The sequence below is a fragment of the Amblyomma americanum genome, chromosome 5 (genome assembly GCF_052857255.1).
Source record: "Amblyomma americanum isolate KBUSLIRL-KWMA chromosome 5, ASM5285725v1, whole genome shotgun sequence".
NCBI lineage: Eukaryota > Metazoa > Arthropoda > Arachnida > Ixodida > Ixodidae > Amblyomma > Amblyomma americanum.
This window is the reverse complement of record NC_135501.1, coordinates 105,916,137-106,060,315: the sequence shown is the minus strand read 5'-3', so window position 1 is coordinate 106,060,315 and position 144,179 is coordinate 105,916,137. Positions and strand designations below refer to the sequence as shown.

General features: G+C 44.5%; 2 protein-coding genes across 2 annotated transcripts; one reads left to right on the top strand and one right to left on the bottom strand.

Annotated features, from left to right (window-relative positions):
* Nucleotides 1-36,294: 36,294 nt before the first annotated feature.
* LOC144134085 (multidrug resistance-associated protein 1-like) lies at nucleotides 36,295-90,459 on the top strand. Its single transcript, XM_077667071.1, has 20 exons — nucleotides 36,295-36,314; nucleotides 37,428-37,541; nucleotides 40,739-40,901; nucleotides 42,823-42,987; nucleotides 44,887-45,015; nucleotides 48,932-49,078; nucleotides 53,516-53,609; nucleotides 57,287-57,501; nucleotides 58,569-58,745; nucleotides 62,875-63,042; nucleotides 67,667-67,848; nucleotides 73,340-73,476; nucleotides 74,845-75,155; nucleotides 78,317-78,658; nucleotides 79,736-79,837; nucleotides 80,373-80,582; nucleotides 81,060-81,218; nucleotides 82,797-82,963; nucleotides 84,118-84,312; nucleotides 90,348-90,459. Exons 1-20 carry the CDS (start codon nucleotides 36,295-36,297, stop codon nucleotides 90,457-90,459), a joined length of 3,309 nt encoding a protein of 1,102 aa, XP_077523197.1.
* A 4,588-nt stretch (nucleotides 90,460-95,047) lies between these two features.
* Nucleotides 95,048-143,137, bottom strand: LOC144134898 (neprilysin-like). Its single transcript, XM_077667706.1, has 11 exons — nucleotides 142,979-143,137; nucleotides 140,444-140,557; nucleotides 138,693-138,922; nucleotides 133,764-133,940; nucleotides 129,150-129,309; nucleotides 124,007-124,105; nucleotides 120,879-121,190; nucleotides 119,126-119,323; nucleotides 116,626-116,855; nucleotides 101,331-101,474; nucleotides 95,048-95,633 (listed from the first exon to the last, which is right to left on the bottom strand). Exons 1-11 carry the CDS (start codon nucleotides 142,995-142,997, stop codon nucleotides 95,280-95,282), a joined length of 2,037 nt encoding a protein of 678 aa, XP_077523832.1. The 5' UTR covers nucleotides 142,998-143,137; the 3' UTR covers nucleotides 95,048-95,279.
* Nucleotides 143,138-144,179: the final 1,042 nt, after the last annotated feature.

The following is a 144,179-nucleotide window of genomic DNA, read 5'->3' as shown; positions in this document are numbered from 1 at the left end:
TTCGTGGCGAGGCAGTCATGAATTTCGTCGTGGCAACGCCAAAGCCATTCTTCTACTCAGCTGTTGAAACAGGCCAAAATCGTCACACTGCGGTGTATGTTGCTGCCGAGATCTGCAAAGTGATTGAATCGCTGGGAAGCGATAAAGTAGTGGCGCTAGTCACAGACAATGCCAGCAACATGCAAGCAGCCTGCAGTATTGTTGCAAGCAAATACGAGCATATCACATGCATTGGATGTGCAGCTCACGGCCTGAACCTGCTTTTGAATGATTTGATGAAACTAAAGACATTGGAGGATGTCCATCGTACGGCAAGGCAAGTTATAAAGTACGTGAAGCGTACCCACATCGTTGCTGCGACGTTGCAGGAGAAACAAGAATCAATAGATGGTAAAGGGAGATCCGAAACTCTAAAGCTTCCGAGCAAAACAAGGTGGGGAGGCATGGTTCTGTCACTTCAAAGCCTCTTGAGAAACAAGGAAGCCCTTCAGCAGACCGTGATATTAAGTGACCTCAACGTTAATAAGTCCGTGCGAGAAACTGTTTTGGACGAAGACACTTTCTGGAAGTCCGTGCAAAGCTGCCTGCTCCTCATTACACCAATTGCGTCAGCCATAACCTCACTAGAGTCGGACAATGCTCTGCTGTCCGACGTTCCAGAAGCCTTCCATTCGATTAGAATTGAACTTGCAGCAAACCTGGCGACCTCCGCGTTGACAAGCGAGGAACAGATTCGAGCGAAAGAAATGATCACCAGGCGCGAAAAGCTTTGTTTGCGACCAGTCCACATTGCTGCTAATTTGCTGGATGCAAGATATAGAGGAAGACACCTGGACGATGCGCAGATTGCAGACAGTTTTGAGTGGATATCTCAGCAAGCAGGGCACCTTTTACTGGACATCGGTAAACTGATTTCCAACGTAGCAGAGTACAGGACATCCGCAGGAATATGGTCCAGGACAGGGGTCTGGGACTCAGCGAAGCACGTGGCCCCATCTACCTGGTGGCAAGGCCTTTGCACCAACCAGCCGCTAACTCCTCTGGCTTGCCGACTGCTGCAGATACCACCATCATCCGCCAGCTGCGAACGAAACTGGTCACGTTTCGGAAACGTCCATACAAGGATTCGCAACAGGCTTTCAGGGGAACGCGTTCGAAAGCTTGTGTATGTGCAGTCGAACCTAGCTGTGGACACAACTTCAATCCCTGCTGCTGCGCGTAGTGCCGCATCCAGCGACAGTGATTCTGAGTCCGATATGGGGTGACTTATAGATCAGGTTTCATGTTCCCATTCTCGGTGCAATAGAACAAGAAGTTCGTTCCACAAATACGATATTTATACCTTCATATTCGCCTCAAGTGCAAATCATTATTTATCTTCGCGGTGCAATAGAACAAGAAGTTCGTTTCACAATATGACATCTACAACTGCATATTCGACTCAACTTCGGAGCATTATTATTGATCGTTGTGTTTTTGCAAATAAATTTGTTTTTGTCACGTTTTGCAAAATTTCCAATTTTTCATGAAAAAAACTCTGAAAAAAAAACGGTTTTTTTCATGCCATTCAAAATTTCTTGAAATTTTGCATCTCTACTCACAACTGCCGGTGCGAATTGCTCGTGCATTACACGAACACCTAATTGTTTAGGGTCACCAATTAGCGTTACCTTTGAGTATGGCCGATGATGTATAATAAAGCCGTATTAGATGGCATAAAGTGTTTCCATATCAGCGAAGGAGTGTGCCAGAAGACCCGGGGCCACACGCGATGTAGAGAACTTTTAACGCCACTGCGTGATGCTCTTTAGCTGAATTTGTGTCGCCCTAGTTTTTTTTCGGCCAACTCCAAAACTCAGTCATTAAGATGCCGTAATAAAATCGTTCACACTAGCCGCAGGTGCGTGAGAGGGAGAAAGCGAGGGTGCAGGAAAAGCAGCGCTCCCAACGGGCCCTGCGTCGTGTTTCATATGTGCGACTAGCACTTGTTCGCGCTTCTCTTTTTTGCGTTTTAAAGATGTACTTTTTTTGCGCGACGTGTTATTTCTTACATGCAAATATTGAGCTCTAAAACCGATTCACACAGCATTCTTCGAAAGAAAATATGCAGAACGCTCTTTTCACTCTTCTTTACATGAATCGCTGAACGTACCGGTGGCGCCTCAAACACTGCTCCCCTGTGGCACTGGCGTCACGTGTACTCGTGGTCAGCGACCACCTACCTATGCGACGTATGCGTCCTGCTATGCGCCGTGGAATAACACGCAGATTATGCAACCCTTTTATTACCCGCTCCTTGTTTTGTTTACATTTCAGCTATTGCAGCACCGAAGGGCTATGCCGCAGTAATCGGATTGGGTTTGCCACTTCATTTCGTTCAGAATAGAAGAAAGACCTTTCTTTGGATTTCTTTTTCCTGTGGCGTCTCTCCGACACAGCTTCTATTATCTAGCAGACGCTTCTAAAAGGAAGAACGTGGCTTAATGAGAGCGTGTTTCCAAAACTGACAAATATTTGCTGAACACACGTCCCACATTGAACACAAAAGGCAACGAAGCCGTAAGAAAGCAAAGGCATATGTAATTTAGTAGCGCAGTTTTAGCATTAAGAAAAAAGTTGCAGCGAAGCTATTTCTTTATGCCGTCCATGAACGCAAGCTTGCATAGGCATTAACAGCGTTCCATATTCAGCACACTTTATTAGGTGACAAAGCACCGCATCAAGTGGTTTTAGGTTGGAAGCGCTGGATACTTTTCTTTGTTCACAAGTACGGAGGTGAGACTAAATTTTTTTTGATGACCTCCAAGAGTCTGTAGGGACATTTTTAACGCTATCCCGTGATACTCTTAGGGTGAACTTAAGCTTCCTCCAAGTTCTCTTTTTTTGGGCGGCCCTGCCTCCTGTACAGAAAATGGAGAGCTTAGAAACCGAACGTGATTTGTCTTCGTGCCGACCAAGCGCGGATGATTCTGAAAGGAGGGGAAAGCCACCTATCTGTGTTGACCTATGTTGCCAGATAAATGGATTCAAAATAACGCACAGTCTGCTTACTCCACGATATGTGCGGTATAGATGTGTGCGTATGAAGTGCTGGAGGAGCTTTAATACGTAAGATTAGATGCTTTCCAGGAGGAAACACTGTGCGGGTGTTCCCTGTCCATTTATACAAAGGCACCATATACAAGTACACCATAGCGCCAGCATTACTTTCGCTCGATATGCTAGCTGTACCTGTTACCTAATTTAGTAGAGCGATTGCTCCGGAGAAGCGGTGGTTCCAGGATTCGAACCCGTGACCAGAAAAAATTTTTCTTTACCTACGGAGTTTCGGTGTAAGCTGTATAGCTTAATTTTGTAGTCGTATGGTTGTACTTCGGTGGATGCTAATGAGTAATTACTCCCTTATTACAAATATTTCCTACTTTCGGGGATTCCCCTAAACATTTCACCAACTCCTTAAAAGCTGGCGTCAGAGACTTCGTTTTGCTGGAAACGCCGGGCGCAGGGAAGTCAAGATGTGAACAAAGTTGCACTGTTATCGAAAGGAAGGAAAAATAGTGTAAATACTGTAGAAAACTGTGAAAGTATATAACTAAATAAGGTAAAGCGTGAGAGAAAAGATTCTCTCCACTTTAGGGGATATATATATATATATATATATATATATAGGCAGTAGCACGTACGAACAAAAACCTAAGTTCATTTTAAATTCGTTTACTTCAATTTTAGAGGCACAAGCACGTACGCAGTCTTTGGAGATATTCGGTGCTACCAAAGTTTTAAAATGTTGTTTTAGAACATCCGAAAAACATCCTATTAAATAACTACTGTGCCGCTTCAATTTAAAGCTGCATTACCTGTCCAAATACATAGTTATCGGCTTAAATTGTGCAACACTGCTTGTTTTTTATGGAGAAATTTTCCAAAACAACAAAATGCTCCTTATTCCTTTAGTTCATACCGTTGCTCTGGAGCACAGCTGAAATACATTTTTCTCTGGCATACTACGCCAGCAGATGTTGCCCACAGCATAAGACGAGGTCCTTTGCATTTCATAGCATACAAATACCGACGGCTGTCGGCAGTCATTTTTCTTAAACAGGCGGTTTGAAGGCGGCTCATCGACCAGTCGCCAGGTGTTGACGAAAAATGTGAGCGACGAGTGATAGCTTGGCTGTAGTAGACAGCGTACGATAAGAAACATCTTATTTAAATAACTTCAGAACAGAACAAAGAAGCTTTATTTTGCATATAAATAGACTAGCATTGGTTTTTAAACGTGATGTTAGGGAGAAGAAATAGAAGCGCTTCATAGTCGTTCATCATTCGGCTATTGAAAATTTTTTCGGGTACCTTAATTATGTTTCTTTATGCACTGTAATTTAATGGATAAGTTTTTCTGTCACTTGAACGGCGCGATGAAATTTTGCGCATCAAAGCATCAATCGGGTAATTCAAAATACCGCAAACGGCAGCTGGGTTCTTTTTCATTTTTTTTTCTCTAGCGTGTAACAGTGGTGACCTACATGATTCGCTTTCCGTGTTCCGCCGCTACGCTTAATAAATGCGGTCAATCTGTGCACTTTTTTCCATTTGCATTTCTCCAAACTTCTGGTCTTCGCTCGGAAGCTGTTACATATTTCCTGTTTTAGATCGTCAAAATGGTTTACTCTACTTTGAGGTCGTTACCCATCCGAGAAGTCAGTGCTTCGTCTGAGCCGATGGCTGCAGAGCGCCTACTTTTTTCGTATGTGCGTCCTTCCCTCCCCCACAGGTATCGGTTCAATGACTGTAGCAGTAAAGAAACTACCCAAGTCATTGGCGCCTGTTGTCACGGACACGAAACCGGTTTTATCGACCTGTGCGGGCTCTGTGAAGCTACGACCGCGCTTGTGACTTCATCAGACATATTATGGGTCCGCTAGTAGAGGTAAGTGCGAAGGTTTTTGAACCACGCTTGAGAAACAACTTTCTGTTAAAATAACATCTTTTAGGTTACCTTGCGGTGGATGCCGCTCCAAGTGAGTTATTACCAGAAAAGTACGTTTTCTAGGAAGGGCTTTGTTTGGAAAAAATTGTTTCACGGTCGATAAACTTCCTATCTCAGTAGACCGATCAATTTTGTGGTTTTAACTGTCTTTACAGCAAATAGCTTGTCTCCGTGAGTCTGTTGAAAGAACGAATGTTTTCCTAGTTAGCTTGCACCAGCTATGGTAATTAGTAATTGCAAACAGAAAAAAGGAATAGGGCGATTTCAGGAAATTTCTCACGTTATTTACTGGTGCTGAAATTCTTTTCGAAATGACTCGCTTGAGCTCTGCACTACAACTGCCCTGCACTTGCAAGAGAAATAAGTGAACTGAATGTAAATCGAAGAAGCTGTCCATCACTTAAACCGAAGGAGCCGCTTGGCCAATCTCCAGTGTGAAAATAATATTTAGGATATATGAATAAAACCAAGCACGGAAAGGGGGACATGCTTCTCATAAACGCTGAACACCCGTTCTCTGTGTGTCTTACGATGGGCTCTTATTAGCAGACGAACAACGTGCATTCTCGTCCTTTGGATATTCACGTATACCACTCGTTTAAGCGAACGCTTTTAATTATATCTAGAAATACAGCTGTCGAGATAAAATAAAAATCTTCTCAGGAAGACACTGTCTAGAGCGGAAACATCAGGTTATTTTAAACTAATGCTAACTACCTTTATAATTAACCACAATTTGCTACTAAATTTTGAATTGTCATAGTCTAGTGGTTAACGCCAGTAGACAGCGCGTAGCTCAGGACAAAGCTATCCAATAACACTTCTTCAGACAAACAAAAGTCGCCTTCTAAGGCACTGGAGCGTGCGAAAATCTGGTGCTTTTCTTCGCACAAAACTCTAACTGCGCGCGTGAGAAACGTATGAAGCTCAGTGTGAAAGGAGATCGTGGTGATGACGGCACTCAATTAGAACTGATTTCGTGTTTCTAACACAGCATATATCTTCTATTACTTCGCCGCTCTAAACATGACAGCCGCTTAGTTTCCTGGGGTTAGCATTTTTCTTGCACTAAGTGACAGACCAAAATAAAGCGCATGCCTGCGTACAACACCACAAGTCCAAATTTGGCGCTCAGTGCAATCTACCACGTCCCCAGTGGATATCGCGTGTGCACTACACTTACGGCGCACCCCACGCGCTTTGTACTATCCGCCGAAAAAAAAAATCACCGGATTTCATCCCGCTGTGCAGCTGTAGCCGGCGACATTAGTTTCCGTACTAAGAACGCGACGTTTGCGCCATTCACCAGAGCGCGCTAATTTAAAAGTTAGTATGTAACTTTCCGTTTATATTGTTAGTTAAGTGCACTGTTTTGAAACAGGTGACATCTTTTACGTTAGATGTTTGTTTTTATGAACAAATTTTTATATTTTCACTACGCTGTATATTAAGGACATCAATAATTTTCACTCCAAAACCCACTACGTGAGAATTTAAAAAGCGAGAAATCCGCGATTATCAGCAATCGAATTTTTTGACAAGTGGTCCTGGTGCGCTCTGGGAACGGCACTGCTATGTTGCAAAAGAACGCTGGGGCTCTGTCTTTGTCTTTTCACAGAAGTAGACGATTAAAGGCATCCTTCGGATTTGAAATTTGAAATTTATTGAAATGCAGACAAAATACAGTTTGCCTAGATGAAGAGGGCTGAAGATGACACATGAGGTCGCCTGAATAGGCCCTAAACACCCTACATTCATACAGCACAGTGTGGACATGAAAGGCATTTCAACAGAATTCTCCATGAATATCGTAAGATATCAGATACACCATAAAACACACAAAAACATTACAACAGAAATCTGCAGGAATACCATACGATTCCACATAGAGAAATTAAAAAAAGATTTAAAAAACACACCCTTGTAACAAGTCAAAGTAATTGAAAACAAAAAACACAAATGTGTACCCTTCACAAAACAAAGAAAGATAACCAGAATGCAGCGGATTGCAATGAACACAGCAGTAAATATACTGGCACTGCAGTTTCTACAAACATGGTCGGGATTATAGGCAAGTCAAGAAAAAATCCTTCGCGTGCATTCGGAAAGCATGCAGAGAAGAACAGTTTTCCATGACGCCCAACGAATCAGGATGAAGGTTCAGCCGGCTAGGTATAAGCCAACTAAATAATTGCTTTCTATAATTGGTCCTACATTTAGATTTTATAAAAAGTTTTCCTAAATTCGTAATGCGGCTCATGCTTCGTATACTTCTATATGAATAGTTGTGGATCGCTTTTAAAATCTCAATAGCGCTCTCGGACAAACGCAACATATACAATGATGCAATATCCAAGATTCTACTTTGTATAAAATATGACGATGTTGACTCGCGTAGCGGTAAGTTTTCAATGAAACGGATACCTTTCTTATGTAATAATTATAGGCTTTCCATGTTTTACCTACCGGTAGTGCCCCATACAAGCAAACAGTAATGAAGCCACGAGTTAACGGTACTGAAGTAGAGCTCACGTCGTAAATAACGAGGTAACAGCATACGGAACCGGTTAAGCACACCAATGTATTGTGCAACATTGCGTTTTGTAAAGCGAACATGACCAGACCAGTGAAGGATTTTGTGAAACCGGACGGCTAAAAATTTGACATCTGAAACTCGTTCTAGCGGTCGCGATTGAATTGTCACTTCCTTATAATAAACCGGTCGGTAACAGAACTAAAAACAATGTACTTTGTTTTGCCAACATTTAACGAAAGTTTATTTGCTACAAGCCAGTAAGATAGATTTGTAAGCCATAAATTTGCACGAGAAATTAAGGAACCAAAATTATCTGCAGAAAAAAAATACACTAGTATCGTCAGCAAGAAGCATAACGGAAGGAGTTTGTGGGATACATAAATTGTCGTTGATATACATGAGAAACAGGGTAGATCCTAGGATTGAGCCCTGAGGAACACCAAACTTGATAAACTCTGGATCGGATGTGGCATTATTAACTAAAACATACTGAGAACTACCTTACAGGTAGTTTTATAATAATTTAAGTAGGATTCATCGTATTCCATAATACGGCAACTTTCTAAGAAGTACATCATGCTTAATTAAATTAAACGCTTTCCTGAAGTCTAGGAGGACGCCTAATGTGTAGAAATGATTTTCTATGTTTTTAGTGAGTTCATCTTTAATACTAAGCAAAGCAGATTCAGCTGATTTCCTTTTTTGAAATTCGTTCTGGCTAGAAGAAATCAACTGTTGTCATAAGATAATCTGTTGCCATTTTATTAATCGCTTTCTCTACTATTTTGGAAAACAAAGGAAGAACTGATATAGGTCTATAGTTACTAATTAACTTTGCAGCACCGCCTTTAAACAATACCGCCACACGTGCCACCTTCATTTTTTTCGGTGAAAATGCATGTTGTCAAGACTTGATTTGTTAGATGACAAAGGAGGTCAAGAATAAGGAAAGCAATTGCTTTAATTGGTGCTACATTAATGCCATCAAAACCAGACAAACAATTCTCTTTGAGGCTTAATAATATATCATTTATCTCTGCAGGAGTAGCGGGATATAAGAAAAGGCTATACTGCAAATTAGATTCCAGGTATTTTTCAAAATTTCTGGGCGTCGCAGCAGAAAAAGCTTCAAATGCCAAAAAATGTCTGTTGAACTCATTTGGAAGAGCTTTACCAGTAAGAATGGTTCTTTCAGTCGTCATTTCCATTGGTATATTTTCCTCTCTGGATTTCTGCAGAAGATCTTTTACACTATGCAAAGTTCTCTTAGGATAAAAGGAAATATCAGATAATTTTTCAGCGTAGTAGTGAATTCTAGATTTTTCTATATCTGCACCTAATTTATTTCCAATCTTTCTATACTCCTTCAAAACTGTCAAATCTTAGGAGTTTACAAACTGGCTGAAGAGTCTATGTCGTGTCTTGATTCGTCTAAGCAGATCTCGTGTGATCCAAGGCTTCCTTCCTTTTCTGGAATTTGCCATTGTTACAAATTGAAAAGCACGTTCATACAACTCTATTATTTTGTCCAAGTATGCGTCCTACAAAATATCAGGGTCTTCCTCGCATAGGAGTTAAATCCAGTTGACTGTAAAAACGAGCTGACGAAAATGTTCAATTTTTGTTTGCCTTATAACCCGGAAATTCTTTGGCGCATCAGTTTCTTCGATGATTTATTTACTTGACCTTTCTATAAAGCTGAAAGTTGACAGGCGATCACTAATGTCGCTCAGAAGTACACCTGCAGTTGTACCGGGAATATCGCTATTTGTTAGGCAAAGATCAATAACTGTTTCACTGGATCCTGTGATGCGAGTGGGTGTTGTAGCTATGTTAGAGAAACCATTGGTAGATATCATGTCAACAAATGCATTGACAGAATGTGACTGTTCAAGTATGTTAATACTGAAATCACCCATTATTACCACAGATTTACGTTGTAACGAAAAACCCTCTAGCATAGAATCGAGAAAATTAAAAAAACTCTTGAAGAGGCGCGGAAGGCGGCCGATAAATTGTAACAATCATAAATGTATTCGCCTCGATGAAAAGTGATTCATAGAAAGGGTGTAACGTTTTGCACTGCGGGAGTAGCTCATAAGAAATGTTGCTTTTTATGTACAAAGCTACACCACCTCACTTTTAATTTTTCTTAACAGTGCTTCACACCTATAACCGGGAAAGCGGACAATGTCGCTCAAATCAGTATACCATGTTTCAGTGAATGCCAATACATCAAATTAATGCTCTAGTGACGAGAAAAAAGTATCCACTTCTTCTTCTTTGTTTCTTAAGCTACATACATTCAAATGATAAAAGAAAAAGCACCCAGATTTTGATTTTGCAAGCTTGATACATCTCAGAGACTTGGTATCATGATGAAGACTGCTATCTATCGTAACTGTCATTTGCAGTGGAATTTCACAACCGCAACAGTACGTCGCGTCCTCTTATCAAGGTCACTTTCATCGCGCATGCGGATCGCGTTCACACCCTCGGTTTTTCGCACAAATATGTGACCATTTTTTTTGCCAGACATACCGATAGTTCTTTTCTTTGCCTTTTCCATTTGTTAGCCAAAGTGGGCGCTTATTGAAAGGGGTCAGGTTGTCCATGAATTTCACATCTGGTGCTTCATCCTCTAGTCGGAGAGATGCAAACTGAGCAAGAACGATAGACTTCTTTCCCTTTCGTGGTGGTAACCGATGAAGTGCATCAAGGCTAAAGTTTTCGAGATGTGGTAGTTGAAGTTTGAAGGCCAGGTCATTCATTTTTTTAGGAGGTCCTCGTTTCCCTCTACTGTGAGTCCGTGAACACCCATGTTTTGTCTGCGACTATATTGTTCGAGTTAATTACCTGTAGCTTGATTGCGTTCGTGCTCGGTGATGCACCTGATTCAATATAATTGACCCTACTCTTTAAGGCTGCAATGTGAGAGTCTTGCTTGTCTAATTTATTAAAAATTGTATCATATTTGTCAGAAAGCATCTGTATCGAGGCTTCAATGTCGTTGACTGTTTTCAGTAGCTGCCTCAAAATTGTCAACTTAGGTCACGACGGGTAAAATAAGAGTACATTTTTCATCTAACTCCTTCAACTGCTTCTGAATGTTTGACTCTTCCATTGGTGCGAGGGCGTTGCTAGACCTTTTTTGCCCAAGTTCTCATGTTGGACAGCTCCAACTGAACTTCCATGAGTCACCCTTAGTAAGGAAAGTGGATGCCTTCATCCCAGAGCATTTGCCTAGATGGTACGAGCAATCGCAAGCAGTGCATGTTATGTACATTCCATCATCAGGCAACAAATCATGACATGTCAAACACTTCATTTCATCCTCATTCGGCATCGCAAATATCTAATAAACAGTTCACGGTGACAGCAGTGGACAAAATAAATTTCTAGTTTGAAGATAAAAGGTTAAAAAGTGCCACCAGCCTACGAACAAAAGTGGAAATCATGACGACGTGTCTGCGCCGCCGTCCACTGCTGCCGCGTGAATGTTGGCACACCCGTAGCGTCCGTCCTTTTGTAGCCAACTTGCGGTCACGTGTCTTGTCTGCCGGTATCGATGCGAAGATCCGATGCGGCTTCTAGTGTCAGCGTGCTGCACAAATGATAACCCTTCGGCTTCTGTGGGGTCTCAGCGACTTTCTGCGAACAAATGTGGAAATCATTACGACGTGTCAGCGCCGCCGTCCACTGCTGCCGCGTGAATTTTGGCACACCCGTAGCGTCCGTCCTTTTGTAGCCAACTTGCGGTCACGTGTCTTGTCTGCCGGTATCGATGCGAAGATCGGACATGAAGATCCGATGCGGCTTCTAGTGTCAGCGTGCTGCACAAATGATAACCCTTCGGCTTCTGTGGGGTCTCAGCGACTTTCTGCGAACAAATGTGGAAATCATTACGACGTGTCTGCGCCGCCGTCCACTGCTGCCGCGTGAATTTTGGCACACCCGTAGCGTCCGTCCTTTTGTAGCCAACTTGCGGTCACGTGTCCTGTCTGCCGGTATCGATGCGAAGATCGGACATGAAGATCCGATGCGGCTTCTAGTGTCAGCGTGCTGCACAAATGATAACCCTTCGGCTTCTGTGGGGTCTCAGCGACTTTCTGCGAACAAATGTGGAAATCATTACGACGTGTCTGCGCCGCCGTCCACTGCTGCCGCGTGAATTTTGGCACACCCGTAGCGTCCGTCCTTTTGTAGCCAACTTGCGGTCACGTGTCTTGTCTGCCGGTATCGATGCGAAGATCGGACATGAAGATCCGATGCGGCTTCTAGTGTCAGCGTGCTGCACAAATGATAACCCTTCGGCTTCTGTGGGGTCTCAGCGGCTTTCTGCGAACAAATGTGGAAATCATTACGACGTGTCTGCGCCGCCGTCCACTGCTGCCGCGTGAATTTTGGCACACCCGTAGCGTCCGTCCTTTTGTAGCCAACTTGCGGTCACGTGTCTTGTCTGCCGGTATCGATGCGAAGATCGGACATGAAGATCCGATGCGGCTTCTAGTGTCAGCGTGCTGCACAAATGATAACCCTTCGGCTTCTGTGGGGTCTCAGCGACTTTCTGCGAACAAACGTGGAAATCATTACGACGTGTCTGCGCCGCCGTCCACTGCTGCCACGTGAATGCTGACACACGAAGCCATTTAGGAGGAAAGCCTGTGTGCTGCATAATATCAGTAATTTGTGCGTATCCTTAAGGCTGCGCAATAATATGTGAAACAAGGCCGTTCTTGGTAAAGTTTCATAAGGAGCTAATCCAGCTCTGTAGGGTTGCCCATTTTGCCATGCTAAGAATGAAAGACAAACATTTGGTGCATTACTTTAAAAAGGGATCGAAAGGAGTCACTCTCACGTTTATATGCTGACGTATTTCAGTCGGTGACTCGGAGCAGTTGCTCTTGTTCCGTGAAACCAAATAACGTGTTTTAACTGGCGGTTCGAACTCATATCCTGATTTCTTATTGGAACGCGAAGTATATCTTGCTCCTTCGCGGCTTCCGAGAGGTGCTTCGGATCAGCGGTTTGAATACGCCATAACCGATGCGAAGCTTGAGCAACGTTGACCTCATCACGATAAGAGTACTCAGCCGTTTGATCACTCAGTTGCCCCATCTAGTTTCTCAGGAAATATTTTAGGCAGCTGACAATACGGGAGTGGCGAACTTTGTTTATTAGATACGCTTGTGGATGTATCTCTGGCAAGTGATTCTACTCAAGTAATGAAGGCAGTAAGGAAGTCAACGGGCAGCGAAATATGTTAAAATGCCGGCCATTATATTGAATTTTTAATGATAAGCAAAAGTACTATTCTTAAGTTCTTTCAGACGACACCTACATGTTTGGTTTATGGGGGTACAACGTCACAAAGCGACTCAGGTTATGAGGGACGCCGTAGTGAAGGGCTTTTTCATTGCACAGTACACGGGCCTCTAGAAGTTCGCCTCCATCGAAATTCGACCACCGCGACCGGGATCGAACCCGCATCTTTCGGGCCAGCAGCCGATCGCAGTAACCACTCAGCCACCGCGGCGGCTTATGCTTTGTTACAGGCTCGCGATTGTTTTAACACACATACACTGCGTACCCTTTACTTCGCTCTTATTAACATTCATTTAACATACAGTGTAGAATTATGGGGTTTAACATAAAACACTTACCTAGATCCTATCCAGCGATTACAAAAACGGGCTGCCCGAATTCGAATTTGAGGCATAGACTCTTTGGTGAAATTTTAGATATTTATTGTGCATTTAATCCAAAAGACAAAGATACTAAGCTTTAGACGAACCTACTTACTTCAATGAGCAGACAAGCGAGGGGTTCTGAGGCGCTCGTTATAAAGTACATAGGACGGAAACCAACAGGCACCGAATCCAAGGAGCATAGCGTAGTGTTTTCTATTCACCTTTTTTTATTGGTGGTATTGATCAAGGGGAAATAATAGTGTATTAATTTCCCTGTGACCAACATCAAAACCAAAAAGAAAAGAAGAATATAATATATTCTCTGATGCTGCTTGGTTTCAGCGACAGTTAACATTCTTCTACTCATTACTTTGTGAGTTCATGGTGTTATATTTTACTCAACATCAACTTTTGCACGTTGCCTTTAGTGATAGCCTATGCGACGAGGTGTATCGTATTAAGAGAGTCTGCTGATCTTATTCGATATTAACTGAAACTGTCGTGCGAATGACGTCGCAGATATCAATATCGCTCACGTTTAAAGGGTATCAAACAGAACGGCATCGATTCAGCCTATGTTCGTAGAAAATGTGGACACTTAATGGGCGTGCAGGGCAAATCAGCATCATCGTCAGCCTGGCTACTCCCACTGCAGGGCAAAGGCTTCCCCAACCCTGTCCTGTGCCAGCTGTAGCCACCTTATCACCAGATACTTCTTGATCTCATCCGTCCACCTAACCTTCTGATGCCCCCTCTACGCTTTCTCTCTCTTGGAATCCTCTACGTTACCCTTAAGGGCCAGCGGTTATCTCGCCTTCACATTACACCCTTACCCATACCCATATCTAGCTCTTGATTCCAACTACGATGCCGTTAACCACGTGTGTTCCATGACCAACTCTGCCCTTCTTTTGCCTTTTAACGTTACAGCTCTCATTTTCCTTTCCATGGCTCGCTGCGTGGTCTTTTAAGTTAAGCGGAACACTGTTCATTTGTCTCCATGTTTCCGCCTCACATGTAAGCACCGTCAAGATACAATGTTATATGCTCTTCTCTTGAGGAACATTGGTAAACTGCCATTCATTATCCGAGAGAACTTCCCAAATGCGCTCCACCCCCCCCCCCCCACCCGCCCATTCTTATTCTTCTAGTTATATCACTCTCGTAATCCAGATTTGCGGTCACTAAATGCACTAAGTAGACGTATTCCCTGACCATTTACAGCGCCTCGCAAACAATTGTAAACTGTTCTTCCCTTCTGAGACGCTTGAATAAAGGTGTGGATTTGTGCATGTAATTTTTTATACCCACCGTTGCGCTCTGCCTTTCCAACTAATGGGTCATTCTTTGCATTTCATCTCCTGACTGACTTAGGAACCCATTGTAATCAAGTAATTTTATTACAGGAAGTTCTAGTTTACGGGAGCTGTAGCTAAATGTCAAAATACTTTTAGGCTTCGCGTAGCACATGCGTTAGCTGGACGCAAGCGTCATCGGGCGTAAACGAATCCTCTAATGACAGGATATCCTAATTCCCACCTGTCGCTGCTGCCGCTACCCGCTGTGTTCCATATTGCGAAAAGGGGAACGCACCTGCAGTTAGGCACGCATGGTTGTACGAAACCGAACACAGTAGGAAGTGGATGCGTTTGTTGTGCGCACAAGCAGCTATGTCTGCGTACGCTCTTCGTAGTCCTGCACACAAAAATTGTTTCAAAACCCGAGGTCGCTCTATACGCCAGGGTTTCCGTCAAAGCTGCTTAGCATGCATCCATGGTTCTGCGATTGTGGATAATTTGGACCAGCGAACGCCGGCAAAATTTTTAAATTACTAATATACCCGTGGATCTCAATTTTCTCGAGAGTCTGGATTAGGAATACAAGCAGTAAAACTAGAGGTTCAGGTTTAGGTTTATGGATGTATAACGTCCCAAAGCGACTCACGCTCATGAGGGACGCAGTAGTGGAGGGCTCCGGACAATTTAGACCATTTGGATTCTTTAAACGTATAAAATTTCGCTTCCATCAAAATTCGACCGCCGCGGCCGTGTCGCTGTTGTAGTTGAATTTATAATATGCGTTTTTTCAGGTAATGTCTTGATACCTGATAGCCAGCTGCCAGAAATGCGGGATGTGCCTACGGAATGGCAAAAAACGCGCTAAAGCTGCTACATTTTGTCTTATAATACCCTACCCAGTCTAACGGGTGGTTTTCTTTGTGCGCCATGACTGTGGTTTTCAAGGAATATTACTAAATTTGTCTCATGCGCGACTATGATATGTCTTCATTTTTTTAATTCATTCAAGCCACATAATTCAAGCCTCTCTTTTCATGACGGCGTGCTTGGACGGTCAGTCAGCTGACTGCTATCTTGCTTTGCACCTCTTCCGGATGCTCACCAGGCTGTATCTCCGCATTTTCAAGGCGAAAGCCTTTAATGGCTCATACTCGCGCGTCCGGTGTAACGTTGACTTCCCTTAACAACGCGGCAAGTAATCAAGATAGCAGAAAACAAACGGTAGCATCAGATAGAAGGGACAAAATGTAACCCCCACGCCAAGTTTTATGACTGTAGAGTGAATAGATAATTATTTGTAGCCAATTATAGCGAAAGAACAAAGAAAACAACCAAATGCGTCGATATAAAGCGCGGAATTCGATATAGCGACGGGAGAGGGTGACGTCGGGTGTGACGTATTGGAAACCGCGCGCCGCCACCAGAGAAGCCAGAAGCCAGAGTAGAGAAGAAGAAGAAGGCCAGAGAAGCAGACCACAAGCGCCATTTCATCGTTTTTGAGTCAACAAAAACAACGTCGTCTAGATCGAAAGCATGTCAAGGTAGAAGTCTTTGGGAGTGCCACTGGTATGGGAACCTGCGATGTTAGAATCGCAGAGGGGAAGGCCAAAGGCTTTTGCCTTGCCGCACTTTAGATTGGCAAAGTGCTATCATAATTTGTTTCTCCCTGGCCGTAGTTGCAGAAGGTACAGGGCAGGAGTCGTTTTATTGTTCATTTAATGCCAAGTGGGGAGTATGATATTTCAGTACCGCCCGTAAAATGACCAGCAGCGCAATTTGCCGCCAAAATTGGAGATCCGTGTCCTGCTGAAGGCATCTCGATGAATTAAGCGAACATTCCTTTGACTTTTCTTTGTCAGCAGCTCATTGAAACTTATGTGATCGAGAATGGGATCCCTACCACATGCGCCAAAATTTTGCTCCCCATTTCCTGTGCACCAGAAGACTACCACTACCTGCGACTTGGTGAACATGTTCGTATGGCAGGCAGCGTCGAAACTCTCGGACTATTCAGCATTGCCTTTTTGTGTGGACTGTGTGACTTTTATCGGCTCTTTTAGTTCCATTACTTCATCTTCGGAGAGTCAAGTTCTGGGAATACCAAGTTCTGTTATTATGCGCCTGGGCCATTCTTCTAACAAGATTACAGTGTTTTTAGGTCTTGCATAGACCGACAGACCAGCACAAGTGTAAGTGGTTGTTTTTTTGGGCCTGTAAGCAAAACAGCTACATTATGCTGTGTGCTGCACTACCTGCTCGTGTAAATTTAAGTTTAGAGAATGTTAGTTCTGACAGCAGCTTTCTCTCGGAATTCTGCCTTCGCTTTTATCAGTGTTTGAGTGTTGGAGAGGCGATTGTGCCCAATATACCCTGTTATGGTGCAGAATTGATGCTATTGTTCTACCAGAAACATCCAGGCATGCATGCTGCCGTGCAATGATGTTTTATTTCTTTAATTTGTTGAAGAAGGCTCTAAATTGCTTTGCAAAAATTCTTGCCTACTTTTGCTGCTTTTTCTACCCACGGTGTATACTGCTCTGCACAACTGTTGTCAATTGCACCAGGGTTTGTAGTAGCGCCGTCCAAACAGGACTGATGGCTTCAGGTTGGTCGTTTGGTACATTAACCAACCGTGCTGCATAACTGCATGCAGGAAAAATCTCTTTCCCTGCGCAGTTCTATTACGATTGCTTCCTTCCGACGCAAGCGTACAATTTTGCATTAGCGGCATTGCAACTGGCTTTTAAATTTCGTCCTGCTGTGGGATACCACAGTCTAGACTCGCAAAATATAATATTTTAGGCCTTTAACGAACAAGGATCGTGAGAGGAGAACTCTTCAAAGAAAAGAACGTACCAGTTAAAAGGTAAGAAGAGGAGAATATCGTTAGTTGTATAAAATATATAAATAACGTTATATAAAGCATTCTTTCCTAATTGGAGCGTACCATCGAAATTCTATAATACCAGAAGGAAGCGATGAACTCACACGAAAAAGCGGGAACCCCTGTTCAAAACTTATGAACCATTGCTTGCTCTTCTTAAGCAGCAAAATGATTATGGCTCTCACCTTTCAACATAATTCTTCCAAGGTCTTGCATCCAGAGTGAGGGAAGAGTTTGAGCCAACGTGATTCTGAGGCGTGCACCTTATACACTGGCCCGTTCTGTCGCATTACAGCGTTCGTGGTTGTTCTGGCTGTTCTGGTATCCGTTGTATACATTCTGTGCCCTCAATGGCAATGAAATTGCTGCACCTGCACATAAAAACGTCGCAGAGTACTCTTGCATACATTACGAGTTGAGAACGGCCAAGAAACACTTGGACAGGAAAAGGTTTAATAAATCCTTCTGTACCGGAACTTCTTTTTTCTGCATTAAAAGACGCTTTCTATAAGTGTTTAACAGAAACCTAAAATTTCAAGTTTTGTGTATAGCGTAATGAAAACTGCACCGGCACTAGACGCCTTTCTAGCCGAAAACATCACCTTTGAAAAACACCTTATAATTTTGCTTGAAAAAATTTAAAGCTGCGAGCCCGTCCTTCAACAAACATACAGGTGTTTCAGGTGAACATTGATTTCTAAAAATATGGTTTTTGAAGTAAAGGGAAGCTATTTGCGGCATTTTGATTGCAGTGCTGGTGGACGTCAAAAAACAGACGAATCATGTTAACTAGTAAAGATTTAATTAAATTCTGGTAGTTAACTTTTTAACTATTGTCGATAGGAGGCCGCTTGCAATTAGTTATTTGTAGCCGACCGTTAGTAATAACCATATACGCTTTTAGAATTTCGAAACAACGAATCTGCTTGTCGCTACGCGGCAATATATTCTGGGTCTTCGCGGCACGTGAAATCGAAACCGCGTGACCGATGCCGGCATACAGCTACACCCACAAGGTCGCGTCGCTCAAGGGGGCAGTCACGTGGCTTACTGCGCCCCGCCCGTCTCCTGCTACCTTGCTTTCTAAGCGAAGCTGAGCCACTGGCTGCCTCACTTGGCGAACGAGTTTCTTGGCATTAATGCACGGCTTGCAGCTGGTACTAGTTAAAGTGCTTAACTGTTTGCATCTTGCGATTTTTGTTTATGTGTTTATCAGTTTTATCCTGCCCAATCCAAAATACCAAGAGCATGAGCTGTCATCACCGACCATTTTGCTAGGAAAGCACCGGCAGGTCAAGCTCTTGTCGTTCCGGCAGATGTAAAATGAACCTACTTGCGTAGCGTTCTTTTTTTTTTATTTTTGCGGCGCAGGTTATTTTGAGACAAGAAATGCGCGCTCAACGGTTGTTTTCCTTGCGCTGTCACTTTAAACGCAGTAAATTATTTGCATATTTTTAAAGCGAAAGCCAGTGAGCCATTTCGGCTCGTCGCGCCGTATGCCGTATGCAGCTGTCGTGTGCCATAGCCGTGGCCCACGAACGACCTTGAGCCGCCGTTGCCTAGCCACGCCGCAGCCACGCTCCAACAGATGGCGCCGCCATCGAAGCCGCTACCGTCGCCGCGCGCTCCACCAGATGTGCTCCGCTGGGGTAGAGGGAGAGGAGGTGCCTCGCGGGCGTGGGGGGGGGGGGTATATATATATTCGCTTCGGCTCAGTGTATTGTAGTCGCTATGGAGAGCACAAAAGAGACAGAACAACGACAGAATGAAGCGAAGGAGAGACAACGCGCTCAAGAGACGCCAGAAGAGCGCGCCGCACGGCTCAAGAAGCGTCGTAACGAAGATGCGGCTAGAAGTCGTGCCAGGTCCCGGAGTGACTCTTCAACTGCGGAAGAGACCGGTTTGAGTTCTCGACAGCGTCGTAATGAGACGCTGCGTAGACGACGTGCAGAGGAATCGAAGCTTTCGCAATTCAATTAGGGTTAGCCAGAGCTAAACCACAGCCATTTTTTTTTTCATTTCACGCGGCGTTTAGTTTTTCCTGGGTCGAAAATTGATGGTTCGATAATACCTTTTGCTCGAAAGGTTTTTCTTGGGCCACCTGCCGTTCTTTGTCTTCGCTCTTATTTCCCGTTTATTCTTAGTATTTTTATTAGTTTTTCACAGGCTTTGAAATTTGTTAAATCCTCCGCCAAGATTGCTACAACTATAATGTTCACAACAATAGCATGAGTATGTAAGGACATGAGCAGGGTTAATTGGTTTCACATTATAATTAAATAGGCAGTGACTGGTTCATATTCAACAAAACGTGAGTCAGCAAACGACACCTACAAAGTCTTGTGTGCTGATGTCTTTTTCCAAGCGATCATTTGTAAAATAAAAAGAAAAGAAAACACAGGACCTAACAGTATGCCGACATGAGCTCATGGATTCTGTTTCCAAGCTACGCATGTCACCTTTACAAGGCTGAAGTGCAAATAACTTATGTTAGTGACATTTAGGTGGACGGTAAAGACGCGGACTAAATTAACCTTGATCCTTTAAAATCAATTTCCGACATATTTGACAGTGCAACCATGAGGACTAAAATCTATCTATATAAATATATTTATTACATGACAGAAAATTTGCGCGTGTGGAAGAAAAAAAATGTGTGTGTCTCAGCAATTATGCTGTGTTTACTATAGCGATGGAAAGAAACGCGAACAACGCGACGCCTACACTCTCCGCGGTTCGAATTTCTTTTAATGGCGCTTTTACCTGGGTGGTAAAAAATGACCTTAGATGTGTCCTAGAATGCATCACGGAAGAATCTAGCGTACTTCTGCTACCACCGAAGTAAAAGCGCGATGAAAAGAAATACGAATAACGAAGTGCCTAGGCTTTGCTTTGTTCGCATTTCTTTCCATCGCCCCTGTACAAAACAAAACCATTACATCACGTGCTCGAAAAGCTGCCCCTACATGGAAATGCACCGCAAAAAACGAACAGAAAGCTCAATCAGGTCGTGCGGAATGCTTGTCGAGGCCATAGTAATTCTATGCTTCACGTCATCAAGGCTGGATGGCTGCGTCGTATAAACCTTATTCTTCAGGTATCCCAAGAGAAAAAAGTCCAGGGGAGACAAGTCTGGTGACATCGGAAGCCAAGCAGAAGGTCCACCGCGCTCAATCCACTGCTTGTGAAAGTTCCGGTCCAAAACGTCCATAGCACGAGAGAATGAGTGTGGTGGAGCCCTGTCATGCTGAAACCACATCAAATTCAGCACGTTAAGCTGAAGTTGTGAGGCGAAGTTCATGACCACATTATCTAGGATGCGCTCGGTGTGGTTCCTGCCGGTGAGGTTCCCGTCAATAAAGTAGTGGCCTACAATGCACCCTTGAAGTATCCCGCACAACACATTTGCAGACCACCGAACCTGATGCTTGTCCTCGCACCCAATGTGGGTTGGCGGTTGACCAATAATGGGCGTTGTGCAGATTTACCGTGGAATCTCTGAAGTGCGCTTCATCTGTCCACACCACATTGTCTGAAAGTTCAGGGCGCTCCTCGCATTTGATTAGCCACCAGTTACAGAGATCGAGCAGGCGCAGAAAATGAGACCCTCCCAGTGCTTAGTGCATGTATCCTTGTACGGATAAATGTTGTGCTTTTTGAGAACTCTCTAAACATAAGAGAAACTGCATCCCAATGCTTTGGTGATTTCTCTCACACTGGCCTGTGTGTTCACATAGGCCAAGACGACAGTTTAAAAATCTTCGCTCAAAACTGAGCCACTTCTTTGACGTTCACGGTGCATCGACCCGGTTCTCGCAAAACGACTGAAGACTCTTGTGAAGGTGCAGCGAGAGGGCGCACGACAGCCAGGATGCGCATCTTCCTACAAGATAGATAGATAGATAAAGAGGAGGAGAGAAAGGCAGGGATGTTAACCAGAAAGGGGTTCCGGTTTGCTACCCTGCACTGGGGAAGAGGAATTAGGGTACTAAAGGGAGGAAGAGAGAAGGGGAAAAAGACATAACACACACACACGCACAACGCTGTCACAATTTGTCACTCAATCCAGTCGCTCTTAAGTAGGCAAAGAGTGCCTTGTATGCCTTGAGGGCAGTCGACAGCTGTGGCCACGGACCGAGGATCTTTTGCTCTGTTAATGGACGAGGATCGAGGCGGTCCAGGGCACAACTCAGTGCATGTCTTGCACTCGCAAATGCAGGGCACTCACAGTGAATATGAGCGAGGGTCTCCTCACAACCACAGCTTTCACAGGCAGGATCTTCGTACAACCATGCCGCTAAAGTGGCATTCTTCTGTGCGCGCACGTACGCGGTAGCAATGTCAACCATCTCAGTGGTCGAAAAGTGGCCTCCAACAGTTGCGGCCATGTCAGCGCTCAACTGACGCCAAGACAGTCTGCTTACAAGGTGATCACTACAAGAAATTTGTTTACCCCCCCCTTCTCCGCTGCTTTCATTCTTGTTTTATTTCTGAATACTTTGCGCCGCTTTATGCTGCGTTGCATGTGCTGCCGGCGTTCCTTGGTTATCTCTCGGCTTGCATCAGTAAAGCACATGCTCGCCGCCGGTGCCGTCGGAGCACCTTATCATTTTATTGCGGAGCAATACTACTTTAGGTCACACTTCAGCCCGTTCCGTGGCGAGGCGGTGGTAGGCACCATTGACCTTATGGCGTGACCATTTCTGCGTGACGTCACACCACGTGACCTAGAGTGACGTCACACCAACTGTGTAAAAACGGGGCCCCATCTCACGCCGTCGCGAGGCGAGGCGGTAGCCACCAACGGCGGCCTAACTCCCGCTCCTCTCACCAGGGGCGCTACGGTCGGTGTGACGTCACACTAGCTGTGTAAAAACGGGGCCCCATCTCACGCCGTCGCGAGGCGAGGCGGTAGCCACCAACGGCGGCCTAACTCCCGCTCCTCTCACCGGGGGCGCTACGGTCAGAGTGACGTCACACCAGCTGTGTAAAACAGCTCCGCTCCTCTCGCCGAAGCAGTCATACAGCCAGAATACAGCAGAATGCAAAGAGGAAGCATCAGCGAGCTACGGAGACTGAAGAAGAACTAGAAGAACGGCTTTCTAAGCGGCGTGCCCAGTATGCAACTCGGCGACAACGTGCAACCTCCTGTGTGGAAACAGCAGAAGCAAAGGAAGAAATTATGAGTTTGCCCGACAGTGAGTCTCCTTCTACTAGTTCAAAACGCTGGAACGCGACTAAACGGCAGAGGCGTGTCCAAGAAACCCCGGAACAGCGGCAGCAGCGACTCGAGAAGGAACGTGCGTTGATGTGCAATGCATGCAAGAATAGCCTTAAAGAGGAAAAGATTCCTTTGTACAGTGTTTCTAATGGCTATAGATACCCGCCGATGCCAGAAGGGCTACCGCGTTTGAACCCATGCTCGATTACTACTACATCAATACTATTGCTTCGCAATCACCAGGCTTAACCAAGCTAAGCCACGGCAGATTTTTTTATCGGTGCAGCGCCAGCAGACGCGCGCATTGTCACGGTGTTCCAACCTGGGCGGGACAGTAAAGACCACGTGATAAAGTGACGCGAATTGATTGACGTCGCTTTTATCCCTGCCGCCAGCGCGCGGTTTTCGAACGGTGCCAGAAATGGCTCAAGGTAGTTGAACCACAGCGGTGAGGGTAATAGCGTTATCGAAATTCTAAAAGCTGATATGATGATTACTAACGGCCGCCTATCGGCAATAATTAAAAAGTTAATGACTAGAATTTAATTAAAAACCTTGCTAGTTAAGATGATACGCCTGTCTTCTGACGTCCACCAACACTGATATTACTATGCCGCAAAAAGCTTCTTTTTACCTCAAATAACATATTTTAAAAATTTACTGATCACCTTCCCTGAAACACCTGGGTATATGGCGTACAGCCATATACATACCAAAAGAACATAGAAAACCTTGGGGCCTGCTGAAGGAGCGCAAGGATTTTATTGGCCAGCCCGTGGAGTTTGAAGCTTACCGAAGTTGATGAAATTGTAAACAGAAGTCGTGAGTGTGGCATTTTGACGTCATCTAAAAAGATCAAAGATTATAGTTTTGTTTTAAGCAAAAACTCCGGAAGAATTTTTCAACCATGTCGTTCGAGATTCAAGGAGATAGTGTGCGCGTAAACAAATCCGGTACCAATGAGAAACTTCAGGAGCCGGTTTGTACGAAGTAGAGAATGCTTTTATTCACAAATATGGAACTTTAGTTTGTGAGTGCAAAATACATGGAATGAACAGTATGTTCCGATATCCTTCCAGAAGTATAAAATACGTATTGCTCGTTAGAGCACATGTTTAGGCTGCTGTGTTGACTTATGGGAAGACACACACATACATATGATATTCTCCAACATACATGAGATGTCCTCTTAAAGTGCAATTCATATCTTCAGAATGTGGCTCAAATCTCTTTTACCACATTCAGATTCAAATAGTTTCTTCTATCTAGTAGCTTGGATCAGTGGTTTTTGATTAGCCTTGATAAACATACTTACATCCCACTGCCTGCACTTCATTTCCCGTCGCATACTGGTATTTTCTTTTGAAACTCTTCATATTACTTTAGGTTTCTTCGTAATTCAGAGACAGAAAATAAAAAATCCTGTATAGGTCACGAAGCGTTTTTTCTCTTTTATACTTTTCAGCCACAAGTGCTTCCCGAAGTAGCCTCGGCGGCATTGAAGTGGATCGCTGTTGGCTACGCTATGGCCAGTTTTATAAGCGTCAACAATGGGACTGCACCGAGGGGCCCAAGTACACGGTCCTTCACGCTTCTAGATGTTGCCTACGGGGTATGCGCCCTCTCATTTCTGCTGAGCACTTTGACGCTATGACTAGCGCATTGTTCGGTTGAAGTCTGTGAGCTCCCTGAAGAGCACAGCCCCACCTCTCATATTCTGAGTGTGTCGCTCTAGCGGGGCAAAAATGGTCTAAATAACAAACGTTGTATTAAGGCCTAACTTTCGGCATTTCCAGTTTGAAAAGGTCTAACACTGGGCGGCCATTTTCCTTGTTCTTTTTCTATTGCGGGCAGATTAAATATATTTGAATCAAATACAACTTGTGAAGTTTCGTGGATTTAAATGACATAAATGTTAGCGTTTCAGCGCTTTGACTCATTCTGTCTCGAATACGAAGTTTTTTTTTAAGTACGGCTCGTGTGGTGGCCGATGGAAGGTAGAAAATAAAAAAAGGACACCAGCTCGCTGATATTCTCTTCAGTTACATATTAAAGCTGTGAAATGAGCAAAATAGAGTGCTGTTCGTACACGCTCAAGGCGAAAATGTGCCTTTGTTTCTACACAAGGTTGGAAAAAGCATTGCAGTAATTTTCTGTCAAGATGAACATTAGAGAGACAAAAACTGTAGTGCTCTAGTTTCTTCTGTACACACCCCGTGTCCCCACTAAATGTAGCCTACGTTGAAATGTATGGGGCAGCCATATTGTTTACCGCTGTATTTAGTAAGTCAGAGTGTTTTTTACGGTTTCTTTAATTTATTATAGTTGCATTCAAATTATTAACATCTGATGAATTCCGCTTCTAGTGAATAATGCAATGCCAAATTTTAGTGTGTCGAAAAAACATTCAGTTTGTTTTTCCATGTGTACGGTAGACTAGATTTTGCGCGTTAAAAATAATTCCCGCAACTAAAAGAAAAACTGCGTGACAATCCCCTTGCACGCCGCGACAGCAGTGTTCTCAAACGTGCTGCGCGCTCAAACGTGAGCGCTCTGCAAAATTGTAAGAGGCTTCTAACTGGTCGCTTTGAGCCCAGAAAACAGTGGGCGCTAAGTTTCACGTTTGCGCTGTGCAGGTCGAAGCACTAAACAACCTTTCAGTTGTCGACTGGCGCATTGGGACTCTGGCGCTACGCATCCGGCGTCTTTGCATACTGACGCCGTGCTTAGCTCCCGAGGTTGATTTCTCGACACCTCGGGAAACGAAATACCCGACTGACGGCTAGGGAGGCTGCTTAGTGTTTCTCTCTGCATATCGGTGCTGCGAACAACCACGCCTGTGGCTTTCCGTTGTGAAAGCGGCCCGGTCAAATGTGTTTCTTTGATTTTTGCGGCCGGCAGGCACGTCGTTGCTTTTGCGCTGCACTATTGGTAGCGCCATCGAACTCAGCTATGTTCATGTATTTCACGTTTAATATTTTTTTTTTGCTACAGAATGTTTTTTGGCATAAAATAGCTATGTCTTCGTCAGAACGGAGCAAAAGTTCTGCCTGTCCGCGCTAATACAAAAGGGTATATCAAGCCGATCGGCCGTCCAGTAAATCCACACACAAAATTTGGCAGCCGTAATTCCAATTGGTCTTACCTTATGAGTTTTCTCCGTGCTCTGTGCTACGGGTGTATCGGCCTACGTAAATATTCAACATAGTTTTATGGCATATATTTAGGTGAATACATGGATGGCAGAATGCGTATTTCAATTAAAGTTACAAGAAATCTCATCTGCACGAGAGACTTGGGAGCTCTTTGGGCGCTGGGAACAGAAATCTGCATTAGACAAACCGACAAACTTGGGAGGCTGCTCAGAGCGTTCCTACTTTTTCACACTTTCAGATTCAGATTGAGATAATTTATTTCCTTTCAGTTGAAAGTGGAAGACGAGGCAAAAGGCATAGAGCCTGACAAGGCCTCGTCTCCCATTTGTTGTTCGGAGTTGATGATAAGCTGACTAGGTGCAATCACATTGAGTGCTGGTTGGCTTCCAATGCCACTTCGGCTGCAGGAGTAATACATTTTTTAAGAATATCCTAAAAGGCAAATGTGCAATATAATGTACGCGGGTTCAACGAAGATATAAAGATACACACCGGATTCCCGTAAGAAGTCCAGCAAAGTCTGGTGGTAGGGCCTGAAGGCCAAATCTTCTACATTCAGTAGCTGATCTGGGCGCTGTTCGCCTCAGGTGCATCACGTACTGCATCAGAGCAGGTGCTCTTGCCGGAGGACATGCACGAAGGGGCAGGGGTAGAGCAGGGGTTTAGTGTCCACTTCGCAGACCGGAGCGGTACAGAAGAGGAGGCAGTCGCCGAAGAGGGCATGAGACTGTGCCGGGCACGATCAGGTTACCACAGCTGTTGAGGGCTACACGAATGGCAGTCTTCAAAGCAAGACCGCCAGGGAGGTTTGTACCGCGCGGTGAGAGAAGCGCTCTAGCGGCGAGCCTAAGGTTTTATTTTTCTACTAGAAGTGTTATCTCGGGAGGGATTTGGGTGAATTGAATGGGGCAAGGAGATAAGGCTTGCGACTCTCTCCATTCAGCGAGGCTTGTGCTGCGTCTGCGTTTTGTTGGATCCGTGGCACACGTACTGTGACGGATAACTGGGGAATAAAGCCTTGGATTTCCTCCACTAGAAAGTCGCAGCTTGTGGTTTCTAGAGGACAAAAAAGCGGGCAGAGGATGCATATTGTGCTCAGATTGGCCCGCAGCCTCCCCTTTGTCAAAACCCAGACAGAACAGGATGAATATGTGCAGACGGCTGTTTTTGTCAGCCTTTCAAGACAAGCAATGGTCGTGGTCACATGATCTATATTCACATTAACATCGACATACGCCATGTGTCGCCGGAGGGAGTTTTCACTCGCAGATAATATACCATTCGACACCAGACCGAACTCACTGAGGCTGTCATCGGATCATCTATGTGTACGAGTCATAAGCCGATTATCCGTAACTTGCTGGTAAAGCCAAGGGTGGTCGTGGCAGGAAAAAAAACGGCCGATGACACTGAGCCGTCAACCTTATACTTTGAAAGAGCTTCGGCTTCAGAGGTAGTATGAGAGTTCAGGCGGCGTGCTTGGTGAGGAGCAAGTGAATTGTCACGTGGATTTTCAAAAACATTTTCTGGGTTTTCTCTTTCGCATTAAAAACTCACCTAAAGCTCATATGGAAACAAAAATAGATGAATTTTTCTGGCTTTTCTTTTGTCGTGTTAAAAACTCACCCAAACGAGTACAGAAATAAAAACGAATGAAGTAGAGGCTTTTGGGACGCTCTACAATATGCATAAGAAGTTTCGCGGGAAATGGACTTGAAAAATTAGTTTCAGTTATTTGATTACTCACTTGAGACACCTGAAGGAATCCACCGCCCACCTATTATTGAGTGTATGGCGACTCTAATATACGCGGGAATGACAGTAGGGCTCCTTGATGCCATTTTGGAATTTTCAGTACCACTTCTCTCATATGAGAGGCAAGCAAAAGCATTTAGTTTAAAAAGTGACATCCCACCTGGTTCATACCCACACAAAAAAACACCATTGACCGCGTAAATATAGCGTGTTAGCTACAGGAATCGAATACATAAGAAATCCCCAATGAAAACCTCTTGCGTGTATTTCAGATATGCAACCTCGGAACCTCTTCACTCTTAGCGTGGCAAGGATGCGTCCTAGCGAAACGGATATACATGGACTCTTCTGAGCTACTACTGAGCTTGCTCAATTTTTCGCAGCTGACAGCGCTTTCTTTGGTGCTTGTAAGTTTTTACCAATATTTCTGTGGTGTCTGTGTATTGTACCAGACGCATTCACGGTAACCGCGTTCTTTGGGTTTCTAATTCGTATCGCTTTCATCCCCGGTATACACATTTGCTCTGCTAGTGGAGTACAGGGCTTTCTAGAACGACTCAAAAGAATAACCAAAACTACAGGGACGCATGAAGAAACGTTTGGAGTGCACTGAGGACCACGTCAAGGCTGCGCGCAAACTTTGGCAATACATGCTGGCCCTCTTCCTGATACTTTCGGCTTGTGGTATTTTTCTTTGTGCTCTCGTGCCCTGCCAGCTGTCAAAGAATAAGTTACGCACTGTTGATGAAAAAAATGGACATAGGTGTACACAGCAGCAAAAGTATTACAAAAAGGAAGTCTGCGAAATTGCTTGCTTCGTTTCATCTTTCCTCACGTGTTCACTCCTCTGTGGCGTATCATGTCAAACGCGATTTCCCACAAATCACGGGAGGCAGATCTGTCCGCGCTTGATATATTATTTAATTTGATTTGATTTATTTTCCGTCAAATCTGCAAGGGCTAGAAGAAATCATCATCATGCTTATCATCAGCCTTACTCTGTGCACTGCATGACGAAGACCTTTTTCGTATGCCTTCAAATGATCCAGCCCTGTGGCCAGTGCGCTGTAGGCCCTTCAAATTTTAGAAAGCGACGTTTAGCGCCGGTGCTTATAAAAGCTCCACTGTGTCTGTGGCTACCAACTAGTTCTGCACCAATCTCCCTGCCGCGTTGCAGATCGCCGTGGTTAATACTTCAATATACACGAGATGGCGTCAGCTGGGAGCACCTTTTTTACTCTGCGGATCGCACTTCTTTCACCTTGTGGGCGTGACCACGGATCTTCTCCTTGTAACAGGCCAAACTGTGAGTATTCAAACATCGCCTTCGTTGAAGAAGAGGGCGTTCGCTGCAGAAGAGCGCAAAGTGCTTGTCTGAAGTGAAATGCAGGTTTGGTACCATCGGGATGAGTGCGCGCCCGACGGGGAGACCTGAGAAAGGGTGCAGCGAAGAAGAAAGAATGAAAGCTATTTTTACAATTTTAGAACATTAAAAACTGCGCAGGAGACGACACACTGAGAGGGATAAGAAATCCGAGCGCGAACGTTCAAATGAGGTTCGCTTACGAACCCACGGCATTGATAATCATCACAAACTACACGTGTGCACAACAAACATTCAAGATGGTTAAGCTTACTACTAAAATCACCGAAGGGAGCAGAGAAACTTCAACTCCTTATTGCATAAACATGTTGAAGCACCACTACGGCACTTCTTAGATACGTACACCCTACTATCTGTGAGTCAAATTTCTGGTGCCCTTTGATCTTTTGCATACCCGACTTTGTCTACCTGAAGAGCGACGTGTATCCGCTATTGCAGGATTTCCAATGTTTTGGTCAATACTTCCTAACATTCCATTCCATCGACTTCCGCTCACGCAGACGCTTATATAGTTCTGCACTGACTTTCGCGCATCAAAGCGGATGCACATAAACTACGCCTATTTGGACAGTACATAATTATTTATTTGGCTGGTTTATTCTTTTACTTTTTTGTTTACCTTTGTCGGTTAATACACTGAAATGAAATAAACGGGATGGCTTGCAAGAAAATAAATATCAATGCCGAATTTTCCTGTCATCTTAATAAGATTTGTCGAGACGTTGCGAATGCATCGTAAGACGTCGAACTTCCGGCGTTCACGATTATTATATCGAAAATCCACTTTATTAGCGCGGAAAGTCTTGAACAGCGGCAATAAGCCCGTAAGAAGGGTGGGCGGGAAACCAGCCTGTCAGAGACGATCAGTTTTAGCAGTGTAGTTAAGCAGTACAATGACTTAATGAAACTTCACGAGATGTCCTCAAAGATGAAAACGCAATCGGGCTCTTTGCTAGCTTCGAGTGACAGTAGTCTTTCGTGCGGTAGAAGCAATTTTTTGACCAAGCGTCTAAGATATTTATGGGAGATTACGAACTTCCGACTAGATGTGGAACAGTTTATCCAGGTCAGACAGGACGCTCCCTTAATTTTCTCCTACGGGGTCATACGAAGTTAGAATCTGGATGCTTAGAACCATTTACCTGAACACCGGAAATCGCATGACGTCGACTGGGCAGCCACTTTTCAGGGATTCTAAGGTGGTCGGCTATGCAAAACTCCAAAGGACGCAGAAAATTTTCGCTGCCTCAGATATGGCCCGGAACAGGAACAGTGTGCGAGCGGCAATTTTATATGTTTATAAGCGCAGCTGGAATTCCTCGGTTCGACCAGGTGATCTTGGTGATGCATATGGCTATTATGTGTGTCTGTGGCGCTTCGTGTTGTTAATGTTAAAAAGGCGGTGCTGTTTCTGTAAACTCTGACTGAAAGAGCCCTCATGCGGTGTCTCCTTCACCATCATGACTCGTCTAATGCGCTTTTTTAATATTATAAAGCAAGACGCGCGAAAGAGTTATCACTGCAGGCTCGATGAGATTTATTCGCAGATCTGCTACATTAGGTTTCTAGCAGCTTAAAAACAAGAGCTTAGCAGGCATTCTGAAACTCTTGCCTTCACAGTTCGTAGTAGAGGCGCGATCTGTTGTTTACATGCAGTTCAGATACATTTTATAACTCTCCTTTCTGTCTCAAAGGTACCTTGTGATAGATAGTAGATATTCTTTTTACGCACGTAAGTCAAGATACACAAGATATTCGGGATTTCTTCTGTAATGTTTTCAGCTTTTTGCACTGAAAAAAATATGCATTTTCTACAGAGGTTATTTTCGAAGAAAAGTTCGGTTTAAACCGACTTTAAGAACACCGGTCGGGGTGTGCAAAGGGGGAAAATCAGATTTCATGAAAAAATGAAGGCCACTATTATTAATTGTGAATGGTAGAACTTTGGAATAATTTACAAGAATATACAAGCAGAATATAAAACAGCTAAGCTTGGAATCTTAAGATAAAAAACCGTGTTCCTGTCTTTACCTCTTCTCTTTGAAGCAACCGCGGTGGTTCAGTAGTTATGGCGCTTCGGCTGTTGACCCGAAAGACGCAAAATCAGACCGCGGTGGTCTTATTTCGATGGATTCAAAATTCTAGACATCCGTGTACTGTGCGATGTCAGTGCACGTTAAAGAACCCCAGGTGGTCGAAATTTCCGGAGCCCTTCACTACTGCGTCCCTCATAGCCTGAGTTGCTTTGGGACGTTAAATCCACGTAAACCAAAGCTAGGTGAAATCTCTTTTCTCTGTTTCCATGTTCCTGTTCACACTTTCTGGTAAAAGCTTCTTTAGCCTTTTGCTATTTTAAAAGATGACTTTGGCATACAATAACGGTGTGGTGAACATGACTAGCACCTGCCTTCTTTCGTTAATAGTTTGCGGTTATAGAATAATTGTAACTTCCTCCTGTTTTGTTTCAGGATGACGTGGACCTCATTCAGAGCAAGCGGTCTTTGACGACGTGGAACGCTTTGCTAGTGATCATGGTTACCGGAAGCTTTCTTTACTCGGGGCTTCAGGCAACGCCCGTAATAGAGCGTCATGGGAAACGAGTAAGTTATTCAGATCTGGCAGTCTTCTTTTCCATAACTATCGTGGTGATGTCAGTGTCAAGCTTTTGTTAATAATGATACCCTTGGAAAGTTTGTTATTTTATGGTTCTCTATACGTACTGCCCCTCTCAAGGATGCAACGAAGTGAAAACAATCCCCTATCAGTGGATAGGAAAACTTAAAAAATAACTGACAGCTCATGCGCTCGTAGCTCTGCGAAGGACCAGCACAGCCGACAAAATAAAATCCAATCTACTCGGGCTTTACGAATAGCTTCATTGGTTTCAAATCCAATAAAATGTTTTTTGTTGTGGTTGGAAAAAAATCAGAACGTGCCCATAAGCGTGTGGCAAAAAAATTTTGAAATGAAAATTTAGCAAAACTTTTTCTAATGAAACATCAGTGGAAGTGGAGTCAGTTTCAGGTCGAAAGCACTACTTTACGAGGTCAAACTGGCTCACGAAGGTTATATGAAATTTCACCTAGAGGATGACCTCGTCCAAATGATAAATAATAAATAAATGTACTGCTGCGACTGGGGTTCAAACCCACAGAAGCGCGAACAGATCAGCTTCCCTGGTGACTGCCCTAGAGCACTATGCTATCACCGCAGCCTATTACGTACTCCATCTGTTAAACTGCAATACACTCTCGTGCTGTGCATTACACAACTTCATCTTGCTCAACCAATAGAACTACGAAACTAATATTCACACTCTGTCATTGTGCGTTGGACATCCTGTTTTTTATCATTTAATGCTACTGTCATAAAGATGTCTATGCGTCGACGCCTATGACTAAGCTCTTTACGCGGCCGTCTGACTCTAGTTCTGGAAACTGCTCCTTGTGACCGTGCCTCTTGCCTCGCGGCTCCAGTAATTACTTTGCAAGAATCTTCGTCGCCGGCGCTTCCCACATCCCAATCCTCCACCCTTCACTGCTAACGAACTAATATCGCCGCCAGACGTGCCGAGGACCCAGAGAAGCCAAATCATGGGCCAACCAACCTAAATAAATGCCTTTGCATGTTGAACTCGGTTCAGCTATGTGTTAAAACCCTGCTATAGCTTTTTTTTTGCACCCACATTGAATAACTAAGCCAAAAATTCGTCACTCTACCTGATATTATAAAAACAAATTTGTCGAAGGCTTAGACTATGACATTTTAGCAACTACTTCCATTTATGTGAAATCCAGACTTTAAATCTTCTATTCGTCATAAAAATAATGGGCGTCTTAGTTTTTGCTTACAAAGCGGTGTCGGTCACATTTGTAACAACAGAAATCTTTCAAGCTAATGTAGTGAATTTGCTCGTCTTTTTTACTTGAAGTGCGACGTTTTCAGGGATGACTGTTCTCGAGAACTGAACGCGTTATATTTCAATATTACGAAGGACAAATTATGAATCTCCTTGACTTTCTCAGTGCAGCGTTTCTCACCGCTTGGATTGAAAATGTCCTTCCCTCATCACTACTGCATAAATAAACACTTCCTAAAACTAATATATTGTGTCGAATACCCCATTCTTTCCCAGTTTACTCCCGTGTAGATGATTTTAGCACGCTGACAGAATGTGCATGTGTACAAGAACATTATTCATAAAGTATAAATGAAATAAACACTTTCAAGCAATAAAAAACCTAAGCGTCAATAATAGATGAAATAAAAGCTACAAAGGGCCCACTAAGGAATAAAAAGATACCAAATGGAAGAAAGACATACAAGTAAAAGGAAGGAAACGGTAATGTCGTATTTGATCTAAAGAAGTGAATAAATGAGGTGCGAATACTCCCATATTTATCTGCAAAACACCATCATTAACAAGATTATTCCAGTAAGATAGTGTTCCAGTAAAGAAAGAACACTGATGACGATCATTTTGTGCACCGAAAGGTGTTAAAGCTTCTTCATGCCTTTGTCTGGATGGAAACGCCGCAGTGAAACAAAAAAGTTGAGTGAGTATTTTATAGACCCAACAATTCATTTCTCGAAGCATTTTATCTGGGAAAAGCATTTCATTTCGATGGCTATATAGATTAGCGCTGGCTATGAGCAGACAGCGTATGATGTTGTGTCCTTATGCGTTAATGCATCCTCTATTCCTAAAATTCCATTAAATCACTTATTTATATCAATTACCATTGTGGCATGGCGCACCGTGAAAGAGAGGCATTAATTAATGCTCACAGGACCGCACAAGATGCATGGCAGCACAAGATCAGCGCTTGCGTTGATGGCCGTGGCTTCCATCTACATTTAAGGAGTAGCAACAATGAAGGATATCAAGCAAATAACACTTGATAGTAAACCAGCATGTTCCAAATATTTTGATTCTATTTTGATCTCTGTTTCATTGAACGATTTCCCCCATTAGGCTACAAACATCTTGAAAAAAAAACAGTACGGTCAGTCACAAATAGGCACGAGGGCTGGCTACTCAAGCTCCTTTAGCAAGGCTGCAACAGAGGCTGCGGAACGTGTATATGTGTAATGTGTTAAAGCAAGGAACTACACGGAGGATGAACGCTGTCAAGGACCAAATCTTTTTCTACGAAATAAATCTGCGCGCACCTATGGCGTTACCAAAGTTATGGTTGCAGCATTGCCCAGTTGGTAACCTGGGAGAATAGTTAGAGCGAACTACGGAAACTAAGCAGAGAACATAGGAGAGAGAGCTCACACGTGAAGCTGTGGCTTGCAGCTTGATGTTGGTTATGAGAAAGAAAATCGAAACACAAGATGAAACGCCCACCGCGCACAACCAACTACCGAAAAACGAAACCCTGGTTTTACTGCAGAACTTCGTCTCTCTGGGTGCCAGCCTCTGTTGTTGAAGTTTAGTAAGGGTTACTTGAATAGAGAATCAGGAAAGAAGGTTAGAAAGACGAGGAGCGCTTTTCACTCGCACTCATCAAGTTATCGCATGGCCAAAAGAGTCTTGGCTGCCATTAAGATGTTAGCGTTTCTGGCGTGCTTACAAATTCCCATGTGTTTATATGAACCAAAAAACACATTGCTACTAAGAAATAGCAATGTTAACATCGGTAAAATCGGCTGTGACATAAATAGGTGCTGAAAAATACGAGATGCATATAACCCGAATAGATTTTCCGTCGCATTTATTATCGTCACAAGTTCGGGATTGCAAAATGCAATACCAACGCCTGTCTTCAGTCTAACCTCCCCCGGAGTTCTCTCGAGTGGAACTATCTTCCTCTTGAAATTGCAGCCATTGAAAATAACCCACGTTTTCGCGATGCACTAGATAAATGTATGTTCAGGATAAGGTGAAATTTATGTTCCAAATAACATTTACTGTGTTTATTCAGTGACTTGTTTTACCTTGTGTAGGCCACTCCTCTCGATAATGTCTAAGGCTATGAGAGTACGCAAATAAATAGAGAAGTAAGTAAATATTAAATAAATAAATAAATAAATAAATAAATAAATAAATAAATAAAAACGGTGCCTTATTTTGATTTCACAATGAAATGAACAAAATGTGTTCTAGTCATGATTTTAGGATTCGTAATTTAGTGTAGGAGCAGAAAGCACAGCTAGCCCGAGATTATGAAAGCGTACAAGGTTATAAACGGAATACTGACAGCCATCCTTAGCCCCGTCTTGAAAAACATTTCCGATATCTGGAATGGCATGCGCCCTTTCATCACGTCTTTTTTCTATTCAGGTTTCAGCAGTGAGTGAGTTTTTATGCTAATCTGCTTCCCATTAAGTAGTAAACATTCAATGAGCCAGCACTTGCGCTATCTCTTTTCTGCGCGCTTTCTGTTCAGCGGCTTTGCTAATACCATGCGAATAATAACAGAATTAAAGAGAACATTGGCCCAGTATTTTAAAGTGATGGGGATTGGAGTTTGCGGGGGACAAACATATGTCAACTTTCACCAAATGCGCTGGGCGCGTGTGTTGCTGGGTAGCGTGGCAAGTGTAGTGCAGCACATGCCTTTTCTTGCAGGTTGCTGGAAGCAGAAACGAGGACACACATTCGGTTTTTCGGAGGCTCGTATGCACAGCTGTTTTGAGGTAAGGTATCGCACAACCTTATTGACTGAAATTTCTAGATACCATTTGCCTGCAAAAGTGCAAAACAGTTTTTTTTTCTAGCTACTGCAAAACTTTTAAATCGCACCCTGAAAAATACAGAGGCAGAGTAATGCTTTCGTACGCAATACAAAATGCAGGAAAGGATTAACTATGAGCAGTGTTGGTGGTGCTAAGGTTGAGTGAAAATTGTTCCCAGAAGCGTTTTTTTTGTGTGATAAACAGTGACAGACCTGGCGTCCTTTTCAAACCATTTGTTTCTTGCTGGCTTCCCTAATTCTTGCTAACGATGGGACTAATATTTGTTTGAAGAAAACTAGACATATGTTGAGCGACTGAAAAGGAAGAATTGTTCGCTATCTTTAGTGAGGTACTGCACTAATCAGGGATTACGTATACCTGCATCCCTGTCGTCATATCGTGCCACGTTTTTGAGGCACAAACTAACGCGCATCGTACTCGTCGCACTGTAGCGAAGTGCCTTTCGGGGCCGGACTGTTTGCAGTGTTCAAAATCGGAGAGTATACCACGTCTTCCAGGATTGTTCGGATGCGGTGTTCTACAGGAAGGTTTTTGCAGAGAAGATGAAAAAAAGACGTTTTGACGCCACGCACGCGTGGTTAGGTGCCCTACAAATGGAAATAATGTTCTTCTCTGTGACCTGAGCCTGTCGTTAGGCCTTCAAAAAGCTAAAGAAGCAGGATACCTCTCAGACACGATGAATGAGATTCAAGGCCGGTACGTAATTAGATTAATGATAATATATGTAGACTATGAAAACCTTCAAGCTGTCGGCGATGATGCCTTCAGTCTGATAGACCAGACTGAAAATCTATTAGACGTGGTTTTCAACCAAGGTGCATGAAGACCAGAATCAAAGTTAATTAGCAGGAAGTTTGCTTCGGTTTGGTTTGGTTTCTGGGCGTTTAACTCTCCAAAGTGACTCAGGCTATGAGGGATGCCGTAGTTAAAGGCTCTAGAAATTTCGACCACCTTGGGTTCTTTAAAGTGCGCTGACATCGCCAAGTACACGGACCTTTAGAATTTCGCCTTCATCGAAATGTAGCCATCGCGGCCGGGATTGAACCCGCGTCTTTCGGGTCAGCAGCCGAGCACCATAACCACTGGGCCACCACGGCATCTAGCGAAAAGTTAATTAGCAGAGTTTAATGAAGTCCGCCAATGCGATAGCAATGGTCTTGAAGAAACCATCATCTAAATTGAAAAATATTACTTTTGAAATTTACCTTGTCTACCGACGAACATCCTTTACCATAAGTCAAACTTCCAGGCAATATAACTTTCACCGAATGTTGTTTTTAGTTAATGCGCTCATGGTGTAATCAGGGCGAATATGCAGTCTGCTTCATTTCTGCTTTGACATCATATCTTTCATCTCGAGTTTTGTGGCAAGAAATACGCAGAGGAATTCTTCTGCCTCACTGCTGATCATTGGAGGAGCCGTTAAATCAATTAATGAATTGTTTATTGAGAGAAGAAGGTCCGATCCTGTTTGTTGATGGAGTTGGTTTGGTAAGGAAGAGAAAGAGGTGTATGGAATGAGGAGTAGGCCTTCGACGGTCCAGCCACACCGTACGCTGCTCTATATCGGTCATTTAGCATACATGCCGATTTCTTCCCAGATACCGTTAGATCTTGCATTGCTGAATCCGAGAAATATCTCGCCATCCGTAGAAACGCCATTCTTGCCGACTTGTTCCTTGCGTTCCTACTGGAGATGCGAACAGTGCCATACTATGAGCCGCAAAATAAAGGAACTATTCTATGACAGGACGAACCACACGTATTGAGAAACGAATGAAACCACTACTGAAACACTTTTGTTTTCAGGCACATCTGGAACGCCGCATTTCGTGCCAAGGTAATTCGGGATGAGATGCCCGTCCTTTGCAAAGCAATGCTTGCTCGCACCCAGATGAACGCCCTGGACAAGTTGCAACGAAAGTATGTATTTGTTATCGCTTTAGGGAGAAGACAAATTTTGTCTGACGAATTACATGCTGTATGATATCACAACAAACCGTATGTCCGAATGTCAACCTGCGTCGGTCAAAGCTACTCTTTCCAAAATTTGTATCTTGTCCCACAAGAACGCTTTCTAGTAAGGAGACCAAAAGAAAACAAGAACGATTTCAGCAGAAGTGCTAGTTTAGCGCTTTATTCGCTTTTTATGCTGAGGAGAACGCTCACGTGGAGTTCTTGAGAAGGAATGGTTTAAGGTTCTTTCGCAGCCCGCCGTGCAACTTCCAGCGTTCAGTAGTTCTCGACAATATTGTTTATAAAAGGCACGTGTTCTTTTTTAGTGCTAGCGGTCATAGCCCTGCTCCCTTGATTTTGCGTTGTCGTCGCTATGCCCTCTTCTCCTGTTTCATTCCATGGGACGGGGGGGGGGGGGGGGGAGAAGAAAGAGAAATGGGAGGAAAAGTAGAGGGGAGAAGAGGAAGGTAGGTCGACGAGGGAGCGTAAGTCATGTGGCCGTGCGCTGGATGAGCGGTTGCGCGCGCACACACGTGTTTGATGAATACGTGGCCCTTGTTACCATCTGGAGGCGTGATCCGGTGGCACTTACTGCGATTACCAGCTGTGCTTGAGCACCTGTGCGGTAATGGCCGCCGAGGTGATCACAGAACCGCCAGTGACGACGTGGTACTTTAGACGCTTTCACCAGAGAGCTCGGATGCAGCCCAGGTGGAGTTTCGTGTTCTGAACGTTGCATGTGCGCAGGAGGCTATAGACACAAAACGGACGGTGTGCTTGTAGCTTTGGCCACAATTTTTTGTAACTTTTTGCCGTGAAAAAAATTAATGGTCGTCTGTCGATAAGAAAGAAGAACGCGGTTTGTGACGCTTCATGAAAGGCCTAAGCTTTGAGAAGCTTATTTTTAATAGTATGCCGCTAAAAAAGTGGTTTTTGTATAGTTATTTCATGAGCACCTGCGTCAAGGCTACAGTGAAGGATATACTGCCCACAAGTTCCCGTCGATAATACTTTGCGCTCTTTAGAGAACAGTTAAGTCACTGACGAGACAAATTTTCTTCTCCTTGCCATCACGTTGAGGTCCGATTTCTTATTGCTGTAACAGCCACACCCAACGTAACCCGTAGGGCTACAGTGTATTGTAAGAATGAAATAATCACAAAAAGCCTTGCTGTCTTTTGGTTTGATTTATGGGGTTTAACGTCCCAAAGCGACTCAGGCTACGAGGGACGCCGAAGTGAAGGGCTCGAGAAATTTTGACCACCTAGGGTTCTTTAACGTGGTCTTACGTCGCACAGTACACGGGCCTCTAGCATTTCGCAATAATCGAAATCCGACCGCCGCGCCCGGGATCGCACCCGCGTCTTTTGGGTTCAGCAGCCGAGTGTCATAACCACAGAGCCACCCATGTGCCCCTCGCACCACGCTTTTGTACGAGCATATTACAAAGAAGAAAATGCTTTATAACGGCTTAGGAAACATTTGCATTATTTTTTCCTCTTCAGATATTCCGGGTATGTAAGGCCAACTACAGTCCTATTTTGGATTCTACGGGTTGTCTGGCGCGAGATTCTGTGGACTACAATGGCCAATCAAGTCTACTACGCAAGTCTTCTCGTCAGGATACCGATCCTACAGTAAGCACTGGCCAACTTTTTAAATCTGATTTCTGTTGTACAATGCGGTACTGTTAATTTTCGCGTATTAACTACTGCAGTGTAATAATTGGTTGACTAATTATATCATTTTTATTTTCAAATATTCATTACAGAGGCATGACTGGACTAGGATTTGAATTCATAGCTAAATTAAGCTTAGGATCCATGGAGTTATGTCCTCATGAATGTAAATTACAAGCATCACTGAAATTATTTACATACATATCGATACATTGCACTTTTGCATTAAAGTGGCAATTAAAATATCATTTTTAACAATAAAGATATGCCCATAAAAGCACCAAACAAGAGCACCATAAAAATAATTCATTCGGAATACAACAGTCCCTACGCAGAAAAAAAAAACGCAGACATTATTCTGGTTTTATCATTTTTTTAAAGTGGCAGGAAAGGTATTGCTTTGCTTTATTGCATATCGATGATATTCCTTAGTTTATCCCTAACATAAACAAAGGTCCTTTTTTCTTATAATTTTTTAGTCACTTGATAGCAGCGTGAATACAGATGAGCGTAGAGGGTAACTGCTTTTAAGGTATGAATACACTGTTAGAGGAGTATTGAATTATTGAGTTAAGTGGTAGTATATCAATCTGCTTAAACGAATGATGGTGGATCCGATGTTGGCCAAACTGGTCATTGTGTAAATGATCGGCTGAAGTAGCACAAAAACAATGTCAAGAACGCCACCCACCGAATCAGAATTCACTGCCGTGATTGTTCCTGTCAGCCTTTTGAGAGCAGACGAATTATGCTCACACTTATGGTCAGCATTCAAATGGTGAGCATAACGGTTAGTTTGGGAACAGAGTTAGTCAACTTTCATAAACATCCTCTTGCGCCAAACAATTTTGAAGCATGAAGCTTTTCTTTGTAATGGTTTAGGTGCTCGTGGAATTATAGCTTGAATCTCTTATTTAAATTATTGCATACTCGTGTGGGGCACTAACAATAAAATAAAATGCAAGCGATACATACCCAGAATTAGAGCTTTATAATTTATGAACTGATATGCAACTGTCATCTAACATTATTATGTATTCCTGTTTCGGACAGCGTGTCTAATGCGCGAGAACTGCATAGTGCTTCAGCATTTCTTACGATTGTGTAAATTTCCATTCTTTAAATTCAACTACAGAGCACAAGGTTTTGTTTCCAAGTATCTTCACTATGGACATTGTATACATACCATGTCAAATTTTGCGTTTATGGTGTTTCTCTTCCATAAGTTTTGCTGTCAGTGCCACCTGTCGTTTTCGTGTTGTGAGGCGAGGGCCAGTCAACCTGCGGTTGCAGCTTTGAGCCTCTTATCAGCCAATCGCTGATGGAAAAAGCATTCATCTTATCTTTAATGTGTGGCAATGTGGTACTTTCTGCTAGTGTACTTATTTTAAAAGCCCTGTAGTGAACTGTGAAACAAATTTTTCCATATCATTGTAATGGCCTGCGTACGCCTCGCTTCTTACGGTTTTGATTCATTTGTTCCAGGCAGCTGCTCAACTCGGAGACATCTTCGGAGCTTCTCCCTCTGACTGCTCTATTTGTGGCGAGCTGTGCCGCAGAGTTCTTGCTGGGTTGCATCGAGGCGGAGCGCTCGCACCTCCTTGCGGTCCGGACAAAGTCGCTTTGTCAAGGCGCAATCTTCACCAAGGTACGCAAAAGCCGTATGCACATATCGAAAAGTGTCTGCCGCAGTGGTGGCTCAGTGGTTATGGCGCTCGGCTGCTGACCCGAATGACGCGGGTTCGATCTCGGCTTTGGCGGCCGAATTTCGATGGAGGTGATATTCTAGAAGCCCGTGCACTGTGCGATGTCAGTGCAGGTTAAAGAAGCCCAGGTGGTAGAAATTTCCGTAGCCCTTCAATAAGGCGTCCCTCATAGCCTGAGTCGCTTTGTGACGTTAAACCCCCTTAAACCAGTTCACTTCGGCTCGATTTATATGTGGGCTGATGCAGGAGAGAGTCGAAGTTAGCTTAGGAGAGAAGGCACGGCCATTATGAACAGCAGGGGAAAATAATTGCTCCCTGTGGGTACCCTTGTTGTGGGTGCTGAGGACGTTGAAGCAGGAGGTGGTTGGAGGAGCGGTTCCTTCAGATAGGAAAACCTCGCCGTACAGAATTGTCAGTTTGCCGTAATTAAGAGTACTCAGTCCAGAAATATTGACTTCATGCGAGATATTATCAAAAACCCTTTTAGGATGGGGGTTATATTGAGGAGTTCACAGCGAGGAATCTTGGTGAGGACATATTTCTCCACAAGTATGAAGGCGTGCTGGGCCGGCGTTCCGGGGCGGCAGCCCATAGTGGTGCGTGTGAATAGGCTGGTGTAGTCGATTAGTGTTGGAATCGAGTGTGGATAACGCCTTCTTAGAGCTTGTTCAAACACAACATGCTTTTTGTATTGGAAAACTTTTATTCTCCAACAGAAAGGGGAGTGTTTTAGGTACCCCGCCTAGGGGACGGCCAAGAGGTCCTGACTCATGGCGGTGGCTTCGGCCAGTCGGTCGGCTTCCGACTGGATCTTTGAACAAGAGCTGAGTGGTGAAGTCTCCCATTGGTCGAGCGATTTTATTTTGCGGCGATGTGCCAGCTTTAAAACCCTTGTCAATATTTAAAGCACAACAAGAGAAAAATCGGTCTGAGGGAGTACAACGAAAGAGGTTTGCCCGGTTTAGGAATGGTTTTATTTTGAGGTGTCGCCACGGGAGTACTGCCTGGCATTGACCCACAATTCGTCGTTCAGATAGGCGGTAACGGCCTCGGTGTGACTGAGGCTTAGATTTAGAATATGCCTTAGTGATGCAGTCGGCTCCCGGATCTGTGTTCTGACGGAAGGCACGGGTAGACACAGACTTCTTCCGTGGTGACAGGGACATCCAATTACGGGTTAGAGCTGCCCGTCTATTGGCGGAAACACGGCGCGTTGAATGGAAAGTCTGGCCGTCCAACGGGAAGGATGGGTGGTTTCTTGAATTGTGAGGCTAGTAGGGGATTTGAAGGTGGAGGGGTCCACTGGGCTGCGGAAAATTGACCATGTTTTGGCGGGGTCCAGGATGACGCGAAGGAAGTTGCAGAACAAGAGGCAATTTAATTGTCAGATCTGGTTATCTCAACCTCGACCTTCGTAGCAGGGCGCGGCAATACGAAAGCGTAGTCGGTTGTTTAGGAGTTGCTTGCGCCACCTTGTCCCTTGCCGTTCCAAAAACTCAAGATATACATCATAACTTTTTTATATGAAAAATTTTGACGCCCCCTGGTTGTGCGCATGATGTGATATGACAAGCCTTTAAATACGCACCCTGGAGCGAAAAATAAAAGCAGTTGTTAGTAGCGCTCATCTGTGTCGTGTCGTCGTTCTCTCGCCTTGTGTACGTCTTGTTTAGCGCTGACCTGTTTCAAAGAAATATTTAGATAATTGTTAGCCCATCAGGACACAAACTTACGCCTTAGCTGAATCTACGTTGTCCGCAAACAATCACAGCGCCAGATTTAATTACTCCGCGTAACTGTACGAAAGTGCGTGGCGTGACCAACTTGAGCTAAGAGGCACACCAACATGTGGACACCCTGCAGGTGACGCGCATGAGTCCGTGCGTGGTCTCAAGGTATCCGGCGAGTCACGTGGCCTCTCTTCTGGCCGTTGAGTGCTCGCGCCTCTCCATTGCCGTGGCCGGGGTGCCCAAAGTGGCCGTAGGTCTTCTGTGTACGCTGATGGTGCTCTACGCCCTCTGGCGACGGGTGGGGACACTACCCGTACTATGCTGTGTGTGCTGGCAGCTATTCACCTTCCTTCTACTGATTCCCTCAGTCAACGTGCAGAGGACGTTCTGGGTAAGAAGAGCACTCCATCTCTACTTTCTCTTCTTTTTCTTCCATTTGACAATGCTTTTCACTGTAAATTTAGGGGAGGGTGAGTAGGCGGATCATCAGTAGGAGTACGTGCTAAGCTCGGTAAAAAAGTACATTTTCTATCTTTACGGTCTCCTGATTAAAGCTTAAATTTGGGCTGGTTGGTACGCATTCATTTTGTGTCCAAAGCGTTCCAAACACTGGACAGAACAGACACACAGACAAGCTCTTACTCTTTCTTTACGTCCAGATCTTCAACTATTCTCTGTGTAACGCAGAGCCAAAGGTTTCGGTATGAGAGCCGTAATGCCAGAACAGTGCAACAAGGTTTCGGAGCAATGTGTAAGCTTTTTAATTTGACACCACAGCGCTTTGTGGTTCCTTTATCTCCATCCATGTTCCTTTTTTTGTGCGCAGAGGTGAAATGGCTGAACTACAGTTTTCGTGATATAATAGGACGTGTCCCTCTTGCCGTGACATAATTCACTCGAATGTCGTTACTAAGAACTGGAAAGGAATTTAAAATTTGTTAACGTCACTAGAACCTGAAACCAAAAGGAGGCCCAGCACAAGGAACTCATAAACTGAAGTGTGTAATTAAACGTAGTTTGCTCTGCTTTGCCGCTGCTGTTCATAGCGTATAAGCAAACCACCAATCCAAAGCACTAGCTAAGTTTTCAGACTAGCACGACGTGCAGTGTCGGTATGATCTCTGAACACAGCAAGTAATTATTTGACCGTTAACACAGGTCTTTGCTACTACCACTGAAATTCTAATGGTTTTATACTTTGCCAGGTCGCTTTTCCTAGTAGTCAAGCGAAGCAATTCTTTTTTTCCCAACGGTTTTAATGCAATAGCATTTCGTTCATCATGAGTGGCGTTTGTCACCACGGGCTGTAGAACGAGCGTATTCTCATTAACTATCGGTTATCCAGTAAGAGTTTAATAATAATTTGTAATGAATAATAATGATTTAATGGAAAGTCTAAATGACCGATTTACTAAATATGACAATTAAATGAATAATAAAGCATTAAAATTTCGCTAATTACTCTGAGGAATTCAATAAATTTGTAAATTACTCGTAATTCCCCCCGAATTGAAGGCAATAAAAATAACAATGAGCTTATTTTACTTGTAAATAGCATATTTAATTACTAGCGAATGAGTTCAAATTAATTAATAATAACTAATAATAATGCCCAATATTTTAATAACAAAGTAGTTCACCTTTAATTTTTTGCTTGAGCCAGACGTTAAACGTAAATATTCATACATTGGAGATGTTCTTCGTTGTTCCCTTTTCAGTTATGTGGGATAAGGGCTGCCTCTAATTAGGAAATAAAAACAAAGGTATATGACGTGTATAAACGTTGGCTCACCATATGGTACTGAAGTTCTAACGTTTTACCACCTTGCCAGCGCACTTTTCCCAGTAGTCAAGTGAAGCGACTCTTTTTTGGTCAACGCTTCTGTGCTTCAACCTGAACTTTAAGCGGAGATGCGTTTCGTTGTTTCATGTTTAGTTATCTTGTATGTGTGTTGCCTCTAATTGGAAACTAAAAACAAAGGTAGAATGTATATGAATACTGACTCGATGCTGTCAGCCACAGCACGTTTGGCGCCGATCGTCCCGACGGTCAGGTTCTCTTCTAACATAGGGGCACGTTAGAAAAAGTAAGCAAAATAACGTTGGCTGCTCGTTCCCACAGATGCGTATGCTAAAATGGCACGACGCTCGTCTTAAGAAGATCGCAGATGTATTGTCTTCTGTGCGCCTTGTGAAGTTCTACGCCTGGGAGGAAGCCTTCGTGGATTCGGTCACAGAGCTAAGGCGCCGTGAAGTGAACGAGCAGTTTGCTTGCAACATCGTCGACGGTTTCCTCGACTGCCTCTTCGTGTCGTCCAGTTCGGTGGTAAGCGTTGCTCTTTACTCTCCTGCTTTGTGGTTAGCAATGAAAGGAAAACTCCACGCAATAGTTGTGCTTAGCTAAAGATAGAAAATTAGATTTTTGCTGCTTTCTTGATCTCTGCTCGGCAGCAGAAGACACTTTTATTGTCGAGAAAAAGTTTTTTGTTTTAATAACGCAATGGTTACTCTATGCTGCTTAACGCACTAACCTAAGCAACAACGCTAAGCGGTATGCTTCGTTTTATGCTTATTCGCGATGTTTTATGTTTCGAGGGTTTGTCAAGGATTTTTACTGCACAGTGCTTGCATCACACGCTGCATATGCCGCGCACACCGCTACCCTGAGTTCTGTGAATTGTGAGAGTACAGCGCTATTTACCAAAGCTTGGTTAACTCGCTTCCTCGTAAGACTCCACTCCGCTCTCAACACATACGCCCTATTATAGGCGCGGTACAAGCAGACGCTGCGAGTACCCATCCGTTCGCACTTTACACCTCAACCCTGCACTCTCGTTAAACGCGAGACGCCCCCGAAACGGAAACGCGCACCCGAGTGCCGGCACACAGCTTCCTCTCGCTGCCGTGAGCAACCCCAGAGTCATCCACAGCCCACGATATCAAACGAATCGATGTCACGTGCTGTGACTGGAACGATGCTTTTCCGAGGGACGATACAGATGCAGTTCTCCGTAGTGAAAATTGCAAGTTTCCATTCCATATGCAACTGGAACTTCCAGTCGATTTCACCTTGTACTAGAAAACGAAAAATGGCAGGATATCATACATCTGTACAGCTATCTTTTTGTGTGCAGGCATACCCAATTGTTGTAATGTGGGGTCTATACGACGTAAAAAAATCATAATACTTGAATTTTCCTTAACTTTTCTGTATGGTTTAGGCGTGTTCTGCACGCCGTCCGCATAATCCTAACAGATTTTATATGTTCAGTGTTATTCAGATACAAGTAATACAGAAAACATGCGAGACTGCAGAAGTGACAATAATTTGTTTGAACAGGGATCCGCATAAAACGACTGTCTTGACCTCATCGCACTTAGCTTGTGAAAACACTCTGGAGGCGATATTGGTATTTTTGTTTTCTGTTCTTTTCCCTTTAACAAAAGGTGTGTTTTCAGTTATAGTGGACTGTTTATGATCGGTTCGCTGTATAATCTGTCAACACGGGCAAACTTGCGCAACTGACGCGAAAGTAAAGGCGAAAAGGCCGCGCAATTCAAAAAGCTTCGTTAAATTGAATACGTCAGTCGCATGCAAATTTCTTTACCTTGCGGTGTAAACATACTTGGGACCCATATGAAGGTGTTTAAGTGTTAATCTTGGCGAACATTGAAGCACCCTCTAGAAAAAAAAAACTATGCGCTAGTCCTTCTGCATATCGTAAATGAATGGCTCGTGCCCCCCCCCCCCCCCCCCCCCCCTCATGATTGCTCGAAAATGTGGCACTATCGCGTAAGAATTAAGATATAAGTGAATATCGTATGTGTAAAGAAACCGCTTGGTGCATTAACCAACCATATTACACGCTCACGTGCAAAGAAACTTTTCTTTTGAACACGTTTTCCTTCTTTTGAAAGAATGTTACGTGCTTTGTGTGTTTGCAAATGGTTTACTTTGGACATGAATTCGCAGCTTCGTATCAGTTCTGCGCCACTCTTTTTTTTTTTTGCCTCAGTGGATTTATTGTCACTTTAGAATTGTAGAAATTTTATTTTCACTTCAAGTGGAGCTGCTCTAAGCTACAAAATATGAAAAAAGTTAGACGTACACACTAAATGCCGCCTCCAGAAGTACACTACGGTGACAACAAACATTTGTTATCGCGTATAGAGCAGAAAAGAAAGCAAACATCAAAATTCAGTAATAAAGTGGGTTTTGTGCACCTACGCCAGCTTCCTTCTTACCGCACAGGGAAGGCGAGGACGCTCTAACGTGCTTACGAAGCGAGGCGTACTCATCAGTGGCATCAATTTGGATTGAATTAGGCGAAAGACAGACTTAGAGCTATAGCTGCCCTTAGCTCGTTCCCCAATTTCGCACTGTCCGCAGCACAAGTTGTAAACAACAATATGAAGATGACGCGCCTGCCGCGCTTTACTGTCATCGCTCATCGCTTTTGTTAGCTGGTCCCTCAGTTTCGTGTCGTCGGCATTGGCGCCGCCCGCAGCACACACTGTAGGGAAGACAATAAATAAAGGCCAATCTCCAGGCGCGCTTCTTCGACATGTGGTCCAACGTGTGCTTCGACATGTGCTTCAAGGCGATGTAAGGTTTTCAATGACACTATTGCGCTGCTGGATTCCTCGTCTCAATCTTTAATTGTGCCGTTCTGGGTTCACGCCTTCGAATCTATGTGCGTCATGTGGGCACGCTGAATCCTAAGACTATTTCATCCTCTCCTTCCAGCGGTTTGCAAGGCAGAGAATTAAGTATTTTTGCAAACTCCTATAGCTCGATTAGGGCTGCTGTCCTCCTCTCCTTCGGTGCAACCATCAAAGCATGTGCTCTTAATCTTATGTGTGAGATTCTTCCCAGTTATATTACCAGGACCGGGGGATTTTATTGTTAACTCTTCTTTCCCTTTCCGCTTCCCTCAAAGCGTATTTATTTAGTAGTAGGTTTTAATAAATTTATTTTAACCCTCACCTTCTTCTTCCCACTAAATTCATTACAATCTCTTCAGAATCTCTCAAAATTCATTCTTCGTTTTTCCAGATTCCTTAATTTTTATTTATAAGCCGCTTGAGATAAGTCTGGGTGACTTTTTCTCCTGTTTGGATCTGCTCCTAACCCTGGCCAATCCCCATTGTGGGTATGTGCCATCGCTTCAGTGGCAACAAGAACGCGATCGCTGATAGCCCGCGCATCAGTCTCCTGCTTGAGCAGTTTGTAGCATCTGGTGGTTCCGGCCCGCTCTGCCTTAAAAGCTTCGGGTGCTTGTCGTCTCCTCTCGATCAATAAATCTACTCTTCGAATTCAGTGTATTTAGATTGCTTGCACTCCTTCAAGCGTTCCTCAGTGCAGACCTTGGCAGAGCGGCAAGATGTTACGCGGCAGTAACCGCGCGGCGTGTTAGTGTTTTGGCGATAGCGCCGGCGGCGATGGCGTATTCGGCAAACTTTGAAGCGTGCCAAGACGTAGGTTCGGCTGGCTGGGACGGTGTATTTATAAGAAAGCCCGCGAGACTGTGGGGAAGGGGCAGGGCGCTCAATACTATGACACTATAAAAGTTAATTGGACTCTCACAATAGCTAACGCACAAACAATCGCGTAAGGTATATGTGTGTGTGCGTGCGTGTGTGTGTGCGCGTGCGTGTGTGTGTGTGTGGCGGAGAGGAGCAACATGCGCCATAAGAGGCAGGAAACTCACGGCTTATAATTTCACTTAGACAGAACGGTAAGACGTTTCCCTCAGGTTTCATTGATGGCCTAGGTGCACATAGATATCAGAGTGTTTTTTGCCAAGAGGTAAAGGCGTAAATTTTCTGCATGGCTGGCGCCTATTTATGTCACTACTGCAGTGGAGCAATGCTACTGTTTCCTGTAGTCTAATTCCAAGGTGGCACCGCGCAGGTGCTTCAGGATGCTCGCAGTGCCCTTCATCTTCAACCGCATTTTCGGCGGCATTCAGCAGTATCTGCCAGTTCCCTTGCCATGAATTAGCCGTACTAAAAAAAAAAAAGACTTCCTGCCTAAGCTGGAACCAATATATTATACCCATGCCATTGCAGGATTTCTTCGTTATCTTTTGTAGCATTCTTTCTAGAGCTTCGCTGTTCATAGGTGCATAGGTGTGTCTTTTTGCTTTTGGCACAGACACACATACACTGTAAACGCGTCACAATGTTCCCCCACACGCATATGCTGGAAAATTAAGCGATGCTTCCCTCGGTGTACACAGATGTCCACCGTGCTGTTCACAACGCTGGCTTACTTTTACCCCGACCAACGCCTCACCGCCGGCCTCTCTTTCTCCTGCGTGTACGCGCTGTCACTCCTCGATCCCATTAACAGCAACATCGTGGCCAGCCTCAGGATGGTGCTCATGGTGAGTCCGACGGCACTGAGCTGCCCCACAGAGAGGCTATTAAGAAGGCATTCAAAAAACAGCCTATAAAAGGGAAGGAAGGGGAGTTATGCTTAGCGTGTAAGCTTCTAAAGCACCTCTGTCACAGAGATTATGATGCGCACCTTTCTTTTTTTGGAATATTCCAAAATTTAATTTGCAAAGAGTAGATTCCAACAGATAATTTTACAGTTCTTGCTGGCCGCACAATAGTGTTGATGGTTTAAACTGTTTCGCTAGGCCGTGACCATCCATTAAAGGTGAAGAGAACTAACTGTAAATCAGAAATGTGCAAGTATGCTTTTTTCTCATGGTCCATAAGAAATTGGTAGAGACTCCCTGAAGAGGGAGTCTTACTTATGTCATGTGATTTATCTCTTCATCTCTGTGAATGCTGTTGTTGGGCTGTAATGATGTTGGGTTCGTGGTTGCATTGTTTATGTAGCAATTACCTTTTTCCGTTTGCATAATGTGTTATTCCCCCCCCCCTTCCCACCCCCCGTGGTGCCACTTGTCGTGCTCGGGTATTACAATAAATAAATAAATAAATAAATAAATAAATAAATAAATAAATAAATAAATAATATTTAGCATGCTTCATGGCGGCTGGCGACAAGGAATGTGCCATCGCTTCCCCAAAAGCACATTTCAGTCACATATGCTCGCTCCTTCTGGACGAAACCTACCGCAAGATCAACTTTCCAAAGTGACTTGCTCCCCTTAATGATATGTTGTTTTTTCTTGCCTCCATTTTATTTACGCCTTGAGTTGTGCTCGTATTTTGCTAGTATAGCGCGACCACTAGATGGTTGCTTCGTTAATGGTCTCTATTTAGATACAACTTACTACCTACGCCTTCATTTCTGAATAACGAAAGAATACAAAAGTTCTGCCGCGTACTGGTGACCTCCACATTTTTAGCCGCGCAATAGAGCACTTCAATTCTATTATTGTGATTAACAACTTTTTATTTATTTATTGCTTCCTAATGTACGAATTCAATTTGTGCCATCTATGTAAGATCTACCCCGTATGTGTGAATGTCCGTGCATTCACAAGCGCATGATATTAAGGTGCAGCGTAGTGTAGATCGCAATTTTAGAAGTGAAGACCACTTTGAGATGTATGTGGGGTCTAAAACGTGCGACTGTGATCGCAGTTGTGTGCACACTTCATCAGAAGATGCACAGAGTCCGTCAAAAGTTCCCAGGCCACAGGGTCTGCTTCTGAGCTGTATAGTCTGGCAGTTGCAACACCCGGGAGGCTCTAAATATCAGTAGAGCGTAAAAGAAGCAGCGCTCTAACCTCTTACAACCTTGATAGCTTTGTCGGCATCTGGCCAGAATATACCAAAGAAAAGCAGACCTTGTGTCCTGGAAACATTTGACCTACACTGTCAATACAGGTGCGGACATAAGTAAACGGCGCATGCTATTCCGTTCAATGAGCAATCACGCCTTTCCTATTGGGAATGAAAATGGCTGTGGTTTAGCTCTGGTTAAACCTGGAGGGACGCGACAGCTACAGCTGGCCGAGTGGAACTCGCTCAGTCGAATTGCGATGTCAGTCTTTCGCCGCTGCGTTTCGCTGGGCATTCCTTCTTCATCTTCGTCCCTGGACGTGGATTCACGCTCCTCCCCCCCCCACCTCTCCCCCTCTCCACTCCTCCCCCACTCGGTTTCGCTGGCGCGCCGCGCCGCCGGCAGCTACCACGGTGGCAACGGTGCCGCCACGCTGAAGGCTCGAAATACTAGCGTAATGTAGGCGCGTGGCGCGTCACACAAGCTGCGTTCTCTGACGTCACTCCGCGCATGAGCACAACTGACGAGGCGGGTGGCTTCTGCTCCGCCGTCGGCGCAGTGGCGAGGCGCGCGGCCTGCACACCAGCTGCGGGCTATGACAACACTCCGCGCATGCTCACAGCTGGCGGAGCGGTGGTGCCATGCCTCAGCGCGCAGCCATGCTGATCTCGCGAAGTGGCTGGCGTAGTGTAGCTATCACAACAAAAAAACGGTGTCCTTGAAAAAGCGACAACGTCCAGTACCAGCATGTACATACTACTGATGGAAATTCAATTAGCCAACATATGAAGAATATTCGGAGACTGTTCCGTGTTCCGTTTACTTTTGTCCTCACCTGTACGCTATTCTTGGCGCTGGTTTATATGAGAAATTTATTAGCGCAACAGTTGTGCGCGGATTAAAATTATCAACAAAACAGGCTCTAATTGAAGCTTCCTTTCCTTTTTCTGGGTTTTGTTAGAAACCCTGAACGCCCAGTTGTCTGAGTTTCTACGAGATTGGCACAGCACTGGAGTTGGAGACTTAAGTCCATATTCAGTAAAATGTAGCTTGAATATACGCACAAGGAAAATGTAGCTTATTATGTAGATCATGTAGATCAAACGGGTGCGGCTCACTTAGTTCACGCAAGGGTTATTGCACCTGCTAATACAGTTTAGGTAGCTAAAAATGTACTTTTGGAATTTTGGAAAATACAAATGATAGAGAACGAATGAAGTTTTACACGTAGGTTGCGTAAAAGAACAATTTTCACCTACAGTCTAATGAAGGAAACAAATTAGTTAAGTTTTCCGCCGCATTGTATATTTTATTGAAAGTTTTAAGTGGCTGTATTTTTACACCACTGCATATAGTAGCATTCTTGTAGCAATTCTTTGAAGGAAGCCAACAACCACCAAGACTAAGAAGCATAGGGGAATGTTTACTTTTTCGAATTTGGGGCGGTATTGAATGGGAAAGTTATGGGGTAATTACTTCCTTGCTTAAAGGATATTGATTACATAGCAGAAGAGAAAACAACCACATGCGACCGCTGCTATCCGAACCCAAGGCCTCCGAATTTCGCGTCCGATACCAACTGAGCTATGGAGACAGCTGTAAAGTCTCATTTATATTGCGCCTAACATAACTTAACATAACCCAAGCTAACGAGGGTGGCACTGATAAACTCTTAAGGCTAGGCTACACAAAGCATAACTACCGCCGAAAGCAGATTGGACAGCCGTTGCCGTAGCTCAGTTGGTAGAGCACCGGACGCGAAATTCGGAAGCAGTGGGTTCGGATAACATAGGCTGCATGCGGTTATTTTCTCTCCTGCTTTATAATCAATTATATTTAAGCGATAAAATATTCACACTTTTATCGTAGCATTGATCAACACAAATTAAAAATTGTTTAGCATTCCTAAGCAGGAAATTTTGTGCGAAAGCAGTTTCTTGTAGGTGGACACCACCGCCACGTATACCTGAAAGTGCGATTGAGGTGTCCACTGACCCAGGAGCCAGTTATGCGCTTATTCTACTTTTTTTATTATCAATGGCAACTTACCTAATGTACGCCGTCGGTCTATGCTCCAGTGCCGCGTTTCTGCAGCAAATTTGTCAGTGCCAATGCATGGTTCTCTAGTTTCATGTTTCTCCCACAACATGGCCCAATCAAACGCATGAAGCGCAGTATTAGTTCGATAGTAGTGAAGAAGAAGACGATGTGCAATGCACAGCGCGAGAGTATATTGCAGTTTACGTAACGAGCCCCTCATTTCATTTCCCTTCCCTTATCTGCTTGTAGCATTCCTATCTTGTGAGTTCTCTACCTCCATAGTCCCTAATAAATCCTCGTAAGTACCGATGCAAGACAATGACCATTGTCTCGCGACTCCTCTCTTGTTTGACAAGGCCCTTGTCTATGGCTTCCGGGTCGGGTCATGAAGAAAATTTTAATAGATCTAAAGGCGGTCTCAGTCATGAACCGTGGTCCTCTTCGCCCTGCCGCAAGAAGATGCAGGCAAAATTCATTATACATATAAAACAGCACTTCCTCACCTCTGCTTCCCGCTAAAGGATATGGGTAATTGCTGCACTTAAGAACCAGCCGCGGCGGCAGAGAGCATGTGGAACTGGGCTGCTGATGTCAAGTTGTGGGTTTCATCCTGCCTGCGCGGAACTATCTTAATTTGGAGGCTAACTGTACAAAAAAAAACGCGTCTTGTGCGACGTCAGCGCGCGTTAAGAACGCCAGGCTGTATGCGCATGCCAGAAAAACCCAAACAGAGCTATCGGAGGAAGCCCAGTGGGAGGACATGCTATCCAGCTCGGACACAGACAGCCTGCAAGAGCTGGCGGAAAGCGCCAGGACAGCAGTGGCGTAAATAGAGTTCTCGACTATACATTTTATCCCCATCCTTCAGATGCGCGTTCAGTTAAGTTTTGTTCATTTATTTTCATTTATTCCAGGTTGACAAAATATTCCGGCGTCTCTCATGACCAATGTGTAGCTTGAGGGCGTTAAGCACTGTAGTGGAGAACTGCTACATTTTGTTAATAGACGGATGAGAAAATGGTTGTTTTAGGCTCTTTTATACCTGCATATTTGAGACTTCTCTGCACATCTGCTGCAGGCCTCGCTGGGACTCAGGCGCATTTCGGCAGCGTGCGCAGAAGAGGAGAGAGATGCCCCCATAGGCCCGCCAATGGACAAGGTCCAGCCGAACGGTAGGGGCAGCGGAAAACAGCGGCCGTCTTTTTGCGTCTTCACAAGTTATATTTTTTTCTTGTTTCACTGCCATGAAGCGTGGTTAGCGCATGGTGCTTAGTGTACGAGATAGTTTTGAAGCAATTTTTGTTATCGGCGCCTCGGCCTGGTCAGAAATCTTGCTTGACCGCAAGATATAACTTGTAGCTATATCACTGAGTAGTTACAGCTGATTCGCGTCATACATGGGTGCGCGTTAAAAATGGTATTCTTTTTCGACCTAACACGGATTTCGAATTTAATAAAGAGCGCGCCGGACAACGAAGGCAGGCTTCGTAGTTAAAAAGCTGGCGGATAAAATTCTGAATTCCGGTTTCACACACACTAATGCTGCTTCAAACCTTCAGTCAGAGCTATTAAGGTGTTGTCTACATGTCCTGGTGGTGCATTTTCTTATAACTCTGCTGCAAAAGGCATGTCCGCTTTGCCATCGGCTGCTCTGAATTGTTCTGTGACTGCTGTCAGCCCGTGGAGTATCCCCTCACTTTAAGTCTCGAATTCCCCGTGAGTTTCTCTTTGGTGCGCATCCGGTTTTGCAGGCTGCTAATGCAGCTTCAGGGAGCACTATAGGGCTCTGCGGTGGCGGAGGGTAGGCGCTAGCCTGAGCGCAAGGTACGCGTAGCACTGCGCGTGTAGTTGAAAGCGTGGACCTGGAAGGGCGCTATAAAAAATGGTCAGTTTGAATGCGTGATTGACAAGACACTCGGGTCGAATAGAGCTGTAAGATTGTGAGCGGGAAGGCGGCCACAAATGCCCATTTTCTTTACTAACATTTCACGCGTGCATGACGCTTGGTGTGTCCAGTACGCAGCAGCAGGGTATGGCGTTTTTGCGTTTATATAGCTAAATAATCTGCGCTGAATAGCTAGAGGAAAACCAATTATCATCTATTGCAGGAGTTCCACTTTTGAAGTTCCCACAAACTTCAACAGAAACCTCAGCGGTGGCCTAGTCGTATGAGCATGCCCCTCGCATGCGGAAGATGCGGGGTTTGATCCTCAGTGCCGCTGGGTATCCACCGGTGACAGAAAGAATTCAAGCTTTTCCTTCAATTCCTAGTGCTTTTTCTAGTGCTCCGGTTCTTTAGGATGAAATGCTTGAGGAATGGGTGATCCACCTTGAGTAGAAGAAAAATGCTTCGACGCTCTTTGGCCAGAGATGGCCTTGCTCCATGAAAATTCATCTTCATCATGATGACTTTGAAAGAACACAACTACATACTTGTGACGTTTTAATATCTTAGCATCACTACAATCCCTTCCTCCAAATCTGTCCGTCTGGTGTTGGTTAATTCCTCCATCTTCCAGAAGGTCTCTGTTCACTAGCGGCCCACCTTTTCCCTCGACCAGTCTCCACCGACCCCAACAAAACCCACCTTTACCCGGCAGAAACTTCACTCACCAACTTCCGCCCTCCTCCATCCACTACTATCCACCTTTTCCATCACCTAACTACATTATACAGAAGGTCGCCCACCTGGAAGGAATCACCTCCATTCTAGAGAAGGCCTTACCCACAACCAGTCCACTCACTTCCACCCACCAGAAGCGCACTCAGTACCGGAATGTAAACGGGACGGTGAAATACCGTTCAAGGCCACAACACGAAGGCGACTGTTGTAGACAGGAAATGTGAAACCAAAGGTACTGCTAACGCAGATTTGTCGCATCACCTCGTATGATCACCTGTGCTTTTTTCTGCTAAGGTGGCGCCGATTGTACACCGGGTGTGTGTATTCTTTGTCTAATATTAAGGAGTTCATTGCACGGCTTTCGGACTACTACTCCTTCGTGGCGCGTTCTAAACACAGTAAGCTCAACTAAATAATAGCTGCAGCACAGTGAAAAATTAGCTGTGATTCAACTCGTCTAAACGTCTTAAGACACACTAAACTGTGTCAACCATGGTTAGACATGATTTAGCATTGATTAAGCTTTACCGCATATTAGTGGTTTGGTTTGGACGGCGACGGTACATCGTCAAAGCACTGGTTTCGGCGCGTTGCTCATGCGTGGCTTTGTGTGAAGGTAAGACTAGCCACACGCTTTTATATAGTGAACGGCCCGTCAAGCCATTTCCGGCAGTTGCGAGAGTGCCGTCGGCTACGTATGCGCAGCTGCGGGGAGACGCAGCGAGTGATGTGATTAGATAGTTGCGAGGCGAGCGAGCGCCGTCGGCTCAACACGCGCAGGTGTGCGGGACATGGCGAGTGAGGTGGCGTGACGTCAGAGCCAAGCCTCCACTCCTGATGGTTTGGAGGTCAAATTTCATGGCCGTAAGACGTCCAGCCTTGTAAGGGAGGAGTGGAGCTTTCGCTCTAAATTCAATGTGGTTACGATGAGACGGCAGTAAAGTAGTTGCTGAAATCAGACAGGCAGAGTGAATGAATGTCATTTCTAGCGCCCATAATGCATTCTTATACCTGCCTGAGTGTGAGGCCCTCACGCTTGTCCTTATTTAAGGGAGGGCGCTGCATTCGAAGTCCTAAAAATTGATAAAAATGCCTTTTTGCGAATTTTTTGTGCATAATTTCCTCGCATTTTTTATGCTGTTCTGTCGTTTCATTCCTGAAATCGAGCGGTAAGTACTTTAAAGAAGCTACAGGGACACTGTGTGGGTCTAAAGCGTGCATGGCGAAAGCCTTCCTGATTACTGTGTCAACTCAACTGCCTGTTGCTATACTGTTGCTAGACACAGCTGTGCGTGCGCCGCGCGCCACTGCTGCCACTGAGGCAAGCGGTGCGACTGACGTCACTGTAGCTATGCGCATATGCGCATGCGCTTGCTGCTGGGGGTGCGAGCAGGATGCGCGCCGGTGAGGGGGAGGGTAGCAGCTGGCACTGCGCCAAGATGAGCCTAGTGGACACCGTCACCGCGAGTATGGCCCTTAAATCCTTTCGCCTTAAAAATTGTTTTGTGAAGTGCAACGGCTGTGCATTCTACGGGAACGCTCGAACGATGGGCATTCTTATCCGTTATGGTTTTCTGCCCAGATACCTTGCCGAGCATATTTCTCCACAATTAGTCTATCTGTTCTGACCCTGTTTCGTTTGTTGTTCTCCTTGTACCGTAGTGCACGTCAAGCACTCCTGGTTTTTCCCATTTGTGAATTATTTTCTTGAATCTAGCTTGATTCTAAATTTAGATGCGTCACCGCGCACAGCATTGCAAAAATTCAAAACCAGAAGTAGTGCTTAACAAAAATTAATTTTAAAAATGTCGACCTGTAACACGCAAGAAACAAACACAATAAATGTTTATGAAGCCTCCTCTGACATTTTTGTATCCTTACAGCATTTTTGCAGATTGAAAAGAAAGATACATATTGAAAATCGTTTTTTACCGACATTACATGGAAACTTTGTGAGAGCAGTCATTAGATTATTTCGAATGTGCTCGAAATGTTTTATGAAAAAAGGAAATAAAAATCGCTGAAAGCCGCGTCTCCACTTAAGGAGACAAATACCAAATGACAGACTACCAGCAGGCAAGCCTTGACTGACTTAGCTACTAAAAGCATCTTTCCTAAACACGTTCGACTTAAACAAAGCACTTAGCACAGAGATATTCGGGGCAGCAGAAAAATGAAGCATTCTGATTCGTTTGATCTCAGATTCTCCTTTTAATCTTTCTCCAGACGAACTCATCTGCCTTGAGAAATGCACATTCGCCTGGACGTCAAGAAAGCCCTCCGGAGAAGAAATCTCCGAAGTGGTTCTTCGAGACGTTGACCTGACGGTGAAGCGTGGTTCTCTGCTTGGCGTAGTTGGCGCCGTGGGCAGCGGGAAGTCGGCGCTATTGGCGGCGCTTCAAGGGGAGCTTCACCGAATCAGTGGCCACTGCAGAATAGTAGTAAGCTTGACGTACTTGTTGAAACAGCTCGAACGCTAGGTGTGCCGTCCGCATGTGGAAGCAAACGCCACCGCAGTTTTGTTCAGATGGATATCGATTTCTAAGAGATGGGTGCACAGTCGCCATTGGCACTGGAGGCGGAACGTCAGGCATGAGAAAATTAAAAACTGATTTTGGAGGAAAGAAAATGGCCTCATCTCGGTGGCCACCTGAACCATGACATAAGAGAAGGGAGGAAGGTGCTAGTGAGAGAAGGAAGAGAAAAAGAGGTGCCGTACTGGAGGGCTCCGGAATAATGTCGATCGTCTGGCGATCTTTGACGTGCACTGACATCGTACAGCCAAAGGGCGCGTTTGCGTTTCGCTTTCATCGAAAGTGGTAGCTCCGGGTTCAATCCCGGGAAGTCGGGCTTAGTAGCCGAGCGCCCTAACCACTGCTTTTATAATTTTTTTTGCATGGTGGTAATTAACTTAATGCTACGCTTTCAGAACAGCCTGTTGTGCCCTTGGCTGTCAGCCACCAGACCTTTAGCGTTGCCGCGGTGCGGACACGGATTAAAAGTTGTCGATTGCATATTGTTTATTCGGGAAACATATGGCTAGTAAGTGTAGAGCACTCTCTGTGTTGGTCACAGCGGGCTTCCAGAGCAGACATTCACTTGAGAGCATTGAGCGCAATGCACTGCACTTCGGAAAAAGATGCAATAGATTGATTTAACTACTGCACAAGCTTTTAATATCAAAACGTATGAGTTATGGCGAAAGTGCGAATTGGAGGAAATCTGAAAGTTTTAAAAACCTAACCATCGTAGACGCGTCTCTCTACTGTTCAACAAAACAAAGCTTGTACGCTGCAGCATTTCACGAATCTGTCTCTCTACTGCACTGTCTTGGTTGACTGTGCAGTAAAGATATCACGGCAAAATATTAAAAATCTGTCATGTTCCGTGAATATCACTAGTGGAAAATGCCGCTTCCCAACCTAAAAATACGCAACTTAATTGGCGAGTGTTCCTGCAGGACAGGCCCTCGTCAGTGGCATTGCTTGATCAAGGTTCATTTCTGCAGGGTCCTATGGCATACGTGCCTCAGAGTGCGTGCATCTACAACATGTCTGTTCGGGACAACATCATCTTTGGCCAGCCGTTCGACATCGGGCGTTACAGTCGTGTGCTAGACGCCTGCGATCTTCTGCAGGATCTGGCCAGCTTTCCGGCTCGAGACCACACTGAAATAGGAGACAATGTAAGCATGCTCTCTTGAAGCAACTGCAAAAAGCTACGCACGTTTGCAATCTTGTATTCGTAAATTTATGAAGGCAGAATATGTGATTTGGTACCATCCACAGTGAAAGCGTCTAACCTCCCCGTCCCTAGCTAGAAATTTCGGAATGAGAATATGAGCGGGAACCGCGGCCAGTTGATTATGGTGAACTTGGAGGACGCGCCCTCTGTGAGCTGCGCATTTAAGCAGCGAGCTGTGAACGTAAGGCCGCGCCCTTAAAACAGTGCTGCGAGTGGGAACAAAAATTTTGAGCAGAGCTGCGAAGCTCACCTAAACGATACAAGTGGCCTGTCTGTGTGAGTGTGTGTGTTCTGTCGGTCCTTGTCCTTGGCCTGGTCACGCTACGCAATTCAGCTTAACACAAGAGTTTTGGGCGATTCCTTGGACTGAATTTCAATAAATGGTGCCTATGGGGAGCCGCGCACCTTGAATGTTCAAAAAGCTCCAATTTGTACAATATGTGCCGATTTCTACACATACATCACGATTTCTGAATAGATTATTGGACTCAAGTGCTGGTTGTTTTGATCTCCGAAGTTGATTGTGCAAGTTTTTAAGGCGTGCGTCTTCAACACACTCAGGAGACTCCACGTACTTCGGCAGCGAAAAGAACACGACGAACCAATTTAGTTATAAAACTGGAGTGAAGAAATAACGGCTACTATTTCAAAGTATGCTCTTTAAACAGTTCAAGTTTTATATATAGAGTCTACAAGAAGCACGAAAGAGGGTCTTAGTGACGGTTATACCCCGCCTGCGTACCAGTTCCATGAGGCTATCGTTATTCGGAGACTAATTACAAATCATTAAACACACAAAGCGCAGCTCACAAACACACAAAAGAAATCCTTTATGTAGAGTACATTTCAGTTATGCTGCAATTACGCATTAACATATAACAGAGTGGAGACGTTTGTAGCTATCCGTATGGTAGCGCTCACTTAGGCCATGAATGGAAAATTAGTTCCTTATGCGGAAATATTAGAACACTGAGGCTTGTGTCTTATGAAAAATATGCGGGAATTAGCACGCTTTGCTTACGTTTCTCTTAAGTTTTCTGTCAGAAAACTTTCTTCTCGACTTTTCGCATTGTGTTCGTAACACGCACGTGACGTCAATGCCATCCGTACCAGATCTGATCGATCCTACTAGTTGGGAGGAGGAGAAAAAGTTTATAACCAAAAAAACAGGTTAACTAAGAGGGTAATTGGAGACCTCAGTGAAGGACCCCTGTGGCGTTGACAGAGGAGCGTACCAGTTAGGTGAGTGCTCGTTGGCTCTGCAACGTGACGCTGGTCAGTTATGCCTCCCACTGCTCGAGTGATGTATCCGGCGTCTACAAATGTGGCGCTTCATGCTGGCACCACCATGACAGCTGACACGGTGCAATCTTGAAAAGTTTTGTAAAGAATTCGTTTGAATTTGACGCCAGGCATAAGTTCCTCTGAGGTGACGCACCAGTGTCATCATCGTCGTCAGCCTGACTACGCCCACTGTCGGACAAGCACCTCTGGCATATTGCTCCAATTAACCCTGTCCTGTGCCAGCTGCGGCCAACTTATGCCCGTAAACTTACTAATCTCATCCTACCACCTAACCTTCTGCCACCCCGTGCTACGCTAATCTTCTCTGGGGATTCAGTCCGTTAACCTTAAGGACCAGTGGTTGCTTTGCCTGCGCATTACATGTCCTACCCAAGCCCATTCCTTCCTCTTAAATTTCGCCTAGGATGTCATTAACCCGTGTTTGATCACTGACTCTGCCCTCTTCTATCTTAACGTTGCACCTGTCGTTCTGCGTTTCATAGATCGCTTCGTTGTCCTTATCTTAAGGTGAACCCGTTTCGTTAGCCTCCACGTTCCTGCCCCATAGGTGCGAACCGGTAAGATAAAGCGTTTATATGCTTTTCTTGTTAGGAATATCACTAAACTCTCATTGATGATCTGAGAGAATCTGCCAAATGCACTCTACCCCTTGTTATCGTTTTGGTTATTTCACTCTCGTGACCCGGATCTCCGATCACTACCTGTTCAAAGTACACGTATTCTCTGCCACTTCCAGCCCCTCGCTACCAATTGCAAACGACTGTTCCCTTGCCAGACTCGGTAAGATCGCGAGTTAAAGCGTTAGTCCTCTCGTTACCCTCAAGACCGTCGTGGCCTGGGGTCCGCGAAACGCGATGATTTTAGGCGAGGCGGGAGCCTGGATGGTCGCTGCTCCAATGGATGGTTAGCCGGTCGTATAATAGCGACAGGTGTGTTAAAAGCCGGTGGTGATATGCACAGGGGCACCGATTTTATAAAAAAAGTTTTATAGCCAGTGGCACTGCAATGGCCTCTGCTCTGGCTGGACTCTCGGCTCGTACAGATGGCTTTAGGATCGGGTTTAAACTCTGGTCCAACGCAAGTACCGCGAAAGTGTCACCGCTCGGATAGGCTGTCACGTCCACATACGCTGATTCGGTGTCTCTGTGGACTTTTGTGCGTAGCCGCCGAGCCCTTGCCAAGCAGCGGCCTGGGTGTAGCTCGTGGTGCGTGTGCTTCTTTATTGAGGACACGTAAATATGACGTCGGATCCAATGTGAGAGTGATTCTTTGGACACCAGAACTCGCGGGTATTCTCGGGTGCCTACCCGTTTGAGGACTCTGCCCGCCACAGAGGTCTAGAGCCTGGTGGTTAGTCTACTGAGGGCCGCGTCGTGTAATTCATGAAACTATCTTCAGTCCGTGGGCAGTCTTTCAATGGAAGTATTGGTGGGCATGCATTCAGCCGTCCGGTACTAAATCCGGATGATTGAATTAATCTGGTCCTCTTCGCATCTTTGGGGGGTGTGAAAGGGGAGAGCATAGCGTATCCGGCTCATTATTATGGAATTCACCTGCAGAATTGTGTTTTCTTCTCTCATCCCTCGTTGTGTGGTGATTTGAGTGGCTCAACAAATTTTTCCTATTTAGACGAGTTACATGCACTGGAGAGTTTGCTTTGCCTGCAAGTTTCTCTAAAGGGCATGTATTTTGTGCGATGCTGCCTAAATAAGTTGGGCCACAGCGCCGAGAGGAACCGCACATTCTAAATTATAAAATGTGAAGTGGTTATGAATTACGGTGGGCTACACGACCCTAAATATTTAAGAGCCTAGCGGTGATAGTTAAGAAGTTATCTATTCAATATTAGTTAGCCAGGATGGTTGTTAGCACGTATTAGCTGTATCCTGATGCACCGCACGGCTGAAAACGCTATGTCTAGAAAAGCACACTTCTAACTAAAAAACCTATATTTAAAAATTGTGTACATTCTTAGGTGGAACACCCTGTATATCGGGACATATAACATGTGCTGCATACGAGGCTGATTAGGTTAGATGATAGGTTCTCTACATCATCTAGCGTAGCAAAGAGGACTAAGCGAGCAACAAATTGCCGCAGTGTCATTTTGGGGGCTTCTACAAGAGCTTCAGTTGAAAAAAAAAGAAGGGCAGGAAAAACTTGGAGTAAAACATCATCAATCATAAGAGCAATTCGTACGAATATTTCTGCGGCAGTTCCATAGCCTTTCATGAGTGTATCTGCTAACATTTCCCTTTGCTAACCGATCAGCCACCACAACATAGCGTGAGCAAGTACGCTCCCCGTCAAAAGTATACAGACCAAGAGGTTTGCCTTTGGGGCCCGCAGCATGCGTCGCTATGCATCCTCAGTGACCGTAATCTCTCGAAAAAGGAATGGCTTTCCGTGCTCAATGCTGCCAAGGTTTGGACTGCTTGATATATGTACGTGGTTTCTGCAAAATAAACTAGTTGTTAGGGGTCATAGTCCTGTTGTCTTCCGTACGTATGTGTGCATGTGTGTGTGCGCGCGCGCGCGCGCGTGTGTGCATGTGTGTGTATGTGTTTGTTTGTTTGTTTGCTCGCGTGTGTGTCGTTTCTGGCGCCTTTAAATTACAGAGCTCAATTATCAACTATCCCAAAAAGTTCTCCTATGCTTTATGTTCTAGGGAGCCACGCTAAACAGCTTAGAAGCCAACCGCATGGGCTGTATACTTTTGACGGGGACTCTACATACCCGATGTCGCGTTTTGTCTTGAATCGCAGGGGGCGACGCTGAGTGGTGGACAAAAGCAGAGGATTGCCCTCGCTCGGGCAGCTTACTGTGAGAGCAGCGTCTACCTTCTGGACGACACCCTCAGCGCGCTGGACGTCCACGTCGCTTCTAGGGTGTTCGAACGAGTGATCGGAAAGAAAGGAATCCTGCGGAAAAAGGTGATTGAATGGTGCATTAGGCTGCCGAGGCTTGCTTAATTTGCCTCACTGGCAGTTGATGTCAGTCCATCTAAGACGCCCACACTTTCAGACCCTGAAAATATTGTAATCTGGTACTTAGGAAGCGCTGATACTTACTTTTAGAGTTCCCTGCAGCTGCTTTAAACAAATGTTATGAATTAATCTATGAATTTACTGCCGTTATAAAGATTTAAAGACTGAGACAATGAATTACTCAAAGCAGAGGCAAAACTTCACTTCGGATAATGCATGGCTTCTCAAAAACAGTTCGGCGAAAAGCTGGTTCTCCGCGGCGGCATTCCCACTGTTGTCTGACTTTCCCAGCACTCAGGAAATCCGGTAGCACACGCTTAGCAGAAGGCGGCTCCGTCGACTGTTCCGTCGCGGCACATTGGGCTGACAAGATACATGTTACTCTCTAACCCTTTCGATACCCTCGAACAAGTGCTACAATTCTTACGAACGAGTGGCGCACATCTAAGAGGCGAACACAAGAAAACGATGAAGAAAGAGCGACGTTCTTAACAATAGCAATGCTCGAGCACTCCCAGAAAAAACTTCTAAAAATGCCATAATCAGCGAGAAGCCAGGATATCTGCGATCTTTAACGTGCACTGATATCGCACAAGACGCTCATGTGCAGTGCTATGTCAGTGTAGGTTAAAGGTCTCTAGTCGGCTGAAATTTGTCCGGAGCGCTCCACACCGGCGGCTCTATCTCTTTCTTCTTTCAATTTTCTTCTTTCTCTCTTAACGGTGCTATGGACGTGTCCACCGAGACTTGAGACAATTACTGCGCTTTTAAAATCCTCGAAACCAATTTTAATTTTGCACCGAGGAGTGACAGTCACTGCACCTTTCCTTTGCTTAGAAAGTAATTTTCATGTGGCGATGATGTTCGGTTTGACTACGTCGCCCAACGACTTCGCGTTCCACCTCACGCATGGCTAAACATTTCGGTGGCCGATGTTTCTTACGCTCAATAGCATGTCGAATCTAGACAGGTGACGCGATCTATCCGATGGGCCCACACCTGCCACGGCAAAGGAGCGGCACTCCTCGTGCGGCCCCGGCTCTGAGCCGCAAGACGAAGCCGCCAAGGGTGCGTAAGGTGCGCTCGGCATAGTCACGTGGCCTTGCTTCAACACCATCGTCAGCACGGATACCAGCAAGACATTTATGAACCCGATATGGGCTTACCACGTGTACCATAGCTGAGGGCGCATGACACACTGTGGGGCGAAAGGGACCCTCGGCCACATAAATTGGCAGTGCCCTAATGCTCCCAGGGCGGGCAAAAATATTCATAGTAGAGAAGTCTGGGAGGCACTGCTAAGAAGCCCGGACCCTCAGCTCCAGCGCACCACCATCCATCTGACGGAAGAGGCTGCTACCAGTCAAGGACTGCCAGCCAGCCTCTAACCGCGGACGCGGAGCTCACCGTCTCCTAGGGCTGCGTGCCGGGGGCGGGGAGAAACGTCTTTCCTGGTGGAAATAAAAGTTGTTCAATAAAATAAATAAATAAAATTGTGCATGGAACGCAAACGCAAAATGTAGCACTTGCGAAAATTTGTCTTTTAATAGACAGCAAGGACAACAACGTGGAATTGATTCGGTCATTGCAGGCAACAGCTGAGCAAATGGCGAGGATTAGTTTGGTATCAGACCACCATCATGGACTTCGAGAAAATCCAGGCTTTTTTGTGAGAAAGATAGCTTACCCAGCGCCACATGTGAAATGAAAGAAAAGTGAGAAGAAAAAGTTGGACGTTCTCATACCCTAGGTATATAAAAGAGGACTTGGTATCCCGCTCAGCGCCGGAACACAACGACTACTCGACATACGCAGTACTGCAGACGAAATTAGGGAAGGCCATTCGATTTCGCAGAGGATACGGCTATCAGGAATCAGGACCGGAAGGGACATACTGGATAGACTAGGGCTTTCATGCGTTTTGTTCTGCGGAAGACAGAAAGGACCTAGAAGACCAGCTTAGGAGCAAGATCGGGATGTTGCCCCTTCCGAGAACTATGCACCCGGAATTACATAAGGAAGGAAAAAAGACTAGAGAACGCAATCAAGAGAACGTGGGGCGGGATGGGAGAAGCAATTAATGAGGGCGTAGCAGGACCGATAACTGGATATCAACCATAGCATGCGCAGATGCGCAAGAGAAATTAGTTAATGGGGCGTCCATTTGATGCCAGGAAATCGCCCGAGTGGAAGAGGCGGCGACTACTTTGGGGATGGTTTCCCCGAAGGTATTGTGTTTAATTATGACCTGCCAGACTTCATGTCAAATCTATACCAGAGGAAGTATTGGTAAGCACGCAAGCAGAACAATTAAAACTATAAAAGATACAGACGTTAAAGCCACAGTCATATGGACGCCAGAACACTCTGGGGATGTTGAAGGCTATTACCCCGGTTCCCCCAACATTCGCAGGAACATAACTTTTAAGACTGTTCTTAAGCTGCAGCGAATTAATTCATTAGAGATTAGCAAGGAAAGTACGCATACGTCGAACCACACAATAATTTAAGCTGAGAGCAAGGGGTCATCCTAAGAAAATTACCATCAAATACTTATATAAACGAAGTCAAATTAAGCTATAGGTACGTTTCCCAATTCGTACGACCCGCATTTCGCCTTCTGCGGTGAAGTGGGTAACTTGTATCGCAAGTTATGGGCATGCCATAATTATTCAGGTACTCCAAATATCAATGTTCGAACAATTGAGGAGTGGTAGGCTGCGCTGTCCAGCTCACATTTAGAAGACCAGCTTTCGCTGGTGAACCGGGCAAGAGCGGCGGCAACTGCCAATAAGCTCCTGGAATGAGGGCCCACCCAACTAACAGAGATTTCCTCTATGAATTAAACGCTTTCCTTTTCTCTCTCTCTCTTTATAACGCTAAACAAATAATTAGCTGCTAGCAGCATTATACGCAACCAGCAAACTTGAGCGTTGTCGACGTAACACGTTTTCTGACAGGTGCCATGTTTTGGGCATGTGATAGCTGGCGTGTTGGCACGCTGTAACAAAGCAAAACGCCATCTGGAAGGCAGATTCCACGGGAAGGTCCTGGAGGGTAGCACGCCACCTGCCACCTTTTACCATTGTCAGGTGGCGTGCGAAGAGCTGCGCTCAAACTTCGCATTACTGACTACCGTTACTTACTATCAGTTTTTTTATACATCCACCCTAAGTGAGGCTTTGAAACAGGGAATGTCAAAGATCTCTGCCATTAACAGCGTTTCACCACGCGCCTCCTGTCTGAGCCACAAAAAAGACGAAGCTGGCCCGGGCGATTGAGGAGCCTTCGGGCGGCGCTGCTTCCTTGCTTTGACGGATGACGTGAGGACCGTCGCGGGTGACTCATTGTAATAGCAAAACGCCCTTATGATCGGCGATGTCAGTGCACATTGAATAGCGGGAAGTTGTTTAAAATAAACTGCAATCATTCACCGCGGCAAATATTTCTCCCTCTCTTTTCATCTCCTTTATTCCTCCCCCATGTCGTCGTTGAGGCGTCCGCCGAGTGCGAAAAAATGCGTGCATCTGTTCTTCAAAAAAGGTGGGGTGTCTTCTTAATCACATTCTTAAAGAAGAAAATGCGATGGCATTGGAATTCGGCTCACCCCTCAAAAAAAAAAAATCCAAAAATTTTGTAAGCAGGTCCACACCACCCAGTGGCTTAGTCAGTAGATTAGGGTAGATTAGTGGAGTTTATTTGAAGGATTATAATCGGTTAGTAGAGATTTTCGGGTGTTTAAGATGAACTGTAGGGCATTATTCTGTGGGTTAAAGAGGATTAGTGAGTCGGATTAGTATAATCACACATGATTAGCCAATGGAAGGTACTCGTGCATTTTAGTCCTCAGATTTTCAAATTTGGCGGCAGTGGTGACGTCTTGACCTCCGCACCAATCAGAAAATTTGTATAGAAACCAGGTGGTTTTTGCCAGGCGACAATCTAAATGCTATCGCATTAAATAATTCTATCTGTGCCCTCGCATTTATTTCTTTCCAGTCCAAAACAATACTTAAGTTTTGTTTTACTCGACACAGTAAACCTGTACGTCAATCGCGGCTGCTGCTTAGCGCGATTGCCCGGGATTCAAGTTCGGCTACGGCGGCCGCATGTTCCTGGGTCGATCGACAAGGACGCCCGTGGGCTGCGTCCGTGGGCTGCGTTTTGCAAGGAACACCAAGGCATATAGAAATCAACGCAGAGCCCTTTACCATGGCCAGGTCCCGGCCCCTCGTGGTAGATTCAATAATAGCATATCACTGACTAATCTTTGCTTTCTCAAGGCGTACAAGCGTTCGTGTTTTCGTTTTCTTGAAAATCGACAGAACAGTAACTACTTGCTTCAGTTACCATATTCTGTGCATAAAGACGTCAAGCAATAGCACGTGCATCTACTTTAACGAACACACTTTTTAAAATTCTATTTCAGCTGCTAACAGTGCCTAGTTCAGCCACTCTTTAACATGCCACACTCCGATAACACATAAGAGACGTTTGAATTTCCTGCAATAAAACAAGAAGAAAAATATTTCTTTGCTCAGTATGATTTTTGCCACACTGTGTGTTTCAGACACGAATCGTCGTGTGTAATCAGAATCGCTATCTGGAACAAATGGACAATGTTCTCCTAGTGGCCAAAAAGCGGGTTCTTTCTTTCGCAAGTTTTGCGGAAATGGTAAAAGATTCCATGGGCTCCATGGCCATTCAACTTTACGGCAAAGAAGACAGAGAAATGGAACAGCCATCCATGAGGTAAGTTCCAGGACTCAGCCTGAGGACTTTATCATTGCTATCATCAGTTTCAGGACACGCGCTTTCCTCGATCCATTAGAGAATAATAAAATGATAGCAGCACTGGTTTGTCTCGTTGACAGCTTGATATCACAGCATTACGTGCGTTCACGCTCAGCAGAGCTGTAAATGTGCTGCTAAGCATAATGTTACTATGGTTTTCTGGTAGCTTTTCAACAGAGGCAGAACGCAGAATGTTCCCCAGCAAAATATTAATGCGCCGCGGGGAACTACACAATTGATCTTAGCCCATAATAGGCCGACAACCACTCTGCTCACAAGCAGTGTGGCTTTTCGGTAGCTAGGGCACCTAAAAAATAAGTAGTAGATAAATATTTTGTTATATTATCCAAACACCTGATTTATACGGGTAATTTTGTTTAAAAAAGCATTCATTAACGATAAATTATATCATGTAATCAGTGGTCTGAGCAGAGATAAAATTTTTGGTAGTTATATCGAAACATATTATTGGAACTCAGCAGCACAAAGTTGTAGTAGGCAGGAGTAACCTTCTACTCGACAGCGCGGAGGCAACCAGGTGCCGAATATCAAGAACATTGCCGCGGGTAATTATGCTGCAAAGTTCCGTTAAGTTTGTCACTCATATTCTTATAGCTGTATATGAAAGCCACAATTAGGGGCAGATTAGAATATAGGCAAGGCTTTCCTGTTTTATGGTCGACGTGACTACATTGCTGTTAATGATCTCAAGCTGACAAATGTTTTGAAGAAGATTCAAGACTGCTCTCCACAATACAGACTGCTAATCTTCAAAGCTGATCACTATGATTAAAAGAGCGTGGCCATTAACGACAGTCACTGTGGCCGCGACGATTGCCAAGTGAATGTTGAGTTGTTGATGTCTTTTTGGTGTAGATTTAGTTTTCATGTAGTTGTAGTTTTAGGTGTTTTTTTCCACAGAAAAAAAAATAGAATTTAATTTCCCCGAATTTCTATCGTGTTGTTTTGGCGGCTTGTCCTGTGCTTCTCAAAATACGAGCCTGAAGTATCTCTTCTCACCCTTTAAACTTTAGAAACACAACTCAAGAAGACGAGAACGCAACTGCTGGCCGAGTGACACAGGACGAAGTAGAAGTATCAAAAATGGTATGTTTGGTACCTCATTTTCCATCTCTCTTGTCAAGACGAACCCACCAAGAAATAACCGGTGTTGAACCACTGACCTCGCTCCGAATTAACAATTTAGTGCTAACGTGATTAGCTCGTTTAAAATAACGTACACATTCTTTGGAGGTCCCAGAAGCCATAGTGGTTATCTGGAAAAGAATGGCAGACCAATGTCTATTGGTGCTTTTGTGGACGGCCATTTCCTCACATCTACAGAAACGTTTTTTAGTGGACGACTATTGCTGGAAATAAAAAAAAACATTACATAATCAATAATGCTGGAAAACAGTCATTGCATTTTAAATGGGCCAGAATTACTGGCCTTTTGTCTCTGTGTCGAAAGCGATTTGCCACAGTATTTCTGAAAAAAATTTCGCCTATGTGACTGCTTTCCTTTTTTCCCACGTAAGTGCGAAACTAAGCCTGAAAACATACAAACAAAGCTTAGTTCTCTTTCTTGATACAAAAACTTACTTGAGCAATGTAGAAACGTGGTGCCCTTCAGCGGAATTTTTGTGCATTCCTCATTTCATTACTTTCGCCAGAAAGGCTGTTTTTCATCAATTTTTTTAAAACAGAAAGCTTACTCGACATTCGTGAGCAGTACAAAATGCTTCATAGGCTGCCTAGGATATGTACTACTTTGTAAAAATGTGCTAATCCTAAACGAACCCAATAGCTCACTGAAAAGAATTCGGAGTTACAAAAAAGGGCGCTTTCGCGGGTATTGCGCCTTCAATTTTATATTGACGTGTTCTAGGCAGGAATGCGTATTCGGCTCATTACAGAGGTAGTGTTATTTTAATTACGCTGACGGACGTTTATCGGAATGAATTTCGCACATTCAGGTGCTCATGCTCCCAACATCCCTGATCGTAACCGCCACCAGTGTTGCTCACGTTCTGTGATAACCCCTGCAGGGACTCTCGCTGTATCAAATGAGTCCAGCATCCAGCTGAGTGCGCAAAAATCGCGTCTTGTCACCGCTTTCTTCTGCCTTCTCTTGGCTCCTTCCACCTGCCGCTTGGAGCCTCCATTTTTCGCCAGGCTTCTGAAATACATAGTAGCAGTTTACGTCTTATACATCAAGTGCCGTACGGCAGCTGTAAAGTTACGGAGTAGGCCAATTTCCGTAATAGTGGTGCGTCCAGCATAATCAGGTGCTGAGGCGCGTTGTTGTAGTTAATATTCTAATAATAAGATTTGGTCTATACTCCGTGTTTAACAAACTAAATTCACCGCCCTAGCAAACATGAACATCACGGACGTATGGACTATCTGCCAGGAGGTTTTTTTTTTTTTTCAACCGATGATTAATCAAATCTTAAGTACGCTTTCTGAAGCCGCGTACTAGTTGACAATTATCGATAGGCCCGCAAGTAGCGAAACGGGTGGTTATTGCCAGGACTCTCGGTGCATGTGAACCAATCTACCTCAATGGTAAAAATACACAGCGTATCACATCCAACTTGCTGCAGCTACCAAAAGGTTGCTTCAAAGTCGACCATCCACTAGTGTAATTATGATTGCAATGATAATATTGGTTAAATGGAAAGTTTACATGACTGAATGATTAAATAATGCGATTAATTAAATAATTAGGCAATTACTTTCGCTGATTACTCCGAGTAAATAAAGAACTGATGAATTACTAGTAATTTCCCCAGATTAGAGCAAACAATCAAATAGGAATGAAATGAATTGGTTAAAAATCGATAAAGCAATTTATTATTGTATGAATATTAAATTAATAAACTTGATGATATCAAATAAAATAAAGTACAGGTGCCCACAAAAGATTTCGGAACGCCGTAATCACGAAAAACGTCGATTTCCTAGCTGTCTAGAAGCACAGCCACGTTCTGAGGGTTGCATTCAGAAGGTCGCCCTGTGAACTACAAAGCATACCCTTCAGTTCATGGCTGCCTGCTTAGGCTGACGAGTAATTAGGCTTTGTTGTAATTTTCGTCTTCCGAAAACCTCTGTGGGCGCCTGACTAGAGTAATAATGAACTACTTAATTGTATGCTCAATTTATTTGCTTAAATATTTAACTAATTAAAATATTAACAGAATCAATTAATTACATAAATAAGTAACAAAGGAGGAACAGAACTCGAAATGTTTTCAAAATTCCACACGTAAGGAGACTTAGGTGCACCTTTAGATTTTGCGCTTTACTGCGGCGTTGTTGTGCAGTTGGTGCCATTTGAGCAACACTCACTTTGCAACGACTTCTTCAACAGATCTTTATTGCTCTTCCGGCGTTAGCGCATCTGATCTTGCCGAAACCGAGCCCGCGTATTGTTCTCATGTGTTAAGCAATTGCTGGAGTGCAGGTGCTGCGAGAAGTACCACCCGCGAAATGAACTGCTAGCTGTAGGTTTGCAACACGACCAGATTTGCTACACAACCGGTGGAACAGGGCGCCGACATTCGATTTTGTTACCGAACCGCATTATTCAGTCCGTATGCTGACACTAAGTTCAAATGGGCACTTAATCAGGTAGAAAGCTCATCTCTTAGAAAACACATTCTGCGGATCTTAGGTTCCACTTCAAATGCAGAACACTAAACTGTTGGCGTGTGCCCTTTAGGAACTGGCGAAAGCGAGCCAGCCATGTACAGGGTGTTTCACCTAAGGTTTTGCACCGGAATACAGCTAAGAAGTGCTAACTAGCAGGCTGGTTAACTAATATTGAAAGGTTAACTTTTTAACTATTACTGTTTGGCTCCTTAACTATTCAGAGGCGTGTAGCCCACCGTATGTAATGTCCACATCAGTTTTTAGAATTTCGAAAACGCTTTTGCCCTCGGTGCTGATATCCAGCAAATTTTGGCCATTTCGACGAGTTACATGCACTGGAGGTGTTGCTTTGCCTGCGAGCTTCTCGAAAGGGCCTGTATTTTAACGGGATGTAGCCATTATTTGTTGCACCCTCAGCGCCGAGGGTAACCGCGTTTTCCAAATTCTAAAAATTGATGTGGATATTAGTTACGGTGTGTTACATGCCTCTCAGTAATTAAGAAGCCTAAGAGCAATAGTTTAAAAATTAACTATTCAATATTACTTAACCAACCTGCTAATTAGACGTCTTAGTTTTACTCTGATGTGCGACACGTCCGCCTCTCAGTAATTAATGAGCCTAACAGCAATACTTAAAAAATAACTATTCAATATTAGTTAACCAGCCTGCTAATGAGACGTCTTAGTTGTATTCTGATGTGCGACACGTCTGAAAATGCTATGCAGAAAAAAAGCCTATATATAAAAATTGCGCAAAGTCTTACGTGAAACACCCTGTATAGTGCAGTGACATTCAGCTGGAGCAATCACCGAACGTGATGCCCTTAAACTTAAAGAAATGCTTCTAGCTTAAAATGAAAGATGCTCCGATGGAAATCCATGAGATTGATTACTATCGTATTGCCTATGTAATGAGCCGTATTTTGCAGTTTTATGCACGCGTCCTGTTCTGCTGGTTTTTCTACCTGGCGCTGTAAAGGCTGAAAATCGCAATTTATCGCAACTTGAGTTATTTTTTTCCAAGCTTAATTTTAATCGGTTCAGGTTGAGCTTTTTTTATCAAGTAGTACTATCCAAGAGAGCCAACGAAGTTTTTTATATTACTCACAAACGTCTAGCTCGTTTTTAGACAAAATTTCAAAATTGGTACTTTTTAGGCTAAAATAGCGAACTAGAAATGTGTACAAAATTTGTTTGCTGAAAATTACCTAATTGATGGGAAAATACAGTGCTGATGAAATGCTGACGATAATTCTTGAGCATAAAGAAAATTTCGCGAAATTTTTGTCAGGCCTAGTTTTTCACTGTTCCGTAAAATTCAAAGGGATGAATACCATAAAAAATTTTCTACAGTGCGACAAAAAGCCTCAAAAATTTCCGCAAGAAATTGGAGAGGACCTAGCGCAGTCTGGTGCGTTTGACGCGGAGTAACGCAAGATTAAGCTCATGGTACGGTTTCCGTGAGACCTCAAGGCCGAAGCTAGTGGTATAGTTCTGGACCACAAATATTCTACCACATTCCATCCTTGCAGAAAAGAAGCCCCCGTGATTCAGTACCGATTGCTTTCCTATCGCATGTTGCCTGAAGCATTCGAAGCCGAACACAACTAAAAGTCTGGGTAATGTGAGCACATCGTAACTTTCAGAGTTTATTGCTTCAGAAAGCAGCTCAGTCTCTCACGCTGTACACGTTTTAGTGCAGCCGTACAGAATATTTAGTATCGCTTGTTTCATAGGGCAGCATGGACCTGTTTTTCTCTCTGGCTCGGATCTGCGGCCCTTCCGCCGCTTTCAGCGCGCTATGCTTCGCTGGACGGGCAGCTGTAGTCGGCACCTATATCGTGTGGATCAAATACTGGACTGATGCTAACGCTCGCCAAGACTTCAGGCCAATGTGGGTGATTGGACTCGGAGCACTCTGCCTGTCGGATGGTGAGCAAACTCCGTTCGCTGCAAGTTTCCCCTTTCAGTTTAAATAGGTGCTTTTTTGTAAATAGGGAAAAGCAACTTCTCCTTCTATGCGCATTCTACGCGGTTAGATGTAACAGGGTTGACTGCGATCTTTACTGAGAAGTTGGTTGGGTAAAGTACATCGAGATGCACCACGCGCTCCTGTGGAAGTAATTTCTAGCTTAAAGTACGTGTTTAGAACCGTGGACAGTCGATTTCAATAGGACGGCAGCTCTTAATCACAGCGCCTATTTTCTGTGTTGACATCCATGATTAGCGCCTGATCACCAAACCGAATAGTGCATCATCACCCTAATCGAAGCAAGTTGCATTTACCATTCCGGGGACTCGGTTGCAGTCCATGTGGCTGCTCACCGTTTATTTCGCGCGCCATCTTGATGCATTTGATCAGCAATGCGTGGAAGCACGCCTCTGACCGGAGTGCGATATTAACTTCTCCCGGCTATTGTGATTGTTCGTTTCGCATGTTGCTCTAACCTAGTCCCCTCTCTCCCTATAATATATCTTCATCTCTAACACTTCGCGAGAGACAAGACGCTATATTCAGGGGTCAAATTACACTGCTATTTAACTAAAAAATTTCTGGGCGAGTTTACATCATTGGTGTCAAATGCATATTGATACACGCTGTCCTGATAAGCTGCGTCATGAGCTCTTTACAAACCTGTTGTCCCGGGTGTGCCAGCTACATTCGCGAGTTGGTGTGCGTGAGCACGGCGACTGAGCACGACCCTGTACCTAGTGTCCCGATACTCGAGTAGCTGAAAAAAGCAGGCAGCTGGCAATTCGCTCTGTGCATCACTCGTTACAACTGGGCAGCTCACGCAGTATTGTGACGGGATGTTTACAACAAGTGTGATCTGGGGCCTTCAGCAAACAGAGGGGCAACGATTTCTATGCAAACTGTGCACTTCACCGATGCTCTGCCCGCAGCAGGTAAATGTTGCTCAGCGGGACACTACCACACCGACGTCGTCACAGAGCGGCGAATGCTTTCTTTATGCTTTGGTTGAAACTTTTAAGAATGCTCTAAATTAAGGGTGTAAACCTTTAGTGTGGTTTGCGTATCGCAGAATCACCCAGGCGTGAGCGCAATTTTTAGCGAACTATCTATAGGCGCACCTAGATAGCATATAGGGGCGACAAATATTGCCGCGTGCCCATATGACCGTGTTACAGTGAGGGGAAACATAGAGACTGGTGGTAACGAAAATCAATGTGAATGAATTGCGTAGATATCTAATGCAGAACACTCTTGACTTATTCGTCACACTATACCACTGAGACTCAAAAATCTTAGACGTATACAAATGTTTTTTTTTTTTGCAGTCTTCTTGGGCTGGCTGGGTGCACTGTCTTTAGCAGTGGGCCTTCGAAACCTCTCCACCCGTATGCACGAGGCGATGATCCGGCGAGTGCTGGGCAGCCCAGTGGGCTTCTTCGACGCCACACCCCGAGGACGCGTGCTGAATCGTTTCTCGGCTGACATCGACAACATAGAGAACCGTTTTTTTCTCGCGGCTAAGCAGGTCATCGAAACACTCATGATTGGTGCGGCGAGGATAGCAGTGACTGGTCTCCTGTCGCCAGCAGCGGGCTTCGTGGCAGCTTCCACTACCGCCATTTTCCTTTTCTTAGTCGTAGGTGGCTTGTTCCTTCAACTTGAACATTTGATGAACTGCCCTGAAGTCCGTAAGGTTTATGGTTTATGGGGTTTAACGCCCCAAAGCGACTAAGGCTATAAGGGACGCCGTAGTGAAGGACTCCTGAAATTTCGAGCACCTGGGGTTCTTTAACGTGCACTGACATCGCACAGTACACGGGCCTCTAGAATTTCGCCTCCATCGAAATTCGACCGCCGCGGCCGGGATCAAACCCGCGTCTTTCGGGCCAGCAGCCGAGTGCCATAACCACTCAGCCACCGCAGCGGCTCTTGAGTTCATAAGGATAGAAAGGTGCTGTGAGGAAGATGACATTACTTTGCCTTCATTACAACGTGAAACCATCCTTCATGCTTCCAATCTTTTCTGGCTGTACGTAGACGGGTTCTGAAGAGGCTAAAATTTCTTATTTGCTGACTGTTGAGAGTGCTCGATTTGTTTATCGGCTGTTCGGCTTTTGTTAGCTGCTTCTTGAGAGGCAACAGGTAAATTGGTCGCTAAGAGACAAATAATAAGAGTTTTTAATCTGTCCCGCCTTGCGCCCAGCATGCATCACCACAGTGAGAGTCAACTAAAAACCTGCCGATCACAACCAAAATAGGTAGCAAAAATTCTCATACCGCCTACTCGTGCTCAACTAGCTGGCAGCGCCTTCGACTGTCAACCGGCTGTTCCCCTGCTATATTCACCGTTTAAACTTTTTTCTTTTCTAGGACATTGTTATCAATGTTAAATTAAGTTAACAAGAGTATCACTAAGGGGATAGGTGTTGGCCTTATACTCACTCAGCGTTTAATTAGCAGCTGCATACAGCTTCCCTACCGTATCCTGCATATTGACTGCAGTGACGTTTTTATAATATGCGCTCGTACTTGATTTCTACTTAAATTGCTTCGACGCGAGTTTGTGAGATAGTGTCTGTTTCCTTTTTGTTTGTTATGCTCGCTTACAACTTGCCAACCCCTGTTCGAAATTCTTATTAAGAGTTGGGTTCTTGAGATTTTTTTTCCTTTCGCTGTTTTCACTATTTCTCGCCAGCCTGCTCGTTGCCACCCTTCACATTGAAGTCGCCATCAGTACAGCGAACTGTGATTTTAGTTTGTTCATTTTTAGATTCCACGTCTTAATAGAAGTTTTCACCAGCCTGATCATCTAGACTGGACGTAGGCGCGTAGGCTTGCACCACCTTCAGCTTGTACCTCTTATTAAGCCTAATTATGATAGCTGCCACCCTTCGTTAATACTATAGAGCTCCTCTACGTTGCCAGCTATATCCTGATTGATGAAGAATCCCACATCTAGCTCTCGTTTATCAGCTAATCTGCGATAGCACAGTATGTGCCAATTCTTTTGTACTGTATACGCCTCACCTGTCCTCCTAACTTCATTAAGCATTATGACACCCCATTTAATGCCCGCTAGTTCCTCCAACAGCACTGCTAGGTTCGCCTCACTAGATAAGGTTCTAACTTTAAACTTTGACAGGTTGAGATTCCAATGGCGGCCTGTCCGGAGCCAGAGATTCTTAGCAGCCTTCGATGCGTCACAGGTCTGACCGCCGCCTTGGTCAGTTGCTCCGCAGCCGCTGGGGACTCCGGCCCATTGTTAATTGGTTTGTTCATAGATGGTTGTGGCCAAGTAGTTCACAAGGATGACCATATCCTGTTCTTGTGAGGGAGTGCGTTGCCGGTACTGCTCACCAAGGTCAGGCCGCAGCCCAGGCCTTCTCATGCAATTCCGTCGAGATGAGGGTTTTTTTTTTTCAAATCCAGTGGAGAATTGCGCGGCACCGGGATTCGAAACCTGGTCCTCCTGCACGCGAGGCGGACGCTCTACCTCTACGCTATTGCTGCTGGCGGTGGTGTAGTATGCATAGTATTTGCTCTTTAATGCCCATGAAACAATGAATGTCCACAGCAAAAATTACTCAGAATAAAAACTTTGTAACCTGGAAAGGTGGCACAGATGTCTCGATATGCGCATTTAATTACGTGGAAGTGGGTAATGGGGCTGGGCTGGAAGATTAAAATGCGCCAAGAAATTTTATAGATTGTGGTCATTCGGCTAAGCATCTAAAATGTTGATTAAAGCAATTTCGCTGGAAAATGCGGATACAATGAAAAAAGTTGAGACATCCAGAAAATATGAATCATGGAAATGAAAGGGGTGCCCTTTTTTCTAGTTTTTAAGTGCTCTGGAGCGAGGCACATCTGTCTGTAGGAAAAAGATGAATGTCGAGCTCTGGGGCTGGAAAACAGTTTAAACTTGCTGCCTCTATCCGAGCTTTAGTGATCGAAAAAAAAAACCCTTGAAGTTTTCTTTGTGAAAGGATTCTGGGGGTCTTATATGGTAAAAAGTCCCTCCCACAAACAATGCTTTGTCTCAGTGCCTTTCGATGGCTGCGCCTTTCATATCGTAGGCGAAGAGCGACACTACATGCGAGGTAAAAGCCTTTATATCCTCGTCAGGCTCCGCGAACATTATACTGCGCACTTGTCCTTTACGGATGCTTTATAAAACATCACGTTCGCAGACTAAGAGAGCCATGGGAAGCCAGAAAGCATTCAATGAGCTCGCATGTAGTCATATTTTCTACGTGTAAAGCGATAGGGGCACTCTCAGCAGCCTGCCAAGTTGGTTGATTGGTCTAAACCGCATTTCCGCTCCCATCGACCAAACAGCTACCAAGTCTCTCAACATTTTTCATTAGATTTCTTGAAATTTTGAATTAAGTGCGCATTCTGTCTTGCATTCAACTAAATATATGACGTAAACTCTTCTTGCATGGTTGTCTAGGCGCAGAGGCCCACAGCAGAAAGCACGGAGAAAACTCACAAGGGAGGAACTGTTGGGCCTACAGGTGCCAGATTTTGTAAACACATTCACTGAACCGCCGAGGCTTCGGATATGTATTAACGTTAACGCTGACAAGACAAATGTTTTTTCGAGTCTTGTGAGGTTATTGCAGGCGGGTGCTACGAATTGCACGGTGGAAAAACAATGAACCCAGGAAAGCACGTTTACAGAATACGGCTATGGCCATTGTACCTGGGCTTGAGAACGAGTGTGTGCTCTTTTACGTAATGTATCAAGTGCGCGGCTCCTTGTGACCCGTCCAGAGAACTTTGCATTATTTGCAGGCAATGGTAGCCAAGGCTTCCAACGCGGCCAGGCGCCTGGAAAGCGTCGAGCGTTCGCACCTTCTTCAGAAGGCAGCCGAGACTCGTGACTCCTTGAGCGTTGTACGCTCGTTCCGTGTGGAGAAGCTCTTCTGCCAGCAGTTCTACCGGCTCGCGGACGTTGAGATGCGGGCCCTGCTGGCACTCTTCGACTGCTTACGGCATGTCCGCTTCCTCGGAGGGCTGTGCGGCTTCTTGGTCATACTGTCTGCCGTGGTCTTCGCTCTGCTGGCGTCCGGACACGGCGGAGACTTGCATGCCGACGGGAGCGCAGTGGGACTTGCCCTAAACTCATCTATGGGGGTGAGTTCACGGCCGGTATTGTTTAAAGCACTGCCGGATATCTCAGCAATGTGAAGAAAGTAGCTTCTCAGTGACCTATTACCTTTATTAGGCGGGCTTCGAAAATAGGTGAAGGAAATTCGTCTAAATTGCTGTACTAATTGTAGTAATCCTATTTCGCAGTAAACATAGCTGAATAACGAAATACATATTTACAAACTGTGAAAGCATATCTAGCTGTAGGTATGAAACACAAAATTTCAGATTGGACTAGTACTGAATGCTGAAGATTTGATTGCGGTGAAAGGACTGAAATTTCTCGAATGCTGTAGGTGTTTCAAACCAAGACATCCGAAACCACAGCGAGTGGCGCATCGCACCGCAATAGTCATTTACGATGGCTATTTGCATTACTATATCTGTATAGTTCTTCTAACGCAGGACGAGAAAGCTAGCCTAAGTTCTCATGAACCCAGATATTTAATGATGAATTCTGCTTCCATATATTAATGCACGACATTTACGGCCAAATATTTTAAAGACTGAAAATTGTGATACTTTTGCGAAATATTTAAGGCAATGGTCCATTATTCTGATATGTAGCAAACCTTTCTTTTAAACTGCTTCCAGCGATTGCATTGAACAGTTGACCGCCGTAGAAAACCAATGGGTATTTCTTTTGATGATAGGTGAAACTTTTATAAAAAAATATGCAAGGCTGTCGTCGGGTGATCTGCGGATATATTGATCGCTATAGTGAAATCTTACATTATATGAAAAAATTGCGTTCAAAAACGGTTTCCCGCACAAAATTGCTTTTGTCCAAAATGGCTGGGTGCGTGGAACCCGCCATGAAATAGTGATATTTATGATAGCAATTCAAGTGAAATATGAATCCCTTTTCTTGCATGTTTAGTACTCTCTGAGCAGGAGACTAAGAACGAAAAGTTTTATGCCACCACTCCTACGAGTTAGTGAGTGAGTGAGTGAGTGAGTGAGTGAGCCAGTCAGTCAGTAAATTTTATGAAACATCAGTTAAAGAGGAAACTTCATTGATGCGCGACTGTGAATTCAGTGCAACTTTTGATATTTTTTCAGATTTCTTTGCTCATCATAGGATCTACAATAAGCGTCTTCGTCTTCACGCTAACATTTGTATCCTTCGAACGCTGCCTTGAATACACTCGGCTGCCTGCGGAGGTAAGTTTGTGTGAGCAAGCTTAGGTCTCTGCTAATAAGACCCTGACAAGTGTGCGGTTCCTCAAGCCCACATTGCACTTACACCAGTCAGTACATGTTAGAGGGCATGTACAGTCACGGCCATAATAATACAAAGTACGCTTCGGCGATCAAACTGCTCTCGTGTAGTGTCTAGTAACAATCAGCTGGCACCTGACACATCAGCTAGAAAATTCAGCTGGTGAGCTCCGGTGTAAGAGGAAAAAACTCCCATCTTCTCAAATAACGCGTGAGAATAGTTCAAAGAGTGAAGCGAGCTCCGTAATATTCTGGCTGCACCTGCACATATGAAGTGATTCGGAATTGAAGGACCTGCACACGTCTATGCTCACCGAAAGACTGAAAGGATGTTATGCGCAATCGGATTTGCTAATGTGTGTTTCCTATGCTTTTTAAGTGACATTTGCTGCTTCCCACGCACTACGCTTGTGTGTGTTCATTTTTACTGTATGAGGCGTTGACAATATGTAAAAGTTTTTCCTGCTGCTATATTCAGGCAGACGAGCCGGAAGGTTTCTGTAAGGGACTAAAGAAGGCAACGTCGCAGTCCTGTGACCTGTTAAGTTCCTGCAAACCTGTCTCAACCCACGCACCATGGCCATCTGGTGGAACGCTGGAGTTCGACCACTACACGGCATCTTATAGGCCGGGAAAGTTACCTGACGCCCTTGCCAACGTGTGCTTCGTTGTGAACACTCGCGAAAAGGCAAGTGCGCCTCAGCCAAGTGTGGCCCGCTATGAAGTTGTACACCTATTAATGCAGTCTAAATTTTACACGGGACAGTTTGTTATGTACGTACTAGTTCTCTAATCACACCGCATGCGTCGAGCCAGCAGCTGGAATTAAATAAAGAAGGTGTGTATTGAACGAACAGAATCAACGACATTTTATTGCTAGCTTTTAATTGAAGCGGCAGTTGAGCCTAGTTTCTACTTTGGTACCGTTTCAATAATTATGGGAGTGGGAAATTGGTATGGTTACGGGGCCGTATAAAGCAAAAAATAACCCGATGTACAGTCTGCCCATCAGTCTATCTTCCGTCCAGTCAATTTTTGAGACTGTCCATGTGTGCACCAAGAGCTTTCAATCATATTCTTTACACACCTGTACGGATTTGAAACATAGGATATTGTGTGGCTGCTGCGTATGATGCTAAAAGCCTTCTTTCCACTGCCTCTGCAGGTCGGCATTGTCGGCCGCACCGGAGCCGGAAAATCATCGCTGTTCATGGCACTTCTCCGGGTCTTGAAGCCGACACACGGGAGCATCCGAATTGACGGTGTCGACATCGCTTCCGTCCCCCTCCGCATGCTGCGCTCAGTAGTCACCATAATCCCTCAGGCAAGGAAGTTTTCGCTAAGTGCTGCAAACCGAGGGAGTCTAACCTCTCCTGCAAAGTTCTTATCAGTTGTCTAGCAGGCATGACACGGAGCGTTGATCCAAAAGAGAAGTTCTGCAAATTCAGGAAAGCACGGATATGGCTGCCTTTGTGTTTGTGGCAGCTAAAGGATAAGTATTATAGTGGAGCATCCAAAAGAAATTAAAAATAATGAGACCTTGCCCTTGCTAGAAGTAGCTAAACGGGAGTAATGGCTTTGGAAGTACTATAGGACAGGAGGCTGAAGACCGGCAGCGTCCAGGCTGTATATTTAACATTCGCGTGTATGTCTTCCTTTCGCTGTAGTTTAAAGTTAGTCACCTAGCCCATTTCACTGTACTCTTTCTAGCCACTCATTTACAAAAGAGTAGTGCTTCCAAAACGATTACTGTACAATGAAACTGACTGTGGTACGCAAGTTTAGAGGATCACAAAATTCTTAGAATACAAGAAAACTATGCAATGCGCCCTAGTGTCTGCCTGTGAATGTGAGCAATTTGTAATAGCACACTAAGGCTTCACTCTTTTTTGCTGTGCTCCCAAACTCTACAGCGCCTTAACGTGCCTTTGCTGTATTCAATTATTGTCTTCAAGAAATCGTTCAGCTGGTTGAAGCTAGCAGTAAACTTTGAGAACGTTGTGAGCACTGGATCCTTCACTCGAACATAACTACTGCTCTTTCTAGACCTACTTAGACGTTTTATATTTGTGACGCAAATGGCATTATGGTAATTTGAAGTTCATAAGTTATGGACAATATGACCAGATCAGTATGGTTTTCATAAGTTTTTCGAAGGACTTGCATGTGCTTTCTGTACAGCTTGCACATGACTATCGTAAGATGTGCATCACTATATTTGGAGCCAGCATGCATTTTGGCTTTCGCGCATGTGTTGTTCGTGCAAGTTCTGAATGGTATGTACGGTTCCAGTATGAAGCATATGGACAACAAAGAATGTTGAAAATCGTAAGAAGGAAAGTTTCACAAAGCGTGGAATATGTAAATTCTGCAATCGATGAGATCAAAATTTTAAACTTCTGTTAACTGCCATTTATAATTTTTGTCTTTTATGAATGAGCACTACGACTATGGAACGACATAAGTCTCTGTACAATTATATCGATGTATTAAGAAATGGTGAGGGTTCAAATATCGCTTTTTTTCATACTCGTGCTCACTTAACAAATCTAATCGTAGACTTTTCACGAGGCTCTTTTTTAGGTTCTAGTAACTATTGCCTGAATTTTACATCTATTCAACTGAGCAAAACTTTATCCCTTGAGTTGACAGGTATTCTTGTCTCGTAGGGAGCGTATTAAATATGTTGAATTTTATTTCATGGGTCGGCAGATAAGTGTAACCGGGCTACTCAAATATCCCCTCGAATCAGTGATACTAATACGCATCATGTGCTAAGTACTGCGATAAAGTCGGCGCCTATTTTACTGTGCCTATTTTTTACTGATCCACTGGTTTAACCGGAATGCCGAGTTAACGTATAATGACGTTAAATTTGTACATTTTTCTTACATTGCGCCAGGACCCAAGCCTGATGCGCGGAACCCTGCGCGGTGCCCTGGACCCCACACGCAGTCATTCCTACCAAGAAGTGTGGAATACGCTGCAGCAAGTACACCTGGCAGATTTCGTTTCACGTCATCCGGACAACATACTATTGGAGGTGGGAGACGCCGGTAGGAACCTCAGGTACAGTGCCTGCATTGCCACCGCAGTTCTTGCACAGGAAAACGTTAAAGTTTTAACATAACGATAAAGAGAGCCACTCGCATATTGATTTACTCGTTATAACCGGTCGCGTCGTGCTTTGAAACAGCTGCTAAAGGTTTCGTACTGTTTGAATCTTAAACGTTAAAGCATTCGCATAAAATAAAGCCAGAAAAAAAATTATTTCCTTTTGTGTAAGGAGTATACAAGCATACATACACGATGGCGTAGTGCCATACTTTATTTCTCTGCGTGCTCCATCGATAAGGGCATGATTTTGGGTCCTTGCGGTAGAGAAATTTATGTGACCAATATCGATACTATTCACTGAACCTCTGTATGCTACGAGGCAATAAATAATTGCTCGCTAACGTTAATGTCAGGAAAGCTGCATTACGAGGAAATCAGGCTTTTATCTGGTTATATGATATGCCTCTTTACGAATAGAGAAAAATTGTTCAGAACTCAATTATTGGGTAGTGCTGACAGCTGTTCAATAAATAAAACGAGGAAGTAGCAATAAAACATCTTTAGACTTTTAATTTGTGAATGCAACATGCGCACCAGTAACCTCGTACGTACGACTGATGAATGTTTACAAGGATAATAAATATTTGGGGGTCATTTCTAGCGCCAATGCCCTCATGGCATTTCTTAAAATAACGCTTTTACAGGCGTTGATTGGTAAAACGTTTTGCAGCACCTTCACGGGCACGAAACGACGCCTATAGTATGTTTATTCGAGCGAAAAATGCTTCGGCAAGAGCCCAGTACTCCGGCAGTCGCATTTTCTCTATAAAAACCAAGTTAAAAACTGGGCTTTTGAAATTTTTCTTGCGATTTCGAAAGATGTGCAGCGCGAAAAGCCAGGACAGTTGTGATTTGATAGCTCAAAAGGAGGGGTCGAGAAGCTACGATTGTACTCTATTCATGTTATTATGTTTTCATGCTTGTGCACTGACACGTCTAGTCACGCTGCGGGCATGATTGTTCGCATGTTGTTATAACTGAAACTTATCTGTCCGAACGTCAGGACGTTAGAATGCTGCCTTTTGAAAAAAAAAGCAGATTATCAGGCGCCGATGCACATCAGATATCAGCTTTATCCCGATAACTCCCAAATGAAAAATGTGCAGTGCTGGTCAGCGCCAGTTGGTGTGCTTAGGCAGGGCTCTCCTCCGCCGTCCCCGCGTGCTGCTGCTGGACGAGGCCACTTCCCACATGGACGGTGACACTGCCAGGCTGGTGCAACGCACGCTTCAAGACAGCTTCGCCCACTGCACAGTACTGGCGATCGCACACAGTCTGGAAACCGTGCTCGACTATGACAAGTGAGCTGGAATGTCGACAGAAGGGCATGACTCAGTGAAAAGTTTTGTTACACTCAGCCTTCGGGCTCTGCTTAGCCGAAATCAATCCGATCGCGACTGCGCAACTACGACGGCGATCTATTTCCTGGTGGTGTCATTCACCGTGATAGCCTCGAAGCCTGCGGAGCTCTTCTTCATCCACATAAAAGTCACTGTACCTGCACTTGCTTTCACACACAGAGGCAGCCGCCGCCACTGAAACCTGCCATGGTGCCTCAGTGGTTAGGGTGCTCGGCTACTGATCCGGAGTACCCGGGTTTGAACCCGACCGCGGCGGCTGCGTTTTTATGGAGGCAAAACGCCAAGGTGCCCGTGTGCTGTGCGATGTCCGTACAAGTTAAAAATCCCCAGGTGGTCGAAATTATTCCGGAGCCCTCCACTACGGCACGTCTTTCTCTCTTTTTTCACTCCCTCCTTTGTCCCTTACGGCGCGGTTCAGGTGTCAAACGATATAAGATACAGATACGGCGCCATTTCCTTTCCAAAAAAAAAAAATACAATTTTTCACTTTCACTGAATGGACTCCTGGCTACATTAGGGTTAACAGGGAGCGCGAAAAGCATTGTCTTTTAAGATGAGAACGAAGGCGATCCTTCTTTCAGGGTAAAGACTTGGGCTAAGGTAGTACCTACAACGCCGGTCGAATGTTTAGCGGAAACGCCATAGGTGGAGTAGATTTGTAATAAGGGAGTAATTACTCTTTGACGTTCACCCAAGCGCAGCCATACGGATACGAAGTTTTCTTTAACTACAAAGAGTCTGAAATAGCTGTCCAGCTTTCCTCTGTAGCTTTATGGCCGCGCTTTGGTGGACGTCAAAGAGTAATTACTCTCTTATTACAAACCTACAACGCCGAGTAGAAAAGGGTCGGGCTCTCTTGTGGTCGCTTTTGTGTGAAAATTCCTGCCTTACCTCAGCCTGAATCCTCCTGAGATGTGCATGTTTTCGGCTAGTGAAACTGCCCTCTGTTTCCACTGTTCAGATACCTCACTATATTCTATCTACGCCTCTACACCATCACGGCTGTCAGTGGTAAGTCTGTCCTGGTATGGCTTTCTGGACTGGACTGTCACCCTAAAGCCCCTATTACTACGCATATTTTCTAAGGCCTTTCTACTTTCGCTGCTACAACTGGGAATGGGAGACCACTCTGGCCGCAATAGTACAACTTGTTCTCATCTTGCAGACCCATAGGGCCTGACTTGGCGCGCAGAAAAAAAAAGTGTTTTAAAGGCACATCCATTCTGATGTGCAGTGTAAGCTCAACAGAACAAAATATCATCTAGGTGAGCCTATTGAAATAAAGAGAAGCAGGAAAAAGATAAAAAAACATGAAAAACAAAGCATTTGAGGCAGTCTCCCAAACGAATAAAAAGAACAACAGGAAAGTACATCTGTTTGTGCAGGGGCTTTCTCTCCTATATACAAAACAAACGTAAGTAAATACTCTTTTTATTAACAAAAACCTGGCCGATTTTTTGTAAATTCATCACAGAAAGAGTTGGCATTTGAAAGATACGGCATCAATATCTTTTTCTCAACATCTAATAAGCTGAGCCGTAATTATTCTGAGGTATAGTATAAATCTGTCGCTGCAACAGAATGCATGCATGATGGTTCTCTGATGAAGCCCTTATCGTGGCTTACTCTGCACAACGTTGGCGCGATGTACTCTCTACTGCTCCCTGTGATGTTTGTTTATACAGGGTGATTTTTTTTCGATTTTACAAATTTTTATTTCCAAGACTGTAGGTGCGATTTGTTGAACTGGATAGCACCGCAAGGCCGGCTTTATGTATCTTTATGTACCAATAACTAGACAGTCAACTAAAATAACTAATAAACATTTGATTTTTTACGTTTTGCGGGGCATGGTTATAGGCAAAATTGCTGGCCGTCAACATCGAATGTGAGCTGTTTTTCAATTTCCTTCATCGGCAAATGGATTTGGGAACACCAGGCGTGGTAAATACGTATTTAAAGGGTAGCTCAATTGGCGTTCCCGCATCTTTTTTTAATAAAATTGCGCCTCTCGTACTTCTTATGTATAAAATACAAGCGCATTTGGTGTATTTGGTGATGTAAATGAAGTTAACTTTATTTCAGCGACAATACCACAAAAAGCGACGCCGTTTTATAATTAAGTAATGCGGGAACGCCAAATGACCAATCTTTCAAATGCGTATTTCAGACGTCCGGTATTTCGAACCACATTGCCAATTAATAAAATTTAAAAACCAAGCTCACCTTAAACGTTGACGGCCAAAAAGTTTTAGGTTGACTGGTCGTCTAATCATTGATTCTTACGAGGTGCACAATGCGTGCCTTATGTAGAATCGCGCTCAAAAGCCCCACCTACATATCTGTCAAAGTTTTTAAAATAAAAATTTGTTAAGAATAAATAAATCACTTGGTGTACAAAGCAGGCTGAGAGGGGCGTGAATGAGAGGCCCAGAGAGCACTCATGTGCTCCATCTGCGTGTTTTCAGACACTGTCACCCTTTTTAAAAATAAATACCTGTTAGCCCAAAAAATTATGCAGGCGTGTCACATTCACGTCAACAAGAATGTCGGTGTAAGTCACCGCTCAGATATACTACTCGCAAAAAAAGCGAAAAAACTTAGTTACTGCGTATTACTGCCGTGGCAATAAAAGAAAGATCTAGAGGGGCGTGCTTTCGCAGGTATTAACGTTTTAGTGTTGTTTCCTAAAATTCATTTCTTTTCTTTTTAGACTCTTGGAGACCCCTGACAGTTGAGAGTTTTATATGCAGGTTCACTTTTGGAGGGAGGGTTTTCTTTAATTTTCGTTTTCGATCCATACATTTTCTCTTTCTTTCGTTCATGTTCGTCCACAGTGATATTTAATATCCTGAATATTTATATTCAATTTTTATTCCTATCCTATAGTTCCCGGTATAGGAGCAAATCTCGGAGGCAATATCTGTGCCGTGCTCTTTGGACACGTTTAAAAGTGCATAAAACTGCCAGCTTTTGCAGTCAATTGCAGATATTATGTGCTTGATGATTTCAAGCTTACACATTATTGTCACTTCGCTTGATAACAACCAAGACGCAGGAGTGTATTTCAGAGAGAAAGTTTGCGTAAAACGGAGTTCATTAGGCTGTCTTGCGCGCATAAAGAGCTGAATATCGTTGCTGTAGCAGTTGCAGCAACTCAAGTGAGTATCGATGACCAAAATCACTATTGCTCTCTTGTATCGCAAATGAAAGTAGACGAATAATATTGCTGAGATAGAGCGAAAGAAGCGCCTATGAAAGTCTCAAACATCTCGGGCGCAGTCGTGCACGGCTGCAATCATTACATAGAAATCTGACCGCCGAGCTCCCTCGCACAAACTGATAATTGAAACCTGAACAAACATCCCAAAGCTTTTCGAATAAGTATCCTCTTAAATAACCATCGGCCACATGCTTACAGCGATAACAAAGCTAGGCAAAAATTAATAATGAGAACGAAAACAGAAGGCGTACGTTAGCGAGCATAATAGAACTCAACGCGCACATCATGCGCAAATTTTGGCCGTGCAAAGCGCTGCCGCGATTTCGTTTCGTTTGGTCAACTTTTCTCATTCTGCGAAGGTCCTTGTAAAGCTAGAAGTAGCGGTGCAAATGTTTTTGCTCGGTAAACACACTTGTAATCTATTACGTCGGCGTAGATTGTAGCGCGGGACGTTCTTGCGCGTTCCGTGTTTGTTCGCTGCCTGGGGAGCTTTCCGCCTTTACAGCGCGATCTATGTTAGGCGCGGCGACGATTTTTCAAGCGAAAAGCTTCACTACGCTAATCAACACCGCGCTTCGCGAGGGCCGGCGTATGTCGGAGAACGAGTGACGTTACGCACGGCGCAGTTTCTCTCTCCTTCTCGCTCCCTAGTCACTAGTGCGCATGCGCCACTAGTAGCACCGAGCCACAGGTGTTTCGCCGCTGCGCAGCGCCGCGCTTTTCCTTAAAATCCGACTTTCGATTTTCAGGTTTCTCTTTCCTCTTTACCCGCCGCGGTGGCTCAGTGGTTAGGGCGCTCGACTACTGATCCGGAGTTCCCGGGTTCGAACCCGACCGCGGCGGCTGCGTCTTTATGGAGGAAAAACGCTTAGGCGCCCGTGTGCTGTGGGATGTCAGTGCACGTTAAAGATCCCCAGGTGGTCGAAATTATTCCGGAGCCCTGCACTACGGCACCTCTTTCTTCTTTCACTCCCTCCTTTATTCCTTCCAACGATATATGAGACAGATACTGCGCCATTTCCTTTCCCGCCCAAAAACCAATTATTATTATTATTATTATTATTATTATTATTCCTCTTTCTATCCCTCCTTCATCCCTTCCTTTACGGCGCGGTTCGGGTGCCCACCGATATATGTGAGACGGTTACTGTGCCATTTCCTTTCCTCAAAAGCCAAACAAAACATGTGAGCTAACGGCGTTCATAGAGTTCATTGGCGTTGACAACTTTGCGAAGACCGTTCATTTTCGGGAAAGGAAAGGCGCAGAACCGGCTCTGTGGGTCAGTGGAGACCTCAATCTCGCTTTCGGTTGGCATATGCTGGATTAGCTGGGCTAATCCTCATTTTTTTGTTATTTCGGTCGCATGCCGTCAAGCATGGTCGTAGTCACATTGCCACTGCATTCGACTTCGCTCTATATGAAGTTTTTCTTCACCGTTCTGCTACTCACAAGCTTCCCAGTTACAAAAACACGCTGCCTTTTGGTGTACGTACTTTGATTTCTTTATCTCCCTTTACTTTCATGTTTTCTTTAGAACATTGTAACCGTGACACTTATATTACCCATACTCGTTTAGAATAGTAATCCTGTGGGGACTGTGCCTAGATTTTTATTATTGATTCCAGACGGGAGCTGGCAGGCCCTTCTTGTTCGGCCGCTGCGCAGCTGCAGCGTGGTGATGAACACCGAAGAGACAGCAATGATGCCGAGCTGAAAGAAGCATTCTGGCATTTAGTCGGCGTGACTTAAGGGGTCTTTTACTGTACGTAGTCGCTCACCCGCTTACTATAGAGATTTGGAACACCAAATTTCTATAGTGCGCGGAAAGAAGCCGTAGACATGCAGTGCGAGGACTGAAGGATGAAACGTTTAGTTGATGGTAGCTTCTGAATGAAGAAGGTTTAAAAAACTAAACTATCAGCCATGTGACGCAGATCGCACAAAGGTAAGTAACGTTTCAAAGAAACTGAAACGTTCAGTGAGACGTTCAGAGAGTGGAGCGAGTCCCATGTCACACATATCCGAAGGAAGCGAAAATCTCTCGTTTCGGTGTAGTATAAACCAGACACCATTTTTGAACTTATTCTAATTTGTTTACATCCACAAGCTTATTTGGATACAAAACAACACAGCCATATTCTATAAAGGCGCGAATAATTGTTTTGTATGTAAGTAACTTGGTATCAAGTGGAAGAACAGGCAAAGTGGAGCGCTAGTTTCCGAGTTTTTGGGCAGCTTTGAAACAAATTGAATCGACCTGCATAGGTAATAAATTGAATTTTAGCGTTGACTTTTTTGCTAGAGAGCTGACACATTCTGAACTCCTGCCAAGATTTCTTTGTTTTGACTGGCATGCATAACAAATTTGGAGATGTGTTAGCTCCTCATAGTTCATATTGCTTCGCTTCAGGAGTCTGTCACGTTTTCTTTCACTGTCAAGTACATTTCTATATCGCGTGCCCAAGATAGTGTCATTTATTTGCAAAATTGATTATTTTAACATGTGATCTAGCTGGAGAGACATAGCTGACCACGTTCAACTTTGAAACGCCATGGTGTCAATAAAGTCTCAAAAAAATTCTAAGAATAAGGAAACAGCCGGTTTACATTTATTTCCAAGATATGATGGATGTTGTATAAGATCTCTTCATTTGGTTATACTGCCAAATTAATTTGTTCCGCCTTTCACAGAGTTCATCGCTTGATGGCTGCAGCATTCTATAAAAATGCAATTTCTTTCCTTTCCCGCAGGATCTTGGTGATGGACGGAGGCAAGGTGATAGAGTTTGGTGACTCAAAGAGCCTTGCTGCGAATCCGAACTCAAAGTACCATGGCTTGTTGCGGCTGGCCGGGATGGCTTGAACTTCCTCTTTCCATCAGGAAGAGTTTTTCAAACAGGTGTGCATTGTTGATTGGAAACATGGACAGAAAACAAGCGAAAACGCGCTTGTATATGCTTCTATTACATGAATGCCTTCAAGTCATAAACATCCTGCTTTGTCACACGTTGTATAAGGGCACGCTCGGTTATTACTTCATGGCAGCGTTTTGCAGTTGAAATAAAAATTCGACCGCACATTCCAACAAGTCACTAGAAGAGCAAAGGGTCAAACACAGCAGCTAGATTGAGAACGACTATTCAAGCGTATGCTGTCTTAATTCTTCACGATGTTCGTGACGAGTTCACACTTGCCGAGTGTGCGGCCTTTACACTCTTGTTTCCTACCTATCTTGTACCTCGATTCAGGAGGAAACAAGCGGCAGTAGTTACGGCATTTTTATAAGTAGGATGCACAGGTTTCTTCTGAAGGGCCAGAGAAAAATTATCCAAAGGTTTTGCACACGGAGCACAAGCAGTGTACATGGGGGCTTGATTTGCACCCATACATGCGGACAGTGTGATATTTCTGTTTATGATTGACGAGCCAGTGCAGCTGAAACGGGAGATGCTTTTGTTTTGATACGATTTCTTTGTGTTGGTCCTCCAACCGCGACTCTTAGCGAAGGTGACGTGTTCAGCATTATCAGAGAGATTAAGTGCAGCGGTATTTACGTGATTGGGTGATTAGAAGAATAGCGCGTCCATGTGCGCATGCGCAGCACTGAAAGGGGAAAAGCATTAGCGCACGTATGCAATTTTCAGAATCTAGTGCTCCGCCTTTCGCGTTCTTAACAGGAAAACATGGCTCCGCCTTTCGAAGGGAGAGTCGCCCGCTTCAGCCGAATAAGCAGTCGTAGCGGTTCTGCTGGGCTCATTTGCAGGTAACTGCTGGTGTCGTTGCGTCTCGCTATGACTGACCTTGCTTTAACGACAAACTTTAAGCTGTAAGCCAATTCTGGGGATGCAGTTTTTGCGCTCTCGAACCTAATAAGGCCTCTAGCTGCCCAACAACCGTCTGCAGTATGCCCGGCAAGCACTAGAACTAGGTTAAAACTTTGCGACGGTGTTTTATTTGTAACAATAACTTAACACTTAAAAAATTAATAAATCAGCACGATTATTTTAAGCATCGCTTCCCATGAAAAACTTCAAAATTAACTTAAGCCATGAACTTCAACTTGGGAACCACAAAACAGAAGTCGTGGACCGCTTCAAATCGCTTGTAGTATTTGACGTCTGTATGACTTGGACGGCGCACGCAACTTGTCTTAGTAAGGAAATAACTCCTTCCTTTGTTTTTTTTGTTTTGCTCGGTACTGACCTGAATTTCTTCCCTGTGTAAAGCGAATCATTTTTCACGCCCTTTTCCAATCGCAAATTAATTAATACCACCTAGTTTGGGCAACCACATCTAAAACTAATCTCCAGAAAATTGTAATTCTTCAAAAGGAAGAAGGATCATCTCTGGCGCCAGTTTTACTGCCCACACAGCTGAATTGTTTACTCAATGTGAAGTAATTCCTCTAAATGTTTTTCTCGAGTATCGGCTGTTATACTACCTCAAATATTCTTTACCACCGATTTGTAATTTTTTGCTTAATATCGCAATGTTAAAGTCCATAGAAAGTTATGGTTAAACCTTATCTATTGAGAAATGAACACTTCTAAGCACAACAAAAAATTATGGCAAACAAACAATTAATTTCCTTACACCTAATGTTCCAAGTATGTACGAACCAATCCAGCTTAGCAAGTATAACCTCTGACCACATGATTTCAAATTGTACTTTGTAAAAAATGTTCACTACACTACTAAATGTTGTAGTTTACATGCGTATCGGTGTCCTTTCCCCGTATGTCATCAAGCCACCAGTGTGTAACTTTCATGAGCATTTTGTTTGACAGTCATTGTTTTAGCGAGTTTCAAAGCCCTTCCTGTGTGTATGAATATTTCCTACTGTAAATATTATAATTGCTACTAGTGTGCTTGTATGCGACTTCCCACCGCTGTATGTATGCGTTTGTTTACATGGCTTTTATGTAGGACACAGGCATCTTCAAGATATCATTGCGAAAGCCTTTAATGGGTCATACTCGCGCGTCCGGTGTAACGCTGTCTTCCATGAATAACGCGGCAATTAATCAGGATAGCTGAAAACGAAAGATAGCATCAAATAGAGAGGACGTAATTTAACTCCAATGCCAGGTTTGATGACAGTAGATTGATTATTTATTTGTAGCCAATCACACCGAAAAAAAACAAAGAAAACACCAAAATGCGTCGATATAGCGCGGACGTCGATATAGCGACGGGAGAGGGCGACGTCAGACCCGAGGTCGTCATGGTAACGGCGCGCGCTGGTAGCGCCACCTGCGTACCACCACCAGAGAAGCCAGAGAAGGACAGAAGAACGAGGCCAGAGCAGCAGACCGCAAGCGCCAACAACGTCGAATAGATCGAAAGTGTGGCAAGGTGTGGGAGTGCCATTGAAATGGGAACCTGCGAAGCTAGAATTGCTGTCGGCAAGGCCAAAGGCTTTCGCCTCGGCGCCCTTTAGATTGGCAAAGTGCCCCGAAAATCTTTTTTCCTTAGCTTTTGGCCGTGGTCTATTCTGAACATGTTTGCCCATTTCCGTAATACGGGGAAAATAAAGTAGTGAAAATTGGAGGCGATACTTAAGTTCAGCCTTAACAGCGAGACACGATGTTTTAAATGAATGGAAGCCCATATATGGAGAATTGGTTGATCTGGTCTAAACATTCATACATTTCTGAGGGTCGTCATGCCATTCCTGGCGCAGCGGTGCTGCGATCAAGAGATGGGCCACTGTCCTGCGATAGCAGTTACGTAACGAGCTGGAAGCGCTTCATGGAAAATATTCGCCACTTGTTGGGGGATACCGCTGCAAAACGGAAATGCGCAGAGCAGACTTAGCCGCAGCAAGCGCAAGTGCCTGGTGAGACGTGCACGACGTAGATTGAAGACGTACTGAAACTCCCCAAAATGGTGAATCCACAGATTCCCGAAGAAGACCGAGTTGGCCATCCACTCAAGGGCATCACGGAGGACATATAAAGTTTTCTGACAAGCAAAGACAACTGGTACTCTCGCACGGACTTAATAAAATATTGCAGCACGTTTGAAGCTCTTAAACTCCGTCACATTACCCCGAAGTTCGGCCGTTTGCCTATGTCACCGCTGTCGCCAGCGTGGATTCCCATGAGCCTGCGAATCTTCCTGATCCGATTTGACGAATCGTTCGTGATGAACACTCCCTGCATCAGTGTCGTGTGTGCCGTAGTGAAGTCCCTTATGAAAGCTTTCTACCATAAACACACCTCCCTGTTAACCTTGCCATGACTCCTACGACCCTGCTGTGCTCACACGTTCCTACTACAGCGCACCACCTCCACCGCAGCGTCACCAGCGGCTGGACTTTGATGGGTGCACCGACCTTGTTTACGAGGACTGCTATCCCGAGCGTACTCGCGACCCAATTTTTAGCGTTGTGGTATAACGGTGGACACATATCCCGATTCTGCCGCCGCGGAGCTAGAGTTCACGATACCAGTGCCAATGGTCGAATCATCGGCCAAGTTTCAGTGCGGGAGTTCATGACCCGACCTTCCCATCTGCTCAGGAATCCTACCGCGACGCACTATTACGGAAAGACTATCCTGCCTCGCCTCTGACCGGAGCCTAGCACCCACCGCTCACCGCTCCCGACGATCGCCTTCACTTCGCCGCCCTTCACCACCACTTGGAAACTAGCGGGTGCGGCTGATGAAGGTGCGGTCGCAGGGTCATCGATATTCCCAATTCCTCAGCCCGTCGTTATGTTAAGGAACAGCCTGTAAGTGTTAGTGGATGGTGTTTGCGTTACGGCCTTAGTGATACTGGTGCCAGAGTGTCGATGATGAGTTTGGATTTCAAGAAACGCTTCGGTCCTAAAGTAATGCTCGTTTAGGATAGTGCTATCATATTTTGTGGTGTAGGGGGACGCTGATTGATTCCGGTTGGTATTTGTTATGTAAATGTAGCGATCGATGGCCACGTCTTCAGAAATGACTTCACAGTGCTCCCTCCCTCTATGCACGACATCATCCTGGGTTTTGACTTTTTAAAACTGTGTGGCGCAGTGGTGGACTTCAGCAGTGGCGGGATATCATTAAGCCCGAGTCTTCTGTCGGTCCTCATAGAGACTCGCTATGGGATTCCAAAGTGTTTTCTGCCTCTGAAGACACCATTGTACCAGCGAAGTAACTATGAAACCATGAAATTCATAGAAAAACCAAAAGAAATAGCGGCATTCCACTAGGAAGTAGTTTCGCGTAGACGGCCCTGCGAAATTAAACGAAATAAATGGGAACTTTCGGGTCGAAAATTCAACACCCGCTCTCTAGAAGTATTCCACCAAATGCAGTAGTATTTAATACTTACATTACAAACAACACCCAGGTCCGACTTGAGCTATCTTATATCATCCTAATAGCTTATTGTAGCAGATTTATACATTGGTTAATGCATAACTAAACATTAGATCCAGCACTGAAAGGAAAGGTTGTAAAGTCTGCATCGCATGTCATACATATATATAAAGAAGCAGGCAACCTGTCTTTGAGGTTTAAAAATGCACGCAGAACTGAGCAATACGTTAAGGTAAAATATTAAAATGGACCTCATCGGAAGAAATTGCTAATTTTCGATAATAGTTTTTGCCTCTATAGCAGTTTAGCATAAGAATTGTTTAGTATGTAATGAGCGTTCGGCCGTTTCCCAGTGCATTGCAGCCTTGCCGCTCTACCAGAAGCGGCATCTATCTTGGGGGTTCATGAAGTCGCCAGCTGCGCAGGAAAATGCCTCGGCAAACTCCGGCATGTGCATCAGCGGAACGATGCAGCGTGAGCGGCCGTGCCAATATCGTCCTTTAAGTCGTCGCTTGTGGTTTCCTTTGTCAGCGGTGCACCACTTCAGGCAGTGTGCCACGAAGAACGCCTGCTCTGCGCTGAGTCCGACGTCTGGCAGCACCGTCTCGCGCTCGACGCTCGGAAGCCTCCGGTACGCGTCGTACGCCAGACGGACCCCGGTGAAATCGGCGAAGCCTTCCGAGTCGGTAACTTCATTTATCGTCCTGGCCCGTGACGCTGATTCTACCTGAAAGTGAGAATGATACGATGTATGAGCTATCGGCGAGCACATTAGACTGCAGGGCCCTTTCAAACGCTTTCTTTTGATGAAAGGGACGCCCAAAATCTTGTTCTGCCACAGCCTCATAAGAATGTGTCATTGCAGAGGTGCTGGATGGGGAGAATTGAACCGATCAGCTCAAGGCTTTTACTGTTTGTGCGGGCACAAAGGGGAGTGTGAAGTTTTTTATTACTATTTGCCCAGCAAGGTTTTCTGGACGAGAAATCCTCCTCCCATTGCTGTGCCAATAGCCTAAGCCTGCACCATGGGCCGTTGCCCTTTTTTCAGACGTCTCCTCATCTGATGCCGCTCTTGACTATCTGCAGTGCCAGCCTACTCTTGCAATCTCCCTGCTCTTGGACTCCTCTTTGTTACCCCAACCGAAAATCAGTTAGGCATTCTCCGCATTGCATATACTTTCCACGTCCATTTGCTCTTGTTGATTACAGCTAGATCATTTTTATACGAATCTTACTCCCTAACCCAAGCTGATCTGTTCGCCTGCCATAATGCTGCCTTCGTCAATTTTATTCCCAACTCTGCATTCCCTTTAATTTCAAGCGTTTGTGTGAACCTCATAGTTGATCGCTGTCGTCGAGTCGTCGTATATTGTGGTTAGGTGGGGGGCGGAGCAAGAGGTAGCTGAAAATGTGGTCTCTCATGGACGGGCAGAGGCAGAGTAGGAAGGCTCGCTTACAGTTTTTTCGCCGGAAGGCCAAGCCACAGTTAAGGCTCTGCGACTACAGTCAGGAAAGTAGAAACTCTAGAACCGGCAAATATTAGGCGCCGATATGCGAAAGTAAATAATTACGTAAGAGACGGGGATACCATTCTATATTAGACCTACGCCTTGCTGTAGGGCTCGGCTACGGGTCACTGAACGAATGGATGTTTTCTGTCCTGTAACAATAGTAACAGGCATATCTCCTCTATAGACAAATGTTCCTGCAGGTTGATTGCGTTATATCGAGGAAACATAAGTCTTCACCAATAATATGAGGGCAAGCGGCAAGAAACGAACACAAAACTACGGGCACAGATTTCTCGACCAGGTGTCTCGTCTACATTTACAGAAGAAAATATCAGTATTTATAATTCTCTTTGCACATAAGCCCTTCAAACAGCACAAGCAGTTAGTTGATTGGAACTGATGTCCAATAACAGTTGAGATTTGGGACTAAATAAGGACAAAATTTGAAGTTCTGAATAATAAGAACAAATTCCAGACAGTGAAGTGTGCTGTAGTACTCTGCTTTGTGAAAGAAGATATACGCCTAAAAGTACAAAACCTATAATGCAGCCACATTACTCGCGGTGAAAGTTACGACCATCATATTAAAACCGGTCCTTCTACAAAAAAGTTTCATTGATGTATTATAAATTCTGACGTTGCGCAGAAAGGCACTAGCAAACAACTCCATGGTTGAGTTAAAAGCAGTTGTCCTCATTTCAACTTTTTACCCAACCAATTTCAATAGTCGCAAGCAATAATTGCTCCGGGCAAGCTTGCTCCACACTCGAAAACGTTTTAAGGTTTCAAATCAGTCTTCCTTTCTTTGCAAGGAAACCATGTCTAACCATTCCCATTTTATCACAGCATCACAGCAGTGTAGATATTTATTATAGGATTATATGTAACTTCACGGGGAAGCGCGGTAAAGAAACGAAGGTGATTTAATTCAATTCAAATGATTCAATTCTTTATTTTTCCAGAAATAATGGATCCTGCAAAGGGTCAAGAGCTAAAAGCTGTCTAGACAGCTTGACTAGACCCATGACTCCTTCTACAAGGCAGTAGTGGTTTACAACAACAGGTAGTGTCCATATTAATTGACATCAAGAAATGCTAACAACAATGAACTATACAGTAGCTGAATTGCAATTAAATTAATAAATAAACAGCATATGATTTCAAATTGGGTCTACAATAACTGTACCTATAGTTGTGACCACATCACAATACCAACAAAAGAAGTTAAGCTGACAGAATATAAAGAAAAATAGAATACATTCATGTTCATGAAAAGCAGCACTTGCAAAAAGAAAAGGCAAACACTCATAACCATTCGTTCATTGGATAGAAAATACATTCTCAGTTTTTTTACGCTGTTACTCATCACACATATATGCCCAATTAGAATAAATGGCAGATTATGCTGTTATGACTGAACTTTATAATTATTTGGAAAATTCGGGCGGTGCCAAACATTATCCTAACATGTGGATATTGTAACATGTTTTCTTTTTAGAGATCCTAAATTCATCAAAAAATCTTAGAAAGCTACAGTGGAAAAGTAAAAAGAGCGGAGCAGGCGATACGGATACATATATTGGGCACTAATTATGTTGTAGCTTATAAAAGCACTTCGTTTGGGAGACAGATAATCAATGTTAGCAATATGTCGCATGATCTTCTTTTGAAGTACGACTATATTTGCGACGTTTATTTTTGTCGTTGTAGCCCATACTAGACACAGCAACCAACACGGAAGCATGCTACGCTTTCTAAAAAACTGTTAGATATTCACAGGCAGTTTTGCATAGGGGCTGCGTCGACGGTAGACACGCATGCTTCATTGCTATTAAACGTTAGGATGCATGTTCATTGTTCTGATAATAGAAACCCTTTCCCACCTAACTGCCTGCATGCTGAATACAGCCTTCAGAAAGATGCCACCTGGCCACAATGTGTTCAGGTGCTGTTCAAATGCCGCAAAAGAGAATTAGCTCTCTCAGTACTTCGAAGTAGCATTAACGTGTAGCGTTGAGAAATAAATGCTGTTCTGTAACATTCTCGACCTTTTCGAGATGTGGTGACCTTGAAATCAGCAGAGAGGGCCGCGAAAATCAAAAAGGAAGTAACGTAGCCCTTCTGGCTCTTGTTCCATTCTTTAAGAGTAGACACTCCGAGATAACACTTTCCTGCATTATATTATAGAGTTTACAGCGCATCAATGTAAGAACAATACATTGACTTCATTTTCCATGAGCGCCTATACTGATGCAATGAAGGATGGAAAAAGGTTTTGCCATGCAGTCAACACACTCTGGCTGACATCAACAATACCATTCAATAGGGGAAATACATTGGCACAGTTTAGAATGGTAGCGCTCTTTACTTCATTCCACAGTTTCGTGCAATCATCGGCGCCTGCTGCACGAAATTCCTTCTAATAAGTCAGGGAAACCCGCAAGGCGGAGTATATTTCTACTAAGGGCGTAATCACTGATTGGCGTCCACCCAGAAGCAGTCATACGGCTACAAAGGAAAGCTATACAGCTTTCTCAGAAACTTCGTAGTTAAAAAAAATTCCTCCTCCTGCGGGCTTCGAACCCGGGACGAGCGCTTCACCGGAGCTGTCGCACTACCAACTGAGCTAACCGGGACGGCAGGCTTGTGGTAGGGCGAAAGCGAATTGATCAACTCGAAATCGGGACAGTATTGAGGTAGAGTAGATTTGCAGTAAGGGAATAATGACTCATATCCATCCACCCAAGCGCAGCCATATATACGGCTGCCTAATACGCCGTGGATCTCAAAGTTCACAAAAGGGAATCACCCTGTCCAGTGTTCTGAGAGCAGAGAAAAACAGAAGGTGGAGAATGGGGAGAGGGAGCGGGTGGTAAGCGACAGGTTGAAAAGTCGATGGAGTGAAATTTCCTCTGCACATTTAGGGAAGACGAGGGACAGGGAGGGAGGGTATGAGGTGTCTGGTAGAATTGTGGCTTGACCCTCCGCTTCGGGTGCGGAAGGCAGTCGGTTCGCAACCTACATTCCGAAAGCGATGTTTACAAGCATCTTCAGCCAGTTGCCCGACTTAATGCCTTGCTTTCACACCACAGCTAACGTTCGAACATCTGCTTTACACACTGGTAACCTTCCTGTGGTTTTTGTATTACATTTCAAATGCTACTGCAAATTGTGTTTATCTTATTTTATATTAAAAAAGTAGAAGACCTGGCTTCCCGGTAAAGCGCCAAACTTTTTCACAGGTACATTATATACATGTACGTAAGTGCCCATCAGCGACCTTCTCAAGACTTGTGTGTCGCCATGAAACTGAAGCAAGTCACCCCTCGACGTTCAATAGCTCTTATTAAAAGGCATAAGACTGCCTCTTGGCGAAATTTTTGTAGATTTCGAAGTTTGTTTCCTATCACTTAACACTTCGCTTTGCATACTGAGATCTCGGTTGCAGAATGGTCTTGTCGTCGTTGAGCACCTTCCTGGACTGCCATCTCGACATGCAGTACAAGCGGCTCTTGGCTTCATTGTTTGACTACCACGATAGAATCGCACTTATGCGTGAAGTTGCGATATACACTGGCCATAACATGCAAGTTCTGCGGCGGTCTGTCTCTGACGTGGTTTGTTTCAGACTGATTCTGTACGTGAATTGAACCTAGACTTCCTGGGGTGAAGGGAAATCGAAAGCTGAGCTGTCACGAATTTTGGGCAAACAAAACGTTAAACTATTATTTTCTCAGGAGGGCACAGGGGCGCAACAAGAACACACGGACATAGAAGTAGACAGGGACGAGCGCTCGTCCCTGTCTACTTCTATGTCCGTGTGTTTTTGTTGCGCCCCTGTGTCCTCCTGAAAAGATATGAACCAACACGCCCAAATACAAGTACTTCTGAGTTAAACTATTAGTCCTCCTGGCGCGGTAAATGGGAACGGAGACAATATTTACGAAGTTCTCACTGCGGGCGCAGGCGACGAAAAATTCGTTGCCGCCAGTAGCAGTAATCCGAGACACAGTGCCACCAGAGAGCTCAATCTAACATGTGAGGAGGTATAGTAGCCCAACAATATGCAAGACGAAGCCAAGCTGGCTTGCACGACAGTTTAGTGCATCAGCCGTATTTTTTGACGATTTATTTTGTTTAGATTTTGCTGTTGGTAAACAAGAAAATCGTGACGACAACAACAGGACGTGGACAACCAGGCGATAAGTCACACGCACACTGGTGTGATCACGATGCTACTCATAGCCATCCTGCTGCTGCATCCTGTCTGTTATAGCTTCCTCGTTAAAAAACACAGATGCACAATGTTTCTTTCATGCTGAAAACTTTACCTTCGTTAAACTGCGGCAGTGTTCAAAAGGCTTCAGTATACCGTTCGCCTCTGCCCTCTTGGCCACCATGCATTGCACTGGTTTCGGAGCGGCTGCGGCTAGAGTTCGTCGAAGGTGTCACTAGACTAACAAGGACCACCTCCGCCACTTTTTCGCACTATATTCCGAAGTTTCCTTCTCAAGATGGGGTTCACGGTGACAAAAATTCCTAGTTAAGTGTGTCAAACGCCGTCGTTGCCCTTTGTCATTGTGCATCCAGTGGGACGCTTTATGTAGGTAACCGGCGTAATTGGCGCGTTCCTACAGCGAGCGGCGTGACTTTAATTTCCGGTGCCTAAGACGCAGGGAGGAGCGTTCACAAATCATTTCAAAACAAAATTATTCATAAAGAAATATATCGCCATTTCATCCAAGTGCGGTAGATTGTCAAATGAACCGGCAATTGTGTTGACTTTTCTGTGTGGAACGGTAAATATGACTACTTCTTTGGCCAGAAAATTCTTGTTGCTTCTAGTTTCTGTGAACAATAAGAACAAAATCTTTGTAATTATACGACGTAGAACATTTCACGAGATCTCTTACCTTTAAATAAGAAGCACGCATGCAAAGGACCTTCGCTGTGTACAGCTGCATCGCCGGCGTGTTTTCGAGGTAGAGTCTTCGATAATGGGAGTCATATATAATGGAGTCCACGTCGTAGGCATGCATCAATTCGTGGCCGATAATCTGCGAGTGCGGTTGGAAGTAAGGAAGAGTGAAAAAACAGAAACAAGCGCGAAGAGAACTAAGCTTATCGAGCGTTCCAGTGCAGAAATTTGCCGCGCAATTTATCCAGGTTTCACTGGAAATCGGCATCCATCGGATTTATTTTTACCTCCGCAAACTTAGCGTTGTCATTAAGTATTATTATACGCAATTACGAGATATTGCCAACAGTCTATGGGGCCTCAGATTTCCACGATCAAGAACACTGCAGCACTACTACTGAGTAATGAACGTGCCATCTGGTCATAAAACTAATAAGCAAGGGATTCATCAAGCGGTAACTTAAGTTATAGACCGCTTCTCCCAAAATGCACCGTAGCCCCCACGAGTTCTCATTAATTGGTCTGTACGGACAAGAGTCAGGATAGCCGAGGGTGCAGCAGTGCCCCGCAGTGCCATCGATGATTTTAAAGTTGGTGTCCCAGAAGGACTTGTAATGGTTAGGAGTTACCTGAGTATCTCAACGACCACAATCATTGCAACACCCGACGCGTAGAGCCCGTTGGACGGATTTTGGCAGGGTGCAACCATACGCTTAAAAAATGGCTAGTTATAAGAGCATTCGTTAACGCACAAAGTTCTTAGAAATATTGTTGATTCGCTCCTAGAGCAACCACACGCCATGTAAAGCGATAAACCGAAAGCAGTTGTGGCTGCGTTACGTGTTCATTGAACAGAGTGTTTATGAATGGGCTAAAGCCTTCTGGACATCGGCATAAATTTTTGGCTTATATGCTTGAGCTGCACAAGCTAGAATTCAAATGTAGTTCTGAAACTTGCCCTTATGCACGGCGTAATGCACTGACGGGTGCATGAGCCTTGGACTAACACAGATGACCGATAATAAGCACCACTTGGGTGCGTAAACATTCTTTCAACCCCAAGAACTGAGTGTCAACGAAAAAACAAGTCTTAAAAGACAGACTGCCCAGCACCTATATTTTGAAAAACGGTGTCTTAAGTAGCACCGAAACGTTATAATAATAGTATTTATTTTTTTAACTCAAGCCTTAAAACCGTCTTAATAACGTCAGTGTTTCTAAAGTTTCATCGACGTATTGCGTAAGCGTTGATATGTTTTTCTAAAGTATGGAATTTGTTACAATAAATAAGGCACAACAAAATAACGTTAAAAAACTTGGGGCCTTATTAGAGCATTCTTGAAGAAGAAAATGCGATAGCAATTCGAAGTTGGGCCACCCTCAATATTCCAAACTACCCCTAAATTTTGGAAGTAGGTCTACGCAGATGTAGACAAACGCGCTCAATTTTCTTTTCCTCCTCACATCGTAACTACTTAAATTTTGGCTCTTCCTCACACTGAACCTCATCTTGTAAAATTTCCTAGTGCTTCCTCACTCTTATTTCTTCATTTTGCCTCACCCTCGCCTTCTCAGTCAGCACTATTACCATTCGAGTTATTTCTCTTTGTTGCAAATCTAGTTTTATGGGAGTTTAACGTCCAAACGCAGGATACGATGGACGCCGCAGTGGAGGGCTCCTGAAATTTAGACCACCTGGGGTTTTTACCGTGCAATGACATCGCACAGCACACGGGACTCTAAATATCGCCTCTATCCAAATTAGACTGCCGCGACCGGGATCGAACCCGTCTTTCGGGTCAGCAGCCGAGCGCCACAACCATAACCACTTTCAGCTGTGGCGACTACTTAGCACTCATAAGATCTAATAGCCAAAACTAGCCCCAAGAAATAACACAGGGACTACGCTGATGCAGTAGCCGATCGCTGATAAGAGCCGGGTCAGTTTGGTACTTCCTGTAGTGGCGGAAATGAGCTGTGGCAGAAAAAAGCAAGGCTGCGAGAGGCGCCGAAAAAACTATTGTCACGATGTCATGCCGAGCCAACCAGAAGAAAGTGCCGGGAGCGTTTCAGCGAGGAAATTGTTCAGGCTACCGGAAGAACGCTCATTCCCATAATTCATCGGGCCAACCTACCAACCCTTGCAGCCTCCATATGTTTGTAGTAGTTGGAGCGACAGGCTACCACGCTGCACGTGAGGATGTAGTAGATCTGGACTTCTAACTGGTGGCAGTGGCCGCGTCCGAAGGCATGGGGCGTAACGACACAATGGACAACAAAACTCTACTGTCCCAAAAAACTGACACGAACAGAGCTTATCGGTAACAACATGCTTTCCAAAAGGCAAGGGAGCGAAGCGTAGAGAATCGGGGGGTTGCAAAGTTGCTTAGACCACATAACAGGCAGGGTGTGATGAAATTAACAGATGAATAATAATGGTGTAATCACGAAGAAAGCTACACAAATGTGCGCAACGTTATGCGACTGGACGAAGCAATAGGGAAGAAGCAGACGAGATACAGAGATCGGGTTTCACGGACAAAGAAATAGTTTGTTCGGTCGGCAGAAAGCGGTGGGTCATCCTCAGCGTGGCAGCTTAAAGCGATGGCTTATCTAAGGAGTGGCAAGGTCTGCTTGCAAGCAGTATCTAGGGGCTGCAGACGCTGGCTGCGGGGGCGCCGTTGTGTCTGGGATGCCGGTGAGCTTGGGCCGCGCATCTTCGGTGCCGCCGTCACCCAGCTCGACAAGCCACATCCAGGCCGGAGTCTTGCTGGCTGGCCACGTGTCTTGATGGCTTCACATTCGTAGCACGCACAGGCTTCCTCCAAGCAATCTGCCTGGTGCGTGTCTTTCCTGCCGCCGCGTCATCCTAGCAAAGAAAGGCGATCAAAACGAACGGCGCGCTAACGCTAAAGCTACGCCTTGAAAAGAAAGCGAATAGATCACGGGAGAGACATGATTCAGTGGGAGATGCGCGTATGAACGTGGGCTGACTTTCATCATCATCATCATCATGAGCCTGACTGCACCCAATGCAGGGAAAAGGCCTGTGCCATGTCTCTCCAATTAACCTAGTCCTTTGCCAGCTGCGCCCACCTTATGCCTGCGAACTTCTTAATCTCATCTGCCCACCTAACTTTCTGCCGCCCCCTGCTACGCTTGCCTTCTCTTGGAATCCACTCCGTTACCCCTAAGGACCAGCGGTTGTCTTGCCTTCGCATCACATGCCCTGCCCGAGTCCATTTCTTCCCCTTGATTTCGACTAGGATGTCATTAACCCGCGTTCGTTTCCTCACCCACTCTGCCCGTTTCCGGTCTCTTAACGTTACACCTATCATTTTTCTTTCCATCGCTTTCTTCAATTGGGCACCTATTCCATACACGGGGGCCAGGAACTGGTTTGGTGGCAAAGGACATTATTACTACACAGGGTGCGACAACCAAGCATCGATATCATTCGACCCCCCCTTTTTTCCAGCCAACCTCGGTTCGAATGCTTCCTCACACCGTCTTTTCTTTTTCACACATCAGTTGCCCCGTCCCCGTCGCATGTAGTGTTATACGTCGGGTCCTCGCTGGGCGTGGTCCGTATCCTGAACACTCCAGTTTGCCCACAGTCACCACTCGCTCGTAAAAGCGCTGTGTTTATTGGAGCACGAAAGAGTCCTTCACTTAGTGTATTTGGTTATGAAGCTTTTCCAAGGTTAATATGCGGCATCAGTACATTAGGCGGAACTCGCGGGCCTTTGTTGCAGGTGGCTTTTGTAGAAAAACGCCGTTTCGTTTCCCTGGTTTCGTCTCCTTATGGCGGCGATTGAAGTCATGCGTAAGAACACCACCCCCTGCACCGGAACAAGGGTCAAGTCCCCGACTCCTGGAGAGCGGCTATAGTACCGTCTATGACCGATCTCCCTCACGTCAAGCCTGGGTAAACTGTTCGAAAGGGTCGTGAACGCCCGACTGGAGAGACTCCTGAGAAATATCCTCCAATAAACGCAGTACGGCTGTAGATAAAAGCTATCTGCACAGGATATCTTCTTCGTATGAGAGAGGAGATCATGGAAAAGCCCGCCAGATGTCAGGTCAATGCCATCCTTGCGCTCGATTTAAAGGGAGCATTTGACAATGTCACCCACCAGGGAATACTGCAGAAGTTTAATGGAGTGAACTGTGGCGAGAGTACTTAAAATTACATAAGAGATTTCCTCTCCATTAGGAAAGCGTCAATAAGTATCGGTGGACAGACCTCCTTTTCGTTCAATCTAAATTTCAAGGGTGCTCCGCAGGGAGCTGTCTTGTCTCCGCTCCTCTTCAACCTGGCTACGCGAGGTCTAACAGAAAAGCTAGACAGCATCCAAAACATTGAGCACGCAATATACGCATGACATTACGATCTGCTGTTGCAGCGGTAATGAAGCCCAAGAAAATTGAAGACCGCCTTCAGGAAGCAGCGAGCGTCTTGTGTCAGCATGCGGCGAGGCATGGTGAAGCGTGCTGTCCTGAGAAATCCGAGTTACTCCTGATCGACCGTGGCAAGAAACAGATTGAGGCACTCTTACCGTCCACTGCCCTGTCGCTATTAGGATGCAGAATATGAGCGATTCGACCAAAAGAGAGATGAATATCCTTGAAGCAGTCAAGTCAGCGGCAATACTAACACCACAACAGTCAGGCAGCTCAAGGTGTACTCCAAGCAAATATCTACTTCGCCGGGTAATCAAGAAAAGAAACAGGCTAAGCGAGAACGAAGCCCTAAATTTAGTTCAGGCTTTCATTCTCTCTAAGGTGATCTACGCCACCCTGCACTTGAGGCTTGCAAAAAAGGAGGAAGACCAACTGGATGTTATTATTCGCAGCCCAGTTAAGACGGCGCTGGGACTCCCTTTATGCACATTCACTAAGCGCTTACTACAGCTGGGGATCCACAACTCAATCGAGGAAGTATTAGAGGCCCACCGGTCAATCAAACTGTCAGACTTTTAGGATCTCAGCCTGGCCGGAAAGTATTACAGAAGTTGAGAATCAGTCCACTCCAGAAAGTTGCCTATTGCCTACAAAATCGACATGCCCATGCAGATGAGATCACACATCCCGACTCACCCCGTATCATAGCGCATGGATGAGGACCACAACTGAGGACGCAGACTAGTCAGAGCTAAATACCTCGCTAAGCATTGGGGTGGAAGCAAGGACACGATCTATGTCGATGTCGATGCAGCTGGGCCCGTTAAAGGGGTCGCAGCAATTGCAACAATTTCACCCCGGGGCCGGGAGGGATATAATCACAAGCAGCCTTATACATGCGTTGGATGCTACATCGGCGGAAGAAGCAGCTATCACTCTAGCGATATCAAAGAACATCGAAGCAACGGTTATGTCCGACTCACAAGCAGTGGTACGCAGCCACCGCAGGGTTCGCGTTGGCGCTCCGTGTTGGGAAATTTTGGAAACGTCTAATCCCTCGAAAGTCCAGATCTTCTGGACGCCAGGACACCTTTCAACGACGGGCAATGAGGCGGCCAAAAGAGCTGGGAGAGCTCTCCTCCAAGCATCTGGCACGCAACCTCTCTCTGCCACAGTTGATAACCTCCCACCCTTACTAAGCTATGCACAAATTACGTAGTACTAAAAGGTCACAAGAAGGAAATATCATATACCTCACAAAACCGTTAGCATATTTGAAGAGCATATAATCAGGATACTACGCGCTAATACTCTGCCCAATCTCTACTTAAGCAGTAAATGGCATCCAGACACATACGATTCGTCCTGCCTCTTCGTGGAGCAGCTGGCACACTGTTTCGCACAGGTTGGGAATGTCAACAAAACCCAGACTTGTACAGCAATCCCGATCCGACATATGGCTGCTGGGAGGACACTTTTCATAGCCACAGTACCCTCGACCAGAAATTGTTGATTGAGAGGGCCCAGATTATGATGGCGACCAATGGGTTCTCCTACTGAACCCACCCAGCATTTATGCTCTTAATAAACGTTTTTCCTCCCGCTCCTTGGCAAGCGTGTGCTTTGCTTCGTTGCTTGAAGATTTAGATTGAAAGCCCTCCTTAACAAAGCCCTACCCAGCCAAGAAAATTGTGTGAAGCCTGACCTTGAGGGCGACCAGCGTGACGTGAGCTGGTTGCTGGACGTGCTGGTAAATGCTGCCGCGGACGTGTGCCGCCAGCGCACGCGTTTCGCAATGACGACAGCTTGCGCGGCCTTGTCGAATCGCTCAGTACATGCCACCAAAACTGCGCGTGCGGCTCCTAGGCCTCCGTGGCGCCATGCGCTTACTTCGCCCAGTACGAGACTCCGAAGACGCTGCTGTTGACACATCCGCCACTCAGGTGGCGGCGCAACTGTAAGGACTCTTCCTCAAAGCGTTTCGGCAACAGGCTGAATAAATGCTTTCGCACGTCTACTCGGTTTAGCGACGTTGAAACCCAGGCACTGTTTTCTCTAGTTCGCTTAGTTGCGCTTTGTTTTTCATCGACTTCTGTTTCGTGTTTAGTTAGTACGCAGCCCACAGGTTCCTTGTGGAGCTTGCCTTTATAATGTAGTTCTTGTTTAGTTTGCCTTTAGCAGACCCGCGTCCATGTGCTTCCTTGAATAGGCTGCGCCCAAGACGGGAAACTTAAAGAAAGGCCAGGGCAAGCATGAGCTTTGCGACACACTCTTACCTCAACACGAGCATCTCTTCCTTCTTTCTTTATTGATTCCTATTACAAATAATACAGGAGGCCGAGAGAAAGGGTTTTCGTACGCAGATTGAAAGGCCCTTGGCCTCCTTTACATGCAGCAGCTTGGAAAAGCACGGAATACATAGTGTACTGTGACACATTCACGAACAAGTTTCACGACCAAGTAATAAGTTGAAAACGCAAGCAATGAATTTTAGACACGCACAGGTTGTCAGTCCTAGAGAAAAATAATACATACAAAAGACAATGAATAGAAAGTATATTACATTTTATACAGTCATGCATAAATATAGAACCGTAGGAAACCCATAGAAATCTGAAGGGTTCATATTTCCGATTTCAAAGCTATTTAATTTAGGCATTTTAATAAATGAATAATAAATTAACTATGACAATTAAAAGAATGAGCATGGTCATTTGATCTACCAGGCAAATATAACTTGTAATACGTCGAAAACCTGGGCTAATATATCAATTCTTACGTTCGGCAACAGTGAATAACAGCACGCCATGAGAGAACCCACCGATTAATGAAACAAATTATTCCATTTTAGCGCATCATTTGTGGCTGATTGTTCAAAATTTCCTTCACACTTGAGATCCGGCAAGCGCTTTCTCAAATATTTTTTTGGAAAATTCTAGAATGGAAAAACAGTATTGCGCATCTGTCTAAAACCAGCCTTGTCAAATTCTTGTACGTGCAGTGTAATCAGTTGTTTTAGGCAACTTGTTCACCGTGGAACAAACGGTGTTGTATCACAATTTTGTGTTGGGTGTAGGAATGCCGGATAAGCTCGAGACGTAAAATTGCAGCTGTCACTAAAACGACCACGGGAGCAATTACATTTCAAGTATTAGTAGAAGTAGACATTTATTCGGCCATAAAATACAGACCAAGCAGGTCAACCGCCTAGGCGACTGTACGTCGCTGTTCTTATTCCCTTTCAGCGCCAAGCCAGTCGAGCCAGGTGATGATAGAAAGCGAAGGGGGGAGTGAAGGGGTCAGGGTGTGGCTCTGTATGTGGCAGATAGCGGCAAAATTGTCTGAATAGACTGTGTACTCTGGGAGAGAGGGAAAGAGGGCAAGTGACTGGAGGGCGTGCGCAATGGCGAGGACACCGAGGGACAATGCGTCCGGCGGGCGCAAGTACGGCCCGCTGTTGTAGTTTTCAGGTGCAGGGAGGTGGGGTTGGTATAGGGTGTAACCACAGGCAGCTCTAGGAGCCACGAAAGAGGCCAGATGACGACGACCAGAAAAAGGAATGAGGCCATGTTGATCGGCAGGGGAAGGATACGAATATTGGGAGCTAGAGTGGGAATTGGAGAGGTTAAGGCGGAAATGGGAATGGCAGAGATACCCGCCTAAGCCAATAAAAACGGACCCTGGCGATAATAGTGCTGATTACTTCTACTCGGTACAGAATCAGTCGTAGATTTTTGATGGATGTGTTATTTTTTCAGCCAAGACTAAACTGCAGCATCTGTTGCCGTTCATCGAAAACACAAGACGCGCATCAAGCATCCCGTGGAGGAAGTAGTATACACCATTTTGGCAACCTTGCTCAGCGTGTTATGTTCTTGGGGTGAAACGCACCATCTTGTTAACCTTTTCGAGAGCCGAACGTGGACTGGACTGCCAGATGACTGAACCGAGAGAGAACAAAATGACAGTTAGGTAAAGACGACGTCGTCTTCTAATGTTTCGTATTTTCCCATGAGACCAGTGGACGATATGCGAAATGCGCAGCGCCATCTCTTGGCGCTCCGAGAACTAGGCCCTCCATGTTGGTTCGGTACAGAAAACAAGACAACTGCTCAGCTTTGGGTTAAAAAGGCTACTCTTCCTTAGAAATGTGAAATGCCGATAGACTGTTGCACTACGTTGTGCAATTTGCGAAGAGAGTACGATGAGTGCGGTTACCAGGTACGTTCCTGCTTCTCAAATTTAATTTTTTGTAATAACAACAGATTCCGCACGAGGTATCATGTGTCAGCACGCTGACCAGTGCACAGCGTTCGCTTTTTGCACCGATTTTGCACAAACCTTTATTGGCGATTTGCGTTTCAATTCAGTCTAAAATCTGTATTTTTACCTTTGATCAAAATTAGAAGCCCATTTTATACATAAGCACAGTCAGTAGGACCAGTCAATTGGATGCATAAGCACAGTCAATAGCACAGTCAATAGGACCTCAGCATATGAACACATATTTGAATAACGTATAGAGGAGGCAAATTTTTCAACCTGCCTAGGCCTGTGTTCTCCGAGCATATGGTTCAGTGGCGAAAAAGCGCGTTCAATAATTTGCCGGCAAATCGTGGCCAGGACACTCAGTGCGCTCCATCTACAAACATCGATCATTCGTACCGCGGCGGGCTAAGTGCACTCAAAAACCAATACGCCGACTACTGTTCAGTTTTCCACGTATTGAGTTGAGCATTTCTCGTGTTGAATTATTTCTTGAATGGTTAGAACACTCTTGAACGTGTAGTTGTTGCAAGGTCCTACGGGCTATTTTCCTCTACTGTGCGATCGCGGCCACATAATAATCGCTTTTATACGTCTTTGCGAAGTGATAGACGCTATATATAGAAACTGAGGTGCTAATATTTTATTTCTGATGATTCCTGCAATCGATATCTCTTGCGACGAATCCTTGTTTAAAAAGTGGATATGTAGCTACTTTATTGTGAAGCAAGTATACCTTTCTAAGTTAGAAAGTAGGTACGACAGTGTGCTAAAACACTTCAGTAGTCTGCTTTTATTATTGCTGTAGTAAGCTGCAGCAGCTTGATTCTTGACGAAGCCGTTTTCCAGCTTCGGGAGCAAGCTAATTATGCGTCGGAAGGAACCAAACATGCGAGCATTTAATACCTGCACTAACGGTTTGACCATCGTAACGCGTCCATGCATGCATATACTACTGTAGGCTCTTTCACTGATAAAGCGCGTTCTTCATGGCAGCAGGGAACGATCCGCGCGGCCGTCAATGCTCTTGTGTAAAGAGGAGTAGAAGACCTCTCAAGCTGTTTGTCCAATATTTTTTCCTGGCTTTCCTCACAACACCTTTTGCAATGAATCTAAAACAATATGCATTATGTTCCGCACACCAGGAACCCCCATTACACCACCTGAGAATATTCACTTAGGTCCCTACTGCATAAAATCAGTAAAACATGTAAAAACACTAGGAGTAATCTTTTCTGAAAATATAATTTGGAACGAACACATTAAAAGAATTTCATTGAAACTATGCAGGGTCGTAGGTATGTTGAACCGATGTCGCCAAATACTTCCGAGTAACATTAAGAAACTTTTATACAACGCTCTATTTAACTCACAAATATATATTGCGCCTTAGGGTGGGCAAACACCTGCGGAACTAACATTACCAAACTTTTATTACTTCAGAAGAGAGCAATCCGTGCAATAGAAAACAAATCTAGGCTTGAACATACACAACCACTTTTCCGAAAACACAAGGTTATGACAGCAAATAATATTTACACACACAAACTCCTATGTGCTTACAGAAAAGCAGTGCAAGGAAGATCGGAAACAGTTTTAAATTTAGCACACCTTAAAAAAATCCAAAATCCTACACTTTTCGGTACCAGCCACCATGGTTTGTTCCCTTTTCGCGTACTGGCTACGGCACCGAAAGAATTAGACATTCATTACCATCCATTTTAAATTATTTCGACTTCCAGAGCGTGGATGTCATTTCAATCCCGCGTAGACACATCGCCAACCTCTTTGTCGGGTGAACCATGTTGATGTTGTTTTTCATGTCTGTTTTCCCCTTCTGTTTGCCTTTCAGTGTTATTTCATCATCTCTGTGTTGTGCACATGTATAAAAATTAATCCTTTATTTTTGTTTTCCATTTCGTTTAGCAAGTGCAGTTGTACTGCAAGATAGGCCTTTGAAAAAAAAAGGAAAAAAATAACAATGGTGTTTCAGATGTGCACTGTATGTCTCGCCATTGCTCCTGATGTAAAGGTGGCTGGAGCGCTGTCAAGCTGCCGATAGAGCAGCTTTTTCTCCAGCCACCTATTTTCGCTCCTCTGTATTTCAGTGGCGAAAATAAATATGACTATTATTCTATTATTCTATTCTATTCTAAAAATGCAATTTAATTTGTTATCGCAAGTAGGAAACCTGAAAAAAAAAACTGCATCTTTGCTGTCAATATTTTAATTTATTTAGGGCACTTTTTTTTGCTAATATCCACTCCTAACATCGTAATATTCACTCCAACTGCGTCTTACGTAAGACGCCATTTCGAAGAGGCGTGCGCCTTGTTGAATCAACCCTGTTAGTGCCACCGGGCGCTGAAACGGTGACGTTGACAACCATGGATGACCCTGCACGTTGAAGGTAAAGGAATGGCATTGCGCAGCTGGCTGAGGGTACGTCTTGTGTGATATTGCAATGCACGCAGCTGCCAACATCGGCAATCACGATAGTTCGCACTGCCTAAGAAGTTTGTCGACAGATCTGTGCACTCAGAGGAAAATAACCTCTCGCTGCCAACCAGGTGAATTTGTGTGCACTTTAATACAAAATAGCGACGATAATATGCGACGCTTGAACCGGTGCTTAAATACGCGCATTAAAACAACAACGGCACAGAGTTGGACTTTCCAGCCTACCTTTCTGTGCTGATTCTTGCTATCATCACCGCCAAACTTCACGCGAAGCTTATGACGCTGTAGATGAATGCTGGCGCTCCCTGAAAGGACATACATTTGGTAAAAGGAGAGCAGTGCATGCAGCCCACCGGGTAAAGGTTGGATTTTGAAGTTCCACACGCGGGGTATATGACAGCTACACCGGCACCAAGAAAGTACGCATTGAATGTTAAAACTGTTGAATATTGAAAGGTCGCCAGTGTTGCGGGAGGGCATCAGTGCAGCGCCAGTGGATCGTGAAGCTCCGTGGAAGGCAGCATGGCTTGTGAATGACCAGAATACCCTTCGGAACTACATCGAGCACGTTTGTACTGGCAGCAACACCTCAGTACCACTTTGAAACAATGAAGGATGAATTTCCGGTAACGACAGATGTAATCGAAACCTGCATTTATGTAGATTATATCCTCTGCGGCGCACAAGACGATGAGGAAGGAGCGAAAATATACGGTGAAGCAAGTCGCACATCTCAGGCTGCTTCATTGCGCATGCACTAATGGGGTTGAATTAGCACAGAGATGAGTGAACTGTTTTGTCTTAGGGTCCCCGATGAAATGCCCTTGGGTCAAACTGAATATTTGCTGAAAGGGCTAGCTTTAAGTTGGGGTCCAAGGGAAGAGAGACTGAACTTTTCTCCGCAAAGGTGCAGTCGAGCACCACGCGATTTACCCAGAGACGATCGCGTGGCTCCACTACCCGCTAGGACTACTGTCGTTGTAGGCCTATACGGTGAAAGCGAAAGGGCTACGAAAGAAGAACTGGAAAGAAAACATCGCGTGGGATTTGGCCCTTCAAGATGATCTCCTAAGGCAGTGGATCAAGTGGTTAGAAGAATTGCGTTCACTACATGAGATCATCATCCCAGTAAGGTACGACGTGAACGCCAAAGGACACCCACCGAGTCGAACCCTGCACGGGTTCACAGCCGCCAGCCCGAAAGCCTACGGCGCCGTGGTCAATATCTGCACAGAGCATTATTCAGCAGAAATAACTTCTGCCTTCGTGCTGTTCAAACAATATTTTGCCGCTTTAAAAACGGTCACCCTGTCAAGGCTAGAATTATTGGCAGCGTTTCTCGTATCGAGACTCAGCCCTTTCGTGAGATACATTTTTGATATTAAGTTTTACATCCTTTACCTCTGGACCGACTACACGATCCCACAGAGCTGGGTCAGAGGAAACTCCGCGCAGTGGAAGGAATTCGTGAGAAACCGTGTCACGGAAATTCAACAAATCACAATGACCTCGACGTGACAATGTTGCACTGGAAAAACTAATCAGGCTGACCTCATTACCAGGGGATAGACAAGCGCTCAGCTGAAGACCAGCGAGCTATGCTGGAGCGGGACGCAGAGGATAACAGGTGCAGACGAGGCATGACCGGCTGAAGCAAAAACAGAGGACTTCACGGCTGAGGAACTTGAGCAGAAAAATAAGGCCGGTGTCTTAAATTCTGCCTGCGATAACGAAGATGAGTTGCCGGAGCTGCAATAATCTAGCTCTGTAGCTATAGTAGATGAAATAACAGGTTGGATTTTCAACGATGAAATTCGGGCTTGTTGGTTCATACTTCGGAGCAATAGCGCAACTGGACAAGGGGCCAAGAACGAGTAGACCCACCATGCACTTTGCTTTTTGAAAATCTGCGAGGTGCTGATAGGACTTCAAGCCTTTATCTGCTGCAGAACTCGGTCATGGGGAAAAATTTTGGCACAAGAGGCAGAATTCTCTGCGGAACTGGAAAGCCCAGAAAAAGGTGCTGCATCTCAAGCGACACTGCCCTGAAGGATTTCACTCCATACAGACAAAAATGACCTACCGAGGAATGAAGGATAAATATTTTCCACAGGAACGATTCTTGACGAACGGCATCCGATTGTGCAGCGCTACACAACACTGCTAGTGCACCAAGCCCAATCACAGCTGCTTCGCCCAGGCACCAAAAAGAGACTTGTGCAACTACGAGACAAGTACTGAACTCTCCTGGGGGCGTAAGTTTGTGAAAAAGTGTTGAGATCGTGTGGTGTGTGTAGACGGCATGGTGTGTCACGTTTAGACACACCAACAGGGCTCCTTCCATCTGACAGGACGTCCCAAGCGGACGCCTATCAGGTCGGGGGCCTGGACGTTGTTGGACCCCTTATGGTGAGAGAAAATAGTCGGACTGTGAAATTGTACATCGGACTGTTAACATGTGCTGTGACGCGAGACATGCATCTTGAACTTGTTGAGGACATGAATACAGAATGATTCTTAGAGGTGTTCTGACGATTTGTGTCACGCAGAGGCATGCGGCGAACTATTTACTCAAACAACGCTGTGTCATTTAAACGAGCCACAGAGGATAGGGGAATTTTGTGGAAGCTCCTGCGACGCACTGAAACTCCGAACTGTTTTGCCAAATCCGGGATAAAACAGAAGTTTATAGAGGAGCGAGGACCGTGGTGAGGCGGATTCTACGACAGGCTTGTCCGTAGAGTGAAAAACGCACCGGGAAAAACGATCTGACGTCAGTGGCTACACACCATTGAGCTGTGAACAATCCTGGCAGAGGTGGGGGTATTTATAAATTCTAGGCCGCTCACGTACTCATACGAGGACCCTGAAGAGGGTGCTCCACTCACACCGTACAGTGTCCTCACATGAACAGGGTTAAGGACTCTGCCGCCGCCTGAAGCACGAGCCATCGAAACGTCCGCCGCTTCGTTCGAAGCGCACTGGTAGAAAACAGCACGAATGCTAAATCTTTTCTCGAATACTTGGCAGCGCGAATGTTTGGGGTAGCTGCGTTCGGCCTTTGCCTCTAACCGACCTAAAGCCGTGACTCCCCGAGTCGTAGAGGCTGTTTCGGTCCGAGAGAACGAACCACGACTGCTGTGGAAAACGGGAGTCATCGCTGCCATGCTTCCTGGGCGCGACGGCGAGGTTTGCTCTTGTGAGATATGAATGGCAAAGGGGAGGACTTTGCGGCGCCTTTTTCATTACTCTGCTTCTTGGAGCTTTCGAAAACGTAGAATAACGAAGTTAATTCGGCGGGGCAGTGTTGGGACTTCGTTTTCTTTCTTATGTCCGCTTCGCGAGAAGAAAGCCAGCGATCTATCGCTTGTTCTTGGATGGCGGTGGCTCCCTGCGGGCGACGGGCCTCCGTGAACCCGAGGGAAAGGGCCATAGTTTGAGGAAAGCAGATACCTCCGCTGTCTGGACGGTAGGGAAAAAGGCAGAACGAGCGCGGAGCCCCAAAAAGGAGCTTGTAATGTTTCCAGCTCTTGCTTCCTTTGTAACGAAGAGTTAGATTGCTCCTTGTTTCTCGAAAATAAACCATGTTACGAGAAACTACAATATTCTGCTGACTTAAATGCGAATGTCTTTCTTGCATGCCAATGTCTCAGGTTTTACCACACCGTCATCCTCTTGAAGTTAGCCATCAATAGGTTCGTGCCTGAGCATGATCGTCAGAGCTAGGAATTTGCACTTATTGGCGAAAAAAAAACATTCCAGCTTGCAATCCGAATCTCCAAGCAGTGAGCACCTTTCTGCTGCAGGCCGAACGTGCGGAGCGCCGAAAAAGAGTAAAATATTCCATGAATGCTAAAAAACAAATCAAATAAAGCGGTTGTCTTTGTTATCTAAGTAGTCGCTGATGATTTCTTCTTTGCACTTTCGCTTCTTCAATGTGTGTTGGGGCGGGAATATAATGCGAATATAAGTCAGCGCTCGCACCGTCTCCTGCTCTTTAAACCTCCTTGTCTCGCACTTCTTACGAACCTCAATTCTGAACGGGCCGTAAAGTTTTTTTTTTAGCCTGTAGGCTCAACCCATAACATTGCTGCGTTCCTTAGGTACGCCCATGATGACCGTAACGTCATTTAGACTCCCGCATGTAAGGCAAAGCGTACCTGTCCGAATGCTCCGTAGTTAACAGCGGCTGGAGCATCGTTGTAGAAGAACGTCGGCTGTAGTATGCCGGCCAGAAAGGTTACAATATTCAGGCCTGAGGTGTAGAAAGCGTTCGCTTTCGCCGCTTGGAAGTTGCCGGTGACGTTCCCGCTGAATACACGTAGCGTCAGCAGACGGCGGTAGTGGAGGTAAGGGGTGGTAAAATTTTCGCCAACGTCTGGATATGTACCTGCGCCGACGGTAGCCAAATAAAGAAAAAAATATTTCGAGATAAAATATTTTCCTGAGAGCACGAGAAAACCATTGATATCAGACGTGAAAGTATAAGGTCTATTAAGAGTGCCCTAAGCTCCATCAAAATAAAAAAATAAAAATCTTGACCGCTAAACATAACCCAAGCAATAAATTTACTGCGTGGCTTCAGGATATGGTAAAAGGAAAGTAAATGTGCAAGGAGCATCCCAGACACAAGCCGAAGGTGTCTGGCGTCCACAAATTTATTAAGAGGACTCGTTCAACCTCCAGGAGGGAGCGGAGCCGCCGGCAAGCGTAGAAGGCGGAGCGCGGAGATCCGATCGCGTAGCCGTCGAATTCTGATCTGCGCGAGCTCGCCGAGCGTTGTGGGATATATCATCTTCTTGTGAAGCCGGGCACAACACTGCACGCTACAGGAATATATCTCAACGTAAAAGTATTAGGCGTAAAATAAACAGCAAATTTATAAGCTGAAAAAAGATGAAAAGTTCAAGATGCCCTAACAACGTTGTCTATATACCTGGAAATCTGTACTCTATAGCAGTAAAATCACGTTTGTTATGCTGCAGAAAATTACTGCGTTTGCATAGTTACGCTGCGTATCTGCTCGCGAACATAATTACAAGCACTCACAAATAAAATATGAAATTCAAACACTCAAAACATGGTTCTGTCATGGGCTCACAGTACTAATCAGCGCCTGAAGATACTATTGAAGGGGCAGATACTGCATCAATAACGTCTAACCTTTGAAGTATACATTAAATTTGGAACTTCCTTATTGAAACTGAGGCTACATAAGGCACCTTGCTTCTGGTCAATATAATTTTCTGATGACGCCGAGGAGGCGAAATGAAGTGGAAAAGGTGCTAGAAAGCCTTTCTGATGTCAAACAATACTCCGGGGGGGAATCTTTATCACAGGCTTCAACAGAACGCACTTTCGCTTAAGGATATCGGCGCTGAATAGAAACTATTTTGAAATTTTTATAGATGTTCGCCAATTACAAAGCGCTTCGCCTCCAGAGCACTTCAACTCTATTCAAGTGCGGACACACGCCAGATGTTTGCCATCAGCAGTGGAGGCATACCGACCTAGAGGAGAACACCTTTGAGGATATCAGTGCCTAATTCAGATTTAGACCAAGTTTAAACCCGATGCTACACACAAGTTCAGATCCAGCAATCATCCATGTGGAAGCGTTTGGTGAGAGAAAAGCCTTGCGTAATGATTCTTCTCAATGTTTATGTTTAACTACGCAGGTTGTATACGAAACACTCAACACACTGAATTATTGGCAGTCGTACGACAAACTGCTCTTTGCTCGCATCACATTTGCTCTCTCTGCCACCACGGTGGCTCAGTGTTTATGGCGCTCGGCTGCTGACCCGAAAGATGCGGGTTCGATCCCGGCTGCGCTGGTCGCATTTCGCATTCTGCAATGATAACTAAAATATAAGCTGGAATGAACATATAACTGACGTATGTGCATCACGTTTTCGTAAACTTTGTGTCCTGAAGCACAAACTGAAGAATGTTACTGCAAACGAAGTTTTTAGGCTATTCATCATTAATGAATCTAGGTTAGAACAAGCTTACGTCGTCTGAGACCCGTTTACTAAAACTAACGTTCAAGCTCCTGAAATATTCAGCGCAATGTCACTCCATTCATCTGTTCAAAATACCGCTCAACCGACTCACCAACTGCCATAATTCGAGAACATAGGACTCAAACACTGCCGGTAACACGAAAAATTCTCAGAATAAAATTTATTTCCCCACTCAAACATACGTTTATAGTGTACCCAGATCCCTATGTAAAGCCATTTTCCGCTCCACAGCCAACAAGACATCTCCACTCTGACTCACTAACTCTATTAACTGCCAGAACAAACCTATTAAAATACATCTTTTTCTCTCCCAGCGTAACTGAATGGAATGCTGCACCTTTGACAGCACTACGTGACATATACTCGATTGAAAACATAGAAGACTGATGCCGTCAAACTTATCGGCTTTGCGTTTTACATTTCTTTCAGTGTTTTCTGTTTTTGTGTTGCATTGTATTGCCCCTCCTGCTAGGTCCCAGAGGAGTCTGCAGTATTCTGTAAATATATAAAGTAAACATGTCCTACCGACCGACTAACAAATTATCCTCCAGGCACTTAGTAATGTACACAGGCCACTGATTTCCACAAGCAACGGTGACGGAACCTGCCGCCTGAAAAATAAATGACTGCTCACCAAAATAGTCCTCGATTAGGTCGTGGTTGTGCAGTCCTTCTGGGTAGCCGATAATAATTCGCATTGTTTTGGCTTTTCCAGTCATCAGGCACCAGACTCCTTGGTCTATCCAGTCCGACGCATTCAGCTTCTCGAAGAGGGCTCGCTTGACATTGGACACCATTTGTTTGGCATATGCCAATGCAGTGGAAGGAACGACTAAAGGCGTATCCGCAAGAGTGCAACGAGACAGTGGCGTGGGGCATGCGGCAGGATTAAAAAAAGGGCACAAAATCAGGACCGTGCGAGGTTCAGCATTACGCGACGCTTTTGAATCATTAAAAGCTTCCACAGTGCAAATCGTTAAGAATTAAATGTGTCATATTCACATTAATAATGAGCACAAACTTTGGAAAATGTTCTCTTCCCAGTGAAGTGGTCGCAAGGAGCTGACCTCAAACGACTAAGTAGGTGCTCCAAGGTACTCGGTGGCAGGGAGGGCGCTTCGGTCGTCTCAAACTTAACAGAAGCTCTGCGGAGTTACTCTGAGAGGCAGTTTCGCTAAGTCGAATTTTGGTAGGCATACTTTGGCAGGACGACACTCGTGGTTTTGATCTCTAAATTTTATTACGGGCTGGTGCTTCGCGAAGGATCTCCTAACTTCAGTATGCTGGGCGATCGACCGAAAAAAAAATACATCGCCTGGTATTGAGGGCAATTAGAATCAGCAGAGGAGCTTTGCGTTACACTAACTTCATTGCTTCAAAGATCGCTGATTCAGCGTCAGAGACCTCTATACCAAATGTCGCAGTCTATTACTTAACAGCAGCCTTCACAAACAATTCAAAAACCGATGTTAGACTTATAACATTGCTGCCTTAGTCGAGTGAAAGAGCTCGCATTTGCTTGTCAGACAGTCACACTGATGTTGCGTGCTATTAGAAAACTAAGAACAAAGAGAACAGCTAAAACATATTCTGAACAAAGTGAAAATCAACAGCCGTATGTACTGGGCGGTACCGTCCATTTAATTAAAACCTCGCCACCTGTGCCTTTCCACGTGGATTCTCGAGACATCCGTACAGCTGACGGCGAAGCAGCTTAATTCCCGACCACACAAGACAAGATCAAGATTCTGACTTACGCCCAACAATACGGATGTGCAGGCTGTCAAGAATCGCTCTTTTCAGCATATTTGAGATGAGAATGAATAAATCTGGGCCAAACACTAAATCAAGCTCACTAAAGACAACCTACAGTCAAGATAAGGGTCATTAAAGTAAAGACAAACGCCAAAGCGCAATTATGCCAAATTTTCAAGTAATATCAGATATCACATAATTACATATGATGTAATACACTCAATTCCAATCAATGCTTTGTACATTGTTTTGCTACTGCTGCTGCCATCTTGAAATTCCTTTTACTTAGTTCTAGATGTCCCGCTGTAGTGTTTCGCTATGGGACTTGCAATGTTTCGCTATGTAATTAGCTCATATGCATCTACTTAAGTTATGTGTGTTGAAAACTTGCAGCTTGAAACAGACACCTGAAGCATTCAAATTGGTGGGACTGAAGAAAGAACAATGCACGACAAGACACCTTAAGCATTCAAGGTGGTGAATTTGAAGAAGGAACAATTCGCGACAGTGAGATAAGAATATTAACCGAGGGAATGAAATTTTGAAACGACTACAAAACGCTAACTACTTATCCGGGCAACACACCTTCGTCAAGTCTATATATGCCACAAGAACGTCAACGTACTACTCACATTTGCGAAAGTAGCGCAGCGAGACGGCCAGTGCCATGAGGTTGGTGACAGTGTCGTGGCAGAAATTCTCTATGACAACTCCTCGGTGGCTCTGTGTCCCCACAGCCTTCGAGATCATCAACTGCCCATGGGATAGTGCAAGGAGGCGGTGGAGCAAACTCCAAGCCATGAGGAGCCGAGTGTCTTCAGGCTTCAGGTGGTCACGGTTCATGAGGAGCACAACTAGCGCTGGTGCGTCGTCAGTGAGTTTTATCGTGTGGGTGGACTTGCACACGTTGTCCGTATACTGGGTGATCAACCGCTCCCAGTGGGCTGCAGAACACGCGCAGGAAAAAGATTCTATTGCTCTTTTCGACCAACAGGACACGAGACAGTTCAGTTCGACTAGATAAGCAGCAGACGTTAGAAGCTTAGAAACAGAAGCTTAGAATCAGCGCCAGTAGATTTTCACTAACGGCATTATTGTCCCAGTCACCGCAGTAAGCCCACAGACACTGAAAATGACACTTGGCACGCGAGGGACGCCACAGGGAGGAGTCCTCTCGGCTCTTATATTCAATCTGGCCATGATGAAGCTTCCTACCATGCTGGGGGAGGCCCCCGGTGTGCAGCATGCCCTGTAGGCGGACGACATCACCCTCTGGGCAACACATAGATCGGCTGGAGAAATCGACGCCAACCTGCAACAACTTACGGCTATTGTGGACGAATATGCACACCGCTGCGGCCTTGAGTGCTCCCCGAGCCACTGGGCATTCGTGCACATACGACCCAATCCGATGTGCACCCCAAATTGCCTTCTCCCTGTTTAGTGGTTCGATACCTTAACACGAGGAAATCAGAGTATTGGGACTCTACACACACAGGAACCGCAAGATTGTCACCACGCTAAAAAACCTCCGCAAAGTGGGAGACAAGGTAAGCCGTGTGATACACCGGGTATAAAACAAACGGGGGATGGGGGTTGCGATTCAAAGAAGCCCTGAAGCTGGCTGATGCATTCGTTACCAGCCGAATCCTGTATGCGGCACCGCACCTCCCGCTCGCCCCATCGACCTCTCACTGTAAATAGAAATAAAAGTTTTCCTCCTCCTCCTCCACCTGCACAAATGCGATGAGAATGCTCTCGAAGTGATTCTCCGCAAAATCTATGAGAGAGCTCTCGACTCCCTCATTGCCACGTCCAACCAATGTCTCCTCGGTCTCATGATGACGACCACCTTTGGGAAGCTGCGCGAGGCTCATCTCAACAACCAATACTTGCGGTTAAGCGAAACACCTGCGTGTAGCCGCCATATCTCAACCGCCTCCACATCACTTACAAAACCCAACAGGAGAAGAGGGCATCCCTGCGCGAGGCCTGGCGCTTCGCTCTGTAGGTTCGCCCACTCCCGAACAACATGACAAAGGGTGCCATTGATGGCCGCCGCCTCGCGCGAGCGGAGGCCATTTCCGAGCAGTATGGTGCGCGACCAGGGGTATTCTATACGTACGCGGCCGGCCCACACCATAGAAGTTGGTACACGGCGGCCGTAGTCCACCAAAACAGTTCATTTCAGGGCCTCACCTGCCGTGCCCCCAACATTGCATTCGCGGAGGAAGTTCCTATCGCACTTGGAGCCGTGGATCCAGCATCCCGAGTCATTATAACCGACTCAAGGGGAGCTTGCCGCAATTTTGAACAGGGTCAAATTCCAGGTCGCGCCTTCCAAATCTTACATAGATGTGAGTACCAGGGTCTCAAAACCCGGCGTGCCATCATCTAGGCCCCAGCACAGGTGGCGAGAGATGGAAATAATGTAGCGGACATTATAGCCCACGCGCATGACCATCGGGCATCGCCACACCCTCTGCCTGGTCCGGCTCCTGATTTCAATTCGGACGTTACTTTTCGGGAGATCTCTTATATCAAAGATCTCACGGCCGATATCCACCCCACTGTAAAGGCCTCAAGAAGGCAGAGGAGCGCTCGTTTCGGCTCTACACCAACAGGGTACTATGCCCGGCAGTGCTTAAACATTTCAATTCCGCCTTTTCGGGAAATGTATGCGGACATGTACCACATTGTGTGGGCATGCCCTGCCAATCCTGGTTTCCCAACCAAACCCCCACCCCACCCGAGAGAACTGGGAGCATGCCCTGCTCGGCTGCTCAACCCTTCAGGATCAACAAGTCCTGGTGGTAAGAGCCCAGTCCGCCGCGGAAGCCACAGGGATCCTGGACTAGGAATCTCTCTTAGTGATTGTGAGGGCAGGGCCCTTCAGGCCCTGGAGCAATTGTTTAATTTTTTAGTTTATACAGGCTGGGATCACGAAGAACCTCTACAAAGGGCGTGTCGGTATCACAGGAGGAAGATATTTGAAAATGGTCCAAGTCAGTGCACACATATGTCGCTACTTGAAGTAAGATATATTTGTGCAGCACTGCTTTTATTTCAACGTGGAGAGCTGCGATGTTACCTTACTAAAGATTACAGATAACATATTAAAGAGGTTCAGGTTCTAAAGAGTGCAGTTCGGTGCAATGTGACATTGTCTATTAGTGTAGGACCACTATCACTTGTTATTACAGTGCTACCTATATTCAGAACTTTACGAAAGATATCAGCTGCTTCCTGAATAGATTGAGAAGCCAGTAATTCTTCGTTTCCCTGCCATTCGGACCAGTTAACAAGGGCTGGCTTTAGTAGTTATTTGAAAAGCTAGAGGAAAAGTAAGAGGAAATTATATACTACAAAAATCAATATTAGGCCTTTAAATAAAATTAAGCAGAAGGCTATGCAGTAGGCATTTACTTTTTTGTGTTCCTCGACTAAATTTTAAACGCCAATTCCTGAAAACAAAACCTTTCTTGTTTTAATGGCCATTCCTGATGCCCAAGATGATGTGAAACAATTGTCTTTTGTTGCGAAATGATTTAATTTTAAACAACTTTTTCTCTGTAGGTGGCTGAACATCGCTGGTGCTGTCCGTGGTTCGAGTCCTGCTGAACTGTTGCTGGCAAACACCTCCCGTCTTATTTTCTTTGCGCCATCTACAGAATCTCGTCTGCAATGGGCTTTAAAAGGAGAGCGTCCAATTTCAATCAAAATATTAAGAGAAAATGATGTATAAAGGATCACAACGAACCTTCTGAAGCGTAACCTTCCGTGAGACGTCCGAGTTTGCCAACAGTTGTATATTGCGCTCTGAACCGCATCTTCCGCAGTAGTTCAACGAACTGCCTCACTGAAGGGAGAGAAGGCGCACCGTGTACAAAGTCGTATCATCCTTTAATCAAAAACGCTACGATATCAGTCACTGCAAAAGCTTTTGTTGGATGCAGATATTCATCATAGGGGAGGGCATTGGCAACAGGCTGAACTCGACAACTTAATATCTACCAGCCAGTAACCGAAACATTATGAACATTATCATTAAAACATTGTACTTAGAAACATCCTGATTCAAGTAATATTCATGTTAATTCGTTTCGCTCGCCCGTATGCGACTGCTTTGCTGCAACGCTTCTAGGGAGAGCTGTGACACAAAATAGGCTTGCAGAAAAGTAGGCGTGAAAATTATAAGATCACTGCGGCACCCGCATTGGAGGAATGCGTAAGCATTGACGCCTCCTCGTTCCTCTTTGCCCTCTTTGGTTCTCTTTACTCTTTACTCACGCATGCTCCGCCCACACTTCCGGTTTTTCAAATCTGCCACCACGCTTTAGCTCCACCCACTTCCGGAGTTTTCAAATGTCACGCCAATTTTGCCCCGGCCCCACCCACGTTTTCGACATTTTTGGCTTTAAGTATTTACCCCACACGCACCTCATGATTTTCCCCGTGAGATTTTTTGATGCTCTATCTAATGTAGCCATTTTTATATAACTCAATCCGTTCGAACATTATCGGGATGACAAGCTCCTGATGACACGAAACCGCAAACATAGTCATACAATGCCTACGCATTAATAAATACATGTATACCGGGGAAGGCATGTTAAGTGAACAGATATTGCATTGTCCCAATGATAAAACAGCTGTTGCGCAAAATTCACTCTTCGGCTCATTTTATTGGTGTGCATTTAGGGTTTTGCCCCGCCGCGGTGGCTCAGAGGTTAGGGCGCTCGACTACTGATCCGGAGTTCCCGGGTTGGAACCCGACCGCGGCGGCTGCGTTTTTATGGAGGAAAAACGCTAAGGCGCTCGTGTGCTGTGCGATGTCAGTGCACGTTGAAGATCCCCAGGTGGTCGAAATTATTCCGGAGCCCTCCACTACGGCACCTATTCGTCTTTTCTTCTTTCACTCCCTCCTTTATCCCTTCCCTTACGGCGCGGTTCAGGTGTCCAAAGATATATGAGACAGATACTGCGCCATTTCCTTTCACCAAAAACCAATTATTATTATTATTGCTTTTAGGGTTTTGAACTTCCGTATAGAAAAGTGCTTGTTGGTACTGAATAGAACACTGCAGTATCTCTAGAGAGCCATTCAGGTTTTCAGAACCTCTCTCCCGCTCCTTAGGTGAAATAAATATCTAAAGGTATTGCGCTAGAATAGTGTTAAAATTTCAAAATTGGAAAAATGGTTTTTGAGTAAAGGAAATGACGCAGTAACTCTCTTATTTAATGTCTTCTGCTGCTGTTTAAGAATCATTGCGCAAAACAAAGGCCGATCTGGACATCGCCATGCCGTCTTTGTGATCGAAGCTTACACCGCGTGTTTTAGCTAAAAAGTTCTGAAATTAAAAAAAATGGCTTTTTGAGTTAGAAACGCGCTTTTTTCTGCATAAGCCTGTCAGCGGTGTAGCAAAGCAGTATACAGCGAATACATGTTAACCTTCACGGCTGGTTAACTAATATCGAGGGAACTTTTTAACAATTAGTGCTATTATTTGCTCAAAGGCGTGTAACCCATCGTAAGGAATAGTAATAAATGTTTTTAGAACATCGAAACGCAGTTACCCTCGACACTGTGGCCGGGCAAATTATGGCTGTGTGATGTCAGTGCACGTTAAAAAACCACAGTCGGTCGAAATTATTCCGAAGACCTGACTACGGCCCTTTCTTTCTTTCTTTCTTTCTTTCTTTCTTTCTTTCTTTCTTTCTTTCTTTCTTTCTTTCTTTCTTTCTCTCTCTTTCCTTCTTTCTTTCTTTCTCTCTTTCTTTCTTTCTCTCTTCCTTTCTTCATTTCCTTCTTCCTTTCCTTCTCTCTTTCTTTCTTTCACTCTCTTTCCTTCTTTTCCTTCTTTCTTTCCTTCTTTCTTTCTCTCTTTCCTTCTTTCTTTCTTTCTCTCTTTCTTCCTTCCTTTCTTTCTTTCTTTCTTTCTTTCTCTCTTTCTTACTTTCTTTCCTTCCCTCTTTCTTCCTTTATTCCTTTCTTTCCTTCTTTCTTTCCTTCTTTTTCCTTCCTTCTTTCTCTCTTTATTTCTTTCTTTCTCTTTTCCTTCCTTTCTTTCTTTTCTCTCTCTCTTCCTTTCTCTCTTTCTTTCTTCCTGGCTCTTCCCTCACTTCCTCCTTTATTCCTTTCCTTACGGCGTGGTTCAGGTGTCGCCGAGATGTGAGACAGATACTGCGCATTTTCCTTTCCTCCAAAGAGAAATTCTGGCTTCAAGAAAGCGCCAAGGTAACTGCATTTTTGAAAAGTTTAAAAAGTTCTATGGATATTACTTACGGTGAGCTACAGGTCTCCAAATAATTATAGAGACTAACAGTAATAGTCGAAAAGTTAGCAATTGAAGTTTAGTTAACCAGCCGACTAGTTAGCATGTCATAGATATATTCTGATGCGCTAAACCTCTGAAGATGCTAAGCCGAGAGAAGGTTTTCTTACCGAAAAAGCATAATTTTAAAAAAAATTCGGCAGAGGCACTTATGAGCGCATACGTGTGGGAGTTCAAAGCATTATGTCCCTTACATCCCGAGTAATTCTGGACAAAAGAATTTTTGAGCGGAAAGCCGTTGATGAACGCAAGTTTTCATATAATGTAAAATTTTGCTATAACCATCAATAGATACGCAGTTCACCCGGCGGCCGTCTTGTACTTTTTTTTCTATTCGCGTTTATGCTATCGGGAAAAGCGTTCCCGATTGGTTTTCTATGGCAGTATTAACTGCTCGATGCGATCGCTGGAAACGCTTTAAAAGAAAGAGTTTCCTACATATCACAATAATGGGCCACAACCTGCAATATTTCCATAACAGTGCGTTGTTTTCTATCTGTCATAATTTTCGCCCGAGAACACTGGACCTGAGAGAGAGATAAACAGGAAGAGGCTTTAGGGGGGAGGGGGGGGGGGAGCGCATGCAAAACCACCAGAAACGCTCTGACAAGAAATGGTTGCATCACAATTTTGATACGGTCCTCTGGGTAGGCATACAACCGAAGGCACATAAGTCGTCGTCTCGAATCCTTATGGCAAGCAAACATTTAACTAAATTAGAACATGCAATCTAACTGCAACGAAGAATTGAATCACACCACTCGAAACGCTGTACGAAAGACGGTTGCGTCACAATTTTGGTACGAATGTGGGGAAAAGCGGCGCAACATAGAAGCCACCTACTGGGCGGGGTATATAGATAAATGACATGTATAAAATTCATGTGGTGCGGGTGCTCAGCGCCTGCTTGCGTCATACGGCCGCTTGATGACGTCACTCTACTTTTCTTGACATCGCTGGCATTTTCTGTGCCATCTGCGAGTACACACACATACCGGCTGCTTTAGTCGTAATGGGGCTAGCAATGCTTCGCATTTTAAGTTCTCAGGTGAAACAGCCGGTATAAAGGTCGATTGCTTTGTGTGTACCCCTCAGTTCTGGCCAATTTCCTAAAGAAACCTGCTCCTCCAGCCCTGTAATGTAAGGAAACTATTGCTGACAAACTCCCGAAGCCAACTGGTCACTGGAGCACTGCGGCGGCACGATCACAAGAACATGGGTGTGGGATCTACCCATTCAGTATCCCCTCCTGGAATCACTGCTAAAGAGGCTGTGAGAACCTTCTGAGGAGACTCAATCACCATATACATAGACATATACATATGCAATCAATCACCATATACATTCTGTCGCCATGAAAACCCGAGACAAATAATACACCTCTACACGCAGCAGACTACCCTCAATCGCGCGCGAAATTTGGGGAGTCCGTTTCGGCGACCTTTTTATGCTGGGACGCTCCTGCGCAGTTATGCTCAGAGATAGCTCTTGTTTAGATTCTTCGAGGCGTCACACTATCATGGCCGCGGCCAGTCAGCATCGTCCCTCTGGGGAGTCAGGAGGCTCCACCCTCCCGGGGAATTCCCGCGCGCGTCGGCGTTGGGGTTGTCGTAGGAGCGCCGAAATTTGAGCGTGCAAAAACAGACGTGAAGAGAAGGAAAGGTGCGAATACGCCTAAATGAAAACTTTGAAACAGATAACCCTGCTTCTACAGTACTCATTACAACAAATTCTTGCTACAGGATATTCGTGATGGAAGTGCTTTAACATCTATTGTTTTAACACCACACTTATATTGTGCGCCCTTTCCAGAGCCCCTTTAACGGCAAGCACCATCATCCCCTTAGAAGGCTCACCCACCGGGGAAGAGTCGAGGGGTCTGCGTCCGTTCTTAATGTCAACCTATTTTCCATTCCAAGGTTCCATGTTTTGTTTTCCCTTTGCTCCCCACAAGACTGTAGAAATGACAGCGCCCTTTACGGAGGTCATGTTTCACGACGAGCGCAATTCTGAGCATCGCGGATTGAATGATCGTTGAAAGCATGCCAAGAGAATTCCCCTCGTGGAGAGGGTAGCAAAATTTGATTTGAAATATATAGAAACACACACACAAACACCTGCACAGAGTCAGCGTCAGCGCGGTACCACAATCGAAGTATCGATGAAAGCTGTACAGAGAAAAGGTTCACAGTGTGGGCACTACAAAAAACCAGCCTGCAGGATGGGAACAAATATGAGGATTTTCTTTTACAGCCTAGGGTTCGCACACTAGGGTTCCCCACGCAACACATCATTTTTGTTTCTACTTTTAGGGTCTACCACTCATAGGGATTTGCAGTTAAATTTAAGTTTGCTTCTCTAATGACACAACTGCCACCCGCGTAGAAGAAAGAACTTTTCTTTCATAATGGGTGACAAATTTTGTGGCTATCTATCACTGAGGAAGCTAGCATTTCCTTTTTCAGCAATATTTCGTTTAGTTGCTGTTCAAAGGACGAACCCTTTTGGTTAAAATAAAACAATTTTGGCCTGTTTCCGCAAATCGCAGTGCAGGGCATCTGTACCTACCGACATGCTCGGCATTAACAATGCGCTCGGCAAGCGTCGCACAGTCCATGCTAGAGTTGTACATCTCCAGGTAGCGAATGTAGACTTGAATCAACTCGGACTGGTTGTACGTCCCGTGTTGCCGCTTCATCCACTCTTCGTCCTCTCTGTGTATTTGCATCTGCGCCAGTGCGGAGCCCCCGAACGACATGCCCCTACTCAGATACTGCTTCCATCCACAGTAATAATGCCGCTCAAGAGAGCGAAATTCCTCATGTGTGTTTAACTCCAGCATTCATAAACTGAAAATATTGGATGTTCAACTGCATAGTGATCCTGTTTTGAGAACTCGTTTTCTGCTAGCGTACTGAGCAGTTGTGAAATAGTAACAATTTTTTTTGTTTAGTTAATATAATTGCTACTCATAACGGACAGTGGTATCGGCTCATGACAGCTATTTTCAGAAAGCCAATCTAAAATAAAAGTTTTGCTAGTTTGTGTATTAAAATAATGTGCGTTCTCGCAATCACGTCCTACTTTAACGAATTCTACTTAGTAAAACTATTCCCTAAGAGGTTTCGCCTCGGTTATGCGTCCCATTTTGCCGCATTTCCTATACTCCTTAACGCTCGGAGCGGTACTTACTGGCCTTGGGATGGCAATAGTGTCAGAATATTCTGTTCTGCGTGAGCATAGCTAGGCGCCCACTGAGGGAGTTAGAGACATTAGACGCGGCAGTTGCAGGAAAGCTAAGCCGCTCGGCGAGCTCGCAAGAGGGAAAAGAATCTTTTACGCACTGAAAACACTCAAAACTATGATAAAGTTCAGGGCAGTCCTTCAGCTGTTAATAATATACAGCTTTAATGCCCCGTGCACGAACAACATATAATCCTCGTACAAACCTCGAACGCAGAGTGCCCTCTTGAAAATGCATGAGGCACTCACTCTTCCAAGCTATTTCCATTTGCATTGTCGATAGGAATTGTAAGTACAGACGTTTGCTATTACATTATATAACTAAGGTACTTTAGGACAATGCATGGAGTACATTAAATGCCGTTCTATCATAAATATAGAAATAGAAAAACTCCACCAAAGCTATTATCTATTACGTGTTGTTGGATTTTAACGTTACAGATCCCAGCACGAACAGGTTGTTTTTCTTAGTAGCTATGTGGATGACCAACATTGAATACTAAGAGAACTTTCAAGCAGACTGCATCAAATCTAAAAGTCCTACAACGGCGTTTTCAGAGTATTGCCAAGAAGAAAAATATTAAAAAAATAATTCCTCGCTTTTAGTTCAGGGCGGTGTCTCTGTGAGCACTAGGAACTACAAACCAGAGCTGTCCAGCGGTGAATGAGCTCAACGTTCAAGGTTCCGAAGCAATGGAGTGCCAGGAACACCTTTCTAAATAGCGGGTGGTTGTTGCATATTTCATAACTCATTTTGCTGCCGCCCTCACTCTACCCAGAGTGCAGTGCAGCCGTCTGCGCATGAGTGGATATACTTTTCATACAACGAAAAAAAAGCAATGACAACAGCAGCGCAGCTGGAATTGAGCTGCAAACGATACATCCCGAGCTGGACAAGCAAGCACATCACTACACTTTCTTTGTTTTTTACCTCATTGACACAGACATAATAAAGATACTTGGCTAACTCGAGGATAATGGCTTTTGCGTTTAAATACATATAAATCATGTAGTTTGGTTCACGCGGCTTCTTCGTGCGTATGTGCGGACTTCAGCAGCCAAATTCGCAATCGAATTCATAGATGGCTACCACGGAACAAGTTTCACAGCTCAAAATAACGATTAAAAAATCCAGGAATATGGTGCACATCTTATAAAATCTTCTTTCGGAAGATATAACTGTCAGCTTTCCTCTCGTCAACGGAGGCCAGTGGCGTTTTGTTGCATAAATAATGATGTAAAACAATCAGCGCGAAAACCAAAGACAAAGGACAAGGGAGCAGACACATGAGACGATTAACAAGCGCTTGTTAATCACCTCATGAGTCTGTTTCCTTGCTTTTTTTTCTCTATTTCTCGCGCTAATTTCTTTAGATAATGCACCACCATCCAACCTGAAAGCATGCCGTTCTGAAGTCTTTTATTAAATGACAAAATGGCTGCTCTGAAGCCCACATCGAGCGCTCACACCACAATAGCACTGCAATAATTGCAGGAGACACTTAAGCTCCCCACTAAGGGTACGACGTGATAGCTTTAGTGGGTGAGTGCCCATATAAAGCTCCGCTTAACGAAGCCATACGACCGTGCCTGCGTGGCCTAGGGGGAGTATGTAAGACTCCGAATGGAAGGGTGCAGAAGGGGTTTGATTCCCTTCAGCTTTCCGTCTGCTTTGAGAAGCCCGATTTGGCAGCTGCTCCCAAATCGGCCATGTCACGAGACGTTGGGCACCACTATGACCAATCGATGCCCGGCCATGTCAGCTGCCAGCTACCATCTGCCAGAGCCATGCTAGAGATTTTTCGCTCACAACGCCGACGCCTGATTTTCTGAAAAACAGGACTTTTAACGCTATCGCTTTAATTTGAGGTATTTAGTGCCACTGTTTTGGGGACTCGCATCGTTTTACAAGAATTTAGTGGAAGCCTTTGCCTTGAGCCCAAGTGTCACTCACTTCTGCTGAGCGTTCCTCCTCGGAACCGGGCTGTTGTGAAATATATGCGTTAAAATGTGAACTGTACCCCCAACGGTAACACATTATTTTCACTCAGCGATGATTCTCTCATTTGTCTGCGGTTAAACAAAAACTTTAGAACGCAGTCCACTCTCATGCTTCTAAACAGAAGTGGAAGACTAAGCTCGACGGAATTTAGTGGGAGCATTTTCTTAGATTTACCACTTCTTCCGCTGCACAGAACATCTTTTTGCTAACATTCTACGGAAGCAGCGGCCGAAGTGTACTGAGAGAGATTCGGATCAGAAGTGGCCGCATAGATCCGCTGTGATATGAGAGCGAGGAGAGGTGATCTGTCTGCTGAAAGAGAAGTATCAACCAGTAGGTAATTCAAGCTAAGTTAACACCACTTAAAAAGAGTATTGCAGCACGTTTACTCTATTTGGCAGCGTACCAGCTTCCGGGGTCCAATATTACACTATTTCATCATTTAGCGCCTTCCATCATTTTGTTCGGTATTCTTGTTATTTATTTCTCTCCGCTTAATTTCTTGAACCATTTCCTCAATGCAGCTTCGCCTGATATATCATGAGAAGAAACGCCTTCTAAATTATACAGCGACCACAATTCTCGCCTGATGCCCTTTTTAGTGCGATAGCAATGAACCGCAGTTAGCTGTTGTGTGTTTGTCTGTCTGTCTGTTGCTCGGAAGCCTCGTTTCAGGCAGGCTCCCCACCGGGTTGTGGGCAACCTTGCGTATATATATATATATATATATATATATATATATATATATATATATATATATATATATATATATATATATATATATATGACCTCTGAATATCGCGTCCGGTGCGATATTCGGAGGTCGTGTTTTCGGATCCCACCGGCGGCATGGTTGTTTTTTCTGCTGCTTTATTAGTAATTTTCTTTAAACCGATTGATTGACACTACAAATAAAAAAAAAGATTAAAAACATTTCCCTATGCCCCTTGGTTTCGGTGACTGTTGGCTTCCTTAATATATATATATATATATATATATATATATATATATATATATATATATATATATATATATATATATATATATATATATATATATATATATATATATATATATATATATATCCATTATTGACGGACAAAAGTTGTTCAGGTAGCAATTAATTGGTTAATGCTCCATGTACGAAATTGATCGTCATTTGTTTTAAAACTGTCGATCCCTTTCAACAACGATTAAGCGATGCGCCACTGCCCTGCGATGGCAGGTTGTGCCCCAACCTATATATATATATATATATATATATATATATATATATATATATATATATATATATATATATCCATTATTGACGGACAAAAGTTGTTCAGGTAGCAATTAATTGGTTAATGCCCCATGTACGAAATTGATCGTCATTTGTTTTAAAACTGTCGATCCCTTTCAACAACGATTAAGCGATGCGCCACTGCCCTGCGATGGCAGGTTGTGCCCCAACCTATATATATATATATATATATATATATATATATATATATATATATATATATATATATATATATATATATATATATATATATATATATATATATATATATATATATATATATATATATATATACGATTAAGCGATGCGCCACTGCCCTGCGATGGCAGGTTGTGCCCCAACCTATATATATATATATATATATATATATATATATATAGGTTGGGGCACAACCTGCCATCGCAGGGCAGTGGCGCATCGCTTAATCGTTGTTGAAAGGGATCGACAGTTTTAAAACAAATGACGATCAATTTCGTACATGGGGAATTAACCAATTAATTGCTACCTGAACAACTTTTGTCCGTCAATAATGGATCCCCACACCGGAACCGAAATGAAAACCGAAGTGCTAGCGCAAATAATTCGCAATTTGAACAAACTACTCAAATCGGCTCCTTTTTCGTAGTATTATAGTATCAGAGGAAACTACTGGTACCTTTAAGCGATGTCCGGCGTAAGGGATACTCCTGTACAAGCTGAAACTCACGAAGGTAGGGAAGCCGTATACGAAACTGAGCTGAGCGATGCGGTCCGGGATGTCGAAGCTGGGGTCGTCGGTCATGTTGGAGGGGTCGAGGTCCAGACGGGAGAGCAGCGGCTTTAACAAATGGGCCTGCGGATGAAGTAACATGAAAAGCACCCATGCAGTAAAACGCTGCGAGGATAACATGTTCGCGCACATTGAACGATATGCGTAAGGGAAATCTTGAGTAAAGGAACTTTAAATATGTTATCATTTACGCCCGCGAAAAAAAAATCTGCCATGTTTTTCTATGGCAGATGGCACTGCCTGTATAACAGAGCCAATTATCGGGTACCCGTATTTTTCGCGCATAATTCTCGCTGAGACACGAAAAGAGCTGGGCCCGCCCCAGCTGTTTCAAACCGTGACCTTCCAACCGCCGCTTCAAACCTTGGAGTTAATAAGCGCGCAACGAAAGACCGCGCATAGAACGACGGGAAGCCCATTTCCCATCATTCCGCCTTCCGTGTGATGTCTTTTGTTGAGCGTCGTCTATTATAAGCGGTGTACCAACATGGCCAGAAGCGTGTTTTAAAACAACAATACACCTTTCTGTGACAATTACAATGACTGTGGATAAACAGCTCTTGGCCGTCATGTCTCCTGATATTTCGCCAAAAGTCAGCCTGCTACGATAAACACGTAAATGATACGAAGAACCTTTCATACCACACACAGAAAACTCAGATTCTAAACGCACCTGCCGGAATTGTAGAAGTCTCCCCAATTCGGCGCCAGGAATTGATACATGCAAGATTGGTTCACCGACGCTTGTGATTTTCACGTACCGGTTATTATTAAATCAAAATTAGTTAAATCTTCATTTCAGGACCGCTTATACCTCAAGCAGGTGCTGTCTCCTATGTACGGTGAGTAATATCCAAAATAGAAGATATGGCGAAGTATGCGCACTCCTAAGACGAGTCGAGAATGGTGTTAAGCTTGGCCTTTGCACACCAGTGCGACACTCACATTGGCCAATGCATTGAGGTTGCAGGGGATGGGTTTTAGCCAAGCACCACCGCCATGCTCTTCTCTCGTACTACCGCTAAACGCTTCCAATGCATACGCTTTGAAACTTCTTTTGCGTACGAAAAAGCAAGTTCTGCCACTAAGAAAGATGTCCTTTCGAGATGTTATCCGTGAGAGCGTAAGAATAATTCTATTAAAAATGTTCACCGGCTCTGACGCATTTTGACTCAACGAAGAATGATCATTCGAGTCATTCCACACCTGGTCAGGCAGACATACCTCGGAGTTGTTTGGGTTGGATCCGAGGCGGAGGCATGCCCGGTACAGCCCGGCTGCCTTCTCCGTGGCCGTCTGACCACTTGCCGGAACGGGAATCCTCGACAGCATGGCTTTGATAGCTCGACGCGTATTGTAGTTTATCTGAGTATAGGGAGATGGCGCCGGCACAATGGACGCGCAATGATAAGGTTTGGCTATGTAAGCATAAATGGCGTTGACCTATTTTCAATGTGTTTACAGTTATTTGCAAACGCAAGCAGGCAATGAATTTTGTTTCTTAGCCGCGTAGAGCTCTAAAACTGTGTAAGGTAAGGAAAACTGCTTTCCTCACCTTTCTTAACCTTTTAGCTTTTAGTGGTGCCGTAAGGCCTCCATTATGCGGCTGAAAACCAAACTTGATTGTCCGGTTTATTTCGGCAATTTCGGCGTGTATAGGGCACAAATATCAGTGGCGCTGAATGCCAGGCGTTCCATATTAAAGTTACTGTGCGTTTTAAAAAGGCATTGCCATAGCAAAAATCAAAGCCAGTGATGGCTTAGTATTGGAAGGCATAGAGAGCCATATTTTTTGTTCTTTAAAGTTAGTAAGTCCGTGTATACTATATAAATGAATTTCTGATTATCGGCATTATGAATAAGGTCTTAATTAAGAAGCTGTAGGTTTTCATGAAAAACAGTTGGCTAAAATATTTGCACCAAAGTGCAGTTTACTCAGCCTTACTGGCCTTAAAGTAAAGTTGCCACTTGACCGCTTCTGGAGCATACTTCCCGCTCAATGAAGACAGAAAGTCCCGTTGGGGAGAGCGGTCTTTATAAAAACGATTTTTATTCTTTGATCTTGTTCTTTTAGTAGCACCGTTCTGGCGATGAGCTTTTTGTTTTATGCAAGCCTTGCTTTAGGGCCGGTAGAAAACCTAGTTTAGATAAATATTCCCTGGTGCAAAGATTTCGGCTCGCTGCTCTTTATATAGCCATGCAAAATCCGCGTTGACAATTTGTTTACAACGCCAATGTATAAAAAGTTAGATAACAAGGTGTTTTGTAATCAAGTTTTCTGAACGACTAATTTATGCCGTCTAAGCCATGCTACTCTCAAAAAAGTGAATTCGTTTCACTCGCCTAGGTCACACCGTACTTTTATCATACTTTTAACTAGGACACTTGGTATATTACCCAATTGAGTGCAGGGAGCGGAAAGTAAAGATGGTAAATTTTTTTCCATTTTGTTAGAGACATGTAGTTGCTAACTAGAATTCGGCCAAGCACAGCCATGCAGCTGCGAATGTAAGCTACAAACCTTTGCAGAAATTTCGCAGTTGATGAAAAGATCATCTTTATCCGGGGGTGGAACCCGGAACCACCTAATCGAAGATTTCCCTCTACGAACTATGATAACCAAGATGGCTAGTACATGGTACAGTAAGATATTTCCTGAAGACATTAGACTTTTTATGTGCCAGTTAAAATGTCAAAGTTCAAAATGCGCCGTCGAATCACTCAAAAATCTGGCACATCTACTGACAGGACACGGCAGCACAATCGCGAGTCAATCAATAATAATTTTTTTCTTATCTGTATACACCGTTAACGCGCCGAGAGATCACCGTGAATGCCCGACCTACGATGCACTCAACGGACATTCATTTCTGGATGTTTACGATTTGCATTTTTTCGCCTTTTCTGATGATAATTTAGAAGAGCGGAAAGTTGGGAATGTTCGAGTAAATGCATAGCTGAGAAAGGCGCTGAAGGGAGCACACAGACAACGAAAAGAATTACAAGAACAGGCGCAAACTCACGACTGAAGTTCATTCGAGAAAGGTGCGCGTATAAATAGAAATACAAATTGACTTTGTGTTCTTGTGCGGTTTTTGTTCCTATTTATGTGCGTACACCTTTACCGAATAGAGTTCAGTTGCGAGTTAGCAACTGTCCTTGTAATTATTTTCTTTATCCGAGTGTTCCCTTTCGCGCTTTCTTCAACTATGTCAGATGACGATGTCACCCCCTCTGTTCGTGCATGCAGTTATGACAGGTAGAAGAGAGCCAACATCAGGTAAGAAGTCAAAGAATGCGACGCGTTATTGTCGCTGAATGACCGCAGATTGCGTGGATATCAAGTCATGCGCCGCGTCATGAAAGATGTTAGCAGCGCAAAGGGGCTCAAGAAGGCCTCTATAACTGACCACATACAAGCGCAATACGCTTGCGTCTGGCGTCCCGTAACATTTCTAGTCGAGCGTGGCCAGTTTACAACATGTGTTTTCAGGTTCCAAAGAATACAAGCGTGACAGCTGGCTTACGAAGGCGTGCAACGAAATGTGTTAATTTGCTGCGTGTGTGCTCACAAGAAAGAGAGAGCAACTTGAATTCCACTGTAGCAACGCCCTGCCATCGCAGTCTTATGGGTATGACTGGAATTCTCGAGGCTGGCAGTCGGGCTCCAGCATCAGAATTACACAGGACGTCCTTGATTACAGGTCTGCAACCCAGCAAGCAGAATCACTAGCGCACGCACTTTTAACGCTATTGTAGCTAAGCAGGAAAGTGGCAAGAACGCCCTCCATCAATCCTTAGCTAATACCACGAAGAGGCATGTTTTATAGTTAGTGCTGAAATACGAAAATTAGAGAAAGCGACCAAAATCCCGCCTGTAGTCATCACCAAAGGTATACAAGTAATAATAAAAGTTTTAATGCAGAGCACTAGGAAAATAACGCGATACAACAGTGAACCCAACAACTCCACAACATTTTCACTTAGTTACTATAAAGCGTTGGCAAACGCTATGCAATTAAATATATATATATATATATATATATATATATATATATATATATATATATATATATATATATATATATATATATATATATATATATATATATACATACATACGCATATACGCATGTAACGACTACCAAGACAGTCCACCTTTATACTTAACAAGAAAGAAAAACACCTAATAAAAATAAAATAAACATGTATTTTGAAAAACATTTCTTCAAGTATAAATAATGTTGGTAGCGCTGTAATCCTTTCTTGAGTTTCTCACTTTTGCAGACCAACCAGGGAGACTAAACTAAACAAGTCTCATATGAAGATACCAACAACTGAACCACGGATCATCGCAACTGAATCCCCCAAAGCAAGACAAGAAGTCAAAAATTATATAAGTGCAGCAAGAAACATGTAATCATGTGAAGACAGTATTCAACGAACTAGGTATTGTGTAATTTCTTGTAGAATCGTATATCTAACCGAACTTTCTGCTCCATTCTCGAAGCCCTGTAATTAATTAAAGCCCCTGAGCCGGGCTCGCCTTGGCTGCGGATCTACTTTGGTGGCATATCATAACCCCCACCCCCTTCTTTCTTTTTGTGCGATTCAAATTCTTCTTTGGCACCCCTGCCCTCATTGGTTTATCTTAACATTGGATTAAACCCGTTGCGCCCATCGGCGGTGCGGGCTGGGCACTTTTATTTTTCTTTCTTGTCCTTGTCTACTGTAACATATGTATTGCTCCAATATAAATGACTAAATTGCACGCATCATGCATCTTTGAGGCAAATCTTTGTAATAATCACTCACTTTTATTAACGCGTCTGCACCCCCACTGAATGTACTGCAGGCAAAGTTGTAGAAGTCATTGCAAGGGTCGTAGCTCCAGTTGAGCGCCGCGTTGACCAGCTCTGCGGTGAGCCGAGCGCCACTCGGTACAGATGCGGACGAGGAACTCAAAGGGGTGGTCGTCATACTGCGCGGACTGGCCTGAGATCCCGGGAATGACGGCGATGCAGGTACTGCTCTCGATGTGGTCACTGCAGATGCCGGTATACGAAGGAGCCGTAGATTAGATGACACGTGGGACTTTTTCCTCGCATGCAAAAAGCGCAGGTGTCTGGTTGACTGCTGTCCTGACACGGCTAACTTGAGATTCTGCGTTTGTGTTGCTTCTGCATTCCCGTGAACGTGGGCCTTTTTGTTGAGCGCAGTATTTCAGCCTAAATGTCCGACCTGATACTACCGTGTCAACGAGAATTCAAAATGCGTACAAGAAGCGCACCACTAGAAACCATAGAATGCTGTGTAGATTTCTTTCGAACTACAGCGCAATTCCTTACGTATAGGGAGTCAGCGGCATTTTATTACACTCGATCTGCGGAAGCCACTGCAATCGCAGATACAGGAGAAATCGCAAGAATGGAACCGTCTGTCCTTTCTCAAACGCGCATTCGCTCTTGTTGTTTTAGTTAACTGTGAAAAGGCGTCCCTCCGGTTTTTCCTAGTGGAGGAAGCGATGGTTAGCACTTAGCGCGCTGACTCGTTTGACCGCTTGGCAGCGCTAGAGGCCCTGTCAATGAGATTTTGAACGTCGCCATGCACAAGCGCTAGGAATCGTGCATAATTAACGGTTAATAAAAGATGAAATCCAAGCTATATACTTAGGATGTGTACAGGAGACAAAAATACAGCGACAGCTGCTTCTGCCGAGTCTACCAATAAAAAGTTGAAATATCCTGTTAGAGCACCTTTAAATATTTGAAATTTTGCACTCCAGAAAAGTGCATACCAAAGAAAGGCATTTTTATCTGCTGCGGGTGTCCGCAGTTTAGTAAATTGGAATTATTATGTAATTTAAGAACGTATGCTGTATGTCTCATAGTGCTGTCCTGCTAACGGTCCAAAACAATAGTCCCAGCCGAGAAAACTAGCGTGGTTCTTAGTTGCGCATATTCTCCCGATTATGGATGCAGATTTACAAAAGAAGTATGCATGACAAAGGTTAGCGCTTCCATTATGTTATCTATGTAAACGTATTTTTTTCTATCGAGAAATGTTACTGAAACTGTTAAGTCATCTGAGGCAGAGAATTAGAGTTATTCGTGAAACACTGCTAGTGATGCATCATCGCTATGGCATCATAATCAAGGTTCACCTTCCATCAACGCTGCGGATACAATTACTGCATATTACAGAAGAAAACAGGGAAAATATCGGTGCACAATTTTACAAGCTGAGCCAGCGGTTTGAAGAAATTTACACGCAATTCATTTCAACGTTCATTGACAAGATATTTCACCACGGCTAAAAAGAAATAGTTTGAATCGCTTCCAGAACCCATTTTTGAGTTAGCCACCGCAAATTGCTAACATCCCCTTACAGAAGCGTAGCGCAGATGCTTAATGCATTTGCGAAATATAGTGTCGCTGACGTTGGCGCTCACTAATATTTCCTATTTGCATGCTTATTTTTCAATTCGTTTTTATTATTCGATATGTCGCTCCCGATCCAAGATCATACCCCCGTAAAAAAAAGACGCTGGAACCGTTACTACTTACGTTTTATCTTGGAACTTTTGTGTTCTGTGCTGGCCCCGGTGGCAGAACCCTCGGCCTCACCAGTCCTATTGCGCCGGTCGATATCGGTACCAGCAACTTCGCTGCTGATCTCCTCTGCATTGCATTCAGTAGGAATGAAAGCTATATGGGCTGTGGGGCTGCTAAGCCTAATTTTGTCATGATCCACTGGAAAGTATCCAAAATGTTGCTACATACTTACTACCAACAGCTAATTCTGTATAAATTTTCGTTCAATATGAATGCCGCGTTCATCCTTTTGTTATGCATACGAACCACCTGAGCGCCCTTAGGATGAACAGAAAGAGCTAAGTGGGTGATCCATATCTCTACTTACATAATACACCGGAACACTCCTGTGTTATTACATGTTTTAAGGAATTACGTTGAATTTCCTGAGCCAGCTTACTCCAAAGCGCGGCACATGCATTTCAACGAAATCAAGCAAAATACATACGTTGGAAAAGGTGTTCGCTGCGCACTCGTTCAATTAAGGCATCTACTGCTGTCAATAAGCTTCAACAAAGCTGACAGATTGTTGCATCATTGATTATAACTACATTGCCGAAATAACACGACTTGTACTGTTTTGCATTTTCGGAGCGGTATTTCACTTCCTTATATATATATATATATATATATATATATATATATATATATATATATATATATATATATATATATATATATATATATATATATATATATATATATATATATATATATATATATATATATATATATATATATATATATTCAAAAACGCTACCTTAAATACGAAAAAGCAAGCAAGAAGCGACCATCGCTTTCCATGCAATAGAACACTGCTGTCACAATTGCTCACAATTCTACAATAATATTCGAAACGGTACAAAACCATTTAATGCGTTATTGTGACATGAGCATGCTGCTTGACCGTAAGTAAACCGGCAATGGATTCTTGTGCATTGCTAAATTTGGAACGAAGGTCCCTATTTGGCAATGGCCTGCTTCAACGTCTTGAACTCCGGTCGCCTGCGAGTCTTTGCGGCTTCTCGACGACGTAGAGATAGCCATGGTTAAGACGAAGAAAATTCGTTTCTGCGATCGACAAGGCGCAAGTTCCCTTAAAAAAAAAAACAGACCTACGGCGCCACGGTGTGTACAGTCAGCGACGCAGTGGCGTTGTTTGTCGCCGCCGGCTGACCATAAACGACTCCGCAGAGTGAGTCATCGCGAAGACGCATTCGGCGCGCATATAAGAAAACCAAGTTGAAGCCTGGTCCCTGTGCTTGGTAGTGTACTTTACCAGCTCCAGTTGCTTTCTCCAAGATTGAGGCTACTACCAAACAAAATATCCAAATGAAGCGAAGCGTTAATATCACGGCCCCTAAAATGCAATCTGTTAGGGCTGAGCGCACACATCTCATGCATAATTACATTGACATACGTAACTATGCACAATTAAAGGCATAAACATAGCTTTTCTTTTGTTCTTTAAATGTGCATCATTCTCTTTTGTGCCCTGGTGCTAACGAGCACGTGATCTTTAGCAGTGGGTATTTAGCAACCGCCCAAATTTATTGACAAAACTGTAACCGAGGAAAATCTTCTATATCTATAGAATCTTCAAGCCCGATCAGATGGGTGCATGTGATAGCTATTTACTCGTAGTCCAACTAATTCCAGGAGTATGCAGTAGATATGGGGAATTAATTTCCTCATTTTAGACAAGACTTTCACGATGGATACTGCGAATGAAGCCCAATAACGCACATTGCCATCACTACGAGCACGCTCGGAGCTCGATGTGCTCATAAACAAAAGATCACTGTAATAGTTACGGTCTCCGAAGCCTCAGTGCCACTCTCTGGCTCCTGTTCCATACAAACATACCGAAACAAAAACTGATTAAAATATTTGCATACACGGTGCTCTTTTGCGCACACGGATGCTGTGGTCAGTTTTTTCGAGTTTTGTCATGAACTGTGCAATGAAGTAACAAGGTATTCGTTATCCACAGGAATGTACCCGATTCTGTGAGGAGGGTGACAACGCCCTGTTCAAGGTTGACATCACTTTCTTAATATATTTCTTTTCCTCACCAATGCCGGAAAACATCGTCTTTTCCTAGGTGAAAACCGAAACCATTTTCTCGTGCAGTGTGGTGACAACGAGGCAGTTTTGATGCAGATAAGGTAACAATGCCAACATTTTTTAACAATGAGGTGGCTATAGCTCTATATGTTTTTGGTTGCGTGCTTTTCTGATAAGCTCATTATTCGAACTTCCACCACGCAGTCTTTACATGGCGGCAGGTTTTATCACACAAGCGGAATTAGAGGTGGAACGCACAAAACCCGATTCTATCCGACATTACACATATAAGGAAATGATTAACATTTCTTCCTTTATCCTGTGTAAGCGACAAAAACGCTGTACATTATTATAAATTGTTAGTTATGTTGAACGCCTAAAAATGTGAGGCGGGGGGTGGAGACACAACTTTTAACTTTTGGGTTCTAAATTATTTCTCACCATTGTCGTCAGTTCTCATGTAGACGAAGGTGGTTACTCCGAAAGCTGCCAGGAAGAGTAGACAGAAGACGCTGGTAGCGATCTCTGTCCTGTGGACGCTACTGTTCGCTTCGTGTTCAACGTTTTCAATCCCAAGTGCGTATGTTGAATCACGGCTTGGAAGGGCGTCCTCAGAACGACCTGCGAGGAATTGTGCAAGGGAAAGATGTTAGCACCCCTACTCCGGCAAAGTGAACTTCTTTTGGCTCTCCAAGCGCCGCCCTTCTAAGCAAATTTCAATGCTTCTCTCTGCCACACTCAAGTGTATACAGCAGGATATAATAAGTGGCTATTCACTGGAAAAGGGTTTATCATGTGAAACATGTCTGTATGAGAATAAGCCTGTCCAAAATGAGAAGCGCTGTCCATTGCAAACGGCAAAGGGGATGGGATAGCAAACCTATGTTCTTTAAAGGATATATTTTAACAGGCTGGTTTTATAATAAAGCTCCGAGGAATCTCTGTCGCCGGCCATGTACGCTCAGCTCACTGAAGAGCCTGTTAATCGAGGAACTGCTAAAATAAAAATCCAAAGTTCCGAAGACAATGATGGGTTCCAACTGCCAATGCTTAGCTCGAGCTCTCCTCCTGCAGTGTACACATTGGAAATAAAGATTTAATTTGATTTGATTTTAGATTCTTAGCAATGACGTAGAGATAGAGCGTCCGCCTCGTGTTCAAGACGACCGGGGTAAGAATCCTGGGGCCGCGCAATTCTTCACCGGGTTTGATATAAAGCCTCCACGTGTCGATGAAATTGCATATTCAAGCAAGGGGTGCGGCCTTATTTCGGTGAACAGAGCCGACCACGCACTCCCTCACCAGAACAGGACATGGCCATTCTGGTATACACTACTTGGCCACAACCTTAAATGAACAAACCATTACCCCTCGGCCCTCAGTCTCCAGCGGCTGCGGAGCAACTGACCAAGGCGGCGGACAGACCTGTGGTGCAGCGGAGGGTGCTAAGAATTGCTGGCTCTGAACAGGCCACCATTGGAATCTCAACCTGGCAAAGTTTAACGCTATAACCTTATCTAGTGAGGCTAACCTAGCAGTGCTGTTCGAGGAACTATCGGGCATTAAATGGGATGTCATAGGGCTTAGTGAAGTTAGGAGGACAGGTGAGGCATATACAGTACTAAAGGATGGGCCTATACTG

What these genes read in the sequence shown, in the direction of transcription:
- LOC144134085 (XM_077667071.1), top strand. Translation starts at nt 36,295, where the DNA reads ATGAATGAGATTCAAGGCCG. An exon ending in ACACTGAAATAGGAGACAAT is followed by an intron (nt 58,746 to 62,874) that starts GTAAGCATGCTC and finishes CTTGAATCGCAG; the next exon opens with GGGGCGACGCTGAGTGGTGG. An exon ending in AGCACTCTGCCTGTCGGATG is followed by an intron (nt 73,477 to 74,844) that starts GTGAGCAAACTC and finishes TTTTTTTTGCAG; the next exon opens with TCTTCTTGGGCTGGCTGGGT.
- LOC144134898 (XM_077667706.1), bottom strand. An exon ending in ACTACGGAGCATTCGGACAG is followed by an intron (nt 101,475 to 116,625) that starts GTACGCTTTGCC and finishes CCGCACTCGCAG; the next exon opens with ATTATCGGCCACGAATTGAT. An exon ending in TGCGTGCTTCTTATTTAAAG is followed by an intron (nt 95,634 to 101,330) that starts GTAAGAGATCTC and finishes TCTCACTTTCAG; the next exon opens with GTAGAATCAGCGTCACGGGC.